This window comes from Mesoplodon densirostris, chromosome 3 (genome assembly GCF_025265405.1).
Source record: "Mesoplodon densirostris isolate mMesDen1 chromosome 3, mMesDen1 primary haplotype, whole genome shotgun sequence".
Classification (NCBI taxonomy): domain Eukaryota; kingdom Metazoa; phylum Chordata; class Mammalia; order Artiodactyla; family Ziphiidae; genus Mesoplodon; species Mesoplodon densirostris.
The window spans coordinates 146,512,198-146,650,451 of record NC_082663.1 but is presented as its reverse complement, the minus strand read 5'-3'; the positions used below and the strand labels follow the sequence as shown (position 1 = coordinate 146,650,451).

The 138,254-nt window shown below is 41.2% G+C and overlaps 4 protein-coding genes and 1 pseudogene across 20 annotated transcripts; 2 read left to right on the top strand and 3 right to left on the bottom strand.

Moving 5' to 3' along the window:
• Nucleotides 1–28,132: 28,132 nt before the first annotated feature.
• On the bottom strand, nucleotides 28,133–43,378 carry LOC132486671 (zinc finger protein 699). 4 transcript variants are annotated; one of them, XM_060094212.1, is made up of 7 exons: nucleotides 43,120–43,378; nucleotides 42,975–43,038; nucleotides 37,121–37,173; nucleotides 36,101–36,227; nucleotides 31,327–31,425; nucleotides 30,760–30,943; nucleotides 28,133–30,406 (listed from the first exon to the last, which is right to left on the bottom strand). In XM_060094212.1, exons 3-7 carry the CDS (start codon nucleotides 37,166–37,168, stop codon nucleotides 28,948–28,950), a joined length of 1,917 nt encoding a protein of 638 aa, XP_059950195.1. In that variant the 5' UTR covers nucleotides 37,169–37,173; nucleotides 42,975–43,038; nucleotides 43,120–43,378; the 3' UTR covers nucleotides 28,133–28,947. The 4 variants fall into 4 exon arrangements, with proteins under 4 accessions (XP_059950195.1, XP_059950196.1, XP_059950194.1 ...); XM_060094213.1 differs by lacking the exon at nucleotides 42,975–43,038; XM_060094211.1 differs by lacking the exon at nucleotides 43,120–43,378 and having other exon boundaries at nucleotides 42,975–43,091.
• A 9,707-nt stretch (nucleotides 43,379–53,085) lies between these two features.
• Nucleotides 53,086–87,146, top strand: LOC132486667 (zinc finger protein 177-like). Of its 8 annotated transcripts, none has more exons than XM_060094195.1 (10): nucleotides 53,086–53,169; nucleotides 60,907–61,125; nucleotides 61,631–61,706; nucleotides 63,672–63,754; nucleotides 64,509–65,030; nucleotides 82,611–82,696; nucleotides 83,301–83,427; nucleotides 83,864–83,956; nucleotides 84,472–84,554; nucleotides 85,088–87,146. In XM_060094195.1, the coding sequence occupies exons 5-10, from the start codon at nucleotides 64,943–64,945 to the stop codon at nucleotides 86,195–86,197; spliced, it is 1,587 nt and encodes a 528-aa protein (XP_059950178.1). In that variant the 5' UTR covers nucleotides 53,086–53,169; nucleotides 60,907–61,125; nucleotides 61,631–61,706; nucleotides 63,672–63,754; nucleotides 64,509–64,942; the 3' UTR covers nucleotides 86,198–87,146. The 8 variants fall into 8 exon arrangements, with proteins under 8 accessions (XP_059950178.1, XP_059950176.1, XP_059950182.1 ...); XM_060094193.1 differs by lacking the exon at nucleotides 53,086–53,169 and adding an exon at nucleotides 53,176–53,527; XM_060094199.1 differs by lacking the exons at nucleotides 53,086–53,169; nucleotides 64,509–65,030 and adding exons at nucleotides 53,176–53,579; nucleotides 66,567–67,377.
• On the top strand, nucleotides 85,173–118,767 carry LOC132486668 (zinc finger protein 14-like). Of its 7 annotated transcripts, none has more exons than XM_060094205.1 (7): nucleotides 85,173–85,252; nucleotides 101,350–101,433; nucleotides 102,010–102,136; nucleotides 102,736–102,822; nucleotides 104,094–104,158; nucleotides 107,204–107,346; nucleotides 118,024–118,767. In XM_060094205.1, exons 2-7 carry the CDS (start codon nucleotides 101,404–101,406, stop codon nucleotides 118,136–118,138), a joined length of 567 nt encoding a protein of 188 aa, XP_059950188.1. In that variant the 5' UTR covers nucleotides 85,173–85,252; nucleotides 101,350–101,403; the 3' UTR covers nucleotides 118,139–118,767. The 7 variants fall into 7 exon arrangements, with proteins under 7 accessions (XP_059950188.1, XP_059950189.1, XP_059950187.1 ...); XM_060094206.1 differs by lacking the exon at nucleotides 85,173–85,252 and adding an exon at nucleotides 88,944–89,241 and having other exon boundaries at nucleotides 102,052–102,136; XM_060094204.1 differs by lacking the exon at nucleotides 85,173–85,252 and adding an exon at nucleotides 88,944–89,241.
• A 1,658-nt stretch (nucleotides 118,768–120,425) lies between these two features.
• LOC132486670 (olfactory receptor 7D4-like) lies at nucleotides 120,426–121,579 on the bottom strand (annotated as a pseudogene).
• Nucleotides 121,580–136,465: 14,886 nt separating this feature from the next.
• On the bottom strand, nucleotides 136,466–137,407 carry LOC132485715 (olfactory receptor 7D4-like). The gene has a single exon (XM_060092303.1). It carries the CDS (start codon nucleotides 137,405–137,407, stop codon nucleotides 136,466–136,468), a length of 942 nt encoding a protein of 313 aa, XP_059948286.1.
• Nucleotides 137,408–138,254: the final 847 nt, after the last annotated feature.

The following is a 138,254-nucleotide window of genomic DNA, read 5'->3' as shown; positions in this document are numbered from 1 at the left end:
ACTTACTGTGTTTTTGGTCTCCTTTCCGCATGATGCAGGATTGCAGTTCTTCTTGCTTCTGGTGTCTGCCCTGTGTAGGTGAGGTTGATCCAGAGGCTTGTGCCATTATCCCCTTGATAGGACATTTGTTTGGTGTTGTGATCAGAGCCTGCCCTAGATACTGAGCAGTGCCTCCCCTTTGCTACGTGGTTGTCACTGCCCTGTCAGGCTCAGGGTCTGCTCCCTAGTTGTTGGAGCAGAGACCCCCAAATCTGTTTCTTAGCTGTGTTTCTCATCTGCAGTGTGAGGTAGCCAGGATTGGAGCACTCCCACTGGGAGGGAAGACACTTAGTTTTCCTCTTTTGGAGCTGTTCACCTGTGAATGTGCTCTGTTGTGTCCCCTTTCACCTGTTCTGTGGGCTCACAAAATATACGGTTGTTGGCATTGCTCTCAGTCCCACCTTAACTGAGGGCATGCTGGCAATTTGTCCTGGTGACTCTCAGGTATTTTTTTCACCTGGCCACCAGTGCAGATCCACTGAGGTCAGGTCCCAGTAGTAGTTGTGCACCTGGACCCACTGTGGGAGCTATGGTGGCAGCTCAGACTCTGGCCTGGCCCAACTCCCATGTATATGTGCCCACAAATCCCACAGCCGCTAAAGCCAGACCTGTCCCAGCTGCAACAGCACGTGTTGTCCTTTTGGATGTTTTGCAGGTGCTGAATTAAGGAAGCCATCAGCAGAGGTGTAACTCTGCAGTTCACCCAGCCACGAGGAGAGATTCACCTCTTCTTCCTTAGTCACACAGCCCCTGGCTCTCAGCTGTGGTTTCAGCCCCTCCTCTGGGAAAATTTCCTAGTGGGGGGAGCCTTCTGCAACCTCCCAAGACTGCAGGGCAGGTCCCGACACCCACTGGTGGATTTCCTAGTAGCAAGAATTTCTGCATTCTCCCAGGATGGCGGGGCAGATCCTGGCACCTGCTCACAGATTTCCTAGTTGGGGGAGTTATCTGCACCTCCCAGGACAGTGGGGGCAGGTCCTGGCACCCACCAGCAGATTTCTCAGTAGCAAGAGCTATCTGCGCCCTCCCGGGACAGCGGGGCATGTCCCAGTACCCACTGGCAGATATTCTAGTAGTGAGAGGTTTCTGAGCATTCCCAGGACAGTGGGGGCAAGTCCTGGCACCTGCTGATGGATTTCCTAGTGGGATGAGTTATCCACGCCCTCCAGGGACAGCAGGGCGTTTCAGCAGGCACTGACGGATGTCCTGGTTGTGGAAGCTATCTGCACCCTCCTGGGACAGCAGGGCAGCTACTGAAATCTGCTACTGGCAGATTTCCTAGTAGCAAGAGCAGGGGAGGGTCCTGGGGTCTGCTGGCAGAATTGCTAGTGGCTGGATCTGTATGTGCCCTTCCGAGTCAGTGGGGACATGTCCTGTGACCCGCTGGCATAATTTCTAGTTTTGGGAGCTGTCTGTGCCCTTCCAGGTCAGCAGGGGGTAGGGCCTGGCATCTGCCCAAGGGTCTGGAAGAGGTGGCCAGTGCCTGCCTCAAGAGTCCAAGATGGCGGCGGTGACTTGCACCTGCCCCTAGAGCTCCTCTAGGTGGTGTCCTGTTGCCTGGGAGCTCTCACAGAGATAGAAGTTCTTATGGTTGTCCCACCCCCTTCCTTGTGCACCTCCTAATAGTGGTGTCTTGCATCTCTGGCAAGCCCAGTCTTCTTCCTAGTACACCCTCAGTTGCCACAGCCTGACCTCTTCAGGCTGTTTCTGTACCTAAGCCTGGTCCTCTCCCTGGGACTGAGCTTCAGAGTCTGAGCTTCAGCACCCAACCTCACCCTCACTGACAGAGGAGTCTCTCAGGATAGGGAGCACAGGATGGCTGTGCCGACCCTCTGTGCAGGTTATTCTTTGTTTTGGCTTCCACAAATTGGTTGCTGTTCTCGCCTTTTAGACTCCAAAACTCCCCTTCTGTCCAGTCTAATTTCTCCACTGGTGAGGAGCCTTCCCAAGGTGCAGGAAATTTTCTTCCTTCACAGCTCCCTCCCCAGGGTACAGGCCCCATGCTGATTCTTTCTTTTTCTTATTCCCTTTGTCCTACCTGGTTACATGGAGGGTTTCTTGTCTTTTCGGACATCTGAGGTCTTCTGTCGGTGCTCAGTAGCTGTTCTGTGTGAATCGTTGCACTTGTAGATGTATTTTTAATGTTTCTGTGAAGGGCAGTGAACTCTGCTTCATACTCCTCCGCCATCTTGGTCGCATTTCTATCCATTCATTATTGATGGACACATTGGTTGCTTTTTTTTTTTTTTTCTTTTTTTTTTTTTTTTTGCGGTATGTGGGCCTCTCACTGTTGTGGCCTCTCCCGTTGCGGAGCACAGGCTCCGGATGCGCAGGCCCAGCGGCCATGGCTCACGGGCCCAGCCGCTCCGCGGCATATGGGATCCTCCCAGACCGGGGCACGAACCCGTATCCCCTGCATCGGCAGGCGGACTCTTAACCACTGTGCCACCAGGGAGGCCCACATTGGTTGTTTTTATCTTTTGGCTGTTGTGATTAATGCCATTATGAATATTGGTGTGCAAGAATTTGTCTGAATTCCTGCTTTCAATTCTTTGGGGGCATATACCTAGGCAGAATTGATGAATCCTGAAAGTCTACCTTTAAAAGCATGCCAAATGATCAGCCATTTGGGTAAATACTGTCCTAGGACATTGAAGAACAAATCCTGGAAAGTCCCAATGACCCCTATTCTTCACTTTAGTAGTCTTGAAGAGGTAAACCATTAGGATGTCAGATCAGTGGATCTGGAAAATTTTGATAGGTGTTTTGCATCTTGCTGTGTCATAAGTTAATTGCTCAAATCTTTACTGAGTGATTTAGGCCAAGTATTGGTTGATCATGCCCCCTGCAGTCGTCTCCCTCACCCTGTCTTTAAAAACCTTTCCCTGAAGGCCAGCAGGGAGGTCTGGGTCTTCTGAGTATTAGCTGCCCATACTCTTCTCTTGGTCTTGAAGTACATGCTGCGCTCTCCTTCACCACCACTTGAGGTCAGTAGATTGACTTTACTGAATGCAGGAAAGAGGACCCAAGTTTTGTTCAGTAGCAGGATGGCCACTCTGAACATCCTTCCCTGCAGCATGCAGAACCTTTGGGAAGTATAAATTGGTGTCAGGCAGGGGCTAAGTTGGACAGTGTATGACAGATAGACCATCTGTTTCCTGTCTCTCCCCCAGAGTTTGATCTCTTAGGACTGGGCAGAGAGAAGAGGGAATTGAATATCTTGAATTGTGGAGATTGTATCTTTCTCTGAGTCAGTGCCCTCAAAATGGCAGGACCTTCAATTGGGATAATTGATGCCTGTTGGGACAGGAATAAAACCAAGCCCTGTGGTCTTGGAGACAATTGCAGAGACACTGACAGGGATGAAATGCAAATTCAGATGAGCCACAGGTGAGGCCATAATGCTCAGAAACATGGAATGCCATCTGTTTCATGGATAGAAAATAAGGACAGTGTAATTAGGTGACTGCCTTGCAGAAGAGGTGAACAGTTTACCAACTTATTTCTTCTCTCTGTCTCCTTTTACATCTTACCAATTTAAGAGCTTTGCAGGAACACTGCGATTCTCCATGTAGCTCCCTCGGTAAAACCATATAAATTCAAATCGTGGTAGTTTTAAAACATGGTTCCCAAATTCTTTGTTATTCCTCTCATGAGACTGGAGCCCATGTCCCCTGTCTTGACTCAACTTGTAATGCTAAGTATGAGTTGTAGTTGAAACTACTTACTATCTCTGAAAACTTTAAGTTATCCAAACGATTGAAATGTCAGTTTCCTAGTTTTAAAATGGGGCCAATAATAATTATAATTTTCGGGGCTTCCCTGGTGGCGCAGTGGTTGGGAGTCCGCCTGCCGATGCAGGGGACGCGGGTTCGTGCCCCGGTCCGGGGGGATTCCACGTGCTGCGGAGCGGCTGGGCCTGTGAGCCATAGCTGCTAGCAGCTGGGCCCGTGAGCCATGGCCGCTGAGCCTGCGCATCCGGAGCCTGAGCTCTGCAATGGGAGAGGCCACAACAGTGAGAGGCCCGCGTACTGCAAAAAAAAAAAAAAAAAAAAAAAAAGAAAGAAAAAGAAAAAGAAAAAAAAATTACAATTTTCCATAACATTTTTAAAATCAAATATCCCAGCTATTTATTTTCACATGCTACCACATTGAATGGCACAGGTATAGATCCCCCCCCTTTTTTTATCTCTGTCAACTCTATACAACTTAATTTTTATTTCATGCAAGCCGTTTCTCCAGGGACTAGGGGTGGGGAAAATGGGGAGCTATTAGTAAAAAGGTACAAACTTCCAGTTAGAAGATGAATAAATTCTGGAGATCTAACTACAGTCAGCATGGTGACTATAGTTAACAATACTATATTATACACTTGAAAGTTGCTAAGAGAGTAGATCTTAAATGTTCTCACCACATATTTTAAAAAGTTAATTATGTGAGGTGATGGAGGTGTTAACTAACCCTATTGTGGTAATCATTTTGCAATATATGCATGTAGTAAATCATCACATTGTACACCTTAAACTTACACAATAAGTCAATTACATCTTGACCAAGCCAGAAAAAATAATTTTTAAACTGATTATAACTCAGGTAAAAGGAGGAATTTTCATAGTATTTTTTATTCTGGCAAGAGCAATGTTTCCAAAATACAAATTTGACCAAATCACCCCACCACCACGTGGGTCAACAAGTCACATCACTGGCTTCCAGTGGCTCTTGAGAGGGAAGTCAATTTAGTTACCATGGCCCATAGGATCCGGCATGAAATTCAGGCTCTTCACTCAGAAGAGAATTCTTTTTCATTTTTCTGGAATGCGTTTTCATTCTTTCCACCACGAACTCCACTCATACTCATCATTTACTTCTATGCTGTGCCTGACTCTCCCATCACCTACTTCCTAGTCACCTGCAGTTTTCCTTTCTTGCACGTATTGCAGTTGAAATATTAAAGTACTTTAAGGATTTCTTAAATTCATATATTCCCCCTCCATCATCCCAAATATAAACTTCATGTAGCCAAAGACGTCTCTTTTTGTTCACCATCATATTCCCATGATCTTGCAAATTAGGTGCTCAATAAATATTCACTAACTAATAAATGAAACGAGGCTTAAAGCTGTCAAATAAAATACAAAGGAAAATAATTGATAACTAATATCATGAGTAGAGCTGTAAAATGTGATATAAAATATTAAATACATTTGTCTGTATTGCCAAAGTAAAAATTGCACCAGAAAAAGTAAAATAGCAAAGAAGATTTTCTTTAAGACTACTGCAAAAGAGGAGAGAGACTGAACTGCTGGAGTATAAGGCAGGAGGGATTTTGGTGCTGGGTGAACTAGTGCAAAAGTACTGGAGGATTTTGGCGGGGAAAGTTGATCAATGGGTTGTGTCAAGCACATGGAGTTATTTCTCAGTTTGCAAATGTTTTTCTCTATCACTAAGCAATCTTTATTTGCTAATTGACGCCCATAGAAGTTAGGCTCTTACCCTCCTACAGACAATGGGAAATAGGAGTGCTATCTTCTTTTATGTTTACATTTTAAAAAGATGGGTCCCAAGTCACTGAGAGAGGCATTTCCTTGGTTGTAAAACTGGCAAGAGGATGGGAGAGAATGTACATATATGTCAAAGGGCAGAGAAAAAACTTACAGCTGCAAGTTTTCTAAATTAAATGTTCTAAGAAAAGAGAAGTCAGTGGTCTAAGATCAGGAAGAAACCTGTCTAAAATTTACTCAAGCTGAGGGGAACATTGAGGCAGTCTTGGTCAGTATATTAAAGAACAATACACCATGGGCCACCAATGCTTATTCCAGGAATTTAAATATGCTTCAACTTTAGGAGGTCTATTTACATTAATTTATTGCATAAATATATCAAAATAAAAGATGGCAAGTTTGATAAGAATCAAAATGTATTTGTTAATTTCTTTTTTTTTTGCAAAACACATTTTTAAAACATCTTTATTGAAGCATACTTGCCTTACAATGTTGTTATTTGCTGCTGCATAACAAAATGAATCAGCTATATGTATACATATATCCCCATATCTCCTCCCTCTTGCGTCTCCCTCCCACCCTCCCTAATCCACCCCTCTAGGTGGACACAAAGCACCGAGTTGATCTCCCTGTGCTATGCGGCTGCTTCCCACTAGCTATCTATTTTACATTTGGTAGTGTATATATGTCCATGCCACTCTCTCACTTCGTCCCAGCTTACCCTTCCCCCTCCAGTTATTGTTGCACATGGTAATGTGTATATGTGTGTGTATGTGTGTGTGTGAGATGTGCAGACACTCAAGCTAGAAAAATAAAGATATATCTTTAAAATAATAAACAATCTTGATTTTTAAATGAGAGGTAATGTTCAATTGAACGTGGAAACATTAAGAAATGGCAATTAATGGACATCATATAGCAAATATTACTCCTATAAACCACAGTATTTAATATAGTTTTGATAATTCAAACAAATGCATGAGATGAAAAAGAAAGGGGGCATAAGCATTAAAGTCAAAAAACAAATGTATTATCACTTGTAGATCAGATTTTGGAAGCAGAGAGCTCTCAACTCTCTGAAGATCTAGCCTTGTGATGGTCTTTCATCATCCATTCCAACAAATCCCCTAGGGCAGTTATTTTCTAATTTTAGCCACACATAGAATCCACCTGAATGTCTTATTAAACACAGATTGCTGGGCCTGACCCTGAAATTTCTGACTTAGTAGATCTGGGATGAAGGCCAAAATGTGCATGTCTAACAAGCTCCCAGGTGATGCTGAAGCTTCAGGTCTGCAGACAACCCCAGGAGAAACACTGTTTTTGTTTGTGTCCCTGGGACTCTGTTTAATAAAAGTTTTCCCTCCATGGCTTACATCTCCTCTCTTCTATCCCACCCCCAGCCTTTACTAGAATGCACTGGCTCTTTCAGATAGCATTATGGAAAACCCTGGCAGCCTTGGCTCTTTTCCCACTGTGGCTTTTCCTCCAGAAAGGGAGATTATCCAAGAAGGGAATTCATACCGTATCTCTGGGAAGCCCAAGATGCTTTGCCTTGGGGACACTGAAAGCTTATTTCAAAAGTTTCCAGGACTTCATTGGCTGAATTCTCAGACTGCCTCATTAAATAAATTGTTCTGTTGTCATTCTACTCTTTAAACAATTAAGCTCCCTTGGGCTAGAAGGAGAATAACAGAAAAGAAACTTTCTGCCATTGCTGTTTCCCTGAAGATAGCTGTGAAGAAAGACAAATTTCTTTCTTCCAATTATCCCTTCTTTACCTGGTATGCTCAAACATTTGCAGTCCAGATCATTCCCCTGGAGTTTACAAAGCCTTCTTTATGAAGAAGTCTGCCAGGTGTCCTTAATATACTGCCATAATTCTTGCTTCTCCTTCACAGGATTTAATTTCAAAGTTACAAGTTTCTCCCTGAGCGATGTGTTAGTGTTACAAGTTGCCCTGTAGACTTGACTCAGGAAATCCTATTGTAACAAAAATAAAATGCATGAGAAATGTCCCTATTTCAAGAAAGGGAATGCAGCCGTTAGTGATATCGCTACTGGAAAATCAAGCATTTTGAAGAATGGAAATATCCCTTAGAATGTATTTGGCACATGAGATCACCGCAGACCTCAGGGAAGGCAATTGTGATGGAGGTAGAAAGTCTCCAGATGAGTTGGTTGAGGAGAGAATGAGCAGTGTGGAAATGGAAGTAGCAAGAATAGACCAAATTCTTTCAAAGTTTGGAGCAATACCCACAAGGAAGTATGGGTCTTTGAGTTTTATTTTAATTGAAAGAAATGGGAATGTGGAACATTGGATATTATAACATTGCATGCGGACACTGGAATATAAAGGATTAAGAAAGGAAGTGATAGTGTAAGTTCCCCCCAAAAGTTAGAAAGGGATAGAATCCAAAACTCAGGTGAAGGTTTTAAAGATGTAGTCATTAATAAAATAATTGTACAAATAATTATGTAATTACAATGGTGTTTCCTCATGGTCAGAACAAGCAAAACAGTTGGGCTAGACAGATGGTAGGCACTAGTGTGCAAAGTTTCAGCTCCAGGTAATGTGACGTTTATGTCCTTGGTTCTGGTGGGGTCCAAGAACTCTCATTCAGAGTTCTGCTTTCCTCCCACATTAGTTCTAGTTCCCATGGGCATTACCCCCATGATAGCAGGAAGCAGTTCTCTCTAAACTGTCCCCTAAGTACTCCAAAATCATGAAGTGAGGATGTGGATGAGGATAAGACAGTAAACATGGTATCATGATTCTTCATTGAGGATTTCCTAGGTTCCAGGCTCTGAGCTAAGTGTTCTATGTAGCTTGCTCCATTTCAACTGCGTAATCACCACCAAGAAAGAGGAATGAACAGTATTGTCACTTCACAGATGAATAAGGGATCAGAGCATTTAAATATAACTTGTATTAGGTCATGGGGTAAAATAGGAGTGAATTCACATTTGAATCCAGGCATCCAGCCTCCAGACACAGGGCAGTTAGCCAGAATTCTCTCGTCATTTTATTTGCCTGGTCACTTCAGGCAGAGACCCCATGTACACTGCCCTCTGTCCTTTCAGGGGTTCCCGGTAGACCTCAGTGGATGGTAAGGGGTACCCTTGCTGCACTGACTCTAGGAAGGAGAGCTGAGATCAAGGGAGGACTCATAGAGGATCAGCAGATTGCTCCTGCCCCTAGATTTTGCTTCAGCTTTCCATCCACGTCCTCTATTCTTTTTTTTTTTTTTTTTTTTTTTTTTTTCGGTATGTGGGCCTCTCACTGTTGTGGCCTCTCCCGTTGCGGAGCACAGGCTCCGGACGCACAGGCTCAACGGCCATGGCTCACGGGCTCAGCCGCTCCGCGGCATGCGGGATCTTCCCAGACCGGGGCACGAACCCGTGTCCCCTGCATCGGCAGGCGGACTCCCAACCACTGCGCCACCAGGGAAGCCCTCTCCTTTATTCTTGTACTTTAGTCCTTCTCAATCTCTAAAGGAGACATAAAGGCAGAGTGTTGGGTTCCATTCTTAGGAAACGGAAATCAGTTAAAAGATGTTTCTTAGCTGTGCTTTTAGTTAAGACCACCATACTTCTGAAGTACTTCTGTTGTACTTTATGAAGTGCATGGAAACAAAGTGAAGATATTTAGTGTATGGGCATCAGAGACTGATAATTTAATTTTGTCTCCTCTATTTATTATCTCGAGTGATATGGGGCAAGCTCTTTGTATCTCTGAACCTCAGTGTTGTCATCTGAGTCAATCCCTAGTTGATACAACTGCTTTGTTGTAAGAATTAAACAGTATAGTGAAAACTACATATTTAATTACATATGTAATGAATGTACACAGGGCACAATAAATTTCAGATACTATTAACAGGCTAGCTTCGTACTATTTGATTAAAATAAATTGTCATCTAAAGTATGAATGTCTCTGGATCTGAGGAGCTATTTTATTTTGTCCTTATCCAAGTAGATACTGAGTGTTTGGAGGGAAATAGACTGAGTCTCATTCATTCCTGATTCCTCAGAGCCTATACTTCTTTGGCACAGAGTAGGCCACAAAAACAAACAAAACTCTGTTAAAAAAATTAAATAGACCCTTAGTTCACATAAATGCAGAGTAGGCAATACTCTTTCCACCCACTGGGTACTTTTCTTTTCTTTCTTTTTTTGTTTATTTGTTTATTTTTGGTTGCACTGGATCTTCGTTGCTGGGCGTGGGCTTTCTCTAGTTGCAGCAAGCAGAGGTGGCTACTCTTCGTTGTGGTACACAGCCTTCTCATTGTGGTGGCTTCTCTTGCTGTGCAGCACAGGCTCTAGGCACGCGGGCTTCAGCAGTTGTGGCACATGGGCTCAGAAGTTGTGGCTCGCGGGCTGTAGAGCATAGGCTCAGTAGTTGTGGCCCACGGGCTTAGTTGCTCCGCAGGATGTGGGATCTTTCCAGACCAGTGCTCGAACCTGTGTACCCTGAATTGGCAGGAGGATTCTTAACCACTGTGCCACCAGGGAAGCCCCGACTGGATACTTTTCTGCCTGTACTTTCATCCTGCCAGCAATATCCCATCAGACTAGAGACAAGATACAGTGGGGCTTGGGTGTTTTTATGGTATGGGCTTTCTATGAACCTATTATTTTCCTTTTATAAGACACACGTCATTCAATTATCAAAAGTTGTGGAGATTTGGATGAAATCATGTCATTTGCAACAACAAGGATGGACCTTGAGGGTATTATGCTAAGGGAAATAAGCCAGAAACAGAAAAACAAATACTGTACAATCTCATATGTGGAATCTAAAAAACAAATGAACAAACAAAACAGAAACAGACTTTTAGATACAGAGAGCAAACTGGTGGCTGCCAGAGGGGAGGGTGGTGGGGAAAAGAGCAAAAAAGGTGAAGAGGATTAAGAGGTACAAACTTCCAGGTACAAAATAAGTCAAAGGGATGTAATATACAGCATAAGGAATATAGTCAATAACACTAATAATTTTTGTGGTGACAGATGATTACTAGACTTATCATGGTGATCATTTCATAATGGGTTTGATTGTCAAATCACTATGTTGTACACCTGAAAGTAACCTAATATCGTATGTCAACTAACTTCAATTTTTTTAAATAAATAAATTTATTTATTTATTTATTTATGGCTGCGTTCAGTCTTCGTTACTGGGCATGGGCTTTCTCTAGTTGTAGTGAGCAGGGGCTTCTCTTTGTTGCAGAGCACAGGCTCTAGGAGCACAGGCTTCAGTAGTTGTGGCATGTGGGCTCAGTAGCTGTGGCTCGCGGGCTCTAGAGCGCAGGCTCAGTAGTTGTGGTGCACAGGCTTAGTTGCTCTGCAGCATGTGGTATCTTCCTGGGCCAGGGCTCAAACCCGTGTCCCCTGCATTGGTAGGCGGATTCTTAACCACTGCGCCACCAGGAAAGTGCCCAATATATTTTTTTAATGTATTAAGGGAAAACAAGACAGAAAAAAAATACAAGGATTACTGCAGGCAGACGTTCATCTTCAAATCAGAAGCATAATCAATACATAAAATTAAATCTTGCAATTAATTTCTTAAAGTAAATAATAAAAAGATGATTCATGTGTGTGTGGCACATGGTAAATGTTTAACAAATGTTAAGTATATGAAGTTATTACTATTTGGAAGTGTACTTTGAATTGGAAAATGGACCTAAAGACTGTCAGTGTTTGTTGCTGTGCAACAGAAAAAAATACTATTCCCACAAATTCCTCTTTTGAGTACAGTTGACCCTTGAACACGGGTTTGAATTGTGCAGGTACACTTACACACAGACCATAGTACTATGTGATCGGTTGGTTGAATCTGCGAATACAGAATCACTTACACGAAGGGTCAACTGTAGTAATACATGGATTTTCTATTGCTCCACGTTGGTGCCCCTAACTGCAGCATTGTTCAAGGGTCAACTGTAGTAACACATGGTGGTTACACGTGTGAATTCTGAGGCCAGGCAGATTTTAGCTGCCAGTTGTGTGACCTTGGGCAAACTCCTTAGTTTCTCTGCCTCAATTTCCCCATCTGTGAAATGTGGATAATGACAGCATCTATCTCAAAGTGTTTTGTGTGTGTGTGTGTGAGAAGAGAAAATGCATTAGGGCTATAAAGTGCTTCAAACAGTGCCTGACACAGAGCTCAATAAACCTTAGCTAGTTCAGTTGAATCAAACTAATAATATTTATATAATGCTAACAACAAGCCATATGTCTTCACTCAAAGATAAAGCAATGTTGGTCTCATACTTTATTGACTGGATTCTTTCCTTCCCTTGTAACCACACTCCTTCCATAATATAAGGAGCCCATATGCTGTGGATGGTTAAAAAGATATCTGGTGCTTGCCCAGAAGATGCTAAGTGAAGGTTACATGAAAATGCTCTCAGCCCCAGCTGACCCTAATAGTTCCCTGTCCAACCACACACAAGCCTGATTGTCCTAACTGGTTCTTCAGAATTCTTTGATCTCTGGAGGCAGTATAGTATAGTAATAAAAACCATGGTTTCTGGATTCAGACATAGTTCCCCTACGTACTAAATATACGACGCTGGCCAATTATTTGAGCTCATTTCTGCTACTTCACTATGGTGTGTTAGGTGGATAATAAGTATCTGCTTCATAAGGTTTTTGTGATGATCAAATACGTTAATATATAGAAATATCTTAAATATTAAGGTAGTGAATGACACAGAGTGAAACTCATGAAATGTTAAATATTATTTTCTCTTACTTCTCTCTTATGATATCATAAAACCAAATAAGCCCCTTCTCTTCAAAGCCCTCTCTAAATCTGTCTTCTAAACTCCTTCATGGTCTAAAAACTTGGGACAGAAAAGATGTGGTCCCACCGCAGCCACTGCAGTAGCACTTCCTATGTGCACCTTTGATGCTACTGAATGGCTTTGATTTAATTTATGGCTAGTGCTGATAATATATCTGTCCTAGACTAAACACAAAACTGTTTCTTGTCCCTTGTCTATTTTTTAACACCTTCAGATTTTAAAAAAATATATTAGCCTTGAAATATATTTTATGATTGAGAAAGGTAACAGAAAAGCAGGTAATTTAGAGCTTCTCTGGATAATCTGGCCTCACAGAGGGAGGTGCTGGGTTTAGAATTCTTATCATATTTCACAAAACAATGTGTATGATGAATTGCAGGATAGATCTTATCAGAACACTGTGTCCTATATACCCTATTAACAGAAAGCACAGGTAAATGTATTTATTCAACAAATGTTTGAGTCATTATGAAGTGTCAGTCACTTTAAAGGAAGGAATCCAGGACTAGTCATAAATTTTACTTTAACTACTGAGGAGATATGGATGTCATTTATAAGGGTAAAACAGGGTCAATAAGGGTAGCTTGCTAAAGAAGAGTTCTATTTTGGACATGTTATTTTTAAGTTGCCTATTAGATGTCCAAACATATATTTGGAACCCGAAGGAGAGGTCTCAACCATGGATTTAAATTTGAGAGTTGTTAGCCTATATCTGTGTATCAATTAGCTATTGCTATAATATGCTGCAAAACAAATAACTACAAAAACCTCAGAAGCAAACAAATAACTACAAAAACCTCAGAAACAAGCATTTATTGAGCTCACAAATCTGTGGGTTGGCTGATCTGCACTGGGCTATTTAGCTCCTCTTGGATGGTTCACTCATGTGTCCTGTAGTAATGCCAGAGGTGCTAAAGTTAACTAGCGCAACTGCACCAGCACGTTTTAAGCCTCTGTTCACATTTTGCTGGCTAACATTCCATTGGCCAAAACACGTCACATGACAAAGGGCTTGAATACACAAGGAGAGAAGAAATGGGGCCATTAATTTTCTACAGTGTGGGAGTGAAGGCCATGGTACTTAGACCATGAGAAGCAACCACTGAAGGAACGAAAGGATAGATCTATTAAGAGTGTTCACTATTGAGCATTCAAGAATTGTAGGCAAATATATAGAGACCCCTGGCTTTAATCAATGGACACTCAGGACTCTTGCTGTTCCCTAGGTGATGAAAATTAAGGCATTCCAGCAAATTAGGGCTCAGGGTTTCCCTTGGAACCACTGATACCAAACCTCAGTAGAGATGGAGGCTGCCATAGAAACAGACAAGCAGTATACTGGGCTTTCTCAATCTTAGCACTACAGCGTTTGGGGCCAGGTAATTCTTTGTTTGGGGGACTATCCTGTGCATTGCTGCATTCCTGGTCTCTACTCACCAGATACCAGAACACACACACACCACACTACCACCCATTGTGACATCCAAAAATGTCTCCAGACACTGCCAAATGTCACCTGGTGGGCAAAATTGCCCCTGGTTGAGAACCACTGCTGTATACACTGGCCTATTTAAGAGTCTTATCTTGCCAGAGGCAACAGACATGTATCACTAGACTCTCAACTCCACAGTTACAGTCTCTCAACAGGAGTGTAATACCCTTTTCCTAAATTGGATTCCAGGTATGGACTTACAGGAGCTTTGAGAACCTTCACAAAATATAGTCACAATTATATGTGCTTGCATCATTCATTATGGAAGTTCTGGTCAATATGCTTCATCAGGTTCTCAGAGTATTAGTGACTTAGAACCACTGCTATTAAGTTTTACTCAGGATAATGTGTCCAAAATTTTGAGAAAAATAATTTATCTGAAGGTTCAGGCAGTGTCACAGGTCCCTTGGTTCTTAAACCTTTGTACACATAATTTTCACCAAATACTCCAATGTCAAAATTCTTGGAGCACACAAGGGACATTCCTGCCTCGAGCCATTTGTTCCTGTTGTTTGATCTACCTGTACTTCCCTTCCTTAATATATACCTGGTTCCCTTTCTCACATCCATCATGATTTAGTTCAAATCTCCATTTCTCAATTTTGGAATCACCCAATGTAAAATTGTAACCTCCCACTGTTCTCTATCCCCCTTAGTATATTTTTCCTTAAAGCTTTCATTGTTTACTTCTTGACTAATTTCACTAGAATGTAAACTCCATGTGGGCCATGATATTTGTTTGATTTGCTCACATGTATCCTGAGCAGCAGTTAAGAGTACCTAGATATACAGGCACTTGGTTTTGTTTTGTTTTTTCTGCTTATATTTCTATCTTAAGAATTGGTCTCTCTCTTCAATAACAGAAAATTCTTAGACATTACTCTTGAAATGTTTCTATGTCATTCTCATCCTTATTTCTTCTGGGAAACCTAGTAGACACATTATCTCTTGCATCTCTTGATATATCTTCCAGGTCTCATGCTGTTCTATATTTTATATCTTTGTATTTCTGTCTTCAAATTAATCATTTTCTCTTCAACCTTGTAACTCTAGAGTTTGCAAAGAAAAAAGATTCTATCTTTTAATTTCAATAATCATCTTTAAAGTTTAAAATTCCTAATTTACTCTGTTCATATCTTCCTATTTTTGCTTCATTTTTACAATGCTTCATCTTTTTCACTTAAAAAAATATGCTGGAATTCAAATTACAAGAAATACATTTGCTGTTCACAATGGAATTTAACTAGAAACCAATAACTGAAAGACAATAGGACAATTTCCAAACACATGGAAAGTAACCAGCACCCTTCTAAATAATTCATGTGTCAAAAAGGAAGTCTGAAAGGAAAATTTTAAAATACACAGAATTAGATGAAAATAAAATTATAACATATCAAAATATGTGGAATGCAACCAAAGCAGTGTCAACATGGATATTTATAGCACTGAATGCTTTCACTAGAAGAGACATCTCAAGTCAATGATCTAAACTCCCATCTCAAAAAAAAAAAACCTAGAAAAAAGAAGAGCAAAAAACCAAAAACAAGCAGAAGGAAGGGAATAAATAAGAGCAGAAATCAACAAAATTGAAAACAGGAAAACAGAGAAACTCAATGAAAGAAAAAGCTGTTTTTTTAAAAAAAATCAGTAACACACAACCACAATTAAATAGATAATCTGAATAGTCCTACAACCATTAAAGGCATTGAATTAGTAATTTTAAAACTCCCCCACAAAGAAATCTCCAGCCCTAGATAATTTCACTGGAAAAATTTGCCAAATATTTAAAGAAGATTAGCACCAATTTTACACAATCCATAAAAGGAGAGGGAACACTTTCCAACTCACTTTGTGAAAGCAGTAATGCCTTGATATAAAAACCATTCACAGGACTTCCCAGGTGGCACAACGGTTAAGAATCTGCCTGCCAATGCAGGGGACACAGGTTCGATCCCTGGTATGGGAAGATCCCACGTGCCACAGAGCAACTAAGCTCCTGTGCTACAACTACTGAGCCTGCACTCTAGAGCCCACAAGCCACAACTACAGAGCCTGTGTGCCACAACTACTGAAGCCTGCACACCTAGAGCCCATGCTCTGCAACAAAGAGAAGCCACTGCAGTGAGAAGCACACACACTGCAACAAAGAGCAGCTCCCGCTCACTGCAACTAGAGAAAGCCCACGCAGCAACAAAGACCCAATGTAGCCAAAAATAAATAAATAAAATAAAATTTAAAAATAAATATAAAAACCCGTCAGGGACTTCCCTGGCGGTCCAGTGGTTAAGACTCTGCGCTTCCAATGCAGGGGCTGTGGGTTCAATCCCTGATCAGGGAACTAAGATCCGACATGATGCGTGGCGCAGCCAAAAAAAAAAAAAAAGTCACAGAAAGAACAAAAAAGAAAACTATAGACCAATATATTTCATGAACTTAGACACAAAAATCCTCAAAAAAATGTTAAGCTGAATCCAGCAACGTGTAAAAGGAATTCCACATCACAACTGGAGATGCATTCCAGATGTGCATGTTTGGTCCATTACATGAAAATCAATGGAATCCATCATATCAACAGGCTATGGTCATAGATAAGCAACAGGATTTACTGTACAGCACAGTGAACTATATTCAATATCTTGTAATAACCTATATATGGATAACTGAATCACTTTGCTATATACCTGAAACTATCACAACATTGGAAATCAACTATACTTAAAATAAAAAACAAAAAACCAACCAAACAAAAAAACAGGCCATGATCATATCAATTGGCGCAGAAAAGACATAACAAACCCCAAAACTTATTCATGATATTCAGGGTTTGTTTTTTTAACATCTCTGCAAACTAGGAAGAGGGTAACTTAATCTGATGAAGAGCATCTCCAAAAAATCTATCACTAACATCTCAGCAATGAAAACAAACATGGCTACACACAAGAACTTGGATGAATCTGAAGGGGATTATGCTGAGTGACAAGTCTATCTCAGAAGGTTATATAATGTATGATTCCATTCATATAACATTCTTGAAGTAAAATTATAGAAACGAAGAACAGATTAGTGGCTGTCAGGGCTAGTGATGGAGAGGTTTGGGTGTGACTTCAAAGAAGTAGCCTAAGAAAGAGTTCTTTTGTGGTAATGGAACAGTTCTGTATTATTATTATTATTTTTAAATTATTATTATTATTTTTTTGTGGTACGCGGGCCTCTCACTGTTGTGGCCTCTCCCGTTGCGGAGCACAGGCTCCAGACGCGCAGGCTCAGCGGCCATGGCTCATGGGCCTAGCCGCTCCGTGACATGTGGGATCTTCCCGGACCAGGGCACGAACCCGTGTCCCCTGCTTCGGCAGGCGGACTCCCAACCACTGCGCCACCAGCGAGGCCCCACTTCTGTATCTTGATTGTGGTTAGTGGTTCCATTAATCTACACAAGTGCTAAAACTGCAAACACACACACACACACACACACACACACACGTATTTAAAATTGGTGAAATCTGAATAAGTTCTGTGGATTTCCACTGGAAGAAACTGGGTGATGAATACATGGGACTTCCATATACATTTTTTTTACAAAAATATGAACTTGTAATTATTACATAATAAAGAGTTTAACACACACACATACACACACACACACACCCAAACTAAGGACCAGAAAGCTTAAATGACTTTTTTTGAAGGTCACAGAAGTAAAGTTAAATAGTGAAGACTAGAAATCAGGTGTCTTGATTCCAGTCCAGTTTTCTTTCCATTCCAACAAGGAAACCATACGGCCTTATGATAACAGGCACATAAAGGTGATCCTCTGCATATATCTCAAATGCATTGCAAATGATAATGTTAATAGTAGAATATTCTGATTGGATGGTTATATAAGCAAATTGGACACAGTAGAAGGCAGGCACTGATACAAGTGACTATCGCAAATAGCTAGGGAAATAAGAGAAAGTTAAACTCAAATTCAGTAGAAGGAATAAGACCAAAAATTAAAGAATTAGAAGCATAATAAACTGAGAGTTGGTTCTTCAAAAAAAACTTAACATATCAAAATCCCTACCAAGATGAAGAAAAAGAAAGGGACCACATAAACTACCAAGATCAGGAGTGAAAAGGGAGATATAATTACAGCTTTCAGACATTAAAAAGAAATTATAGGATATTATGAATAACTTTATGCCAATAAATTTGGAAAGTTATGGAGTGGACAGATACAATTTAGCAAAACTAACACAAAAACAAATAAAAATTTAAATAATCTTTTGTCTATTTATACGTTTGGTGTAATTCACGAGTGAAACTATCTTACAAAAGCTTCCTATGAAGAAAACCCAAAACTAGATTCCCAGGTGAATTTTTCCAAACATATAAAAAATAGATAGTAGATAGTTTAAATTTCATATAAAGTCTTTCAAAACAATTTCCAACTTCTTTTATGAAGCAGCGTAAACCTGATACAAAGCATACAAGTATATTAACATAAAAGAAATTACAAGACAAGCCTCATTAACACAGACACAGAAATAAGTTTTTTTAAAATAACATTTTGAATCTAGCAAAATGAAAAGGCTAATAAGCTAATATATACTATTTCCAAGTATGGTTTATTCCAGGAATACCTCTTGTTTTACCATTTGAAAATCAAGGAATGTAGTAATTCACCACATTAAGAGATCAAAGGAGTTTTTAAAGACTCTGACATAGACAGAAAAGGCACTAGATAAAATTCAATATCATTGATGATTAAAAATAAAACTCTTTTGACAATCAAGGAATAGAATTCCTTTCATTTAAAAAAGTTATCTGTGAAAAACTTACAGCTATTATTATACTTAATGGTAAAATATGGAATACTTTCCCCTAATATCAGGAACAGGGCAAAGATGTTCATTTTTACCATTTCTATTTATCACTATAAAGCAACGAGGCAAGAAAAATAAAAGGTAAAGTTTAGAAATCAAGTAAGACTTTTTTTTTATTGGCACTGACAGGATTGTATACACAGAAAATCCAAAATCATAAACTATTTGAATAAATAATTGAATTTATAAATGTCATGGATAAAAGATCAATGTACAAAAATAATTACAATCCTATGTGCTAGCCCCCAAAATTGAAAAATAAATAAAAATATTTACAAAGGAAAACATACCACATACCTAGAAATAAATTAAACAAAGTTACTTCAAGACCTCTACAATTAAAACTACAAAACACTGTTAAGAGGAATTAAAGATGACCTAAATAAATGGATAATTATACTATGTTCATCAATTAGAAGACTCAGTATTGTAAAGATGTCAATTTTATTCAGGTTATTCTCTAAAGTCAATGCAATTCCAAGCAAAGTCCCAGAAGATTTGTGAAAATTGGTAAGATCTAAAATTAATATAGAATCAAATCAGGAATAGAAAAGGAAGACAATCCTGATGAATAAAAAAGTCGGAAGGCTCTTGTTACCGGATATCCAAAAATACTGCAAAGCCAAGTAAAGATTGAGAAACCATCTTAGCAATCTAAAGAGATGGTAACAGACAGAATCGAACCTTTCTGAAAGGATTTCTAGAACTACTTAGCCTTGGCTGACAGTTCCCAGACTTCATAGTTCCCTCCCATTGCTAAGACCAGAATGAGCATATTGTGCTAGCTGATGTTATTATTACCTCTATTTCTACACCCTACCTGTCCCCTGCTGCCTCCTTCCCTTCACCATATACATCACAATTGCCAGGACGCTATGATTCAGTTAGGACTGACTCCACTCTCTTTTTCTGGAGGAGTATGGGAGCCAGTCCTAAACAAACCAGAGAATTACATTCCTCTGGCCACAGTGATTCGATAACATTTGACAAGTGAGCCAATCAGATTCAACTGTAATAATCATATTGGAATTAAATTACATTCCTCTGGCCACAGTGATTCGATAACATTTGACAAGTGAGCCAATCAGATTCAACTGTAATAATCATATTGGAATTGTTCAGAAAGACAATTACTCTCTTCTCCCTGAGACTTCAACCCAGAAAGAAAGCAGCATGGATCTTCTGAGGGCCACTATGAAGAAAAAGAGCCCACAAGGAAGAATAGCTAATGCAGAAAGATGCACAGACAAGACATGGAAACAGAATTCATCTAGATAACATCTTTTTAGCTCCAGGACCCAGCCACCTCTGAAGTTACTTATATCCAAGGATTTTTCAGTAATCAAACCAATAAATTCCCTTTATAGTTTACAAAAATGAAAAGCATGAAGACATGTCAGAGACTGGGAAAAGTTATCTGCAATACACACACACACACACACACATATATATAATACAGATAATTTACGTGTATTATAACATGTTTTATGTATATGTATGTAACTAGATATAGACAGAGATACACATATGTTAAAAAAGGACAAGTAGGGTTTCCCTGGTGGCGCAGTGGTTGAGAGTCCGCCTGCCGATGCAGGGGACACAGGTTCGTGTCCCGGTCCAGGAAGATCCCACATGTCACAGAGGGGCTGGGCCCGTGAGCCATGGCCACTGGGCCTGTGCGTCTGGAGCCTGTGCTCCGCAACAGGAGAGGCCACAACAGTGAGAGGCCCGTGTACCGCAAAAAAAAAAAAAAAAAAAAAAAAAAAGGACAAGTAACCACAAGAAACCCTTCAAATAAAAAAGGAACCAAAAATGAGTGAAATGCTTCAACAGGTACCCTCATAAAAGAAGATATCCAGGAGGTTCTCTGGTGGCCTAGTGGTTAGGATTCTGAGCTTTCACTGCTGTGACCTGGGTTCAATCCCTGGTCAGGGAAATGAGATCCTGCAAGCCGTGTGGCACAGCCAAAAAAAAAAAAAAAAAAAAAAAAGTATCCAAATAGCCAACAAGCACATAAAAAAGTATTCACCATTATTAACATATCAGGTAAATGCAAATTAAAAGCAAAAACAAGATATTAACATATCCTGTGTTGAATGGCTAAATTAGAAAGTGCTGACCAGGTATGTGGAACAATTGGGACTTTCATGCATTGCTTTTAGGAGTACATCTGGAATCAAACTTTCTGGAAAACTGGAATACCTACCAAAACTAAACATAAAGTCTATCCTATGATTCAGTAATTTCATTCCTATATACATAGCATATACCAAGAGAAATAAGTTCATAAGTCTGCCAAAGGAGAAATTAAAAGGCAAATTAGACGTTATGTTGATAAAAGAAGCCAAATGCATAACTGTGCATACTGTATTTTAACATTTACATGAACATCAAGAACAAGCAAACCTAATAAATTATAATAAAAGCCAAAATTGCAGTTGCCTCTATGGAGCACTTATTGAGACGGCAGATGAATGACCTTTCTGGAATCCTGGAAATGTTCTATGTTTATCAGGGTATATACAATGTGAAATTTCATCAAGCTGTACACTTAAGATTAGCAAACTTCATACATATTAGTGTATGTATGCCTTAACAAAGCAGTAAAAGATGATAAAGGGGAAGTGGTACAGCTATACTTTTTGAGGTAAATGGGAAATAAAATGGAAGGAAAAAGTGTAGCTAAATGTACCTGAAGAAGCATAAACCAAATAGCTTTCATCTTCTCAAATAAAAAAGGAGTAGGGCCTCCCTGGTGGCGCAAGTGGTTGAGAGTCCGCCTGCCGATGCAGGGGATACGGGTTCGTGCCCCGGTCTGGGAGGATCCCATATGCCGCGGAGCGGCTGGGCCCGTGAGCCATGGCCGCTGAGCCTGCGCGTCCGGAGCCTGCGCTTCCGGAGCCTGTGCTCCGCAACGGGGGAGGCCACAACAGTGAGAGGCCCGCATACCGCAAAAAAAAAAAAAAAAAAAAAAAAAGGAGTACACTCTTCCCCATTTGAAGGTGTTAAATATAAACTTTCCTCCACTAAAATGGGATGACACCCTGTCTGATGCTTACTTCAATTATACCTGGTCTTCCTCATTGTCCACAGCTCTTCTTGTCTTGAAATCACAGGGAACTTGCACAGATGTGTCTTTTCCCCTTGAGCAGAGTGACATGATGGGGCTGGACTATGCAGATGACAACAATCCTGCTCCAAACTGAGGCCAACTCTATACAGTCAGTTGATGTGCCAGAGGGACTGTAATATTGTAAGGTCGGATCTTAACAGACAGCACCGCGAAACAGAGGAAAGCTTCAAGTGAGCTTTATTAGGGGGCGCTCCCGGGCGACGTTCACTGGTCCGAGAGAAAGGGGACAGAGAAGTCGCACCCGGGCGAGGGTTGGGCAAGATTTTATAGGGGAAGGAGGGAAAGGGGTGTGGTGAATCTGGGAGGGCATAGGGTATTCCTTATTTGGTGGACTCTTCGGGTATCGTGGCAATATCTGGTGCCGGTTACACCAGTCTTGGGACTGCTAGTCCCGCCCCTCGAAAGGCGGGAAGACTGGGCCGGGTGGAAAGCCCCCAGGTCAGTTCCTGGAACTGGGTGGTCCGGAATGTCTCCAGGTCAGTTTCTGGAACTGGGTGGTCCAGAGAGTTTCGGTCTGATGCAACCTGTGAATCTGATTGCGTTCCCCTGCCTCGGGCCAGTTGGCCTTACATCCCGACATCTTTGGTGTAATGGGGTGGCGTTCTGATCTCTGGCTACTTCATGCTGAATGGGGGCGTTGAAAGGGGAGTCGGGCGACCAGAGGTCCGAGGCTTAGGGGAGACCAGTGGGGGGTTCTGTAGGAAGCAAGGTGTAAGGACCGAGGAGCATTTGGTTTGTGGCCACCCGAGAGACTTCCCCCATGCGCCTGCGAAGGAACCTAAGAAAACAGGGGGCAAACATGAGCAAGATACAGATGAGAATTAAGGGGCCTAAGATTGGTGTTAGCCAGGTATAGAGGGTGGATCGCCACCAATCTGGAATTGGGGAGGCGGACTGTTGGTGTTTGCATTGGAGTTCTTCTCTTAAGCGATGGAGGGCGTTTACAGCAGCATTCTTCCTGTAGGAAGAGGCAGGTACCTCCTTTGTCGGCCGTCAGGAGATCCAGGGCTCATCGATTCTGGAGAGCGACTCGGGCTATGGAGGTGATTTGGCGCTGGAGAGAGGAGATGGAGGCTGCGGAGGCTTCAATGGCTAGCTGGAGTTTATGTTCTAAGTCGCGGGATGTTGAAACACTATGTGTTAGAGCTCCCCGCCGAGGCCTGCAGCGACCAGGGAGGAGGCGAGAGAAATGCCTGCGACCAGAGGAAGAAAGATAGTTCTTTTCCGTCGGGTAAAGGGTGGCGTGATTAGCGAGGAAAATTCGGCTTGGCTATACAGTGTGAATTCTGGGACGAGAGTAACGGGGATACATGGGAAGGGGGAGGGAGAATTGATCTCTTTTGTGAGGGAACCATTGCACCACAAAAACATGCCTGGTGATGCTTCAATTGATGTGTTTACCGTGAGGGATGGGTTGCAAAGAAACCCAGTATCAGCTAGATTTGGGCGGCTGCCGTAGATTTTTTGAATCAAGGAATATGGGGAATTGTAGGTGGAACTCCTGGATGCGGGAGGGGCCCAGGAGGGAGAGAGAGACTTGTGGCTTAGGAGGTCGACCAGCCGGTGGTAGGAAAACATGGTTAGTGGGTGGGCCAGAGTCAGTTTGAATGTTTGTTTGGTCAGTTCGGCTGCTGCTGCTAGGGCCCGAAGGCATGGTTGCCATCCCTGAATGGTTGGGTCTAGCTGTTTGGAGAGGTAAGCCACGGGGCGGTAGGAAGGCCGTACAGGCTGGGCAAGGAGTCCAGGGGCTATTCCAGCCTGTTCATCCACAAAAAGGTGAAAAGGTCGGTTTGGGTTGGGCAGAGAAAGGGGAGGAGAAGATATCAGAGTGTTACAGAGGGTGAGAAAGGCCTGTCGAATGGCGGAAGGAGAGGTGAGGGGTCCTTGAGGGGTTTCTTTAGTGGCTAGATATAAGGGTTTAGCGAGGAGAGCAAAGTTAGGGATCCAGTGTAGGAAAAATCCTATAAGGCCCAAAAAGGAGAGAATTTGTTCTGCTGTTTCCGGAGGCTGGAGTTCACGGATAGTCTGGGTGCGATCGGCTGTTAGACCTTTTGTGGTAGGGGTAAGGTGGAGCCCCAGGTAGGTTACAGAAGATACAGATAACTGAGCCTTGGCTGGGGAGACCCAATAACCGTGAGAGCCAAGATAATTGAGGAGATCTGCAGTATGTTGTCTTGAGAGGCTGAGAGATGGGCTACAAAGGAGGAGGTCATCTACATATTGAAGGAGTGTGCTGGGGGTAAGGGGGCAGGAAGTGAGGTCCCATGCCAGTGCCTGACCGAAGAGGTGAGGACTGTCGCGGAAGCCCTGGGGAAGAACTGTCCAGGTGAGCTGACTGGAAGTAGGAGTATCTGGATCCGTCCAGGTAAAGGCGAAGAGGAAATAGGAGTCGGGATGTAGGGGGATAGTGAAAAAGGCATCTTTGAGATCCAGAACCGTAAAGTGGGTTGTGGATGGGGGGATATAGGAGAGCAAGGTGTATGGGTTTGGTACTACTGGGTGGAGAGGAATTATGGCCTCATTGATTGGTTGGAGGTCCTGGACCAGGCGATAATCCCCAGAGGCCTTGCGGACAGACAGGATGGGGGTGTTGCAAGGAGAGTCAGTGGGGATAAGGAGTCCCTGGTTTAGGAGTCTGGTGATAATAGGTTGTAGGCCCCTAAGGTGAGTCTCAGAGATGGGAAATTGGGGCCTTGATGGAAATTTGGAGGGGTCCTTTAGGCGGATGAGGACGGGGGAATGGTGTGTTGCTATTATGGGCTTAGAAGTATCCCAGACTTGGGGATTGATTGGGTTTGGTGTGATTGGAAGAGGGGGATAGGAGGGGGAGGGTTCTAGAGACAGGCCGAGAAGAGGAAGCAGGAGTTGGGAGGAGGGGACCTTAGGGTCAAGTCTAACCAGCTGGAGGGAGGCCCCTAAGTTGATAAGGACATCTTGGCCTAGCAAGGGAACTGGGCAGGATGGTATGACTAAGAAGGAATGAGTAAAAGGGAGTCCTTCGATATGACAGGGGTGTGGACCGGTCTGGAGTGGGAAGGATGGTTTGCCATCAATACCCATGACCGAGATCTGGGAAGGAGAAACTGGCCCGGAATAAGTAGGCAGGACTGAATAGGTAGCCCCCGTGTCCACCAGAAATGAAATGGACTTACCCGCTACCTGTAGCATTACCCTGGGCTCGGCGAGGGTGATGGGGGTCTTTGAGTCCAGGCACCGTCAGTCGTCAGCCAATCCCAGCAGTTCGAGTGGTAATGATGTTGGGTCAGCCTGCCCCCTGCGTGGAGACGCTGAGGGAGGGCCAGTCGTAGAGCAGTCACTCTTCCAGTGGCCCGTTAGCTGCAGCTGGGACAGGGCTTAGAAGGAGGTCGGGGATTGGGACATTGGCGAGCCCAGTGGCCTTCTTTTCCGCATTTGAAGCAGGCCCCCGGCGGGGTTGCCTTTTGCGGACCCCGTGGATGCTGTGATCCATGGGAGATGGCCGGCCTTAGGGCAGCTACAAGAGCTTGGGTTTGGAGGGCCACCTTCTGGTGCATCCGAGCCTGTCGGCTGGATTCTGCCAAATCCTCACAGCCATTGTAGACTTTAAAGGCCATCTTTACCAGATCTCGAATAGGGGTTTGAGGGCCGTCTTCTGCCCGTTTTAATTTCTTTTGGATGTCCGGGGCTGATTGGGTGATAAAATGGGTGGCTAGGACCACTGCCCCTGCCGGGGTGTCAGGATGCAGCCGGGTGTAGAGAGTTAAGGCCTTGTAAGGCGATTGAGAAAGATAGCTGGATTTTCGTTAGGTTCTTGGGTTATCTCTTTTAGTTTTTCAAAATTGACTACCTTATGAGGGGCAGCCTGCATGCCAGCCAGGAGGCATTGGATCATGAGGTCGCGTTTATAACGGCCATTTTGGCCATCCTGATAAGTCCAGCCTGGATTGGTGCCAGGTACGGCAGTCGCTCCGACAGGCATGGAGTTGTCGGTAAGGTGAACCTGATCTGCATGGTTTCGGGCAGCAGTTTGAATTCTTTTCCTCTCGTCAGGGGTCAGAGTAGAAGACAGGATCACAAAGATATCATGCCAGGTTAGATCGTAAGCTTGAGAGATGTAGCAAAATTCTTTGATGTAGCTGGAAGAGTCGGCAGAAAAGGAGCCTAATCGCATGAACTCTAACTAATCCTTCCGCTCCTGCTACCTCCCTCAGAGGGCAGGGGAGATTTGGATCTTGGGAGTCGTGAGAGCGAGTATGTGCACTAATTGGCGAGGCAAGGGGCATGGGAGGAGAAACCGTTGAGGGAGGCGGGGAAGCGGTTGGATGGGCCGGAGTGGGTTCAGGAGGAGGAGGGACCACTTCAGGGCTGGGTGGAGGTTGGAGAGGAGCTCTGGAGGGGGGAGAGGCGAGAGATTCGGGTGGGTCGGCTAGTGGAGAGGGGTCATCGTCAAAGGAAATTAGGGGCTTGGATGTAGGAGATGTCTGTCTGGCAAGAAGGATCTGGGAAGTGGAACAATCGACGCAGAGGGAGGGGCGGGAGCGTAAATACCAGAAGGCCTGAACATAGGGGACCTCGGACCATTTGCCCGTCCTGCGGCAGTAATTATCTAGATCACGGGGGATGTTAAAATCGAAAGTCCCTTCAGGAGGCCATTTGGATTGATTGAGAGGATATTGTGGCCAGGTCACAGTGGAATAGAAAATAAGCCGTCGGCGACGGAGATCTTGGGAGAAACCGAGGGCTGTAAAATTGGCTAGGAGACACCCCAGGGGCGTCTTAGAATCTGGTTTCGGTTGTGAGGTTCCCATGACCCCCAGTCTGTCCCTGAGTGAATGGAGAGGGAGAGAGGCGTCCCTGGTCTCAGTCTCCAATTCATGGAAGGTTGGAGGGCAGTCAGGCGATTGGGACGTCTCCACAATCACCCGAGGTCTGGTGGGTCGGAGAGTGGTCAGGCAATTGGGACGTCTCCACAGTTGCCCGAGGCCCAGAGAGCGGACAGAGGAGTCCCTGACGCGGCCGCGATAAGGGACAGGGAGTCCGGCGGGCAGGGACTCTGGGATCTTAACACACAGCACCATGAAACAGAGGAAAGCTTCAAGTGAGCTTTATTAGGGGGCGCTCCCGGGCGAGGTTCACTGGTCCAAGAGAAAGAGGACAGAGAAGTCGCACCCGGGCGAGGATTGGGCAAGATTTTATAGAGGAAGGAGGGAAAGGGGTGTGGTGAATCTGGGAGGGCATAGGGTATTCCTTACTTGGTGGTCTCATCGGGTATCGTGGCAATATCTAGTGCCAGTTACACCAGTCTTGGGACCGCTAGTCCTGCCCCTCGAAAGGCGGGAAGGCTGGGCCAGGTGGAAAGCCCCCAGGTCAGTTTCTGGAACTGGGTGGTCCGGAGAGTTTTGGTCTGATGCAACCTGTGAATCTGATTGCATTCCCCTGCCTCGGGCCAGTTGGCCTTACAAATATCAGCAAAATTACAATGCAAGAACTTGCCAGGGCTTCCCTGGTGGCGCAGTGGTTAAGAGTCCGCCTGCCGATGCAGGGGATACGGGTTCGTGCCCCGGTCTGGGAGGATCCCATATGCCGCGGAGCGGCTGGGCCCGTGAGCCATGGCCGCTGGGCCTGCGCATCCGGAGCCTGTGCTCCGCAACGGGAGAGGCCACAACAGTGAGAGGCCCGCATACCGCAAAAAGAAAAAAAAAAAAAAAAAAAAAGAACTTGCCAGAAAAAATCCAAGAAGCTGTGTATGGCCATGATGGAGGAATTTATGGAAATGTCTATGGAGCTGCTGCCTCTGAGATAACTGAAGTCACGCATTTAATGTTCCCTTTTGAGCCAGTACTGATCAGTGGATTCAATAATTAGGAAAATGAGCTGGAAACTGGAGCTTACCAGGACCTATGCATGTGTCTTCCTGTCTCATGGCCCCGCTAAACTCAGAATAATGCTTCTTCCCTCTGCCTTCCAATTTTCACATAAACTCTTATTTTAGACAACTCTAAGCAGGAACTGGATAAGGAAGTAATTCTGGGAAATGTAGTCCCAGCCATGTCCAAAGTAACACAACATAAGCCAGCCCAACCAACTTCTAGCTTTCCTGTCACAAGGTCTCTTTTATAAAAATTCAAAACAGTGGGTCCAACTCCCAGTCATGAGCAAGGACAAAGAACAAAATACAAAAATATAACAGATGAGACTCTTCTTTCAAAACCTTTGTACTTATTAATTTCCACTGGATTACCTATTAGACAGGAAAAGCTTTTAATAGTAAAAACTGATAATCTTTTAGTAGAAAAAAAAAGGGCGGGTTTCCCTGGTGGCACAGTGGTTGAGAGTCCGCCTGCCAATGCAGGGGACACGGGTTCATGCCCCGGTCCAGGAGGATCCCACATGCCACGGAGTGGCTGGGCCTGTGAGCCATGGCCACTGAGCCTGTGCGTCCAGAGCCTGTGCTCTGCAACAGGAGAGGCCACAACAGTGAGAGGCCTGTGTACCGCAAAACAACAAAAAAACAAAGGGGTGGGGGAATATTGGGTAGGCAATTTCCAGTTTCTGCCATAATAGATCAAAATGAAATTACCATTTACAAAAGAAATTACAAATACCAAAGTGTTGATACCACAATGACTGCATACTTAGAGAACAATGAGAGTTAATTAGAAACTAATAATAAAAAAGACCACTCATGCCTGCATACGAAAAAATACACTTCAACTCCCCGATGGGTCCAAAAAATTCTGTAATGGAAATAACATTTACATCCAAACCAAAACAAAAGCACCTCATAAAACATACGCAGCTACAGCTGAAAGGTATTAGGGGAAATTTATCACCTTAAACATTCATCAGAAAATTAAAACTGGAAATCAACGAGCCAGCAGTAGTCCACTCTAAGGATGAGGCGCCGATCTTTGCTTCTAGTATGAGTTTTCTTAGAACACAGCAAGTGACGTTCATGAAGGTGTTACCACATGATTTACATACACAGGGTTTCTCTTAGTTGTGAGTTCTCAAGTCTTCAAAAAGATGAGCGACAATTTCTTACATTCACAGGGTGTCTCCACAGTGTGAGATCTTGCATGCTAAGATCTGAAAAAGGCTTGCAGACATTTCCTTATTCCTTACTTTATATGTTTCCTCTAGTGTGAGTTTTCAAATGTCTTCGAAAGTAAGCGGGACAAACAAAGGCTTTCCCACATTCCTTACATTCATAGGGCTTCTCACCAGTGTGGCTTCTTACATGTCTTCGAAAGGATGAAGGACAACTGAATGCTTTCCCACATTCCAGACATTCAAAGGGTTTCTCTCCAGTGTGCATCCTTGTGTGGACAGTAAGGTATGAAGAATGGCGAAAGGCTTTCCCACATTCCTTACATTCATAGGGTTTCTCCCCAGTGTGCGTTCTCATGTGGATCCTAAGGGCTGAGGGGTAAATGAAGGCTTTTCCACATTTCTTACATTCATAAGGTTTCTCTCCAGTGTGAGTTCTTATATGTACCGTAAGGTGGGAGGAACTAATAAAGGCTTTCCCACATTCCTTACATTCATAAGGCTTCTCTCCACTGTGAGTTCTTAAGTGTTCGGTGAGGGATGAGGAACGACTAAAGGCCTTCCCACATTCCTTACATTCGTACTGCACCTTGCCAGTGTGATCTCTCACATGTGCTCTAAAGGATGAGGGACAACTGAAGGCTTTTCCACATTCCTTACATTCGTAGGGTTTCTCTCTACTTTGATTTTTCACATGTGTATTCAGGGAAGTGGGAAGATAGAAGGCTTTTCCACATTCCAGACATTCATAGGGTTTCTCCCCAGTGTGTTTTCTCATATGGATACTTAAGGAGGATGGACAATTGTAGGCTTTCCCGCATTCCTTACATTTATAGGGTTTCTCTCCCGTATGTGTTCTGACGTGTACAGTGAGCTTTGAGGACTCACTGAAGGCTTTCCCACACTCTTTACATTCATAAGGCTTCTCTCCAGTATGGATTCTTATATGTATTATAAGGTGAGAAGAGGAACTGAAGGCCTTCCCACACTCCTTACATTCATACGGCTTATCTCCACTGTGAATTCTTTTGTGTTTGGAGAGCGAGGAGGAACAACTAAAGGCTTTCCCACACTCCTTACATTCATAAGGCTTATCTCCACTGTGAATTCTTTTGTGCTCTGTAAGGGATGAAGAACAGCTAAAGGTTTTCCCACATTCCTTGCATTCGTAGTTTGTTTTTCCTGTGTGAATCTTCATATGCACCCTAAAGAATGAAGAACAACTGAAGGCTTTGGTACATTCCTTACATTCATAGGGTTTCTCTTCAGTGGGAGTTTTCATATGCTTCTTAAAACAAGCAAAAAAATGGAAAGCTTTCCCACATTCCTTACACTGATAGGGTTTGCTTCCAGTGTGAGACCTTATGTGATTCTTAAGGGATAAATGATCTGTGAAGGCCTTTTTACACTCCTGGCATTCATAGGCTTTTACTTCAGTAGTTCTCTTGAGTATATTAAGATTTGAGATATGGCTGAAGGTTTGTCTACACTGATTTTCTTCGTTGTGTTCATAGATGTTCTCCACCATGTGATTTCTTTTAAAAAATAAAAAGCACATTATTAGCAGCAAGTAAATTTTTACCATTTTCAGTGACTACGTCTGTTTTCTGCTCTGTCCAATGATAAGCTGAAAGTTCTCACAGAGGGCTCTACGATAGCCAATATTATCACTGAGTTTTTGGCTTATGGGGTTTTTCTGATGGTTGCTTACAAATGAATTATGTGTCAAACATGGAAGAGCTCAGTCTCATTTGTGGAAAAAATATCTTATGAAAATTCCATATGAAATCACAATTTTTGACCAAGTTTTATATACGTTTTTAAAATTTCATGACATTTTAAGATTCTCTCCTGAGACACTACTTTCTCTTATATGAATAGCACTCACCTCAAATGTCTCTCCTGGTTTTTGTTCTGATAATCAAAACCATGGTATTCCCAGCTTTTGTGTAAAATGGACAACAAGGAAGCACTCCTTTTGAATCTTACTACATTCTGTTCACTGGATATTTTTTCTCCATAAATATCTTGTGAAGTGACTAATTCATTAGTTTTAAGTTGAATCTCAAAACCTGAAAGAAAAAAATAAAGGCATCATGAAAGAAGGACTTTTGGCAGTGTGGCTGGTTCAGGACTTTCCCAATAAGCACAGGGTCAAAATGGCAAAGCAACTAAGAAATAATCCCATGAAGATTGAGACTGATGGTAACATAAATAGGGTATTCCTAGGGGAGCAAAACAAAAAGGAACTGGGTAAAATGCACATGTCCGAATACTACATTACGAAGAGGAAATGTGGGCTTTCCCAAGAACAAGGAAAGCGTGAGAGGACCAATGAAAAGTCAAAAGTAATCGAAGGTCTTCCTCAGACATGGCAAAGTTTCACTTTGCTTTTATTTGATTTTTCCAAATGTAATATCCCCCAACCAAGTCAGTTTCTCCCAAGGATTCTTGCCTTTCTGATGCTCCCCCTGGGTGGGTCCTCTCTCTGCTATCTCCAGGTCCGCCTCTTGTTTCCACTGGGAGATCAGATAGGGTGTGTGTAGTGGATACCCTGTTCATGCGGAAAGGTATATCATGAGGGAAAACAATGAGGACCCATAAACATTTCCATGAGACAGGGCAAAAAGTTTGCTCTTCTGTTACTCTAAAGCAAGTAGGAGTTTAATTGCAACAAAATGGTGAATTTATTTTTTAAGGTGGGAGGGGGTGGTGTGATGTCTAGAACTGATCTGACATTCACACCTAAACCTCAGTATTATTAGAAACTAGTCCAATATTCACAGGCAGGACATACTGTTCTCCTGTTGAAGATAAATAATCTCAGAATACCAATCTCAGACAAGGTTACTCTGAGACCATGATAAGATGAAACAAAATAAGGCTACTTCATAATTTAGCCTAGGGACAGACAAAAAAAGTCACTGTGCCATCCACAAAATACTAATAGAATTTCCCCTGCATCCAGATTTCTGTCAGCATCCAATCTAAAGTGAACATCTATGGACTGGGTTGAACAGTGCCCCTCAAAAATTCATGTCCATATATACACTACTATGTATAAAATAGACAACTAATGAGAACCTACTGTATAGCACAGGGAACTCTACTCAATGATCTGTGGTGACCTAAATGGGAAGGAAATCTAAAAAAGAGTGGAAATATGTATACGTATAACTGACTCACTTTGCTGTACAGCAGAAACTAACACAACATTGTAAAGCAAGTATACTCCAACAAAAATAAATAAATAAATAAATAAATGACAGCATAATATTAAAAAAAATTCATGTCCAAACAGATCAATGGAACAGGATAGAGAGTCCATAAATAAGTCAATATAAGTATAGTCATAAATATAGTCAACTTATCTTTGACAAAGGTGCAAAGGCAATACAATGGAGAAAAATATAGTCTTTCCAACAAACAGTGCTAAAACAACTACTAGACATCAACATACATTAAAAAAAAAAAAGAATCTTGACACAGACCTTACACTCTTGCAAAAATTAACTCAAAATACAGGGGGAGGCATCCAAAGCTTCAGGACAACTTGGGGCCCCATCAATAGGGAGTAAAAAGTTAGCTCAAAATAGATCACAGATCTAAATGTAAAACATAAAACTGTAGAACTCCTTAGAAGATAACATAGGAAAAAATGTAGGTGACCTAAAATTTGGTGATGACTTGTTAGATAGGTGAAAATTAATCAGGGGAAACTTCACTAAAATGGAGTTGAGAGGCCAGAAGGGGAAGCTTTCATGCAGTTCCACAGGACATCAATTATAGGAAGAAGGCTTCCCTGGTGGCACAGTGGTTAAGAATCCGCCTGCCAATGCAGGGGTCACCAGTTCGAGCCCTGGTCTGGGAAGATCCCACTTGCCACGGAGCAGCTAAGCCTGTGTGCCACAACTACTGAGCCTGCGCTCTAGAACCCGCGAACCACAACTACTGAGCCCACGTGCCACAACTACTGAAGTCCACATGCCACAACTACTGAAGTCCATGTGCCTAGAGCCCATGCTCCACAACAAGAAGCCACCAAAATGAGAAGCCCACGCACTGCAGCGAAGAGTAGCCCCCGTTCACTGCAACTAGAGAAAGCCTGCACACAGCAACAGAGACTCAATGCAGCCAAAAGTAAATAAATAAATAAATTTATAAAAAAACAAATTACAGGAAGAATTGTCAATTACAGACTCCAACAAAAGAATCATCAACAAGAATCACCAGTTATAATCTTGACAGGAAAAGATGTACATTGCATCCCCTATAAGAAATCAACTACCCCAGCAACTAAGCCAATATGAAACCATTATCACCCTGAACTCTCATTTTTCTCCAATAGACTTTCATCCAAAACAACCTCTCCCAATTTCCTCCTTTTTGTCTATAAAATTATGTTCTTCTCCCTTGTTTTTTGGACTTGCCTATGGCTTCTGTTATAGCTTTCTTGTCCTAAATTGCAATTCCTCTGCTATGCCCAAATAAACCATTTTTGTTGGTAAAATAGCTATCTTATTTTTAAGGTCAACAGATAATGACCTGAAAGACACAATTCATGAAAGAAAGAATTGACAAGTTGGACTTCATTAAAATTAAAAACTTTTGCTCTGAGAAAAAACTGCCAAGAGAATAAAAAGCCACAGACTGGAAGAAATTATCTGCAAAAGACATATCTGATAAAGAAGTGTTATCCAAAATATACACAGGGCCTCCCTGGTGGCGCAAGTGGTTGAGAGTCCGCCTGCCGATGCAGGGGATACGGGTTCGTGCCCCGGTCTGGGAGGATCCCATATGCCGCGGAGCGGCTTGGCCCGTGAGCCATGGCCGCTGAGCCTGCGGGTCCGGAGCCTGCGCGTCCGGAGCCTGTGCTCCGCAACGGGGGAGGCCACAACAGTGAGAGGCCCGCATACCGAAAAAAAAACAAAAAAAAAAAACAAACAAACAAAAAAAAAAAACAAAAACAAAATATACACAGAATTCTTAAAACTCAACAATAAAGAAAACAAACAACCCAATTTAAAAAATGGGCCAAAAACCTTAACAGATACCTCATCAAGGAAGATACACAGATGGCAAATAAGCATATGAAAAGATGTTCCACATCATATGTCATCAGGAAAATGCGAATCAAAACGATGAGATACCACTATACACCTATAAGAATGGCCAAAATCCGGAACACTGACAACAAAGAATTTTGAGAATGTGGAGCTGGTGGGAATGCAAAATGGTACCAGTCACTTTGGAATACAATTTGGCAGTTGCTTACAAAACCAAACATACTCTTAACCATACAGACAGGCAACTGCACTCCCTGGAATTTACCCAAAGGAGTTCACAACATGTCTACACAAAAACCTGCATGTGGATGTTTACAGCAGCTTTATTCATAATTGCCAAAACCTGGAAGCAATCAAAATGTTCTTCAGTGGGTGAATGGATAAACAGACTGTGGTACATCCAGACAATAAAATATTAATCAGCACTAAAAAGAAATGAGCTATCCAGCCATGAAGAGAGGTGGAAAAACCTTAAATGCATATTACTAAGTGAAAGAAGCCAGTGTGAAAAGGCTATATATATACTGTGTGATTCCAACTACATGACATTCTGGAAAAGGCAAAACTATGGAGACAGTAAAAAGATCAGTGGTTGCCAGGAGTTGTGGGGAAGGAAAGATAACTTGGGGTGGAGGGGATACAGAATTTTTAAGGGTAGTGAAGCTACTTTATGATACTATAATGGTGGATATGTCATTATATATTTGTCCAAACCTTAAAATGTACAACACCAAAAGTGAACACTAATATAAACTCTGGACTTAAGGTGATAATGATGTGTCAGTGTAGGTTCATCAACTGTAACAAATATACCACTCTGGTAGGAAGGCTGTGAGTGTATGGGGACAGGGGGTATATGGGAAATATCTATCTGTACCTGTTACTCAATTTTGCTGTGAACATATAAACTGCTCTAAGAAAAATAAAAGTGTACTGAGAAAAACATCCTTGTCCTTCCAGAATTTCAGAATGTTACTTTATTTGGAAATAAGGTCTTTGCAGATATAATCAAGTTAAGGTAAGTTATACTGGATTAGGGTAGGCCCTAAATGCAATGACTGGCGTCCTTACAAGGACAGAAAGACTTAGAGACAGAGGACGAAGGCCGTGTGAAGATGGAGGCAGAGATCAGAGTGATGCAGCTGCAAGCCAAGGATTGCTGGCAACCACCAACAGCTAGGAAGGGAACAAGGAGGGATTTTTCCTGAGCCTTCGGAAGGATCATGACACCCTGATTTCAGACTTCCAACCTCCAGAAATTTAAAAGAATAAGGTTCTGTTGTTCTTAGCCACCCAGTTTGTGGTGCTTTCTTATGGAAGGCCTAGGAAACCAATACAGCCTGCTTCCATAGACCTACCCCCAAGTCATTCAACCTAAGTACACAAATCCTACAATATTTACTTTCTAACACCTTCTTTCTGAGACACGCCATGGCTCCCCATGGCATGTGTTCTCCCTCACTGCTCAAAGTAATAAACCCAACTTGCTTAACTGGTGGTCTCTGGGTACAGGGCATTAACAGCAGTAAAATTCTCAAAAGGTCCCAAACCACCAATTTTCTCCCTGTGCCTCAAAGTGACCCCCGAAGTCTGTGCCCACGATTTCTACACTTAGTAAGCCTTGAGGCTTCCAACCACAAGAAAAAGAGAAAGTCAGTTCAATACACGTTTATTTTCTTTCTTTTTTTATGTTAATTTCATATTTATCTTCTTGCCCATTACACCTAAGCATTTTGAATACAGTGACATCTTGTTTTTTATAGTATACATTCAAAAAGGTTTGATATAGAGTTCACCCTCAAAAAAATGCTTAATGAATGAAAGAATGATCGAATGAAGAAAAATAAGACCAACAGCATCTTTATAACACTGGATGAAATGAAAACTCTGCATTCAGTGCTAGTGTCAGAATGGATAAGGAGATTTCCACTGATTCTTTTTTTGTTGCTGTTTTATACTGGTAAAATATTTTAACAATATGCATTGTTTTTTTTTTATTTTCATGGTGAAGCCACTAGACTGTAAGTTCCTTGTGGTCAGTGACCATGTCTGTCTTATTTACCAATTTATTCCAATTCCTCAACCCAAATCCTAGAACAAAGTCAATTAGTAAGATAAAACTGTTTTCTAAACGACTAAATGAAGGAATGTTGCCACCCTTACCTAATGAGGCCAGGTTCCGGAAGTTTTCCAGCATCACATCTCTGTAGAGGTTTCTCTGAGCGAGATCTAGCAAAGCCCACTCCTCCTGGGTAAAGTCCACAGCCACATCCTCAAAGACCACTGGTTCCTAAAACATTCCACATTTTTTGTTCAGAAAAGTGCCAACTCCCCCAATGTGTGCAGGAGGATGAATGAGGCTGGAAATACTGAGGAACTGAGAATCAATTCATAGGAAGTTCAGAAGATTCTATTCTCCCAAAATCTACCCTACGATTCAGTCATCAGATCTTCCTCGTTCTACATAAGCATCCTGACTGATCAAATTTTCTCACAGAGGTAACAACACTTTTGAAACAATAAATTTATCTTTCCACAGTTTGATGGTGACCAATTCCAGTCTTACAATAATCCAGAACATCCAGAGGATATAGCAGAAATGAGAGAAATGCTCTAGAAATGAAATAATAATTTCCACATTGAAACCAGCAAAAATTCCTTGTTACAGAAACAATTTCACTGCTTCCTTATATCCCACCACAGCAACCAGCATAACACAAAACACTGGGTCAAATCTGGATGAGGTTTTAATGAATAAAAACACACTGAGGGACAGAGAGCTTTTCCTTTTCTTTTTTTTCTTTCCCCACAAACCTGGGGCCCAGGAGTCTGCAAGAAGCACAACATTCAACCCAGGCCCACAGCCGGCCACATTTTCTTGCACTCAAGGCCAGGGGGCTGTAAATTATACAACATGAGCTAAATTCAGCCTATCATCTATTTATGTAAGTAAAGTTTTACTGGAACACAATAAAACATTTGTTTATACACTGTATATGGCTGCTTTCACACTAAAATGGCAGAACTGAGTAAAACAGAAACTCTATGGCCTTCAAAGCCTGAAATGCTTACTACGTGGCCCAATGCAGGAACAGGTTGCTGACCCCTGCTCTAAACAATTAGGAAATCGATGGCCCGGTGGAACTGAAATATTCTTTTGGAGAATTATTAGCTCTTACTTACCTGTGTCATATTTTTCTGTAACTCAGCAGCTGTTCTTTCTTCCTCCATGTTCCCTTCATGAAGAAAGACAGAGTGTTGAGAAGTTAGAGCTGAGGCAGGAGAAAGAAGACACGAGAATCTGGGTCTCCCCACAATTTCCATAATCAAGACTGTGGATTTTGCAGCACATCTGTTAGGAGTGATCACTCCCCTCAAAACACACACACACAGAGACATGCATAGCCCCAAGACACCCAAGCAAACACACATCAATCTTGTAAGAAAATAGAGGGGGGGGGGAGAAAAAAGAAGTTAGAGCAATCTTATCTCCTCTAGAGCTATAAAACAGTCCTCTGGTTCTTGTAGATCATTAAAAAAACAGGTTAAGAGTCCCATTTTGTAAGCAAGTTACCTGTAGTCTAAAAACATTTAGCTGTCAATTTGACCATAATAATGAAAACATAAAAAAAAAATCAGAGAACGCCTTCAATAGTAAGAATATACACACCATCTCAAATCCAGGAGTGTGACCTGTATGCCAGACTTCCGGGGGTTCCACTCCCAATATTTATTTCTGTACCGCTTGGCAGGCTAACATGTATTACTGCTCAGCCCCTGACTACTATACCCTCTCCCACAAGGGCTGCAGGGTCCCCAAAACCTGGTTTTTGAGAAGGAGCATCAACTGACTGAATTCCACATGCAGGTGGCAGAGGAGACTTCTCCTACTCAATTCTGCAGGAATTGTACAGGAGGTACAGCAGCAGAATAAGAACACTCAGAGTGAAGTTAGCAGTGTGTGTCATCTCTCACAGTGATACCGTAGCACGACTGCACAAATTTCAAATAAAGAAAATGCAAGTTTCTTCCACTGCTGTGGATGAAGTATGTATTTTAAAGCCAATACAAACTGTAACATTCTTTACTAACATGTTCCATTTGAGCAACCAAGATATGAGAATGACTTGGCAAAGAGATGCCCATACCTCTGCAAAAAGATTATTCATAGAAACTCTGCAAATCAGATACTATCACAACCAGTTTATAGTTGAAGAATCTTGGAAAGAGTCACTTAACTATGTGCTCAATGCTACCCAATTAGAAAGCTGCTGAGGAGCTGTGTGTATGCAGGTGTATTTACTTTCAAAGCCTAAATGCCCAATGAGTGTATTTCTGAACATATACCTTACAATTTAGTTGTCAGTGAGGCCCTTATGCCCTAACATTACCAGGGTCTGGCCTAGAACCCTGTTGGGCACACTATGGAGAGTAGACAAATGAAGTATTCTATTCAAGTGTTTTATCTTTGAACTCCTTCTCTTGACTAAGCCCTATGTCTTCAGCAAGGATGCTTCCCTTAAGGCCCTGACCTCCTGCTCTTTCATCTCATATTTATTTAGGTAATATTCACCCTGTCCTACTACATGCAGTCACAGGAGACACAGCACTGAACAAAACAGAAAAATCCTAAAGTGCCTGAGTCTTATAATCGTTTGAAGGAGGACCACTAAATTAACAAAATATTATCAGGTGGTGGTATATGCTATATAAAAATGCATCACATTATAGGGATAAGGAGATACACACATATTTATCTTTAGCAAATCAGGACTACTTATGTGACAGGATAGAAGCAGGAAATTAAAATAACTGTTTCAGATAACACTAGAAATCCACGGCTGGTGTGGTACATATATTTATATACAACTGACCCTTGAACAATTGCAGGGGTTGGGGCACCAACCCTCCGGCAGTGGAAAATTTGAGTATAACTCATAGTTAGCCCTCAGTATCCAAGGATTCAACCAACCACTGATCCTGTAGTATCATAGTATTTAGTACTGAAAAAAATCTGCATATAAGTGGACGTGTGCATTTCAAACCCATGTTGCTCAAGGGTTAATTGTATTTACAAATATCATCAATTCCTATAGAAGAAAAATCAGTATCAATGGGTTAACCATTGACTTATAAGGGCAGAAAAAGAACAGCATAAAGGTTTAGAAAAAAAATGAGTATATGACAAAATTAACAATATTTTAAAAAACTTAAACAGAATCAGAAAAGCTAAAATGGCAATACTACCCAAAGCAATCTACAGATTTAATGCCATCCCTATCAAATTACCCATGACATTACAGAACTAGAATAAATAATCCTTAAATTTATATGGAACGATAAAAGACCCAGAATTGCCAAAGCAATCCTGAGGAAAAAGAACAAAGCGAAAGGCATAACCCTCCTAGGCTTCAGACAATACTACAAAGCTACAGTAATCAAACAGTGTGGTACTGGCACAAAAACAGACATACAGATCAATGGAACAGAACAGAGAGCCCAGAAATAAACCCACACGCCTATGGTCAATTAATCTTCAACAAAGGAGGCAAGAATACACAATGGGAAAAAGACAGTCTCTTCAGCAAGTGTAGCTGGGAAAGTTGGACAGCTGCATATAAATCAATGAAATTAGAACACAACCTCGCCTGTGGAGAAAAGGGAAACCTCCTACACTGTTGGTGGGAATGTAAATTGGTACAGCCACTATGGAGAACAGTATGGAGGTTCCTTAAAAAACTAAATATAGAACTACCATATGATCCAGCAATCCCACTCCTGGGCATATATCTGGAGAAAACCATAATTCAAAAAGATACATGTACCCCAAAGTTCACTGCAGCACTATTTACAATAGCCAAGACATGGAAGCAACCTAAATGTCCATCAACAGAGGAGTGGCTAAAGAAGATGTACTACCTATATACAGTAGAATATTAGTCAGCCATAAAAAAGAATGAAACAATTCCATTTGCAGCAACATGGATGGACCTAGAGACTGTCATACTGAGTGAAGTAAGTCAGACAGAGAAAGACAAATATCATATGATATTGCTTATATGTGGAATCTAAAAAAAGGTACAAATGAACTTATTTACAAAACAGAAATAGAGTCACAGATGTATAAAACAAACTTATGGTTACCAAGGGGGCAAGGAGGGAGAGGGATAAAGTGGGAGATTGGGACTGACATATACACACTACTATATATAAAATAGATAACTAATAAGGGCCTACTGTATAGCACAGGAACTCTACTCAATACTCTGTAATGACCTATATGGGAAAAGACTCTAAAAAAGAGTAGATACATGTATATGTATAACTGACTCACTTTGCTGTACACCTGAAACTAACACAAAATTATAAATCAGCTATACTCCAATAAAAATTTTAAAAAAAGAACACATCCTCTCACCATACACAAAAACAAACTGAAAATGGCTTAAAGACTTAAACATAAGATGTGACACCATAAAACTCCTAGAAGAGATCATAGGCAAAGCATTTTCCAACATAAATTGTACCAATGTTTTCTTAGGTCAGTCTCCCAATGCAACAGAAATAAAAACAAAAGTAAATGGGACCTAATCAAACTTACAAGCTTTTGCACAGCAAAGGAAACCATAAACAAAACGAAAAGACAACCTATGGAATGGGAGAAAATATTTACAAATAATGTAACCAGCAAGGCTTAATTTCAAAAATACACAAACAGCTCATACAACTCAACAACAAAAAAACAAACAACCCAATTAAAAAATGGGCAGAAGGACTTCCCTGGCAGTCCAGTGGTTAAGACTCCACGCTTCCAATGCAGGAGGCATGGGTTTGATCCCTGGTCGGAGAACTAAGATCCCACATGCCATACAGCCAAAAAAAAAAAAAAAAAAAAAAAAAAACGGCAGAAAACCTGAATAGACATTTCTCCAAAGACATACAGATGGCAAATAGGCACATGAAAAGATGCTCAACAACGCTAATTGTTAGAGAAATGCAAATCAAAACTATAATGAGGTACCCCACCTCACACTGGTCAGAATGGCCATCACTAAAAAGTCTACAGATAACAAGCACTGGAGAGGGTGTGGAGAAAAGGGAACCCTCCTACACTGTTAGTGGGAATATAAGTTGGTGCAGCCACTATGGAAAACAGTATGGAGGTTCCTCAAAAAACTAAAAATAGAATTAACATAAGACCCAGCAATCCCACTCCTGGGCATATACCCAGAGAAAACTATAACTCAAAAAGATACATGCACCCGTATGTTCAAAGCAGCACTATTCACAATAGCCAAGACATGGAAGCAATCTAAATGTCCATGAACAGATGAATGGATAAAGAAGATGTGGTACATATATACAATGGAATACTACTGAGCCATAAAAAAGAGAAGGGAATAATGCTATCTGCAGCAACATGGATGCAACTAGAAATTATCATACTAAGTAAAGTAAGTCAGAAAGAGAAAGACAAATACCATATGATATCACTTATATGTGGCACAAAATATGGCACAAATGAAACTATCTACAAAACAGAAACAGACTCACAGATATAGAGAACAGATTTGTGTTTACCAAGGGGGAGAAAGGGTGGGAGAGGGACAGACTAGGCGTTTGGGGTTAGCAGATGCAAACTATTACATATAGAATGGATAAACAACAAGATCCTATTGTATAGCACAGGGAACTATATTCAATATCCTGGGATAAACCATAATGGAAAAGAATATTTTAAAAGAATGTATATATGTGTATAACTGAGTCACTTTGCTGTACAGCAGAAATTAACACAACATTGTAAATCAACTATACTTCAATTAAAAAATAATAAAGTGAAAAAAATGTTTAAAAATTAAAAAATATAGGGACTTCCCTGGAGGTCCAGTGGTTAAGACTCTGCGCTTCCAACGCAGGGGGCACGGATTCGATCCCTGGTCAGGGAGCTAAGATCCCGCATGCTGCAGGCCCAAAAAATAAAATAAAATAAAATAAAATAAATAAATGAATATAAACACAAAACGTGTTTACATCCAGTCATTAAAGAAAAAAATTAGCAGTTTAGAACGTACCTACAAAGGAAACAGAAGTTGCAGACTGTTTTACAGACAGGTTCACCAAGTAAGTAAAGAATTCATAATTCCATTTTTTTGGGGGGTGGGAGGGTGCTGTTTTCCTGTGTACTTCCAAGACCAGAAGAGTACTCAAAACTCAAATATATGTGTATACACACACACACACACACACACACACACACACACACACATAAATATGTGAAAGATCTCATTCATATACACAAGGGCAAAATATTAAAATATTAGTACAGTCCAGAAATGAATAATGAAGATAATAATCACAAACTAAGTTCATTTCCTCCGAGGAATGAGGTGTGGTTAAAATGATTAACATAATTAAAATGATTAATAAAATTCACATTAATAGAAAAAGATCATATGACTCATCCCCTTCGATACAAAATAGTAACTGATCTCTATCAATATGCATTGATGATAATAGTTTAACCCACTAGGAGTAGAGGGAAATAGGCTTTAATTAGAAAAAATATTTATTATTTACAAACACCTACAGCAAACATCCTATTTAATGGTGAAATGGCAGAATAATTCCCTCTGGGATCAGGAACAAGACAAGGATGCAACTTAAATGCTATTCTACATTGAACTGAAAGTCCTGGCAAACGCACTAAATAAATAAAAAGAATACAAGGTACAAAGAATAAGAAAGAAAACGTTGAAACTGACATATGATCACACTTTCGGTGTGAAATTCAAAAAAAAATCTACAGATAAATGACTAACATTTAGAGCTGCAACTGGCAAGGGGGGTTAAAAAGATACTAAGTAATTAGTTCACTTTTATGCAGCTGAATATAATGTAGCAAACTGATGCCCACAGGAAGAGAAAAAAAAATCACAGGTTAAAAATAATATCTCTCGCACCAGGAAGGGAGAGGTGGGGACGGAGTTACGCAAATGTCACCCCATTCTCACAGAACAAGCTGAAATCCACAGACCTGCGCAGAGACGAGGTTGAGACTCTCGTCCCCGTGCCCCGAATGGCAGGGATGCTTTTCCTTTCTGGAAAGAGAGCAGAGGATGATTTTGGAGGCCGATTAAATACGAGGATGGCTCTCCAACTCTCGCCTGCAGCAGACTCACCCCGACTGCTGGACCCTCACAGAGTTCCTGATTCAGTGAGTTTGGTACCAGCCGCAGCTGCTGGAGGCCCCGGGCGCGGGTGTCCCAGCGTGGAGCGGTGGGCACAGCCCAAGCGGCCGCCTTTTGGCCTCTGACCCCAAGGCCAACCTCTCCACCTCCCGCGCACCGGACTTAGGGCGGGCTGGGCTGAACCAGGTAGGACGCGGACCGAGGGAAAAATTTACATGAGACTTAGACGGGGCTGCAAGCGGACATGGCCGCCGGCTAGCGCACGCGCAGAAGTGCACGGCTGCTTCCGGTTTCTGCGACACGCACAGCGTCAGGGGCCGGGCCTCGGGAGCTGGGAAATTTGGGTTGGGAGGGGCAGTGGCAGCTTCCAGCCGCAAGTGGAGGAGAAGTGCTAGTTTCCTTACACGGAGAGACGCGACTGGGTCTTGGGGCCGGGTCAACCTAGGTCTTGGGGTTGGAGAGGGCCTGGAGCGGGACCAGGCTATGGGCGGGGCTTGGTTGACTAGGCCTGTGGGGCGGAGATGGGGCGCGACCAGGCTTAGGGGCGTGGCTTAGTTGAATATTCTAAAGAGCTGAGTTTAGGGTGGGATCAGGTCGAGGGGTGGGACTGTAGCAAGAGGAGGTCCCACAGTCAGGCTGGTGATTTGGGGCGCTTTGAGACAAGACGATGTCCTCATCCCTGGGGACCACTGTAGCAGGTTAACTAGCCAATAAGGCAGAAATGGCAAGCCAAGGCCGGTCTCCGAAGCACAGTTAGGGGAGGCATCTTTGTCCACAGCCAGCACGCCTCTGCTGTGACCCAGTCAGATCTGCTGTGAAGGACAGCATCATTCTCGCTGCTCCCCAGAGGGATATTGAGACCCCCCCCCCCCAACCCTTGGGCTGGCCCAACTGAAACACTGCTTAAAGTAACTAAAGTCAAGGAAGTTTATATCCCTGCCTCCCTAGGAGCCCAAAGGAGGTGGCTTACCCTACTAAAAGAATGCTCCAAACCACGAGATGGGCGTTGGGCCCTGCTTAAGGGAGCTTCTCACCAGGAGGACACCTAGAGAGGAGGTAGGAGCCCAAACTCTTGGGGAGATGCGAAGTGATGGAGTGGAGGATCCTGGAAAAAAGGTCTGGTGCCCTTTACTGGAGAAAAAAAATGCAGCACGGTGTCCCACAATAGGAATACTGTGTAGAAACTGAGATACTTTATCCTCTGCTTTGCCAGTGACCATCCAAAAAGTAACAAAAGACAAAAAGGGCAAAAGGAGAAGGCCAAAAAAAGAGGGGCTGATTCTCTCTCTCTTGAGATGATACACATCATCTCTCTCCTTAAGGACCTCCCCCCAAGAAGCACTCCCCCTTCACCCCAGGAAGTGAATGAATTGGGAGGAGGATGAGTTAAAAGGGCAATTACCTGCTTAACTATTAAAATTGGCCCACTTTTGCTAAGAGATGCTTCTGTCCTGGTTGTTCCTCCCAGACTCTCCCTTTTCCCATTGTTGGAGTGGACCTCCTCGGTCAGCCTCATGAAACAAGCCTAAAGCTTTTGCTATGGTGGGTGTCACCTGGTGGGAACCAGTTAACTTTATCCTACCCATGTGGGTGACCAATATGCCACAGTACTGGCTAAGGACAGGCGCTGAAGGATTACGGCCTGTCATAGCTGACTTACTGAAAGAAGGGGTACTGATTCCTACCATGTCACCTTTCAGTCCCCTGGTGTGGCCTGAGCCAGTATGAATACATGGAGGCTGCCTACAGGCTATAGAGGGTTAAACAAGACTACTCCCTTCATTATAACATCCCTAACAAATGTCATCGCCTTAATGGATGACATTCAAAATAACATGGGTAAATGGTTTGAAGTTACAGATTTAGCTAAATGCATTCTATTCAGTAAAAGTTTCACAGGAGAGAGAGACAGCCTCACCTACTGCCCATGTACTTTATCCTTTGCTCCACTAAAGGCAAAGTGGAACAAACTCGAACCTGCTCTGGAGACCCAGGGAGTGGAACTAAGAACCTTGGACTTGGGAATTTCCTGGCAGTCCAGTGGTTAGGACTCCATGCTCTCACTGCTGAGGGCCAGGATTCAATCCCTGGTCCGGGAACTAAAATCTCACAGGCCGTGTGGCACAACCAAAACAAACAAACAAACAAATAAAAAAACCAAAACCTTGTATTTTGTTGCTGTTCAATATCTGTATTTATTTATTTACTTTTTATATAAACTGATCTTTTTTAAATTTTTATTTTATATTGGAGTATAGCCGATAACAATATTGTGGTAGTTTCAGGTCCACAGCAAAGCGACTGAACCATACATATACATGTATCCATTATCCCCCAGACTCCCCTCCCATCCAGGCTGCCACATAACATTGAACAGAGTTCCCTGTGCTGTACAGTTGGGCCTTGTTGGTTATCCTTTTTAAATAGCAATGTGTACATGTCAATCCCAAACTCCCTAATTATCCCTTCCCTCCACCCTTCCCCCCCGAAAAAACCTTGTATTAGACCACACCATTTGAGCGATACTCTGGGGACAATCAGATCCTCTACTGCTGGCTCCAAATGACCACCAACTTTAACCCCTAATCTGTGACTGGGCCTCTTCCCTGTAGTCGAGTAGCCAAACCTAGACACAGCTAAGCAGTTTTATATTCTGAAGGTGGCACAGCAGAAAGCCTCTTACAGCATCAGAACCCAGGAGGCAATGAGAAACTCTCATGACAGGCCTCCCATCCTCTCATGTTCTGGGAGGATCACAGGGCCAACTCCCAGATTCACCACAGGTCAAGTCTTTGCCTGCATAGTCTATGTGGATAGAGGCAAAGTCTCAAGGACACCATTTCTCCACACCTCTAGCCCCCAATCTTTCATGTATCTAGCTAAGAATTCTTTTTAGGTACTTTTTGTGGTAGGCAGAATAGTGCCCCTTGCCAAAATTACCCATGTCTTAATCCGCAGAACCTATGAATGTTACTTTATATGGCAAAAGGGACTTTGCAGCTATGACTAAATTAAGGCTTTTGAGATGGGGAGATTACCATGGGTTACCCAGGTGGACCCAATGTAGCCACAGGGATCCTTGTAAGTGAAAGAGGGAGGCAGGAGTCAGAGAAGGAGATGTGAGGATGGAAGCAGAGGTCAGAGTGATGTGGAGCCATGACCCAAGGAATGGAGGCAATCTCTAGAAGCTGGAAAGACAAGGAAATGAATTCTTCCCTCCAGCCTCTGGAAGAAATACAGCCCTGTGGACTGATTTTAGCCCAGTGAGACCCAATTCAGATACCTGACCTCTACAGCTGTAAGATAAAATACTTGTGTTGTTTTAAGATACTAAGTTTCTGATAACCTGTGATAAAAAGAAATGTTCACATATTGAGGTATGGGGAAGTCATTCTGGCCTATACATGAGTTAACTTGCATTTTATGCTAACTAAAATAGCTTGTTTGTGGCCTATCAAACATACATTGTACATCTGCTTTAATTATTAAAGAAAAGTGTGCATTAACCAGAAGTAAAGAATGTCCATGCTAAAAATAAAGATTAAATGCCTCCCTTCCTGGGACGCCAATGCTGGTACTCCTTCCATACTAAGACTCCCTTTCCAGGTGCCAAGGCCACACTGACTAGCTGTGCACGTGCTGATCTGTTTTTTTTAAACCTTAAGGAATGTATCCCTGACTTTCTTGATGTTCTTTGTTCTCACAAGACATAAAGCTGTACTGAAAACCCAGGCTTCTCTAGAGCAGTTTCTCAAAGTAATCTGGGAAGCTGGCTTCCAAGCTATAGTCCTCAGTTTGGCTCAAATAACTCTTTTCTCTTCCTATTGTAGATTGCTTATTGATTACTTTTGTCGACACCTATCATAGCAGCAATAGGGGACTAACACAGATACCCTAACAAACTGTACTGATAGAGCTTGGACCAAAATGGTTCTGTTCCTTTTAGGGAACATCTGACAAGAGTGACTGGGACCATGACTCCCAGTAGGGTGATTTGAGGTAAATGGAGGATATACCACAGCCAGCCTCCCCATCCAGAGCCAAGCCAGTTAAATATTAAGCCAGGTACAGCAAGAGATGCTGGCAGCCAAACACACCCTGCTTTGACTGGCCAGCAAGAAGTCCAGGGTAATATGATTGTTCATTACCACCCACAGGGCATGCGGGATCCTAGTTCCCTGACCAGGGATCCAACCCACACCCCCTGCAGTGGAAGCTCAGAGTCTTAACCACTGGACCACCAGGAAAGTCCCATATACCAGAGTGTTTAGAACAATGTCATCATCTGTGGAAAATATACAAAATAGGCACCAAAAATAATAGGATAAGGCTAAAGGGAATAATAGTGTCCAGAAAGTGAATTTTGTCCTGTCATTTCAAGTTCAATCTCAAGGGAGGCTGCTCCCTCCGGGAGGCTCTTTGAAGTGTCTACATGTGGGCATCCACTTCATAGGTCACTGTGGGGCGTAGAGAGAAAGTTTGTGGCCTGAGACCTTGTTAGAGTTTTACTGTGTTGATTACAAATTCAAAATCCTCATTTTACTGCAATTAAACTGATACTTTCTCATCTCCAGAGACCCTGGAGACCAAAATATTGAACCAATCTCATAAAAGTGTTTGTTGCCCTACAGAGCTTCTGTTTGGGATGATGGAAAAGTTTTGGAGATGGATAGTGGGGGCAGCTGCACAATATTGCAAATGTACTTAATGCCACTGAGTCATACACTTAAAAATTGTTAAAATGATTAACTTTTATGTTATATATATTTTACCGCAATTTTTTAAAATGTTTGTTGTCCTTTGCTGTCCTACCTCATTGTTTGCTTTTGTCCCTGAGCAGCATGTCAGCTATACAAACTCTTTCTGATCTCCCAGGAGGAGCAAGGGAAGAAGCTGGAGAAAGTGGACAAAGGACTTACCCTGGGCCACTCTGCAGGGAAGCCCCAGATATTGGGAAACAGAGGCCCTATCCTTCCTGATGATTACATTTCAAAGGAAAGGCTCTCAAATCCTTAGAAACACTTCAGAGTTATAAGAGATACGTATTCACAATGGTAAACGTCTTCAGGAAATGCTCTAGGAACAAGAGGTCAGCGGCCTATCATCAGGTATTGGCTAAAACAGTAACTTTTCCTGGCAGTGTTGACCTTTTTCAGGCAGGCATTTTAATAGGGGTGGAGAGTGCTGGGGCCATTCTAGAGACACAAACTTATGCCGCTAGAAGCCATGCTAGACCTTGGTCAAGTTGCTTATTGCAGGAGTTTGCGTGGAATTGTTATGTGCCAAGGGTTCTGTAGTCCTCACTGCCTTCTACCTTCTTCCACTACCAATTCCATATTTCCTTTGACCTCAGTTGATCATGTTCTTTGCTTAAGAAGGTGACTGAAACCTTCATTCCTCAAGGGTCTGAGCCATTAGTAGTCCCACCTGCATTGGATTGTGGAGATTTCCATTGACTTTATTCATAAGACAAGGGAATGCTAAGAGATGCCCTTGGAGACCTCCTACATCCCAGACATATCCCCTCCTATTCCCACTGTGTAGTAGCTACCCAACTTCCCCTTGGTAATCAGGATCAGACACCTCAACTGGTGCAGTAACCACCCCTCCCATCTTTGTTGATTCTTTGACGATCCCAAAGTTGCCAGGTAGCAGTCTTAACTTCCAGTTCAATAGAATTATTGTTATGCCTCCTGGTGGAAGAATTCTTCCCTTTGGAGCCAAGACCTCTAGATCAGCACAACCTATCATGGGGATGGAAGCAAAATTTTGCTAGTGGATCATTAGGGGTAATAGTAAGTGAAACCATTCCCATTTCCAGCCCTTGATTCCTAGACCCATGAATCCTGGCTATGGGAAACACAGCACCATATATTGGAAGCTGATTTAAATTATACACCACATCCTGCAGGTCATTGCCCCAGCCCTGCAAGCCTTTGCTGTCTAGCTGCCACAAGTGAATCTTCAAAAGGCCATTCTAGAACAGTAAAATGATTCTCTAAATGTGTTAAAATTTGAGCATGAGCATGCTATGAAATAAGTTTCTTGGTTAGAAGTGACACTATGTGGAGTAACATGAGGGTGCATAGGTATTCCTCAGTTGGTGGGTTTTGGCAGAAACACTGAAGACACGGAAGGCAAATTCATATGCAGAGTTAAGTGTCTAACTCCACTAAGAAACAATCACTTCCCTTTACATTACAGATGTGGTCCAATCAACCTGCCACCTGGTAAATGGCTGATTCTTCCAAGGAATGGTGCCATATCAGTGGCTCAGTATTGGTCTTGCTGTTGGCATACTGGGCACCCAGCCTGGGCTTTAGCAGATCAGCCTTGGTGAGTAGTAGTGTTAGTGAACCAAACTTGGGTCCACTTGCCCTTGTGTAGTAAAACCAATCTACTGACACCGGATTATGGTGAAGGAAAGTGCAGCATTTATTGCAGCGTGCAAAGCAAGGAGTCCAGGGCAGCTAGTGCTTAAAAGACCTAAACTCCTGAAGGCTTTCAAGGAAAGGATTTTAAAGACAGGGTTAGGGAGGGGGGATTGTTGGGTGAGTGATCAGCTGGTGTACATTCTTCTGATTGGCTGGTGGTGAGGTAATCGGGAGTCAACATCAACAACCTTCTGGTTCCAACCAGTCTGGGGTCTACGTGCTTGTGGGCAGCATACAGTTAACTCCTTCCACTTGGTGGGAGCTTCAGTATCTGCAAAACAGCTCAAAGGACGTGGCTCAGAATATTATCTAGAGCCCTTGAGGAGGAACTAAATGTCCTTGAATCTGTTTAATGGCTGAACTATTATTATTTGGTCTTGCTTGACTGTTTTCCTTTCTTTCTGCATTTTCTCACTTCTCTCATTAAATTTATTTATTTATTTATTTATTTTTTTGCGGTATGCGGGCCTCTCACTGCTGTGGCCTCCCCCGTTGCAGAGCACAGGCTCCGGACGCGCAGGCTCCGGACGCGCAGGCTCAGCGGCCATGGCTCACGGGCCCAGCCGCTCCGCGGCATATGGGATCCTCCCAGACCGGGGCACGAACCCGTATCCCCTGCATCGGCAGGCGGACTCTCAACCACTTGCGCCACCAGGGAGGCCCTCTCATTAAATTTATTGACTAAAGGTTTTCTACAGACAAAAGGCAGGCAGAGGACATTGTGGGGAGCAGTTCCTATTCTGGGAAGGTCCCATAGGGTCCTGATCACTTACGGTAGTCCATATTGCTAAGCCCACGCATAACTTCCATCCCTGCCATCATGGCTACTTTGTTCAGGAGCCCACTGAGGAGAAAGAACAGCTGGAGAAGGAGGCTCATAGCCACAGAACCAATTGTCCTCGTGTCATGGTCACTCTGCCGATACGGAACAGATCCCCCACCCCAAATTTTGTTTGGATATCAAGACTGATTATGCCACACACACACACACACACACACACACACCAAGAGGGTATGAAAATGTTCAGAACTTACATTACAAATGACCCTTAATATATAAAATAGATAACAATTAAGGACCTACTTATAGCACAGGGAACTCTACTCAATACGCTGTAACGACCGATATGGGAAAGAATCTAAAAAAGCGTTGATATATGCATATGTAAATGATTCACTTTGCTGTACACCTGAAAATAACACAACACTGTAAATCAACTAGACTCCAATAAAATTTTTTTAAAATGACCCTTGGGTCAGCAAGGTGAAATAACTCTGTTTGTAAATAATGGCCATCAAATGTCAGTTTTTTAAGACACTGGAGACATACTCTCCATTAATTTCTCTCAGTCTTCCATGAACCTTCCTTGGAGCAATAAAAAGGTCTCGATGGTGGGACTTACTAACCAAACATATTCACATTCTCTCCTTCTCCCTCTCTTTCTCCCAACCTTGCCTGTCTCTTTGGAACCCTTAATTCTCAACATGTCTTTCTCAGTTCTTCACCCCCCACTAACCTTTCGATGGGAACTTTTGGCTCAGTGAAGAGCCAATATTAGGTGCACACCTGAAAGATGTTGTTGTTGTTTTTGTTGTTGTTTATTATCTCAGGCTCTGATGTCCTAATATACTAAGTTATGGTGGCTTTCCTTGAGGCCTTTCCACTCTTGTGTCTCCAACTCACTTCCCCCTTATAATTACTTCAGTTTTCTGATTTACTTTCCTCAGTACCTGATGTCTCATCTACAGAGGCAACCTCATCTACAGATGTGGGAAAAAGAAACATTATAGAACCCTTATGAATCAATATAACAATGCCTCTGCAAATTGTGCCAGTCTCAAATCTCAAAGCACTAGAGGCAGTATGACCTATTGTTGCAGATTTCATAGTCAAGAGCTTACTCATTCCTCATACTAGTATAATAATAATAATATCCTATCCCCATAAAAAAATTAATAATGAGAGTTGACATTGTTTTGTAAAAATCTTAAGGGCTATAAATTTTATTGTGTGCCCACATTTCCTGTGGCCCCCAAACCAAATGCCATTCTGGCTTCTTTACCTCTGAAATCAACATACTTCACAGTAGCAGGTCTCTCTTCAGCTTTCTCCAGTATTCCTTTACATCCTGACTCCTAATATGGTTTCAGTTTCATGAGACAATACAATACAACTAGACTGTGATGCCACAAGTCTTCACTAAAAGCCCCTAATACTTCTTCCAGTTTCTCAGCCATAATCTCCAAGACTTTCGACCTCCCTATCCTTCTACTTTGATTCTAGGTGTACTCACCTGATCTAACCTCCTTTCAAGAGGAATCTCTTCATCTCTGGAAAGCGTTGCTATCTAAAGCCATAAAGTTTCTGGGAATTCCCTGGCGGTCCAATGGTTAGGGTTCCACGCTTTCACTGCCAGGGCCAGGGTTCTATCCCTGGTGGGGGAACTAAGATTCCCAAGCTGCAGCGGCCAAAAATAAATAAATAAATAATAAAGATGTAAACTTTCTGAGGATAAATTACAATTCAATCAGATTTAGTAGGTTCATCATATAGTTCATGACCATAACGCTGGGAAACAAGTCCCTCACACCAGAGTGAATAAGATCCATTAAAAATTCCCTTTCCTTTTACTGAAAGACGACTTATAAGATTCCTAAAACTTATTGTAGACTGTGCATTGCCACCTTAACTATTTGCCTCCTTCTATGACATGATTATTAACACCCGTGAATCTCTGCCGTGGGAGGTCACTGTACCGTTAGCCTTTGACTGACTCCAGGCTAATACTGAGAACTCCACATTTCTTGGTCTCCCAAATTACAATAAGCTGTTTTCTTTATCTGTCGGTAGCCAAAATGGATCGTCAAGCTCAAAAACATAATGGAAACCAGAGTCCAACTGGGTATCACAGTCACTCTCGCCACTCAGTGGCTAAAGAATCTCCCCATTGCTTCAGGACAGCAGCCTCAGCCACATAGTTAGCAGAAGTCATCTTAGATTTAAACTTAGGGTCACCTCTTCACCTCCAGTGTCAGAGGCCCCAGACTGAGATGCAGAAGGGTTTGCTCCCTCTCTCCCTAACTGCGGTTTGCAGCTCCCTTCCCAGGTAGGGGGAATCACAGAGAGGAAGCTAAACTATAATGAAAAAATGAATGGTGCACAGTGAATTTATGTTGCCATGTGAAAAGGTCAAGTACATCTAGGCGGTAACTGTATACATATCTCCGTGGGGAAAGTGCAGCAAGAGTTGTGCAATGACAGGTATGATGCATTCAACTATGCACCAAAATTTGAAAGCAATTGTTATTTATGTAAGACATGTAAGATGCATGGGCTATGGAGGAAAACAAACCACTACGCAGGTCCTGGACCACAGCCCCGCCTTCCGGGGGGCCTGACCCAGCACCCCAGCACCAATCCGCGGGAGGAAAAGGATATCTCTCCTCTGCTCCGAGATGAAAGAAAAGCAACCTCCGGCGTCTGCCCAACCTCCGAGGACCCGTCCCTTACGCTGTGCGAGGAGCCTGGAAGTGCGCGTGCGCATGCGGCTCTGCGCGTGCGCAAGTCGGCGGCTGTGTTTGCTGCGTGGTCCGGCGCGGGTCTGAGGTAAGATTTTCGCCTGTGTGTCCCGCCTCTGTGCGGTCAAGCAGGAGGGGAAGACACCAAAGAAGAGGCTTGAGGTCAGAGGACGCTGGCCTCGCGCGCTGGCCTGGCCGCCCCGGCCTCCGGCCGGCGCTCCCGGGCGGCGGCCCTTCCCGCGAGAGCGCGGGCCCGCTCGGCCAGCGGAGGTCCGGGCGGCAGCTCTGGGGGGTCGGCCAGGCCTTGTCTCCATCCGCGATGCTCCCGATTTCAAAAGGCTCCAGAGCAATCTTTGGGTCCTTTCTCCACAAGGAAAAGGAATAGCATCTCCGTCGTTCTCGTCACGGTGACTCCGGCCCCAATGGCCCCCTCTCCCCGGGTCCCGGTGAGTACTCGGTGGCTTTGTTCCGGCCGTGGGTGTCGGCTATTGAAGTTTGGTAAGTTATATTCCGTTGGAAAGAGAAACCTTTGCAGGTTATTAGGCAGCACGTGTGTGTGATCTAAATAAATGCAGGAGTGAAGGAATTCATATAAATACTAAATTTACCACATCAGAGCCTTGTAAAGCCCCAAAGCTTCAAAAATATAGGAGTCTCTGGGAAGGAAGACGACGTAGGCTGGTTTCTGTTAGTAGCAGAAGTTGGAATTGAATTTACCGTAAGTAAGATGAGTTTTGACGGGTGGATTTTTCTTCCAGGTATTCATCTTGAAATTATTATTATTACTATTATTTGTCCGCGCTGCGCAGCTTAGGGGATCTTAGTTCCCTAACCAGGAATTGAACCCCGGGCCCCTGCAGTGAGAACGTGGAGTCCTAACCACTAGACCACCAGGGAAGTCCCTCATCTTGAAATTCTTATCTAAAGAAAATCTGTGGCGTCAGTAAAACGAACATCCATGAACCCTTCATCTAGATTCACTAATTAAGATTTTGTCTGTCGTTATATATATTATGATGAACCATTTAATGGGAAATTGCAGACATTCACTTCCCCCTTTAATCTTCAGCGTTCATCTCTTAAGAATGAGGACAGTCTCCTACTAAGAACAAAACTGCATTGTCCACCAAGAAAATCAAAATTCTTCCAGTTTTCCAAGAGTATGTTTTATGGTTGTCCGGTTTTTTGGAGAGCTAGGATCCAAATTTGATTTGCACGTTGCATTTTGGTTTTAGATTTCTTTTATCTAAAACATTTGCCTGAAGTTTTGGTTCCTGGCTATTCCAGGATTTTTGTATTGTAAAATGTTGGCATTCTGATATGATATTTTCCTATGATTTCATTTAATTAACTTGTCTGTCTCATACAGTGGACATTGTGTCTAGAGCAGTAGTGTCTAATACAAATATAATGTGAAGTACAGATTTAATTTAAAAAATTTTAGTACCCAAGTTAGGAAAACATGAAGTTATTTTTAATAATATATCTTATCTAACCCAATTTATCCAGTTATTAATATATAATTATTGGTGAAATTAATGACTAATGTAGCTAATATAAAATTATAAATGAAAAATTTTACATTTCTTTTGTACTAACTTGGAATCTGGTATGTATTTTACACTTAAGCACATCTCAGTGTGGATGCTAAATTTTTGTTGGAAATTCTTGATCTGTATTTAGCTTTCATAAAATTTACTGTTGAAAAAGTAGATTTGGAAACCCAGATTGCACCAAACATGCTGAAAAGTTTTTTAGTAACTGAGCAATTTTATTTCTAAACTTAATTAAAAGTAAGTAAAATTAAGAATTCAGTTCCTCAGTCACACTAGCAACATTTCATGTTCACGGTAGCCACATAGAGCGAGCCAATGGCTACTAAGTTAGACTGCAGGTTTAGAGACGTGAAAATTTCCTAGGTGATGTTGTGTACTTCATATTGTATCCCATCAGGAGGCACATAAATGCAAGTTGTCCCACTGTGTATTAGGAATGCAAAGCATTTAGTCAAGGTACCCATCTCTCTCTTGTGTAGTCACATTTTTCTTTTTGGTAATCTGTGGGTGATACTTGGTAATGGGGGAATAATCTCTTCCCCAACCCTTTCAATCGGTGGTTTTAACATCACTTGTTGATCTTCGCTTCAACCTGTTTTTACGTTGGGGGCTTATGAAATGGTTTTTTTTTTTTTTTCTAATTCTGTCATTCCTTCTGCATTCTTTAGCTGTCAGTCTTCTATAAACAAGAGCTTTCCCTCCCCACTTCCCCTGCCCTCTATATTTTTTTCCCTTTCGGAGTGTCACAACATATCCCTGGATTTTTCTTTCATTCATCGTATTATAAACAGTTGCTGTCATTTGATGCTCAAGCTGTCCCAAACTTGGCCAGGAGGAGTCCTTTTAATTTGATTCATGTGTCCCTTCAACACATACCTATTAGTCTTTGAGTGTAAATCCCCAGTTCACTTTGTACTTTCCAGTTACAGACCTGTAATCAATGATTTCTCCAAGAAGCCTCTTTCCTTATAGACACCAACGTCTCTCTGATGGGCTCAGTGCTACTGGGGTATAACTGTGTCTAGGCTTTTCAGTGGTTATCTAAAATATATATATATATATATTTTTTTTTTTTTTGAGACAAAATTGAAATCAGATTGTATTTATAATTTTATATCCTCCTTTTCATATAAATTATTATCATGAACATACTCTCATATTGTTATTCTTCAAAAATCCAATTAAAAAATATATTTTCTTACATTGTAAGTTCATATTCCTAGTAAAAATTTAATATGTGCTTTTTTCTTTATTTTATACTTGTATCTCTTTTCTCTTATTTTAAAAACATTGGTTTGTAATACCATTAATATATTGTTTTATCCAACAGTATGGGTACAGTAGTTTCAAAAATTATAATACCAATATTACTACCAACGGTAGACTTGCTCAATAAAGTATTAAGTTTCTTTGCATTTTTTGTCCTTAATGGTTTATATTAAGTATATGCAGTTCATAATACTGTGCTCAAATATTTGTATGAACTCTAAGTCTTTTCTCTCATGGTTTTGTTATCAGTTTGATACACTATTATGTACATTTCTGTTTACATTTAGTTTTAAGGTTTGCTTCCTTTCTGAATTAACTTATTTTTTTACTTTATAAAACTTTTTCATGGTTCAAAGGTAAAACTGTATAAAAAGGTATATTCAGAAGTCTCACATCACATTACCACCAGTAGCTAACCATTTCCATTTTATTAGTTTCTGATGTAAACTTTCTCAAAATTCATATGTATGTATATATATATACGTATATATATGTATATATATGTATATATATATATTCCTTCCTTCCTTCCTTCCTTTTTACCTTCACATGAATGTACTTCTTTCCCCAATTAAACTAAATACTGGAAATCAATCTATATCAGTTCATAGTGATTTTCCTTATCCTTTTTTGTGGGTGCTGAGCCCTTTATTAGTGCATGTATGGTAGTTTAGTCAACTAGTGTCCTATGGATAGAATTTGTGTTGCTTCCAATTATCCTAACCAAAGCAGCCTAATAACAGTAGGAGCAAACCTGTAGTGCAAAAAAAAAAAAAACAGATTTTTTGACTCATTGCAGTGTGGGAGACTGCATAGCAGAGGAACTGTGGATGTCTCAACCAAACAAAGCAAAATGTATATTTACTGGATTCTGAGAATTGTGACATTTAGGTGAAATTTAAAGGAAGCAGTAATTTGATAGGCTCAAAGCAAAGCAGGACTGTGTTAAGGGGTTAACATCAGGTCTGTACTACAAACAACCCAGGCTTTTGTTTCCTTGGAAACAATAAAATTAAGATAGATGTGGAATATTGTGTCCAGAAACCCTTTATTTGAAGCTCAGTTCCAGGTTTTTAAATTAAGGCTCCTTCTTGATGTCAAATATCAAAATAATGATGTATATCCTCCAGGCAAAGTTGGGATGTTTCAGTCTTACTGATATAATTTCAAACAATGAATCTCTGATAGTCTCTGATTTTACAGAACAAAGTTTCTCAGTGAATAATAAAGCAATCGTAACTCTGTTACATATTCTTTCATGAGATGGTCAGTGAAGTGCTGCCACAGGGGAGACTGGAGGCCCGGGAAAAAACAAAGTTTATTATACTCTTAGGTCCTAGAGGCGAGGCAAGATGTAACCATGCAGGGTGATGTGGGAAAACACCAGGATGGTCAAGAGGCAGAAGGCACAGGAGAGAGGGGAAGGTTTAGGACACTGCCTTTATTGGGGTTCCATGGGAAAGGCAAGGCAGGGCAGAGGAAACAGCCAGGATTGACTGCTTTGAATAATTTTGGCAGGCTTTGGGTATACGAGTGGTCTCTAGTTGCCTGCTACCTGGCCCTGGGATGTTTAAGGCAGAGAAATATTGCCTCCTACAGTGGATGGGTCTGCTGGAGGTAAGTATGGTTCTCGATTGGTTAGTTTGCGTATCAAAGTCATGCTCCGGGTTGAGTCCTTTGTTATTTCTCAGGGTTGGCTAGTCCCAAGAAGCAGTCTCTCCCCAGCCAGAAAGGATTTTTTCAGATGTCAAAAGTCATATAATATACAGAAAAAGTGTGTGTGTGTGTGTGTGTGTGCCCACGCGCGTGAGTGTCCAATACAGTCGGTACTCATGTTTTGATGAGAGTAAGGAAACCGGGGCAATGATAGTAGAGACTTTTAGACAGTGTGGCGTAAGTTCCCCTAACCAACACAGAAAACATTTTACTGTGATAATGGAAAGGAGAAACACAGGTAAAGTACGAGGAGTCCTTGTAGGCCAGCCCATAATTTAAGTTTCCCATTTATACTGCATTAGTCAAGAAAATAAATCTGAAGTCTTTTGCAGTCCCTAACAATATCTTAGTGGAGTTGTAGAGTAGATTAGGAATACTCTCATATCAGGGTGACACACCTGGCAGTGGTGTTGTTGGAGGGGATGAGCTGATAAGTTAGTCAAGTACATGTAAAGGTTGTTGGTGGTGTGTGGAACCAAGGGGAAGGAGTGCTGGTGGCTGCAACGCAGAAGGTCTTGGTGGAAAGTTGGAGGCGGTTAGTGGAAGAAAGCATCAGGGAGTGGGTGGCCCTTTTCCCAGAGGGTCCAGGGGTTGGCCAGTATGAGGCACGTGCCTCCTGGGGAAAGCAGTAATCTCTACTAATTCCTTTTCCTTTTTAAAATTAAAACTTTGTTTTTAGAGCAGTTTCAGGTTCACAGCAAAATGGAGGGGAAGGTACAGAGAGTTCCCATCTGTCCCCTGCTCTCCCCCCAGCCTCCCCCATTATCAGCATCCCCCAGCAGAGCGGTACATTTGTTACAGTTGATGAACCAACATGGACACCTCATAATCACCCGAAGTCCGCAGATCACATTACAATTCACTCTTGGTGTTGTAGGTTCTGTGGCCTTGGACAAACACGTAATGACATGTTTCCCTCGTTACAGTATTGTACAGAGTATTTTCACTGTCCTAAAAACCCTATGTCCTGCCTATTCTCCCTGACCCCCACAACCGTTGGCAACCTCTGGTCTTCTTACTACTCCATACTTTTGCCTTTTCTAAAATGTCATATAGTTGGAATCACACAGTCCATTAATTTTTGGGTTGATATCGATACTAGTAACCTCTACCAGATTTCCCTGTAGGCATGGAGTGTAGGGGTGTATGTTTTGGCAGAGAGCAAGAAGTATACCTGGATCGTGGGCTAAGCAGACAAGGAGCTCAGAATCATAATAGAATTCCTAATATCAAAGGAAGAAAAGCACAAAGTGTCCTATGTCCAGTCTGTGCCTTAGAAGAAACAGTCCCTGGGGTTTAGTGTCAGGGTCAAGTTAGCCCAGGGGGCAAAGTCATCTCCAACGGCGAGATCTCAGACTGGGGTGATGTCTCCTGGGGTGACGTCATCTCTGGTGGTGAGCTCCTGGGCCAGGGTGATGTTGCTGAGTGTGAGACTGGAGTATCCTTTTCAAGTGGGTACCTACTCCAGTTGATGTGGATCTCAGCATTTGCCATGTTTGGTTGAAACACTGTCTTATTTGGAGGGTTTGGACCTCTGGATTGTAAACCAATGAAAGCACCCAGACCAATAATAAGTCCACAGTTACCTAAACTGTGGTGTGTAGCTAAACTCGACAGGGTTTTTATTTTTTATTTTATTTTATTTTTTTTTTGCTGTACGCGGGCCTCTCACTGCTGTGGCCTCTCCCGTTGCGGAGCACAGGCTCCAGACACACAGGCTCCGCGGCCATGGCTCGCGGGCCCAGCCGCTCCGCGGCATGTGGGATCCTCCGGGATCGGGGCACGAACCCGTATCCCCTGCATCGGCAGGCGGACTCTCAACCACTGCGCCACCTGGGAGGCCCGGTTTTTATTTTTTGAATGAAGTTTAGGCTCAAGGTTTAGGCTCCCATATCAGTAGAACAGCTGCCTGGTCTTTGGGACAATCTATGGTTAATAGATCCCAGTGGAGTACACCCCCTCAATCTGGCCTCCAGCCCTTATGGGATAGGGCAAGATAAAAAAAAATTATAAATATAGGTTAAGGTTTGGGGCAAAATGGAGACCTTTTCAGGTTTATTTGTTGGACTGGAATTTAATGAATAGGGATAGTTCAGGAGACTATTAAGCATCTCAGTTAAACCAGTTATTGGGGTCATGAAAGTTCTATGAATACCTTTTCTGAGAGCCCAACATTGTGTATTCTAAGCAGTGAAATGCATGTCTTTGGTACTAGCAGTAATGCCTATAACTCCAAAGGGAATAAGCATCCTGGCAAGGCCTTGTATTGTAGTCTTAGTTATATGTAAAGACATGTGATTTTGATTTATATTTTCGGTGCCTGTGAGGCAAGAGATTGCCAGAGTTCTGTACCATGATATAGGACCATTTTTAGATAATAGCCCAACAGTATATAATAAATGTGATGATGGGACCATTTGTTGGCTAGGGCATCCAGTGCTGAGATGACTGCCTGAAGTTTGACCAAGTTTGTTGTTTCTTGGGTCCCATCCTTTATTTAGGGACATCATGGCTAAGGGATGGAAAGCAGCAACATTCCATCAGGCTCCATCACATATGATGGTTAACAGTGCCATTTGTATAGTCCTCCAATTCTCATTGCTATTTACTCAGTTAATCCCAGGGAGCTTCCTAGGTAGTCAAGGGTCTGGGGGAGGGGTGACATCCTCCAGCACCATGGCATCTGGCAAGAGACAGGGGAGGCCACCCCTCCTGAAGGTGGAATATATGAAAGGGCCCAGATTTGGTTCCCTCCTCTCGTAAGGAGGCCTCAGCAGTCATGCTGAATTTATGGGGTATTGTTTCCATGACCCAAAGTATAATGGACAAGTGGTTATGGAGGGTCGCAGGCTCAAGGTCTGTGAGAATGTCTGTTTCCAAGAAAGTATGTTGACAGCAATTGCTGTTTATAATGTACAGGCATAACTTGTTTTGCTTTTCTTTATTGTGCTTAACAGATAATTGCATTTTTTTTAATTGAAGGTAAATTCTCATATTGGAGAATAACAGTAACCTCAGGAGTTCAGGCTTTTGAGACGGAGTAACCTGCATTCATACTCTGGCTCACCACTTCTTAATTGGTGATCTTGGGCCAATTACTACTCCTGTTTGAACATAAGTTGCCTCAACTATTGAATGACAGTAATAATAACTGTTGATAATCATAAGAGCTTCCACTGTTTCTGGCACATAATGAGTACTCAGTAAATGGCAATTATTATTTATATTCATGTGGTCTACAGTTTTTAATGACTTTCACATAATATAACTTCCATCTTCTACAGAGAGATGGCTAGTGAATGATGCTTGATGACAGATGAGAAATGCCTCCTGCATAAAGATTGATGGTATGACGGAAGACTCCTACTTAATCAAGAGGAATTGAGATCAACTTATCCATTAAATTCAGAAACTGTCTTGAAGAGACTTTGGGAATAAGACATGTTAAGGCAGATTTCATTAACAGATTCACAGGATGCTAGCCATTGACCTTTTCCCTTGTGGTGAGTCCTTGTTGATGCTTCTTTCAGAGACCGTACTTGAACTGGCCTGTGAGCAGCCTGTCTTGTGGTCTGGGTCTATGCAGTCCTGCTTCTGGGCTGTCTAGGAGTGGGCTTAAGTATATAACAATATCCTGTTGTCGAAATCCTGGGGCTTGGGAAAGAGGGGTAAGTATGCCTATTTTTGTGGGAGAGGTTTTGCTTAATCACATGGTGAGTTATTATTGCTAGCCAAAAAAACCCCAACAGTTTTACTTCTCTGGACTTTAATTTCTTTATATGTAAAATGAGATTAGATTATTAAACTCTTCTTGTTTATCAAAGCCCCAAATCCCATTTCTGACTTCAGATGAGGCGGGCTATAGGGCATTTTATGGCAGCAGAGAGAGTGTGTGTGTGTGTGTGTGTGTGTGTGTGTTCACTTAGAATTAGTGTGGAGTGGCTGCCAGGCCTGTGAGTATGGAAACTGGGCAGCCTGGATTCTCAGGTTTTGTTTCTTCTCCTCAAGGTTGTCTTTCTCTTTTCATGAGGAGAAGTCAGAAGGGGAAAGGATTGTGACTGGGTGTCTGACAAATTATTTTCAGGTCAGTAGGAAATTTATTCTTTTATAAAAGCACATGCTTCTTCCTACGAGGTGGATATGTTTCCTACAAGTGAAACAGAGCTGCTGTTTCAAATAGGGCCTGCTTAGGGACTGAGTCCCCAGTTAAATTTCCTCAGGTCTTAGGGCCTTTCATTTACACAGGAGAATGATACTATCTATCACTCCAGTATTTACTAATTCATTCCAGTATTTACTAATTCAGTCCAATTCGTCCATGCTGATTGTGTGCTCTCATTTTGCTATGATAGACAGGGAGCCGACATGTGCTTCTGAGAATTTGTACTGTCACTGGAGGAATAATTTCATTTACCAGCATTTACTGTGTCTGTAATGTGCTCAGGACTATGGCTAACCTGTCAACAGACAAAAATAAGACCAGAAGAGGTCACAATCTAGTTGTGGTGAGATACGTTCAGTTAGGTGAGAGAGGTGCTCTTAAAGCTACGTAATTGGATGAGGTCACCATGAATACGTCCAGGTAGAGAGGAGAAGGGGCTTGAGGACCATCAAGCCCTGGGGTTGATTATGGAAGAACATAAAACCTGTCTAGGCTTTGAGTCTCCCTCCTTCTCCAGGGAACATTGATGGAGATGGCAGTTGCCTGATTCCAGGATGTTCCTCTTGAAAATGAAGATCTGTTCATTGTATTGGCTTTAATTTTTCTAGGATAAAAAGCTTAGGACTTCAAAATTATGTATATAAGCTTGAGCTTGGGTTTTAGGCAAAAGACTGGCAACCCTTTTGTTGCACAGTGTGAGAGAGAGAGAGAGAGTGTGTGTGTGTGTGTGTTTGCATTTTAGTCTTATTTGAAAATTTACTGGTTTGATAACGTTGACATGAACAATTTTGTTGCTTCTCAAGTTATACCTGAAAGTATTGATATCCCTGAAGAGCAGAGTCTTGGCCCCTTATTTATGGAAGTATTTGTCATCCCTTGCATGTTCTTCTTACATCATGCATCTTTCTCTGAGAGCAGGGCACCAGCTATGCAGACCTGGTCTGATCTTTCAGGTGGAACAAAGAGGAAAGCTGAAGAAAATGGAAGAGTTTTCCAAGTGAGGGAAAAGGCAGATGTGATTCTTTATGAGAAACAGCTGTAATCCATGAGAGCTGCAGTCCATTTGGAAATGTTAAACAGGAGGCTTTTGAAGAATTTTTTTCCTAAGGATGCTGAGGTCATTTGGGTTCTGAGGTTCCTTGGGTACCTCAAACTTCCCTTTCTCTTCAGCTTTTCATTCGCCTTCTTAAACTTCCTTTTGGCTTGACAGTAGGATCTGTCCCATTTTTTTTTTCTTTAAATTTTGCATTTGCATTAAGCTCTTTATCCATTTCCTTTCAACGTTGTTTTCCTGGTTATGCTGCTTTCTGTTCATTGTCAGTCTCAACATTTATAGAATCATTTCTTAGTAAATCACCTACCAGTTTGACCACAGCACCTTATCATGCCAAACTCTTAGTCCAGCCAAACTTCTTAATCTCTTCTTTTTTTTAAAAATAAATTTATTTATTTATTTTTGGCTCCGTTGGGTCTTCGTTGCTGTGCGTGGGCTTCCTCTAGTCGCGGCGAGCGGGGGCTACTATTCGTTGTGGTGCACGGGCTTCTCATTGTGATGGCTTCTCTTGTTGTGGAGCACGGGCTCTAGGTGCGCAGGCTTTAGTCAGTAGCTGTGGCTCGAAGGCTCTAGAGCGCAGGCTCAGTGGTTGTGGCACACGGGCTTAGTTGCTTTGCGGCATGTGGGATCTTCCCAGACCAGGGCTCAAACCTGTGTCTCCTGCATTGGCAGGTGGATTCTTAACCACTGCGCCACCAGGGAAGCCCCTTTCTTTTTGTTTTAAAATGTATCTTAAGTCAGTGTTTGAAAGTAGATACACATTGGCCTTCATTTTTAACATCTTCCTTCCATTTATTTCTCCAAGAACATAATTTTTTTTAATCTTATTTCAGATTGGGAGATTTGTCTTAATGCCAAATGGTCAGCACCTCAGTGGAATATTTTGGATGGGAAAAAATCCAGTGTGGTGGAAATGGTAAGATTCAGAAGATATAATTCCTTGCCTTCCACACTAGTGGAAGATTAGCAGTTCCATAAGATAGGAAAGCAGCATGATAAACATGACAGATATTTGAGACTAGTGTCATTCACCTATTTTTCATAGTCTCTGGGCATCGTGAATTTGGCAAAAACTTTAAACGCCCCTCATGATATATTTCTTCACACAGAGTTCACTCAGCTGAATATTCCCATATATGTCATTCAGATGAAGTTTTTTTTGTTTTGTTTGTGGTATGCGGGCCTTTCACTGTTGTGGCCTCTCCCGTTGCGGAGCACAGGCTCCGGACGCACAGGCCCAGTGGCCATGGCTCATGGGCCTAGCCGCTCTGCGGCATGTGGGATCTTCCTGGACCAGGGCACGAACCCGTGTCCCCTACATCTGCAGGCGGACTCTCAACCACTGCACCACCAGGGAAGCCCCAGATGAAGTTTTTGATAAATAATTTCATCTTGATCAATTATCAGTTAAACTCTATAAAAATCCCTGTGAAAGTAAAGAATACAACAGAACTTTCTAGCAGAATGATCACTTCATTCTGCTTGAAAGCACTGAGGGTCTGGAACCATGCATTGCAGTGAAAATGGAAGAAAAACAAAAACAAATAAAAAACTTCAACCATACTAATTTGTTTCTTGTATAGAAAAACAATTCAAGGCAGAGAGGAAAATCTCTGAATATAACAAGGTTGGAAAACTTTTTAAGTCATCATTAATCTCTTCATCAACAGGAGAGAAACTACATTGGAGAGAAATCAATTTTAACCAATGTGAAGAAGCCTTGAGTGAACATTCATGCCTTAAGGCTCAAAGGAAAACTTACATTAGAAAGAAAACTTGTGTTATCAGTGTGAAAATGCCTTCATAAAGAACTGTGCCCTTGATCTACACAAGAAAACCCATTCTGGAGAGAATGCTCCTGAGTATAATCGGTGTGAAACAGCCTTCAACCAAAATTTACAGCTGGTTCACAAGAAAACTTACACTCAAGAGAACCCTATAAATGCGCTGATTGTAAGAAAGGCTTACCTTCTTCCTCATACCTTAGGGAATGTATAAGAATTCATGGTGGAGAGAGGACGTATGCTTTTAAAGAATGTAGGAAAGCTCTTTCTCATTCTACAAACCTTTTTGTACATATGCGGACTCACTAGAGAAATACCCTATGAGTGTAAAGGATGTGGGAAGACTTTCACTCAATCTTCATGTTATTCAGCATTTAAGAATTCACAGTGGACTGATGCCTGTGAAATGTAAGAAACTTGAAAAAGCCTTTTCTTATTCCCCAGATCTTGCTAAGCATATAAGATTTTATACTAGAAACACTGTGTTTGTAAGGAGTGCAGCCCAGAGTTTACTTTTCTCAAAACAGTATTCACATGCGAATTCAAACTGGAGAAAAATCTTATAAATGTAAGGAATGTGGAAAAGCCTTTGTTAGTTCCTCATACCTTACTGTACATATGAAGAATTCACACTGGTGAGATGCCTTATCATTGTAAGGAATGTGGGAAAATGTTTAGTATTTCATCTTGCTTTAAAAGTCACCTGGAACCTCACCCTGGGGTAAAATGTTATAAGCACTGTGGGAAAGCCTTTATTTGATTCTCATTTCTTATTCGACATTTAAGAATGCACCGTGTAGGGACTTCCCTGGTGGTCAAGTGGTTAACACTACGCTTCCAATGCAGGGGGCATGGGTTCTATTCCAGGTTGGGGAACTAAGATCCCACATATGCTGGCATAGCCAAAAATAAATAATTAAATTTTAAAAAAATTTTAAAAAGAGTGCACAGAAAGACCTTTTGAATGTAAGGAATGTGGTAAAGCATTTAGATAATCCTTGTACTTTAGTCAACATAAAAGAAACACATACTGGAGAGAAGCGTATAAATGTAAAAAATGTGGGAAAGCCTTCACTATTTCATCAGGCCTTACAGTACACATGAGAACTCACACTGGTGAACAACCTTTTGAATGTAAGGAATGTGGGAAATCCTTTACTCGATCCACATGTCTTATTCAACATTTAAGAACTCACAGTGGGGAGAAGCCATATATATGAGGAATATGGGAAAACCTATAGTAATACTTGATGCCTTTCTGAATGTATACACATTCACACTTGAGAGAGAACTTATGCTTGTAAAGAGTGTGGGAAAGCCTTTGATACTTTCACACTTACTGAACATGTACTAATTCATAGTGGAGATAACCTTATTGTAAGGAATGTGGGGAGCCTTTTGCTCTGCCTTATACTTTAATATTCAGCTGTGAGTTCACAGGTGTGAAAATATTACGAATGTAAAAAGTATAGGATTTCTTTTAGTTTTTATTCTCTGCTTTGGGAAAGTATGAAAGCACACATAATGAGAAATCCCCTGAATAAAAGGGATATAGGAAAGCCTTTGATTGTTCTTTGTCATTAGGAAACATGATTCACACTGGAGAAGAACCATAAATTATAAATATAGGGAGTGTGGAAAAGGCTATGTTAATTTATTGTAAAAGTCACACTGGAGAGGTAATGTATGAATGTAAAAACAATTAGAATGCTTTCAATGAATATCTTTTATATATTTTTATAAATAAAAATCCTAAAAAGTTGTGTTTTTTTTTTTTTAATGAAAAACCTTTGTTACAAAGAGGTTTTTAAATAAGACCTTGGGAAAGTTTTGGAGTACATGTTTTCACTTACTGCATAGAAGAAAATTGATACTGGAAAAGAAAACCAAGTATATTTTTATTTAAATGAGTTGCCTTTCTTTGTGCATTTTTTTTCAAGGTAGACCCATACTTCTAAAGACTAATGATGTTGAGCATAAATATGGTCAACTGATCTTTGACTGAGGAGCAAAGGAAATGGAATGTAGTAAATATAATTCTTTTCAACAGATGGTGCTGGAACAACCAGACACCCACATGCAAAAGAATAAATCTAGACACAGACCTTGCAGTCGTCACAAAAATTAACTCAAAATGCATTGCAGCCCTAAGTGTTAAACACACAGCTATAAAACTCCTTGAAGATAACATAGAAGAAAACCTAGAAGACCTTGGATGTGGCAATACTTTTTAAAATCCGACATGGAAGACATGATCCATAAAAGAAATAATTGATAAACTGGACTTTATTAAAATTAAAAACTTCTGCTCTAAAAAAGGCATTGTCAAGAGAATGAGAAGACAAGCACAAATTGAGAGAAAATATTTGCAAAAGACACAACTGATAAAGGACTCTTAAGACTCAGCAATAAGAAAATAAACAGCTGATTAAAAATGGACTAAGACCTTAATAGACACCTCACCAAGGAAGATATGCAGATAGCAAATAAGCATTTGAAAATATGGTCCACATCATATATCATCAGAAAAAAAGAGACCACTACAAATCTATGAATCTATGAGAATGGCCAAAATCTGGAACACTGATAATTATAAATGTTGGTGAAGATATAGAGCAACAGGAAATTTCATTTCATTGCTGGTGGGAATACAAAATTGTACAGCCACTTTGGGATACAATTTGGTGGTTTCTTACAAAACTAAACATAGTCCTACCAAGTGATACAGTATTCACACTCCTTGACATTTACCCAAGTAAGTTGAAAACTTGTGTCCACACAAAAACCAGTACATGCATGCTTTGGGGGGGGTTTGTTTCTTTGCACATGAATGTTTATAGTAGTTTTATTCATAATTGCCAAAACTTGGAAGCAGTCAAGATGTCCTTCAGAAGGTGAATGGATAAACTGGCACATCCAAACAACACAGTATTATCCAGTGCTTAAAATGAATGAACTATCAGGCCATGAAAAGACATGGAAGAACCTAATGAATATACTAAGTAATGCATATTATTAAGTGAAAGAAGCCAATCTGGAAAGATTACATACTGTATGATTCCAACTATATGACATTCTGGAAAAGGCAAAACTGTGGAGATAATTGGTTGCCAGGGATTGGTGAGAGTGATGGGCGGAATGTATAAACAAAGCACAGAGGATTTTTAGGGCAGTGAAAAATACCCTGTATGATACTCTAATGGATATACGTCATTACAGTTGACCCTTGGACAACAAGATTTTGAACTGCATGGGTCCATTCATATGTAGATTTTTTTTCAATGAATATGTACTACAGCATTACACCATTCATAGGTGGTTGTATTTGCAGGTACAGAACCCAGAGGGCCAACTGTTAAGTTGTACTGGTGTTTTCGACTTTGAAGAGGGTTGGGGATGCTAACCCCCATGTGTTTACAGTGGAGCTGAGAAAGGCTAGTGGGCACTTCTGCCTCAAAACATCCTGCTTTTGTTCCTTGAGCAAAGCCTGGAGTCCACATGATACTGCCTGGTCAGGCTGTGCTCATTATGTGGTGAAAGAACCTAGCCTCCTTAAAATATTTTTGGAATGGAATGTAGATTAATATTTTTCCAGCTTAAACACATGCTCCTAGTCTTTAATATTAGTAATTAAGTGCCTAAGATTTCTGGGCTCTTCTGTACATGGGCAGATATTTTATGGCACCGATCTGCCTGAGAGGCTTGGTCAGCTGCGAGGGGTTGAGCTTTTAAATACAGATCTCCAGATATGGGTGATTCCATTAAATAATAAGGATCCTCCTAATGATTAAGTTTTTTTTTTTTTTTTTTTTTTTTCTTTTTGCGGTATGCGGGCCTCTCACTGTCGTGGCTTCTCCCGTTGCGGAGCACAGGCTCCGGACGTGCAGGCCCAGCGGCCATGGCTCACGGGCCCAGCCGCTCCGCGGCATATGGGATCCTCCCAGATCGGGGCACGAACCCGTATCCCCTGCATCGGCAGGCGGACTCTCAACCACTGCGCCACCAGGGAGGCCCCTGTGATTAAGTTTTTTTATGTCTAGGCAGATGTTTTATTCATGGGGGTGTCTAGAAAAGGCACAGAGAGGAAGCTATTGAAATTTTTAAAATCCTTATTTCGGGCCGTCTAACTGTAGTGACAACAACCCCAAAGCACCTTAAAATCCGTCTTTTCTCTACTACCAGATTTCCGTTTTAAAGCATGGGTTCCGGTTATGCATATTTAAGAATCAACCCTCTTTTGGCCCTGATAAAATCCATTTCTCGGCGGGTAGCTTAAAGTGCTGATCGAGACTGTTTTTTGTTTTTAATACCAGGATAATCATTGTTTAAATTGGAGTCTGGACAAAAAAGTTCTCTGACTTCTGCGGGGCTTGCTTTGGTTAGGAAGAGGGGAGGGGCAGTGACCCCGCAAGAGAATCCATAATGGCTGAGTAGTGAAGTTTGGACTCCTTTTCCCTTCTGACTGCTCAGTCTCCTTTTCAAAACCTTGGAGACCTCTACTTTTTCCATCGAGGAGACCATATGGAGTCAAAGACCCGGGCTCAAGTGCCTGCGCACCATTTTACTTAAATGTGCAATCAAGAGTAAGTTACTCTACTTGATAAGCCTCCTTCGCTTAAAATAAACTTACCTGCACTTCGCCTCAACTCTGTGCCTAGGCTCCCTGGCCAGGCCTCTGCCAGTCTCTCCGGGCCCGCCTCCCAGCCCCGCTCCCCGCCTCGGAATTCCGGCGGGTACTGAACTACTGGAGGCGGGAGCCTCAGGCCCGGGACCCGAAGCGGAGGTGCGCGTCCGCTGGCGGCTTGGTCCTCAGTAGCTGCTTCGCGCATCTTACCCGTTACCATATCCGTTGGCGTCCGATCCGGCTGGGACTTGGGCCCAAGTCCAGGTTCCGACCACGAGTCTGGAAGGGCCGTTCGATAGTGGGGAGGGGTCAAGGGTAAGGTTTACGGCGCCAGCTGCTCCCGGACCGCGGCGCCTCCTGCCGGGCTTTACGCGCGACTTCCCGCCCGGGGCCTCAGGACGCCCCGCTTGTCCTCCAAGCCCCGACCCGCTCCATTCGCGCCTGCTGGGGCCGCGGCTTCTTCCCGTCTCCCACTGCTCGGGCGGTCTGTCCCCGGGAGGAGGCGGGTCTGGAAATAAGGGCAGGGCGCGTCCGCAGGGTCTTTTCTCCATCGCCTGTCCTCCCCTCTTTAAAAGGCCTCCTCCCCCTTAAACTTTTCCTTAAGATGCCCTTTCTTGTACCTCATATTCTTCCGTTATGACATTTTTTAAAGTACTCATCAGTTCACGGACATCTGCCCTTTTTTTTTTTCTTTGATCTGGCTACAGTTCTCTAGTGTGTGGAAGCAGCCTAGTCCCCTATTGGTGGACGATTGAGTTGTTCCCATCTGAATGGGCTTGTGCATGTTTCTTCATATTTCTGTACTTAGGACTTTAAGGTCGATTTAGACTTTAGAACTAAAGTCGGGTCATGTGTAATATTCCTAGATATTGCCAACTGCCCCCGTTCTATTTTGAGCGCTCAGACGTGTATTTTGCATCCAGCAAGCTGCACACCTCTCTTAGTTTTCAAATAATCTTAACCTATAGATGCTTTGGGATGTTTCCATATCATCCATGAATGACAGGTTTATTCTTCCTTTACAGTCCTGCAACCTATCATGTCTCCCCATCCTTTTCCGCTCTCCCCAACTTACTGCACTGTCTGTATCATGATTAGTAGAAGGAGCCACTTCTTTTTCTGTGTCTCAAAGGCCTTCAGCTTGTATTAGTAAATTGAAATGTTTGTTCTATGTTTTCGAGACATTTTCAGGTTTAAAGACATTTCCTTCTATTCCTCTTTTCCTCGTTTACTATAATTAACATGTAACTAAAGTGTACAATTCAGTGAATTTTAGTAGATTCCCAGAGTTGTGCAACCATCACCACAATCTAATTTTAGAAAATTTTCATCATCCCAGAAAGAAATCTCATACTCATTAGCACTCACTCCCCATTCTTCCCTACCCCCCAGGACCAGGCTACCACTCACTGATCTATTTCTTGTCTTTACAGACTTGTCCATTCTGGACATTTCATATAAATGGAATCATACAATATTTTGTCTTTGGTGAATGGCTTCTTCCACTATAATGTTTTCAAGTTTCATCCACATTGTAGCAAGTGTCAGTACTGATTCCTATTAATGGCCAAAAATATTCTTTTGTATAGATACATCACATTTTATTTATCCACTCATAATTTGATGGGCGTTTGGGTTATTTCCACATTTGGGCTATTGTAAATAACGCTGTTATGAACATTCTTGTTAAAGTTTTTGCGTGGACTTACGTTTTCATTTCTCTTGGGTTTATACCTAGGAGTGGAATGCTGATTCATGTGATAATCGTATATTTAACATTTTGATGGACTACCAAACTGTTTTCTAAAGTGGCTGCACCATTATTCTTTACCACCAGCAAATAAGAGTTCTGATTTCTCCACATACTCACCAATTGTTATTTGTCTTTCTGATTATAACGATCAAAATGAGTGTCAAGTGGTATCTTGTGGTTTCATTTGCATGTCCCTGGTGGCTAATAATAAGCATATTTTCATATGCTTAATGGCCATTGTATTTTCTTTAGAAAAATAGAATTTTTTTTTTTTTTTTTTTTGCGGTACGCGGGCCTCTCACCGTTGTGGCCTCTCTCGTTGCGGAGCACAGGCTCCGGACGCGCAGGCTCAGCGGCCATGGCCCACAGGCCTAGCCGCTCCGCAGCATGTGGGATCCTCCCAGACCGGGGCACGAACCCGTGTCCCCTGCATCGGCAGGCGGACTCTCAACCTCTGCGCCACCAGGGAAGCCCAGAAAAATAGATATTTTGCCCATTTTAAAAATTGAGGTTTTTTTAATAGAGTTGGCTAAAATTAGTTTTAAATCGTGCAATGTTGGGTATTATCAAACACTTTTACTGTATTATTGAGATGATCATACTGTTTTCTACTTTGATCTATTCATGAAACAAATGATATTAATTTTTTTTTTTTTTTTTTTTTTTTTTTTTTTTTTGCGGTATGCGGGCCTCTCACTGCTGCGGCCTCCCCCGTTGCGGAGCACAGGCTCCGGACGCGCAGGCTCCGGACGCGCAGGCTCAGCGGCCATGGCCCACGGGCCCAGCCGCTCCGCGGCATATGGGATCCTCCCAGACCGGGGCACGAACCCGTATCCCCTGCATCGGCAGGCGGACTCTCAACCACTTGCGCCACCAGGGAGGCCCCGATATTAATTGATTTTCTAGTAAGCCTCTCTTGCATTCCTGGGATAAACTCAGCTTGGTTCTGATGTATTATCTTTCTCATTTTTTGATGTATTTGATTTGGACTTATTTTCTATAGACTCTTTGTATCTGTGTTTATTAATGAGACCTGCATATCATTTTGTTTTCTTACAATGGCTGTCATGTTTGATATCAGTATTATACCAATCTCAAGGAACATTCCTCTTCCTTTATCTACTTAATCAAGGTAATCCCTTTGATAAGGCAAACTGTTTTGTGACATCATCTTAAAAGTGGCGTGTCCATCCCCTCCCCTTCTTTCCCCCCATGGTAATTATGTAAGGTACTGTCATAGATTAATCAAAATGCACACATGACGTTTTGGATCGTGCACATTTCTGGAATTTTGCATAAGTGTGTCTAATCCTGGAAAGATTTGAGTCAGATTAGAATTCTCTCTTCTTTGAATAAAACCTCTGAGCCTGGTGTTTTCTTCATGGGAGAAGTTTATATGCCTAGTTCTTTATTTTGTTTTTGCTCTTTTGATTGTTGTTTTGTTTTTTAAAGAATCTATCTAGGCAGTGAATTATTTGGGCTGGAGAGATCTGGAGTCTCTCTGAGGGGGTCAGCAACAACCCAGATTATTCCACTTTTATACATTTTTTTAAATTGTAAAATATATACAATATAAAATTTGCCATTATAAACATTTTTAAGCATACAATTCAGTGGCATTAATCACAATCACAGGGTTGTGCAACTATCACTGTCCAGGTCATTTTTGATAATTATTTTAGGACTATTCAGTTTGTTATTTCTAGTCTTATTTCTCTAGGAATTGAGCTATTTCCTGTGACTTCTGAGCTTGATTAGCATACAGTTATTCACAATATCTTACATGTTTAATCTCTGCAGCATCTGTAATTGTGTTCTTTTTTGCTTTTCAATTTTCTTTGCACCTTCTCCCTCTTTTTTTTCTTGAATAATCTTGCATGATTTTTCCTATTGATTTTCAAAGAATCAATTTTTTTGATCTCTTCTGGATTTTTGTTTTCTAGTTCATCATATTATTCTTTCTTTCCTTCAATTTTTTAAAATCTATTTTGAGATTTTTTTCCTCTAAATCTTTTTTTTTTTTGGCCATGCCGCATGGCATGCAGGATCTTAGTTCCCTGACCAGGGATCGAACCCAGGCCCTTCATAGTGAGAGTGCTGAGTCCTAACCACTGGACTGCCAGGGAATTCCCTAAATTCTTAAATTGGAAACTTAGACTAATTTTTAACTTTTGTTTCTAATATAAGTACATAAAGCCTACTTTTTTTTTCCCCCTAAGGCCCACTTTAGCTGCAACCTACAAGTTTTGGTACTTAGCAATGATCAATAACCATAGTATTAATGTACTTTTTAATTTCTAATTTAATTCATTAATTATATCTTTTACCCATGAGTTCTTCTTAAGTGTAATAATGTTCTCTAAACTCCAGATGTCAATGGCTTTTTTCTATTAGATTGAACTATGGTGAAACTGCCAACATTCAACCTTTTTTTTAACCTATAAAAATGGCAGTTTCATATGGTTCAACATAATTTTCTTTTGTAATTAATATATAACTTAATTTCATTTTGGTCAGAGAATATATCTGTATACATCTTTGAAAGGCTTAAGACTAGCTTTATAGTGTAACAGTGGGGTCAGTTTTGTAAACATTCCACTTATGCTTGAGAAAGATATGTATTCTGTATTTATTGAGAGTAGTGTTTATAAGTGTTTTAGATGAAGGATGTTCATTTTACTATTCAGACCTTCAAATCCTCTTTTTTTCCTCTGATCTATCTATTACTCAGAATAGTGTGTTAAGGTCTCTTACACTGATGGAGGTTTGTCAATTTCTACTTTAATTCTGTTAGCTTCTGTTTATAATTTTTATGAGACTATGTTACTTGTGTATACAACTTCAGAATCTTTATACTTTCTTGTTAATTTAATCTTATATCCTAATGTAGTTACCTGTTGTGCCTTTTGTCTTAAAAATGTGTGAAATTAAGTTTGCCAAACAAACTTTATTTTGGTTAATATTTGCCTGGTATTTCATTTTCATATTTGAGATTTAGTCTTTCTGTGTTGTTTTGTTTTTAGTGCATCTCGTGAAACAGCATAGAGCTGAAATTTATCTTAATCTAACATGGCAGTCTTTGTTTTTAAACTATAGAATTCAGTCTCTTTATTTGTACATTTATTGTGATTATTGATAAAGACATTTTGTGCCATCTTACAACATGCTGTTTATTTTACTTTTGTTGTTTTTTTCCCCTGCTTATTTTTCTTGCCTTTGTAATAATTGAAGTTTTTTCCTCATTCCATTGTTTCTTCTAGCCTGTGAGTTAAACCCACTGTGTTCTTCAGTAGTTGCCCTAGCTATTTTATCATGCACACTTAAAGTCTAAAGCTAATCAATACCTTTATTCTCTAATGGAAGAATACCAGGAGCGTAAGACTATAGTCACATCCCTCCCAATTTATATATTTTCATTATTCAGTAGCATTCCAGCTTGCTTTTCCATCTCACAAATTAGATATTGCTATTATTATTTTATATAATCAAAGTTCACTTAACATTTCAGACATACAAATTCCTATTTCCTGGAATACTGAGAATTTACTTTAGTGATGATCTTTAGATGGGTAAGCTCTCTTGGGTCTTTACTTAAAAATGTCTTTATTTTACTCCCCTTTTAAAACTTTAAGCTTTTCATATGGAAATTTTCAAGCACACACAAAAGTAGAGAAAATAATATAGCGAATCGTATCTTCAACACTCAATTTTCACAATTATCGATATTTTACTATTCTTGGATCCCATAGGCCTGAGCTGTCTAATACACTAGCCATATGTGGCTATTCAAATTTAAGTTAAAATTTAAATTACTTAACACTAGCCTCATTTCAGGTGCTCAATAGCCATATGTAAATGGTGGCTATTGTATTAGATAGTGTACATAAGAGTTGGACAGTGCTGGTAGCCTAGTCACCTGCTTTTCCTTTTTTCTGGAGTGTTTTTACAGCAGATTCTGGACATCATGTCCTTTCATCGGTACTTAAGTATGCGTCTCTGGCTGGTACATAACCATCACCGCGTTTTCCCACCTGGCAAACTCCAAAGTTCCCCAGTTGTCTCCAGAATATCTTTTTACAGTTTGTTCAAATCAGGATCTTAACAGGGTACCCACCTTGTTTTTTTGAATATGTATCTCTTAAGTTTGTTTTATCCCCTCCTCCTCCTTTTTCCTTTTTTTTTTAATCCACTGACTTATTGGAGATATCAAGGCATTTGTCCTACATTATGGATTTAGCTGATTGCTGCTGCTTTGTGTTATTTAACTTGTTTATCTCTGTATTTCCTATTAAAAGTAGTTAGTCCAGAAGCTTGATTAGATTCAGGGTTTGATTTCATAAATTCACCCTTGAACCTAATGAAGATATTTTAACTGGATTTAGAATTCTAAGTTGATAAGTTATTTTTCTCTCAGCACACTGAGGGTGTCGTCCTTTCTTCTGACATACCTTGTTGCTCTTGAGACGTGAGACATCAGTTTGTCTGTCCTTTTTAGGTGACCTGGGTTTTTTCCCTGGCTACTTTTAAGATTGTGGGGGGAAAAGAAATCAAACACCAAAGAAGAAAATAAATGTAAGTGTGGATTTCTTTTTATTCTCTCAGCCTGGGATTTATTGTGCTTCCTGGATCCAAAGGTTAGTGTCTTTCACTAATTCTAGGAAATTCCTAGCTAGTTTCTCATCAAATGGTGTAACAAAGTTCTAATCTGGTGGTTAATCCTTGCATTGAATTTCTAATTTCAACGAGTCTGTTTCATTTCTAAAAATTACGTTTGTTTCTTAAAACTGTTTCATCATTTCTAGCGTATCTTATTCCATATTCATCCAGATTTCTCTTAATTTCTTGAAGCCTGTTAAATATAGGTTTTTTTTAACATAATGTCTAAAAAGTCTAATACCTGCAGTATTGTGCTTTCTTTTTCCTGCTGCCTGTGTTTTAACTGCTTCTCACTCATGGTATGTTATATATTTTATATATTTGTGTTTCATAATTTTTTTAACTGTGACTTCCTCAGTTTACTTAGAATTTTATCTGTGGGAATTCTTTGAGGCCTGGCTTGAAGTTGGGTTTTCCAGAGATAGGTCCATTTGCTCACACTAATTGCCTGGGGGACCCTCTTTAATGAAACCTAGAACCTTCTTTAAATAAAATTATTCTCTTGAGGGAATAATTTTGGATTACACAAGTAATGTGAATTTGGACTAAAACATAAGATTTTCTTTTTCTACTATATCTGATGCCAGGGTACAGACCAGTACATTTTCTCTCTGTCCCCTTCTGTATGGAAAGTTATCTTTCTTTTCTTTAGAACTTTTAATTATGGATTTTCAAACATACTCAGGAGTGGAGAGTACTATGATGAAACCTCCCTGTACCCATTATCCAGCTTCAATGATTACCACGATTTTGCATTCTTAATTCTTCCCCTTGCTTACTATAATAACTGAGTTTTATTTTCCTGGAGCATGTTAAAACAAATATCAAACATCATGTCACTTCACCCAGAATTTGAGTTGTATCTCTAAAAGAAAAGGACATCATAAGGATACAACCAGCCTAACCCAGTCTGGGGGCAAAAGAGGAAGGAGAACTGTTACAGAGCAAGAGACTTGCGAGACAGTTCTTTTTTTTTTTAAACATCTTTATTGGAGTATAATTGCTTTAAAATGGTGTGTTAGTTTCTGCTTTATAACAGAGTGAATCAGCTATACATATACATATATCCCCATATCCCCTCCCTCTTGTATCTCCCTCCCACCCTCCATATCCCACCCCTCTAGGTGGTCACAAAGCACCGAGCTGATCTCCCTGTGCTATGTGGCTGCTTCCCACTAGCCGTCTATTTTACGTTTGGTAGTGTGTATAAGCCCATGCCACTGTCTCACTTCTTCCTAGCTTACCCTTCGCCCTCCCCGTGTCTTCAAGTCCATTCTCTATGTCTGCGTCTTTATTCCTGTCCTGCCCCTAGGTTCTTCAGAACCATTTTTTTTATATTCCATATATATGTGTTAGCATACGGTACTTGTTTTTCTCTTTCTGACTTACTTCACTCTGTATGACAGTCTCTAGGTCCATCCACCTCACTACAAATAACTCAATTTCGTTTCTTTTTATGGCTGAGTAATATTCCATTGTATATATGTGCCACATCTTCTTTATCCATTCATCTGTCGATGGACACTTAGGTTGCTTTCGTGTCCTGACTATTGTAAATAGAGCTGCAGTGAACATTGTGGTACACGACTCTTTTTGAATTATGGTTTTTTCAGGGCATATGCCCAGTAGTGGGATTGCTTGGTCATATGGTAGTTCTATTTTTAGTTTTTTAAGGAACCTCCATACTGTTCTCCATAGTGGCTGTATCAATTTACATTCCCACCAACAGTGCAAGAGGGTTCCCTTTTCTCCACACCCTCTCCAGCATTTATTGTTTGTAGATTTTTTGATGATGGCCATTCTGATTGGTGTGAGGTGACACCTCATTGTAGTTTTGATTTGCATTTCTCTAGTGGTTAGTGATGTTGAGCATTCTTTTCATGTGTTTGTTGGCAACCTGTATATCTTCTTTGGAGAAATATCTATTTAGGTCTTCTGCCCATTTTTGGATTAGGTTGTTTGTTTTTTTGATATTGAGCTGCATGAGCTGCTTGTAAATTTTGGAGATTAATCCTTTGTCAGTTGCTTCATTTGCAAATGTTTTCTCCCATTCTGAGGGTTGACAAGACAATTCTTTAATAAAAATAAACTTTTAATTTAATTCCTAATTTAAATAAATTAGGAGTTTGGGATTAACAGATGCCCACAACTGTATATAAAATAGATAAAAATTAATGACCTACCGTATAGCACAGGGAACTATATTCAATATCTTGTAATAACCTATTATGGAAAAGAATCTGAAAAAGAATATATATATGTGTGTCTGTACATATATATTTATATACACACACATATATAGCTGAATGACTTTGCTGTACACCTGAAACTAACACAACATTGTAAATCAACTATACTTCAATTAAAAATTTTTTTAAATAAACTTTTAACAGAAGTTTTTAGTATTATCACAACACCATTATCACACACCCCCAAATTAACAGTATTTCTTGATGTTATCAGTGGTCTTTAGCTAAAGACCACCAGGGGCACACAGAGTTAAACAAGTTGGATTTATTATTTACTGCAGCAAGGCAGAATGCACACCATGATGAACTGTGGGATATCTCAGTAAGAGAGTGTTAGATAAGACTTATTAAGGAATTTGGTTTTGAACACGTGAAACTTATATTTTATAAATCATTGTTACCTCAATTAAAATAAATTTAAAAATTACTTTTTAAAAAGAAAGGGGAGGGACTTCCCTGTTGGTCCAGTGGCTAAAACTCCCAATGCAGGGGGCCTGGGTTTGATCCCTAGTCAGGGAACTAGATCTCACATGCTGCAACGAAGATTGAAGATCCCATGTGCCACAACTAAGACCCGGTGCAGCCAAATAAATAAATAAATATTGAAGAAAAAAGGCGGGGGGGAACATTGCTCTTGATATACATACTAGCAAATTGGCTAGTAAGTTTAATAAAAGTCATACATCATTTTAACGTTCAAAAGGTTGCTTTAAAGGGCATCCAGGATAAAACTACTGACTCAGAAGCATACTGCGTATTGGAATTATAAAATGTCATTTCAAGGATCAAGAGTGTGAGTTGTAAGTGAATGTGATTTTTCAAGCTATAGTGGTATTTCCTGAGGGATGGTGATATTTAAAATAAAGTTGTAGTTTAATCAAACAACAATACCTTTTTTCGACTTTGGTAGAAATAGCTTTTTTTTTTTTTTTTCTTTTTGCGGTATGTGGGCCTCTCACTGTTGTGGCCTCTCCCGTTGCGGAGCACAGGCTCCGGATGCGCAGGCCCAGCGGCCATGGCTCACGGGCCCAGCCGCTCCGCGGCATATGGGATCCTCCCAGACCGGGGCACGAACCCGTATCCCCTGCATCGGCAGGCGGACTCTTAACCACTTGCGCCACCAGGGAGGCCCAGAAATAGCTATTTTTGAAGGCAGATTCTCTAGTTTTCAAACTAATTTCTTTGTCAATGTTGGGCATTTTTTAGACTTTGTCATTGTCTAGTTGACCTTTGTCAGTTGAGAACCTAAAATCATATAACTTAAAGGGATATATTTTTAAGATGCCAGCTGAAACCAGGAACTTAGAAAATGCAACTACAAATCCTTAATATAAAAAAACAAACAAAAAAACCCACACATTTTTCTAACCTATAAAAAAAAGAATTGGGGCTTGTATTAGGTGCTTTTGGGATGAGTTCTGGATTGGATGTTGTAGGGTGCAAGGGTATTCTGTGTTGGGCATCTTAGTAAATGTTACCTACAAAGGGGGAAAACTATACTGAGGCTAAAATTATAATTGATAAACAAGCAGCAGTCACTCATATTAGCCAGAAAAGGGGGATGTTTGGTCATTTTTGAGGTGTAAATAATGTTTATATTTTGTCCATGTTCAGACACAATTACAGAGTGTTCTTGCTTTTGTCTCAATATATCATGGTCACAGAGTGACCTTGTCTTGTTGCTGTTTTGGGTGTTGAACAGAACACCCAGACGATGCTGTGAGTTTCAGGCCAGCTCTTCACAACAGCAAGGCCTAGCTGAGAGTGCCAGGTCAGCTCCTGCATATCAGGGCCTGGTTTCTCTTTCTCTCTTTTTTTTTTTTTTGGTTCCGAAACCCAGAATGCTTTTCTCTTTACCAATATTGTCTAATAACCTGTCTGTGTTCTGTTAACCCCAAGTGTCTCAAATGTGTTTTTATAGTCGTTCGAATCAAGATCTAAGGGCCACACTTTACAATGGATTGTTAAGTCTTAAGTCTCTTAATCAGGAAGAGTTCTCCCTTCCTCTTTTTCCTCCAAACTGGATTTGTCTGATTATGTCCTGTATATAATATCATTTAACCTGTCCTCTGTCTCCTCCTCTTACCCTTCTTCTATAAACTGCTAATAAAAGGATTTGTTAGGATTTTTTTTGGCAAAAATATTTTATAATTGGTGGTGGTTTTTGTTACATCATATCAGAACTAATGATGTCCAGATGTCTCTTTTGAGATGTTAAGATTTATCAGTTGGTCCCAGTGTCAGCTTGATCTTACTTTATAAAGTTCCCCAGCACATGTACTTAGTCTTAAATTATCTCCTTCAGATTTCTTGTTAATTACAAAAGAAAAAAAGGGTAACTTAATGGGGAAACATGCTGCATACCACCTTAACCAAGTGATCAAAGTTAATATCAATAATGAGACAAGGGCTTCCCTGGTGGCGCAGTGGTTGGGAGTCTGCCTGCCGATGCAGGGGACGCGGGTTCGTGCCCCGGTCCGGGAAGATCCCACATGCCGCGGAGCGACTAGGCCCGTGAGCCATGGCCACTGAGCCTGCGCGTCCAGACCCTGTGCTCCGCAATGGAAGAGGCCACAACAGTGAGAGGCCCGCGTACCAAAAAAAAAAAAAAAAAAAAAAAAAAATGAGACAAGACTGGCATCATAAGCCTCCTGAACTGATGCAGAGAAGGACAAGCATCAATCACATAATACGTCATCCAAAAATGAACTTTGTGAATCTAATCATGAGAAAACAACAGACAAACCAAAACTGAGGCTATCTGTAAAACATCTGGCCTGGACTTTTCAAACCTGGGAAGATGAAGAAAGGCTGAGGGACTGGTCCAGATTAAAGAAGATTAAAGAAACATATCCTTTGAGGGCGTGATCCTGGATGGGAAGTTTAAAAGGTGACTGCTATAAAGGACATTATTGAGCCAGTTGGTAAAATTCTGCACATGGATTGTATGTTAGATAGTAATATTAAATCCTGCTTTCAATCATTGTGTTTGTGTTAGAGAGTGTTCTAAGTTCCTATGATACTCTGAAGAATGTAGGAGAAAAGGGTCATGACATCCACAATTTCCTCTCAAGTAGATTCCTCTCAATATCATTCTTGATGAAACACCCATGCTCACACCCACACCCACACCCACACACACCCCTACAGAGAGAAGAGAAAGAAAGCAAATGTGATAAAACTTTAACTGATAAAGAGTATAGGGAAGTTCATCATATTTACACTATTCTCACAACTTTTGAGTTTGAAATTTTTTCAAAATTATAAGTTGAAAATAAACATCCCCATTCACTTTTCACCTAGTATTTTAATAGCCATTTATTGTTATTGCCTAGGCCCATTAATTTACTAGTGGTTGGTGACTTTCTGATTCTAGCATCTTCTTCATAATAAATGAAGCTCCTAATAAAGTTTCTATGATTATTCTATAAGGAGCTTTCCCTTATCGCAACCATTTGGTAATCATAAAATATTGTTCATAAAGGAGGGAGCAGGGTGATACACACTTGATTCTTTTTTTAAATTACATTTCTTTAAATAAATTTATTTATTTTTGGCTGTGTTGGGTCTTCGTTGCTGTGTGCGGGCTTTCTCTAGTTGTGGCAAGCAGGGACTATTCTACTTTGTGGTGCACGGGCTTCTCATTGCGGTGGCTTCTCGTTGTGGAGCATGGGCTCTAGGCACACAGGCTTCAGCAGTTGTGGTACGTGGGCTCAGTAGTTGTGGCTCACGGGCTCTAGAGTGCAGGCTCAGTAGTTGTGGCACATGGGCTTAGTTGCTCCATGGCATGTGGGATCTTCCCGGACCAGGACTCGAACCTGCGTCCCCTGCATTGGCAGGTGGATTCTTAACCACTGAGTCACGAGGGAAGCCCTACACGCTTGATTCTTTTCACGAATTTTCAGAATAACAAAACTATATCCTGGCCACCTCCGATAGTGACCACTGAGGGGTTTTTTTAGTAACACTATAGACTCATGGCTTTGTTTTATATTTGGTATATCTCAACTGATTGTAGTCATTCTTTATTAAATTGTTCCATCTTAAGCCAGTGGGAACCTTTTTAAGTTTTCTCCTGTGTGGTAGGCTCCTTGCTTTCTGGCATAAGCTGTTCCAGGCTCATCTTGCACATTTCTTGTTCCACACTGGACTCAGCTATTTGCCAAGGGAGTCGTGGTTTCTTATACAGACAGATAGCATTTTGAGGAATTTTAACACTAGAGCGCTCACTGCTCCTGAGTTGTGAGTGACTCTAGGCATTTTTGGTGGTTCAGTCTAGGGAAAAGTTTAAAAAATAAGTACATACAGGGCTTCCCTGGTGGCACAGTGGTTGAGAGTCTGCCTGCCGATGCAGGGGACACGGGTTCGTGCCCCAGTCCGGGAAGATCCCACATGCCGTGGAGTGGCTGGGCCCGTGAGCCATGGCCGCTGAGCCTGTGCATCCGGAGCCTGTGCTCCGCAACAGGAGAGGCCACAACAGTGAGAGGCCCGCGTACCACAAAAAAATAATAAGTATATACAATATTCCCATTCCTAACTGTTCTTGGATAGGGAGATAAAATCTGTACTGTATTGTTTGTGTGTATATGTGCATATATGTGCATTTGTGTGTGCGTGGTTAAAGCTAGTGTGAGGAAGCTTCCAGGCCTGTAAGTGTTGAATATCTCTCAGGCCTAGACTCACATGGCTTCTTTCTTCTTCTCTAGGTCTGCATGCTCCAGGACAGGAGCCTGGCCAGGAGGGAGACACAAGAGGAAGAATGGCTGCAGGATTGCTGACAACCTGGTCACAGGTATGTGGGAAGTTACTGTTTCCAAAAAAGCATTGCTGTTCCTAAAGGATACATCTCTTGCCCATAACCCACAGCTTCACAGCCCAAGCAGGCTGGCCTCAGGCTTCCCCAGTTCTCTGGGCTTCTCAGAATGGGAGATAGAGGATGTCTTAGGAAAGGCCTCAACATTTGTTAATTTTTTTTTTAGATAATCCTCCAGGGTGAGTATTAGTTCATATTCTGCTGGGTGCCATGAAGGAAAATAAAGACTTTTTTCACTAGGAAAGACATTCATTCATTTTCTAAGTATTTTTCTCATTCTGCAGTATGCTCAGTCTTGATCTTCAATAAGACTGGCAGATTCCTCACAACCTAGTTGTGGAAATATCAGTTCCACTGTGTTAGAAAAGCTGCTAAGCTGCTGGATGATATGGTCCAGGGAGTGAGGACAAAAGTGGAAAGTTCCAATTGAGCCTTGGGTCAAATAATGAGAGACCTCTGAAGCATGTCTGAGCTTCCTACACATTGGGTCTCCTTCCCAAGTCCTGTCAGCCTTACTCGCCATCTTTCTGGTTCAGAGTTAGAGATGGTCCTTGGCTGAACCTGTGTACGTGTGATGTTTTAGGACTCGGTGACCTTTGAGGAAGTGGCAGTGGACTTTTCACAGGAGGAGTGGGCACTGCTGGACCCTGCTCAGAAAATCCTGTACAGAGACGTGATGCTGGAGAACTTTAGGAACCTGGCCTCAGTGGGTAAAGTTGACCTCATTCCTTCGTATTCATTTGTTCATACACGTAATAGTTCTTTATCACATATCTGTTCCAGAAACTGTGAAAAGAATGGCAGTACATGGTAAACACAGAATGGATGGTTCCTGCCCTTGTGGGGCAGTCTTGTGGCTTCCCATGAAAATGCACTGATTGTATTTTCTCGATCCTTAAAAAATTTAGGTAATTTGCAGATCTTGGGCTTGGAATTCAAGGGTCAGGTCATGTGGAACAAGGAATGTGCGAGTCTGTTTTGGGGCCCTGTGAAATAGTTATATAATCTGATTGTTTTGCTGCTCCTAAAGCTACACTTGCCTATCTTCAGAATCCTTTAAAACCAACGTATTGGAATCAATTTTGTGGAAAGATTTCTTGTTTCCTTCACAGTCTCCCCACATCATGTGTCTTTCCCCATGAGCAGGGTATCATCTCTGCAAACACAGTCTGATCACTGAGGTGGAGCAGGAAGAGCTGAGGCCAGAGCAGAGAGGAATTCTCCAGGGTGCTTATAGAGGTGAGCCCCAGGCAGAAAGGGGTCATTGTATGGAATAGCCACAGCCTGCAGAGGGGTGATACAGTTGGAAATGTCAGTCATTGTGGGAAAGAAGGCAGAGGCCATTACATGAGCTTTCCTTCTTTCACCATCTCTCCATTCATTCATACTTCCATTTGGTCTCAAAGAAAAAACTATTTTAATTACTCTTTCAATTTCACATTTCCTTGAATACTTTTTGTTCAGTTCTCCCCACTTGCTTTCCAGATAATACCTTCTCTTATTGTCTCAAGCCTCCAGAATCCTTAGTAAAATACCTCTCATTTCCATTGCTTGTCCCTATCATTGGCATCTTTTTCCAGAGCCAAGTTCCTAAATTAATTTCTCTGGTCACTGGTTTCATCTTCTCTTTCACATTTTCCTCCTATATTTAGTGTTATTATTTGCAAACAAATCCATAGGGTGCCTGCCTCCTTTTTCTTTCATCCCTACTTTTTCTCCCAATAATTATAAAAAATTTCCCCATTCACTTTCAGACCGGGATACTCAACTTAAATCAAAAGACGCAATTCTTACACACAATGTTCCTGGGGAAAAAACTTCCAATGGCATAAAAATGGTGAGATTCACTAGAAATGATTCCTGGTTTTTTAGAATGGGAGAACTCTGTGAATTTCAAGGAATTAAAACAGCAGCAGCACCCAAACAAGGGGAGACACTTGAGGCAAGTGGAATTCACTCATCAGAAAGCTGCTTCAGGAAAGCCCTTATGAATCCCATAAAATTGGAGAAATCTCCAAACCTACCTCAACACTTGCTGCCTTGCAGAGAATATCAAAAAGTAAACATTTACTTAAATGTGATTCAGTTATTAAGTATTTAATAAATAATTCATTCATTCTTCACACATGACTAGAAAAACTATATTTAGGATGCCCTTTGATGGGAATGAATACCATGGGGTCTTGGGAAGAGTATTCAGCTATTTCAACTTGAAAGAATAGCGCAAAAGGTATACACACACCCTGAAAATGGTAAAAATGTTAGTCATAATAATATGCTTCATATATATGGCAGAATCCACATGGGAGTGAGTTCCTCTGTGATGAAAGTGAGAAAGCCTTTAGTCACCACTTATTCCTTATTCTGTAGGCAGCAACTCACCCTGGTGAGAAACCAATGGAATTTAATCATTGTGGAAAATTCTTCAGAAAGAACTGTCACCTTATTTGTCCAAGATATTGCAAGAGAGATAAATGCTACAAATATAAAGAATATGGGCAAGACTCTGGCCATCCCTCAACTCTTAGGAGTCATGTGAGTACTCACACTGGAGAGAAAATTACTGAATTTAATGGTTGTGGAAAAATTTTCAATCAAGAATCATCCCTTAGGAAACACTTAACTCTCACAGGAGAGAAATCTTCTGAGTGTAATCAACATCTTATGTCCTTCAACTTACACTCTTCCTTTTCAGTACATGAACAAATACCTACTGGAGAGAAACTCTGTGAATGCAGTGACTATGGAAAAATATCTTCCCTTAGTTTCCACAAAAAAATGTGTACTGTGGAGGAAAGCTCAAAATGTAATGAACATGGGAAAGTTTTCACTGGCCCCTTGTCCCTTCAGATATGTGTGAGACCTCACACTGGAGAGAAACGTTATGAATGTAGCAATTGTGGGAAAGCCTTTGTTTTTCAGTCTTCCCTTAAGAAACATGTGAGATCACACACTGGAGAGAAACCTTACGAGTGTAATCATTGTGGAAAATCCTTCAGCCAGAGCTCTCATCTTAATGTGCACAAAAGAACTCACACTGGAGAGAAACCCTACGACTGTAAGGAATGTGGCAAGGCTTTCACTGTTCCTTCATCCCTTCAGAAACATATGAGAACCCACACTGGAGAGAAACCCTATGAATGCAGTGACTGTGGGAAACCCTTTATTGATCAGTCATCCCTTAAGAAACATACACGATCTCACACTGGAGAGAAACCTTATGAGTGTAATCAATGTGGAAAATCCTTCAGCACAGGCTCTTATCTTATTGTGCACAGGAGAACTCACACTGGAGAGAAAACCTATGAGTGTAAAGAATGTGGGAAGGCCTTTAGGAATTCCTCTTGCCTAAGGGTACATATGAGAACTCACACAGGAGAGAAGCCCTATAAATGTATTCAGTGTGGAAAAGCATTCAGCACCAGCACTAACCTTATAATGCACAAACGAATACATACTGGGCAGAAACTATATGAATGAAATGACTACAGGCTAGCCTTAAGGGGTCCTTCACATCTCACTCATTTTAGAACTCACTCTGGAGAGAAACCCTGTTGTGACCAATTTAGAAAGCCTTCAGGCACAACTCTTAAGTCACGTTATACTGGGACCAACCTTATAAATGTTATGGTTCTGTGATTGTATTTATCAGTGAGTGTTTAATCTTTAAAGTGTGACAATTCATTAATTGATGAGTATTAAAGATTATACAGCACTCTAAATTCCCCTTTATCTACATCACAGAAGTTTTGACATATAATGTCTTTATTGTAATTAAGTACTAAATATTGTCCATTTCTCATCAAGATGTCTTGGACCAAACTATAGGTTATTTAGAAATATATATTTTAATGTGCAGACTCTGTGCGTATTTTAGTTATCTTTTAGTTATAGATTTCTAAATTAATTGCATTATGCACAGAATGCATGGTCTTCGTGATACAGATTCTATAAGACATAGATTCAAACAGAAAATTATTAGAGACTTGCTACATGGCCTAATGTGTGAGACATAAGAAGTTGCTGTCCCAATATCCATTCCTCCCCTCCTTCTTTCAAGTAACAAAACTACAACTGTATTCAAATTAGCAGCGTGGATAGTTCTTAAGGATTCATCTCCCAGCTTTCCTTGCAGCTGTGACTTCCTATGAGCCCACAGTCCTGGCCAATGAGAAAGGAGGCAGAGGTCACTGCTTATGGGTTCTAAAGAATTCCATGGGAATGGAAGCATCGCATCTGGCGTTTTCACTTTACCATTTGCCCTTTGTTTTATCTCTTCTTTTTTCCTAGAGAATAGACCAATAGGATGACAGTCATACACTACTGATTATATAATAAGGACATATTATTTAGCTATGTATAAGCAACTATGGGTTGCTTATTTCTGGACTTCTTGTAACATGAAAAAAATAAACTAACTGGTTTAACACTCTTGTGGGAAGTCTGTTTCAACGGATTTCAGTCTCAACTGATACATCTCATATGGTCAAGTTTTAAGAATCCTTCAAGTATAGTTGAAAACAATGTGTATTCTATAATTTGTTGGGTATAACAGATTTTCAGTATATCTGATGGATAAATCTTACTGTGTTTTTAAAATCTGTATCATTACAAACCTTATCTCATGATCTCCCCTTTATTGAGAGAGGTATGTTAAAATGCCCCAGTATGACTGTGGGTGGTCAGATTGTTTTTTAAATTCTCTCTTTTATTTTGAGGCAGTGTAACTGGATGCATAAAAATGTAGTCATTTTATATGTTTCTGGTAAATTGTCCTTTCATTCTTATATAGTGTTTATCCTTTTCCCCCTAATAATGAATGTTCATTAATTCACTTGATATAAATGTGAGCTATTGACCTAGTGGATAACATTTAATGCCTACCGATTTTTAAGAACAACCAGAAACAACTTACCTTTCTTCATAACCATGTTAATTATGATGTTCCTTGCAACACCAAGAGAGATCTCCTCCATGACATCCCTTGTGGGAGACAAAGAGATCAGGAGTTCCCCAGTGGCTGTCCCCACCAAAGATACCAGCAGCCCTCACCTATCTCTCTGTTGCTCCTTGCTTTGCTTCTGTAGTGATTTATTCCCCAGCCTAGTGGGATATGAGGGATCTCATCCATAGAGGCTGGTGGCTCAATGTTTAATGAAAAAGGAAAAGGGGAAGGAACATTTTGTTCTTGCTCCCAAGAAACCTCAGAAGGTTTCTCAACTCAAATCAGTTTGTAAATCTCCTGGTCAGTGTGCTTGGGCTCTCTTGAGTGCCGCTGCCTATCAACATGTAAGAGCATCCTCCTGAAAACCAAATTGTTACAAAATAAGGATTCCCCCACCTTGGATATAGACTCTAGTCCCTCTGAGGTTGATAGGGACAGTCTAGAAAGGGAGGCCACTGCTCACAGCAGGGGTCACTCGGGACCACCAGGAGCTTAGCAGGTAAATATCTAAAGAAAAATAAAGAAATAAAGAAAAAACAGGGAAACACGAGAGACCAAAAGAAAAAAATTAAGTATAAAGGTTGGGGCTTTACGAAGCTACAAGCAATCCCCCCACCTCCTACCAAAAGAAAGGGTAAACTTTAAATCTTACGTGCCAAGTAGTTTTGAGGTCTAGCAAACGTAATGCTGTCTTCGATTGCTTACTGATTTAACAACAACAATGAAAAACCCCCAGATGCAGGGGACAGCATTAGAGTTTAGCACTGTGTCCTGCCTTGTGGGATTGACCGGAGGAGATAGACTACTTCATGGATCGGCAGGATTATCGATATGGGAAAATCACTGTTAGGGCTCTAGGAACGAGGGGAGAGGCACGTAGAAGACCTTTTGATGTGCTTGCTTGGGGTGGGTCCCTGCCCGCAGCCACGCCCTTCTGGCGCCAGTATTCAGCGATCTAAATACGCACAAGACGTATTCCACCTCCAACCCCTCCTCAGAAACAGACCGCGCCCCCCACCAGCAGCCCCACCTAAGGACTGGTTCCAGCCTCAGCCTTGTCTTTGGGGCTCATTCTGTCCCCAGCCCCCGCACCTAGCCCACCCGGAACCCATCTGTACCCACGCCAGAGAAAACTAGAATTTCTCCACCTGAAGGGATCGAACGTGGCCTTCGACGCCATCGCGGAAACCCCGCCTCTTCCGACCCCGCTCGAGCCGGAAGCGGAAGTGTTGAACTTCATTCGTCGCAGTCTCTTCCGCTGCGGGCCGGGTGTTTCTTGAGCCGTTTCCGGTTGGTTGTTGTTCGGCTCAATCCGGCGTCCGGTAGGCCGGCGCGTAGGAGAGGGAAGCAAGTGGAAGGCGGAATTAGAACGAGTTTGTCCCGGGCCGCCCTGGGGTCTGCTTAGAGAGGCCTACGCCGCTCACTTCCGCCGCGGCCTCGGGGCCTCCCGGAACGGCCAGGTCCAGAGGCCGCCCCGGCGAAATATCCTAAGGGCGCTTCCGCGGGGTCGTTTAGGTTTCATCCTGTGCACCCCTCTTCAAAAGCCTCCAGAGCAGCCTTCGTGATTTTTCTTCGAGAGGTAAAGAATTTCCGCCTTTAGGGTCCGTTGACTCCAACCCCGTGTCCTCGAGTTTCGTTTGAGAATTTGGTGTTATCTTTGCGCGTTCTTTATTTTTGGCGCATTACGTTCAGGTAGAAATGTACTTTCATGGATGTCTATGGGGTGCGTTTTTTTGTATAGAAATATAAGTTTATATAGGCCACAACTCTTTCTACAAAAGAGAAACAAGGATGCTCCCTTATCTCTTCATCTGAACTTCCTAAACCTGTACCTCCCCACAAAACTTCAAAACATGGTATTCCAAGAAAAACGGATGGAGCCTCTTTTGCCCTATATCTAGGATAGTTGAACTTCTGATTAACAGGATGTTTGGTCTAAGTACTGTTTCCCCACATTTTTCGTTTGAAAAGTCGTAAACCTAAATAAAATGTGAAGCTTCGGTACAATTAATGTCCGTTGAAGTAGAGTCACCCATTTTGGGCATTTTGCATGTTTGCTCTCTTTCTCTAGATGAATACGTTTTTTGGTGAGCTATTCGAGGGAGTAAGCTGAAAATAAATTGCAGCCATGTATTAATACTTGACCTTTAAATACTTGGTAATGCATCTCCTAAAGATAAGGACATTGTGCTAATTAAACCACAGTACTATTATTTACCCCAAGAAAATTTAAAGTAATAATGTCACCTATCTACTCTGAAAACTAAAATCCTCCACATTGTTCTGAAATACACTTCTGAGTGTCTTTGGATCTGAGATGCAATCAGGGTTTATATACGGCAATTTTTTTTTGTGTCTTTTAGTCTCCTTTAACCTAGAGCGTTGGCTGTTATTTCTCCATTATATTGATTTTTTGAAAAGTAACACGTTTTAAAAAGTCACACGCTTTGAAGTTTTTTAAAGTTGAGATATAATTAACATATATTAGTTGCAAGTGTACAACATAATGATTCAATGTTTCTATATCTATTCCGAATTAAGTCTAGTTAACATCCATCGCCACCCATAGTTACAGATTTGTGTGTCTGTGTGATGAGAACTTTGAAGATCTGCTCTCTAAGCAACTTTCAAATATACAGTACAATATCATTACCCATAGTCACCATATTGTATATTGCATGTACTCAGGGCTTATTTATTTTATAACTAGAAGTTAGTACCTTTTGACCACCTTTACCCATTTATCCCATCCCACTCTCCCCTCCTCTGGCAACCATAGATCTGTCTATCCATGCATTCTAGTTTGTTTTTTTAAGGTTCTACATATAAGTGAGGTCATATGATTATATGGTATTTGTCTTTCTCTGACTTCATTTAGCATAGCGACCTCAAGGTCCATCCATGTTGTTGCAAACAGCAAGATTTCCTTCTTTTTTTATCCCATTGTGTGTGTGTGTTGGGTATGTATATGTGTGTGTGTGCATGCAAACACACTATGTTTTCTTTCTTTATTTATAGATTGACACTTAGGTTGCTTCCATGTCTTGGCTATTGTAAATAACATTGCAGTGAACATGGAGATACATGTATCTTTTGAGTTAGTGTCTTTGTTTTCTTCACATAAATACCCAGAAGTGATATTGCTGTGTCATATCATAGTTCTATTTTTAATTTTTTGAGGAACCTCCATACTGTTTTCCCTAGTGGCAGCCCCAATTTACATTCCCACCAGCAGTGCACAAGGGTTCCCTTTTCTCCACATCCTCACGAACACTTGTTATTTGTTGTCTTTTTGATAATAACCATTCTGAGAGATGTGCTATCTCATTGCATTGATTGCATTTCCCTTAATAGTAATGTTGAGCACCTTTTCACATACCTTTTGGCCATCTATATCTCTTCTTTGAAAAAAACATCTATTCAGATCCTCTGCCCATTTTTAAATTGCATTATTTGTCTTTTCCTGTTGAGTTGTATGAGTTCATATATTTTGGATATTAACCCCTTAGTAGATACATGATTTGCAAAATTTTTCTCCCATTCTGTAGATTGTCTTTTCATTTTGTTGATGGTTTCCTTTGCCGTGCAGGAAGTTTTTTACTTTCACATAGTTCCACTTGTTTATTTTTGCATTTGGTGCCTTTGTTTTTGCTTTTGCTATTTTTGCCTTTGTTGTCAAATACAGAAAATCATCTCCAAGACCAATGCCAAGGGGCTTACTGCTTATGTTCTGTTCGAGGAGTTTTATGGTTTTAGGTCTTACATTCAAGTTTTTAATCCATTTTGAGTTAATTTTTGTGTATGGTGTAAGAGAGTAGTCCAGTTTCATTCCTTTGCATGTGGCTGTCCAGTTTTCCCAACATTACATGTTGAAGAGACCGTCCCTTTTCCATCATATATTCTTGGCTTTTTTGTCATAAATTAATTGTAGTTGTGTGGTTTTGAATTTCTGGACTCTGTATTCTGTTCCATTGATCTCTGTGTCTGTTTCTGTTCCAGTACCATACTATTTTGATAACTATAGCATTATAATACAGTTTAAATTGGGCAGCATGATGCCTTAGCTTTGTTCTTTTTTCTCAAGATCACTTTGGTTATTCAGAGCCTTTTGTGGTTCCATACACATTTTAGGATTGTGTGTTCTATTTCTGTGAAAAACGCCATTGGAATTTTGGTAAGAATTGCATTGAATCTTTATATTGCTTTGGTACAGGGGACATTTTAACAATGATTCTTCCAATCCATGAGCCACAGAATATCTTTCCTTTTATTTCTGTCTTCTCCATTTCTTTCATCTCATACCTTTCAGTGTACAGGTCTTTCACGTCCTTGGTTAAATTTATTCCTAGGTGTTTTACTCTTTCTGATGCAATTGTAAATGGGATTGTTTTCTTAATTTCTCTTTCTAGTAGTTTGTTATTAGTGTATAGAAACCCAATTGATATTTTTATAAATTCTTGCTTCCTTTATTAGCATAATTTCTTGTTTTTTCAATTTAATTTAGTTTTTATTTTATATTGGAGTCTAGTTGACTTACAATGTTCTGTTAGTTTCAGGTGTACAGCAAAGTGAATCAGTTATACATATACATATATCCCCTCTTCTTTTAGATTCTTTTCTCATATAGGTTATTACATATTGAGTAGAGTTCCCTGTGCTCTACAGTAGGTCCTTGTTGATTATCTACTTTATATGTAGTACTGTGTATTTGTTAATCCCAAACTCCTAATTTATCCCCCTGCCACGCAGTTGATTTCTGTATATTGATTTTGCATACTACAACTTTACTGAATTCACTTATTAGTTTTAACAGTTTTTTGGTGGAGCCTTTTGGGTTTTCTATATATAATATCATGTCGTCTGCAAAGAGTGACACTTTTACTTCTTCCTTTCTAATTTAGATGCCTTTTCTTTCTTTTTCTTGCCTAATTGCTTTGGCTGGACTTCCAATGCTATGTTGAATAAAAGTGGTGAGAATGGGTATCCCTGTCTTTTTCCTGACTTTAGAGAAGCTTTCAGGTTTACACTGTTGAATATGATGTTAGCTGTGGACTTGTGATATATGTCCTTATTATGGAGGAGCATTCCCTCCATACCTGCTTTGTTGAGTTTTTAATCATGAATGGATATTAAATTTTGTCAAATGCTTTTTTCTGCCTCTGTTGAGATTATGATATGATTTTTGTCCCTTTTTTTAAACTTTTTAATTTTTTTTTTTTTGGTTGTACCGGGTCTTTGTTGTGGCAGACAGGCTCCTTAGTTGCAGCACATGTGCTCCTTAGTTGCTGCACGTGTGCTTCTTAGTTGCGGCTCACTGGCTCCTTAGTTGTGGCATGTGTGCTCCTTAGTTGCGGCCGGTGGGCTCCTTAGTTGTGGCATGTGAACTCTTAGTTGTGGCATGCATGTGGGATCTAGTTCCCCGACCAGGGATCGAACCCATGTCCCCTGCATTGGAAGGTGGATTCTTAACCACTGTGCCACCAGGGAAGTCCCCAATTTTTGTCCTTCATTCTGTTAATGTGTATCATATTGATTGATTTGCAGATATGGAACCATCCTGCATCTCTGGATATATCCCACTTCATCGTGGTGTATGATCCTCTTAATGTATTATTGATTTGGGTTTGCTAATATTTTGAGGATTTTTGAATCTGTGTTCTTCAGGGATAGTGGCCTGTAATTTTCTTTTCTTGTAATGTTCTTGTCTGGTTATAGTATAAGGATAACACTGGTCTTATAAAGTGAGTTTGGAAGTACTCCCTCCTTCCTGTTTTTTTGGGAAGATTTTGAGAAGGATTGATATTCATTCTCTTTAAATGTTTGGTGCAATTCACCAGTGAAGCCTTATGATCCTGGACTTCGGTTTATTGGGAGGTTTTTTACTACTGATTGATCTCCTTACATGTAATCAGTCTGTTCAGATTTTCTGTCTCTTCATGATTCACTCTTGGTAGGTTGTATGTTTCTAGGAATTTATCCATTTCTTAGGTTGTCCAGTTTTTTGGTGTACAGTTGTTCACAGCAGTCTCTCATGATCCTTTGTATTTCTGTGGTATCAGTTGTAGTATCTTTTTCATATTTAATTTTGAGCCCTCTTTTTTTTTCTTGGTGAGTTAGCTAAAGGTTTGTCTTATTTTGTTTATCTTTTCAAACTTCTCAGTTTTATTGATGTTTTCTATTTTATTTTTATTCTCTATTTCTTTGAGTTCCATTCTGATCTTTATTATTTCATTCCTTCTACTACCTTTGGGCTTTGTTTGTCCTTCCTTTTCTAGTTTCTTGACGTGTAAAGTTAGCTTGTTTATTTGAGCATATTGATATTTCTGATTTTATTTTCATGGTGTGTTTAAATGTTTATTCTGTTTCTTGTATTTCTATCAACTGGTAATTGGATCCAGAACAACAGCTAGCACACACTGTCTGAAAAGGGACAGGGGACCTTCCCGGTGGTCCAGTGGTTAAGACTCTGCACTTCCAATGCAGGGGGCGCAGGTTTGATCCCTGGTAGGGGAACTAAGATCCCACATGCTGCAGGGCGTGGCCAAAAAACAAAAAAAGAAAAGAAAAGGGACAGATAGGAAGTACTTTATGCTTTCCAGGCCACAAGGTCTCGAATTAGTCCATTCTACTTTTGTCGTGGGGAAGTAGCCATAGATCTCAGTAAACAAGTGTATATGGCTGTTTCTCCATAAAACTTTATTCACAAAAAAAGGCCTGTGAGTCATAGTTTGTCACTTACTTTTTGGTCTGCAGGCTTCAAAAGATCATTTACAAAATATATCATAGATGATGTTGTATATCTTGTTGTATTTGATCAGGAAAACCTAGATTTATATCATTCTTCTGTTAGTGATGCTACATTTGATTACTTAAGGTAATGATCACCAGAGACCTGTATTTTAAAGGTAAACTACTTTTCTTCTTGAATAAGAAAGCAATATGTGGGGTAATATTTTGACACTCAGAATATCTTGTTTTCTAACAACCTTTATCAATTATTCTGGCATCTGTGGTTTAGCACTACTAACAGATCCTCTGTGTATGTTGTTTCACGTTTGTAGAGGTGCATCTTCAGGACTAGATTTTAAAGTTGGGTTTCTAGGTCAAAGGGCCAAAACACGGTTAATTTTTCTGGGTATCTAAATCCCTTCCATAAATCTTGTGCCATTTGGTAGTTTCCAAATCAACATTAAAATAGGATTAAAATTATTCTGGAGAAACATAAGGAACACATTTTAGTTTTGACTTCAAGGCACTTGTTTTCAAAAATGATATCCAGGGAATTCCCTGGTGGTCCAACAGTTAGGACTCCGTGCTTCCACTGCTGGGGGCCTGGGTTCAATCCCTGGTCAAGGAAACCAAGATCCCACAAGCTGCGAGATGAGGGGAAAAAAAAGTCGATATCCAGTCCACTTCCTTCCTAAGAGTACTCAAATACGTTTTCAGAAGTACAGTGTTTTGATTCGTACTGTGCACATGCATTTTATATGATTCCTATTTCATTTTGTGTTGTAATTTTTTGTTTGTTTTACTTCAATTTGTGCACATCTATGCTGTAGCATTTGTGTGGGGATTGGCAATTCTGACAGTCCCCCTAATGAGCTAGGCTGTCTTTGAGAAATGGGGAAACAGTCGAGATCGAAATAAGGATAGTATTGCTTCTATGGGGTTTACAGTTTATTTAGGAAGACGTTTTAAGTGATTGTTGGCAAGTTTGTTATCTGGACATAATAATGGCTTAATATGAGGGGAGAAGATAGATATATTGGGAGGTGTTGATATTTAAGTTGAGAATGAACGCATGGATATGACTTAGCTAATCAGGTTGTTGAGCTAAGGTGAGGAGGTGTAGAATGAATGAGAACATTTCAGATGAAGGGAACTTCATGAACAAAATTCCAGAGAAGTTGCGAATTCAGTGTATTTCCTAAGGTGAGGAAAGAGGGTTGTCTGAAGCAGAGCAGAACCAGAGAGTGTTGGGAGGTATATTGGAGAGTGGGGGATAGGGCCAAGGGAATTACTTACTCTGAATTATATTCTAAGGCCATGGGAAACTTAGGAAATATTTTAATCAAAGGAGTAATTTGAATCTACTTACAACTCCTAGTTTGAGAATGGTCTTCAGAAAGTGTGAGAGTGAATGCATGGAGTCAACCTAGAAGCTTATGATAAATAAGCTTTAAAACACGATGGTGGTAAATTACAATTGGATTATTATTATGGAAAAGGAAATAAATGATTTGAGAGTTTTATAGAAGGTAAAATTGAGAATTTTAATTACTTGATGAAGTTATTCCTTCATCTGTTGATTTACTAGAGGATATATTATAGTCAGTGCTTGAATGATTAAGACATAGTGAAGAAAGCTGAATTCCTCCCATTTGTTCACAGACTTGCAGATATAGTTTCCTAAAGACTAAATGGTAATGTTAACCTTTAACACCTTATGTATAAAATTAAAATGGGGAGGAGATAGAAATGAATTGTTAGTTTATATAAATAAACATATGCATTATATAAATGCATACATATAATAAGCAAAGAGAAAACGTGCAAAACTACTACCATTCTTGTTTCTCTAATTGGTCTTGAGGTTGTGGTTGACATCCATGGGTTACTTCTTCAACAATCAGTTTCACATTTCCCTTGCCCTCAATGAGATCCTCACCTGGTCTGGCTTATGTACCTGGTGGAGTGACCCAAATGTTCATTCCCAGGCACACAACAGTAGTGTTAGCTGGGTCATCCATGGAGAAGGGAAGTCCATATTGTTGAGCCCACAGATAGGCTTTATCCCCTTTAGCATGGCCATTTGGTTCATGGGCCCATTGAGGAAACACTGTTTTGTCTGGGAAAAGTAATTGACATCTATGGACTGCATCATTTTGTCCACCTGATTATTAATAGTCTTATTTGTAGTGGATTGCTCTTGGTGGACATTCATATAGGGCACAAATAACTTTACAGTTTATGTGCATTCAGAGACATCCTTTCATATACCTTTTCCCAGACTACTTTTCTTGTCAGCAACCTTCCAATCTTGTTCCATTCACATCTTTGACTCTCCAGTCAAATGATTGACAACTGTTTGTGAAGCGATGTGTATCCATACATATGGCTGTTTTTCACTCCAGACCTAGCGACAGCCAAATATACTGCTTGAATTTCTGCCACTGGGAAGATTTTTAATTACTGCTGCCTTTCAGGGTCAACCCTTCAGTAAGGATATAGAGCTTCAGCTCTAAACTTCCAGGTGTAACTAGCTTACTATGCAGACCCATCTATAAACCAGGTTTTGTCTCAGCCAGCTGGGTGTAAGGAATACCACAGGAAGCCATAGACATGGACTGAGGAAGAGGAGGTAGTGCAACTGTACTTAGGTGTTGAAAGAGCCTTGGCAGCCTATCATACAATTTACTTGCACTCACTGGAACTGCCTGAGCTTAATCCCTTAGGAGCTCCTAGGAGTTTACATGTTCACCAAACTCTTTTGATACACATCTGCAGAGTTGGGCTTACTTTGTATGTAAGCTGTTTTCTCCTACCTTATGTTGCATACTGTCCTGTCCCCTTGGATTTTGCACTAGTTGTGTGTCCAGAGGCAACGGCAGGTAATTGTGGGTCTCGAGAATGAGCATGCCTTCCAAGGCATCTGCTCTAAGTGAGATTATCACACATTTGTCAAGCAGAGGAAAGCTAGTATCTTCAGAAACCTAAGAGCAAGCTACTTCCCTGATAAGGGAGGCTCAGAGTGTCTTGGGGGTTCAGTATTGTGAGTGTCATCAGGGTCCCCGTAGATGTCCCCATTTCAAGTTTCCTGTCTCATTCTTCCCTGATCAGTGCCTCATTTTCACATGAAAAAGCATGTGAGACTGACTTTAAGTATGGTTGAATACTTGAACTCTGCATTTGATTTTTAGCAATATCTTCCCCATGTGACCACATGAAATGAGTTTTTAACCTGTCATGGAATCTCTCTGGTTTCAGACTTTGACTTGAGATAGTAGATCTGAGCTTGTCGGTGTCTGGGCAACTACACTCAAAAGAATCCATCTCTCACCATAACCATTATAATCACCATTATTGTTGTACCGTTAAGTGTAGCATTCACCTGGTCTCCCAAGGCAAGAACTGTACCATAATCATCATAGGTGATTGCTTGACAGTTGTAATTCTGTGAATGTCTTTCCCATTGGCAAGGCTTTTAGCTCTATGCTTGAGTCCAAAGGTTTGACCAAACATATCCCAAAATGTCATCTTTACTACTTTGTCTCCAGGGATCACCTATCTTCACTATTGTGTATAAGTTTGCATGAAATGAAGAGACAGAAATCATACTTTGATTTCAACAGGAGAAGTATAGTATAAAATTGTAAAGAGAATTCTGTCATATATCCTAGAGTTCATGGAGAGTACCTAAGGAAGGCCAAACTTACAGTGGGGCCCTCTCCCCAAGATTGATTTCAGACCTTGTTAGAGAAGGTACCATTGAATGTGAGGAAATTTGCTAGGTTGCCAGGGCCAGAACTAGTTAACAGTCACTGGGCAAGGATGAAGCTCCCCTCTGGTATGCAGGCAAGCCATGACCGGTATGTAGATGTGGAGAGGGAATTGGGGTGCCACTGCCAGTGCAGGACCTAGAGCACTAAGTGTCCATATAAGGAGGCTGTGGGAAACAAGTGACAGGTGTGCAGATAAGCCGATGCTGATGTGAGTGCTTGAAAGAAGATGGTGTTCCTCCCACCCTTACATTCTTAGAGTAATCAAATACATTTATGAAAACAGATATATGTTGTATTATGAACAGTTATTTAGGTATAATCTAGGTGTACTTGAAGAGTGATGTGAAGGAGCTCCACTCTGTCAGTCACCAGTCAGGGGGTGCCTCTGGTGTGCCAGACACCGTACCACTCTTTCCAAAACAGATACAGTGCTACCAATGATATGCCAAAAAAAGAAACTCTCCCCCAAAAAGCTGATCCTTATGTCAGACAACGTTGTCAAGAAGCATTACTACAGATACAGAGGTCATGATAAACAAATCTGTTTCTCCAAAAATATAAAAAATCAAATGTGTATCCACTCAATAATATTGTTGCAAATATATAAAGCATTACTTAAAAGAAGTGGAAGAAGAAATAAACAATTGCAAAATTCTAGTGGGAGATTTTAATGTATTTTGCCCATAGTTTCACTAAACAGTACACGAAAAATCAGGACCCACATTTGAAAATGCTGTATTAATTGCCTAATATACATATATAGCATAATGTATCTAGTAACAGTGAAATCAGAAAGTGCTTGTCTGAGCGCAAGAAGTAAGGAATGGATGGAAAGGGACAAGAAGGTTTTCCAGGGAAATAAATGTGTTCTGTTTCTTGTTTAGGCTGGTGATTATACAAGTACATGCAATTATCAAAATTCATCCACTAAATACTTAAGAACTGTGTATTTCATTAGACATTAATTATATCCAACTACAAAATAACAGAAAAATAAAACATTTTAGCAGGTACTGCCTCACTAAACTTACTCAGCCTCAGGACTCCTGGTTTGAGACCCCTAGTAGTAAGTACAGTTATAAGGGAGTTTAGACACATGATTTTTTTTGACCTCATGTATGTATGGGTTTTAGTCTTCTCTACTGAAGAGTAAGGACTGTGGGGACAGTGAGGATGAATATGGTTCATAGGTAATGAACTGTGGAACTTTCATTGTCATCATTCATATACCATTTTGTAGACCAGCATTTGGCCTGGTGGTCTGTGTTTGATATATTAAACGTTACTGATATTTAACAAAAAGAAGTTAACTTTTAAATACAGAATGTTAAAAGACAAGAAGCATGAAGAAAGTCTGTGGAAGAAGTAAATAAACATAAAAGCAGATTTTTCAGTTCCATAAAAAAGGAACTGAAAAATAATATGAAAAGGTGATTATCTGAAAAGATTCACAAAATAGACAAATGTTGGGCTAAGTATGACAGGGCCTTGCTCCTTGTCCAAGGCAAGGAGAGAGTACAGACCTGTTTGATTTGAGTGTTTCCAAATGGAGACCCATGGAGGCTTCCCAGTACTTTCATGTATTCTGAATTCTTTTGTAAAAAGTTTGATAAATTTTTTTCTAATCTTTTTGGACCAAGTGTGGAAGACCTAATGATTTCCCCTTTCTTTCTTTATCTGGCCCAGGAACTAACAATATATGTGGGGTGTGTGGGTGTGTGTGTGTGCGTGCGTGTGTAGGATATCCTTTTTTTTTTTTTACCTGCGTGATTGTTTTCCCATGTTACTAATGAATTGATATATCAATTATTAGTTTATTGTCTATCTTCCCTAATAAGAATGGTGGATATTTAATGCCTAGAATATTTTCTGTATATGTTACTGCTCTCAACTGATTGCCTAGCACAAGGTCATTGAAAGAAAGGAATAATCCAGTGATAAGAACTAAAGGAGGCCTAGGGCTTCAAACTTCTCCAACATCCATGAAGAGAAGCTCAAGGATGTTGACCGAATAGAATGTTTTATTTTTTCCCTTCATAAGCCCAGCAGCAGCCTACACCAGTGCTTTTCCAATATAAGTATAATGTATAGATCACATATATAATGAAAATGTTTTCAGTACCCACAATAAACAAAAATGAAGATTATTTATATGAATATATTTTATTTTATCCCATATATATTAAAATATTACTTAAACACTTAGTCAATTTAAAATTTGAGATATTTTACATTTTTTTCATTTGAAGGGTTTTAAATTTACTGGACACTAAATTTTTATCATATATACTTAATTTCTGCTTAGAGCATACATAATTTACAGTTGAAAGAGTAGATTTCAGTATTCAAGTTGTTCCAAACATATAGGTAAGCTGTAAGCTCCTAATGAGATATCTGGTACATAATGTCCTCAATGAATAATAATTGATGTTACTGATATTCTTGTTGTAGAGCATACTCTTTTAGTAACTATGTTATCTACATAGAAAGAGCTAATTTATGATGTTGTGTGTGAGATAACTAATATTTGTTGATTAATGATTGATATGAAGCAGGACTCCAGATAACCCGATTTCCAGGGGCATGGAGATGTCCCTGTCCACTTGTATTCATAAGCTATCTGACATGATCTTGACATCAGAGAAAGGAATTTTAAGGCAAATTTCACCATCATTGCAACATGACAGCTATATGTCCCATGAGAAGTCCTTGTTAATGTCCTTTTTCAGAGACTCTACTTTAGGATCTGCCAGTCTTTTGGTCTAGGCCTGAGCAGTCATGCATCTGGTTCATCTAGGAATTGCTGAAGGGAGCCAGATAATGCTGTTCTCTAACTCGGCTTTCTGGTGTACGCATTTAGGTAGAGTTGCTGCATAAACTTATTCATGTATTTTATTGCCTTGACAAATGAAGAGTCACATTACTCAGGTCTTAAGGTTCCTTCCCTGTAAAATGAACCCATTACTCTTTTCCTGATGGGCAACATGGCTCACCATCCCCTTTTCTGGCTCCAGGTGAGACAGGACTACTCTGGCATTTCACAACAGTGGTGTGTATATATGTGAGATTTCTTGAGTGTGCAAGGATAATTGGGAATTTTGAGCTAGAGTTGAATGACTTCCAGTAAGTGACTGTGGGAATTATGATCATCTCTGGGTACTCATGCCTTCTTTCTTTTCTCCTAGGTGTTCTAAGGACCCTTTTGCCTTCCTGAGGAAAAGATAGAGGCAGAAAGGATAATGGCTGAGTGTTTGAGAAGTTGTTCTGAGGTAAGAAGCAAGTCTATCCTTCTAAAAAATGAGCTACTGTGTCCACCAGATGGACACATTCTGTTTTGGTAGACCTGTGTCCAGAGCTTCTTAAAGAAATAAAGCCACTGCAGGACTCAGTCCCTGATGAATTCCCTCCCTAAGTGGAAGCTCATACTGGTGACACATTACCCTGAATAATCTCAGTATTTCAGTAATGACCTCCTAATCTTGCCTCTCGTGATGGTGACTGCATATTTTTTGTTTTGCTTGGTGCTCTTACACAGTAAGGAAGATGACTGTGCATTTCTCAAAGAATGTATTCATTCATCAGCGTTTACAAGTGCTTCCAGTTGGCTTAGGACTATGCTACAGGAGAGAAACAAAACACTTGAGATAAGTTCATGTATTACATGTTCCATTAGAGCTGTAGCTGAAGGATATCAATCATGAGTGAGTGTAGATAGAAGAGAACCTAGGACCATTGTGTCCTGGGGGAGATGATGAGAGACCTTGAATCATAGGTCACCCGTCTCCAGTCCCTACCATTGGTGGAGGGCTTACTTTGCTGAAGCTAGTATGTGTGTGATGGTTTAGGACTCAGTGACCTTTGCTGATGTAGCTGTGGACTTCACCCAGGAAGAATGGACTTTACTGGACCCCATTCAGAGAAAGGTATACAGAGATGTGATGCTGGAGAACTACAAGAACCTGACCACAGCAGGTAAGGGCTGCCAGCATTCCTGTAGTGTCTTAGGGAACAGATATATGTGATGCACTTACTGTGTTGCAGCATGGGTGATGTTACATATGAATATAATGGAAACTAACAGACACTGGTCTTCACATGAATGAGTTTTAATTCGGTTGTCATCTGAAAGTGTGCTTCTAGGACTAGCATTATCACCATCGCTGTTAGAAATGTGCATTCTCAGACTCCACCTTTCACCTACTGAATGAAACTGCGGCATTGGGACCCAGTCATCTGTGTTGTGACAGACACTGGACTTGGTTCTCATGGACACCAGAGTTTGACACTCATTGGTATATTGGTTTCTCCATGTGAATGAACATCTTTTTTTGCACTTACTTTGTTTCCCGTATCAAAAAAGTCTTAAGCTTTGTAATTGTTTATATCAATCTGAATGTGAGCTTCAGGGGCCAGAGAGAAACAGTCTTTGTGGAGAACAGAAGGAGGTGAATTTCCTGTTTTATCTCTTCTGAAATAGTTTTACCACAGTTTTAGACGTATAGGAGCTGATTCACTGGACAGTTTCTTCTGTTTTTCTGGAGCTTCTTTCATTAATCTTTCCTCATAAACAGGGTATCAGTCATTGAAACCCACTCTGATCTCTTGGTCAGAACAAGAAGATGATTTGAGGACAGTGGAAAGAAGAGGAGTCCTCCAAGGTGAGTGATTCCTGATCAATGAAAATTTCAGTGTCTTTGGAATAATAATGAGGAAACTTGTAAAGATGTGCTTTCTCACAGAAGGCTGAGGCCACTGGTCTCTGATGTTTCAGGATATATTCAAGTTGTCATACTTACGTACTTCACATTTACTCACAGTTTCTTATGAGCTCACAAAATGGCTTGTTCTTTTTTTAAATATTTTATTGAAGTACAGTTGATTTACAATGTTATGTTAGTTTCAGGTGTATAGCAAACTGATTCAGTTTTATATATATATATTTTTTTCAGATTCTTTTTTCATATAGGTTATTACAGAATACTTAGTAGAGTTCCCTGTGCTATACATTAGTTCGTTGTTATCTATCTTATATATAGTAATGTGTGTATGTTAATCCCAAGCTCCTTATTTATCCCACCCTCCCACATTTCCCCTTTGGTAACCATAAGTTTGTTTTTGATATCTTTAAGTCTGTTTCTGTTTTGTAAATGAGTTCATTTATATCGTTTTTTTAAATCAGATTCCACATATGAGTGTTATCATATGATATTTGTCTTTCTCTGTCTGACTTACTTCACTTAATATGATAATCTCTGCGTTCATCCATGTAACTGCAAATGACATTATTTCATTCTTTTTTACAGCTGAGTAATATGCTATTGTACATATGTACCACATCTTTATCCAAAATGGCTTGTTCTGTTTCTCTTTTTTTTTTTTTTTTTTTTTGTGGTACGTGAGCCTCTCACTGCTGTGGCCTCTACCATTGCGGAACACAGGTTCCGGACGCGTAGGCTCAGCGGCCATGGCTCACGGGCCCAGCCGCTCCGCGGCATGTGGGATCTTCCCGGACCGGGGCACGAACCCATGTCCCCTGCATCGGCAGGCGGACTCTCAACCACTGCGCCACCAGGGAAGCCCCTGTTTCTTTTTTTTAACTTTATCATTTTGATGTAGGCTATTTTTCCAAACATTCGTCTTTTCCTTCACTGATAATATTCAGATTTTTTCCCCCATCATATTTAATTTTCATAGAATTCTTTTTAATCAGGTACTGAATTTTGACTCTGCATTCCTATCATTGTTAAATATTTGGCATAGCCAAATTCCTCAAATCTAGTATGTATGTATTGATATTTTTAGCATCTTTAATTTGGAAGCCAATACAAATGAGTATTATTATTTTTAACTCCTTCAGCCTCCTGTTTCTTTCTACAAACTCTTACATTTGTTATTCTTTTTTTATGGGAAATGCAACTTAAAACCAAAGGCTCAGCAATTCAGCAGGATAATCTTGGGGGAGAAACATCTGTTGGGATGGAAACAGTAACATTGGTAAGTTTAAAACATCATATTTCTCTTTTTCCACATTCAGAAAAGAAGGGGAATCTCATTTATAGCATGAGCACAAGTGATAGATGTTTGCAGTAGGTGGCAGTCACCCAGGGGAGAGCAATGTCTATGGTGAGATACTCTGAATAGGATGAATTTGGGGATATCCTAAACCTAGCTTGATACTTATTGCCTCAGAGTTCCCATAAGTCCTCATTTCCACATATGTAACGGGACATTTGAGATTTTACAACAATCCATGAAGCTGTACAGGATTATTTGAAGGTTGGAATAGATGGAACATCATTCTGGCAGAAAGATTCCATCATTCAACTTGAAAGAAATCAACAGGGCAGAGGTGTATGAATGTAGTAGAAATGGTAAAAGTCATCTTCATCATTGTAATGATGTTTCAAGTGTGAGATGAGTAGGATCAATTAATGAGTCTCAGCAATCTTTGCATCATCATTCATCTATCCATCCACAGGCAAGAATCCACAGTGGATGGAAACTGTAACTGTGAGCAATATAGGAAAGACTTCAGTGAACACTTGAGCTTTAGGACAGGCAGGAGAACTCAAAATGGAGGCAACACTCACGAGCATAATGAGTATGGAAAAAGCTTCCTTACTCTGCAGAAGAAAACCTCTACGGTTGTGAAGCATTTTGTGTTTAATCACTGTGGAAAAGCCATCATCCTGACTCCAAATATTGTGGACAGGAAAACCAGTGTGGGAGAGAAAGTCTTGGAATGCAGTGATGGTGAGGAAGCTTGTGTGAATCAGCCTTCTCTTCAGGCACAACTAGTAACTCGGAATGGGGAAAAACGCTGTGAACAGAAGGAACATGGGAGAGCTTCGATTCTCTCCACAAGGCGTGGTATACCTGTACAAAATCACACCACAAAAAAAAGTTATGAATGTAAGGAGTGTGGGGAAGTCTACATCATATATCCATTAAAATTCACATGGGAACCCACAATGGAGAGAAACCCTATAAATGTAAGGAATGTGGGAAAGCTCTCGTTATAGCTTATGAACTTAAGAGGCTTATAAAATCTCATACTGGAGAAAAGCCCTTTATATGTAAGGAATGTGGGAAAGCCTTCATTAGAGCTGATCACCTTAGGAGCCATGTAAAATCTCATACTGGAGAGAGGCCCTTTATATGTAAGGAATGTGGGAAAGCCTTCATTAGAGCTTATCACCTTAGGAGCCATGTAAAATCTCATACTGGAGAGAGGCCTTTTATATATAAGGAAAGTGGAAAATCCTATTTTTATCCCTTATTCCTTAATGATCACATGCAAAATCATAGTGAAATAAAAGTGCATAAATGTAGGGAGTGTGGGAAAGCCTTCCTTACTTCCTATAGACTTAAAGAACTTATAAAATCTCATAGTGAAGAGAGGCCTTTTCCATGTGAAAAATGTGGAAAATTCTTCAAAAGTTCTTCATATCTTAAGATTCACAATCGAATTCACACTGGAACAAAACCATATAAATGTACGGAATGTGGTAAAGCCTTCATCAGGCCTTTTGTACTTACTGAACATATGAAAACTCATGCTAGAAAGTTTTTATGTGAAGATTGTGGAAAATTTTTTGTCAGATCTCAGTTTAGGGACCATAGAAAATCTCACATTGGAGACAGGCCCTTTCTATGTGATCAGTGTGGAAAATCCTTTAAACATTCCTTATACCTTCATCGTCATAAGACAATTCACTCTGGAATAAAACCTTACAAATGTGAGAAATGTGGGAGAGCCTTCACTTGGAAATCAGACCTTTTTTTGTTTGTTTGTTTTTGTCTTTTTTCGATACGAGGGCCTCTCACTGTTGCGGCCTCTCCTGTTGCAGAGCACAGGCTCCGGACGCACAGGCTCAGCAGCCATGGCTCACGGGCCCAGCCGCTCTGTGGCATGTGGGATCTTCCCGGACTGGAGCACGAACCCGTGTCCCCTGCATCTGCAGGCGGACTCTCAACCACTGCGCCACCAGGGAAGCCCCGGAAATCAGACCTTTCTAAACATGTCCAAACTCATGGTGGAGAGAAAGAAACCTCAGGATGTAAACAATGTGAGAAATCCTTCAGTTATTCCAATTCCTCACGAAAAACTCACCCTCTAGCAAAATCCTATAAATGAAGAATATGTGAGATAGCCTTCAGTTCTCTTTGTTTGTCTTGAAAGAAATCACTTTGTCTAACTGATGTCAGGTATGTGGGAAAGCCCTCAGTTGCCCTGATACACTTGACGTGAAAAGAGCACACTGGAGAGATGGTCTTCAAGCATAAGGAATGTAGGAAAGCCATCGATCTCACAACCCAGCCTGTTAGGGCTCACAGTGAAGCCATACTATTAAGAAACATGGAAAGCACTTTACTGTTTGCTCAGGGCAATGTATGTTCCGTAAATATGGGAGATCTTGCAATGCAGAGGAACTCTACTGATATAAGATTTCTGGAAAGCTGTACATCTCATGAGTACTTTGATGTTCACTTGTGATCTTACTGTGGAGAAGAACCATTAGGCATGTGAGAAATATTGTACAGTCATCATTTTTTTCCACTAGATTGTTGCTCGTGCTTAATAAACATGGGGTGATTCACAGGCAAGAGAAACGGAGTGTAGTAAATATGGGAAATGCTACTCTGAGTCTGAAATCTTAGGGTTTCTGAGAAAGGATAGTGTTCCAGGTGGTCCCAAAGATCTATTTTGAACATTTGTCATTTGGCCGTGACCTTTCCTGGACAGTGATACGTCTTTCCCTCATCATCGGGCCAGGCCAGTCTAGTTGCTACATTTTCCAGGTCACAACCTGGCCAAAAGTGGGCCTACAGGATTCACACTTAATCCTCTTTGGACCCCCTGTTTTTTCCTGTTGGGTGGACCTGGTCTTATATTATGAAGACAGGAACTGCTTGACTATGTATGAGGCTCACCAAGTCCATCTACATCAAGTCCCAATGGCCAAAGTGGAGGATATAGTACATCTCTGTAAATCTTGTAAAGATGACCTTGTCCTCTCTCATACCTGATCCTTTCAGGGTCAGGGTCAAGCATGGGATGAGTGGAGAGGAAGTGAGATTTCATCTACTAATGTGAGACACCCTGATTTCCTGACCTTTGTGGGAGAACAACACCCCGATGCCTGTGGAGGACATTCAACCTCAGGCCTTGCAGGAAGAGGGTGAGAGCAATGATTGTTCCTTTTCACCCCTATATTCAGCTCCACACCCATGCAAAACAATCATGTCGTGTCTGGATCAAACAATGTCTGCTGTAGGTGACATGTCCTCCCTCTGGGTTTGTCCTCCAATCCAAGTGCTTGAAAAGTGAAAAACTCATGTGACTCTGGCTGCTCCTGATAATGTGCGCTGCTTGATGCCATGACTGGCAGTTCCTGAAGGTGGGTTTTAGGTTCAGACACAGACAAATGACTAGTACACCTATTATTCATCTTAAAGATGGCTTTACAGAGGTTGATCTCTCCTCAGTTACTCCCCCATCTTTGTCACCACTGGGAATTACAGAAATTGAACAGGATCTGTCAGGATTTTTTATTGGCTCAATTCTACCAGCTGTCAGTAATGTCCTCAGTACAGGTGTACCAACTGCACCATTATTGCTACCAGAACTAGCCAGTCCCTCATTTATGTGCCACCAGTGAACCCAGCTACTGCATTACCAGGTCTGATGCATTTACCAGCAGGTATGCCTAACCTCTGCACCCTCCCCAGTCTTAGGCTTCCTGCACCCCACATCATGCCAGGTGTCAGTTAGCCAGAACCCAGGTTCTGCCTTCCTAGGACTTTATCTAATAATAAAAACCTCATTTCAGCTTCTGATGAAAGGTTACAGAGTTCTCATGCTTGAGCAGCCTTGGGTTACCTCGCGTATAGCCAATCAGGGTACAGCTTCTTTTTTTTTTTTTTTTTTTTAAACTATTTATTTATTTATTTATTTGGTTCTGCTGGGTCTCAGTTGTGACAGGTGGGCTGCTTAGTTGTGGCGGGTGGGCTCCTTAGTTGTGGCATGCAAACTCTTAGTGGTGGCATGCATATGGGATCTAGTTCCCTGACCAGGGATTGAACCCGGACCCCCTGCATTGTGGGCGTGGAGTCTTAACCACTGCACCAACAGGGAAGTCCCCGGGGTGCAGCTTCTTGATGACACTTTCTTGAGGCTAATCAAACCATTGTAATGATAATCCAAGTCAAGCTTAAAACAGAGCCTGGACTGGAATTAACCTCTGAACCTTCATTTATACATATTTATATGTGGAGTAATGTGTCATGTTTGGTTCTTTTTTGTGTATGCATATTGCTATTTGGCCTATCTGTTGACCTCTTTAATTATTGGCAGTGACACTGAATTATCAGCAGATTAGTCTTAACTCCCTTGAATGCAGTGTAATGGATTATATACTAGCCCTGGATGACATTCTGATTTTCTGAAATAAGACCTATATTTCCAGTAGAATTTGTTGCAGTTGCCTGAGTCTGAGACCTCATGGGTCATGTTAGAGGTTTATATGCAGGTTGGCCTCATTCTGCTGCTTCGACTCCTAGTGATAGTGTCATCAACAAGTGTCTACTGAGATCCACGAAGCAGATTTCGTCCCAACTCTTGTTCTTTAGTGGTTGACAAGGTGCCATTTTCATGTGAAAATTCTCCAAAAGCCAAGTTGATGTGTGAACCAGGAGCTTGCTGAAGACCCTCCTCCGTGCATCGCTCTTGCCCCTGCTCATCATGTTCTACATGTGAATACAAGGCTCTGATCCCTTTTTTTCTCAGAATTGAGAAATGCAGTGAGGAACGTGGAAAGATGAGATCATCTCTCCCATTGAGACAACAAGCAGGCTTGGTTACTATTGCAAAGAAACAAATAAATTCCACAACCTCAGCATTGCTCTCCTGTAAGACAACCCAATGTAGTGCAGACTCCACATGGGCCCTCTGTGTCACCCCTGAGAGACTCAGGGACAAAGGGAACCAATACAAACAGGCTAACTTTCCTTGGAGGAGGGGAATAATCAAGTCACTGGTCCAACAGTTTTGGTGATGGAGATGTGGCTTCCTGGAAGAGGCAGAACAGTAGTGGCCAGGCTGGGTGGAAAGACAGAGAAGTATCTGGAATCCAGTAATGAAAGCTCTTCCCCAGACATTTGCCCATGTTTGGTGCAAGAAGAGAGAACAAGGATCCCTGCTGTCCTACTTCTTAATGAGGCTCAACAGTAAGTGTATCAGTAGTTATATCAGTTTGCTTTTCCTTAATTTCTCAATCTTATACTACCATTAATTTTTAATTTATTTTTTGGCTGCATTGGGTCTTTGTTGCTGCGCTCAGGCTTTCTCTAGTTGCAGCAAGTGGGGGCTACTCTTCGTTGCTGTGCGCGGGCTTTTCATTGCAGTGGCTTCTCTTGTTGCGGAGCATGGGCCCTAGGCCCACGGACTTCAGTAGTTGCAGCACACCAGCTTGGTAGTTGCAGCACGCAGGCCCTAGACTGCACAGGCTTCAGTAGTTGTGGCACACGGGCTCAGTAGTTATGGCTCGAGGGCTCTAGGCACAGGCTCAGTAGTTGTGGCGCACGGGCTTAGTTGCTCCAGGGCATGTGGGATCTTCCCGGACCAGGGATCAAACCCATGTCCCCTGCATCGGCAGGCCGATTCTTAACCACTGCACCACCAGGGAAGTCCTATGCTTAATTTTTTTTTTTTAAAGAAGATGTTGGGGGTAGGAGTTTATTAATTAATTAATTTATTTTTGCTGTGTTGGGTCTTCATTTCTGTGCAAGGGCTTTCTCTAGTTGTGGCAAGCGGGTGCCACTCTTCATCACGGTGCGCAGGTCTCTCACTATCGTGGCCTCTCTTGTTGTGGAGCACAGGCTCCAGACGCGCAGGCTCAGTAGTTGTGGCTCACGGGCCTAGTTGCTCCGCGGCATGTGAGATCCTCCCAGACCAGGGCTCAAACCCGTGTCCCTGCATTAGCAGGCAGATTCTCAACCACTGCACCACCAGGGAAGCCCTATGCTTAATGTTTTAATGTCACTTTATACACAGACATTATGTGGACTTCAAAAATACCTACGTTTTTGCTATCCAATCTTAAAATCCTTTTCTTTTACTTGGAGCATTTACTGTATAATATAATAAATTACTAATAAATTTGGGTTTGTGTGTATCATCTTATTTTTTCCATATTTATCTCATTTTCCATCTTTCTCTACATTGTTAATATATTTTCATGCAGATGATTTAACTGACGATGATTGAAATTTATATGCTCCACTACTTTTCCTTTAGTTGCTACCCTGAAACCTTTTAAATTAATGTCTTTCATTGAAGTCTTTTTTTTTTTCATTCATTGAAGTCTTAATACCTTTTCCCTTGTACAAAGTGTACTGGGACTTGTGAATACCGCAATGCCCATTGTCAACTCCTCAGCAACACACTGACCCAGAGACCCAGAAATCAGTCTGTAGTCAGGAGAGCCACAAAACAGGCCCAGGTGACAAAAAGAACCAAGTCCCCCCAGAGAAGTGGCAGAGCCGCCCCTGTCTTATGAGAGGTTATGTTTGACAGGGAATGGATACCCCAGTGGGGAAGTGCTCAGTATCATCAGAAACAGTGAAATTAGTGCACTATCATGAGGTAAACTGACCACTACCATAAGGGGACACAGCTGTGGAGACTGACTGCATGATTGCCCCGCTGTGGCCAAACAGTAATGATGATAGGAATGGCTATGACTGTTCCCCAGCTTTCCTGGGTACTTCATGTTGGCCTTTTCTATCCCAGACGACTTTGGAGCTGGCTGTCTGCCTCAGCCCCCAGTGGTGCATCCCAACGGATGCATTGGATTTGTCCCCTGGCCTTGCTGGGACCTTGCAGTTAGTGCAGCTGTGGCCCTTTCTTCACTCTTTACCCAGACCTGCCGCTCTCACAGGCAGCTGTCTTCCTGCCTCTTTCTCTCCCTCTGACTGCCCTGTCACTTGTCACACAAAGGGTGACTTGTGGGTCCCTGGTGATGGGGACATTATATAAGACATTATTGCCCCTGAGCAGTATGTCTTTCCACATAACAGCAGAAAGGCATCTCTTTAGTACAGGAGCTTTGAGGCGAGGAGTGGGGAAGATTATTCATTAGAGTGAAGGGCAGAACAGGGTCAGCTTGTGTTTGTGCTCCATGAGGGGAGGAGAGATCTGCACCCTGAGCTTCTGAACCAGTTCACTTGTGACCCATTGGAACACAGCGCCTTTCACCACTACGAATCACTTTCATCAGTGGAATCAATTTCATCATTCTTATCTCAATGTTAATGGAAAAGTTAAGGGACAGGTTGGGGATATCCTTCCGCCTGAATCTATCACGTCTTGTCTCTAGAGCAAAGCCCAGAGTTCTTGGTCACAGAACATATTTAGACAGGTACACCGTTCAGCCCATGGTGACTCTGGGGGCACCAGGCCCCTGCGCTGTCCTGGAAGGCCATGTGATTCCTCAGCAGCCAGGCAGATTGGAACCCAAATATCTACAAGGGCAGCTCCAGGAGCTACTGGGCTCCCCTCAGCTGGGAATGCAGAACACTCTATTGTGTGGGCTTCGTCCTTGAAGCACTTGGTGGCTGATTTGTGTCAAAGCCCACCTTCCCTCCCCAACCACCGGCTCTCAGTGATGTGTGTCCGATACTTTTCCTGCGTGACCCACTGCATTTGGCCTACCCTCTGGTGCCTGCCTGGGAACAGGGCATTCCTGTTTCTGAATGGCTGAGGCAGCTGTACTTGTGAGGCTACTGACCTCCCTGTGCTGGCTGCCTACCGGAGTGACCCTGCATGTGGGCATTTAAAGATACTGTTTTGTGTTAGGTGTTTTGTTCAGTGTTTTAGTCTTTGAAATGCCAGCTAAACAGTTTGTTTTTTTTATATTCACTTTTTTTACACTCTACATTTCTCCATTTGGGGTCTGAGTTTAGTAGTTTAAAAAAAAACTAGCCTTTTAAAAAAATCTGACTTTTGATTTGCAAATTGATTTAAAATGTACACTTTAAATAAACAGCTGATATATATACATTTAATATTACTAAAGGAACCTGTAGCACTTTACTGTCCTTTTATGAGCAGGTTTTTATACAGCTGGGTCTCTAAGAAAGGCACTCCACGTGCCACAACGAAGAGTAGCCCCTGCTCGCCGCAACTAGATAAAGCCCGTGCACAACAACAAAGACCCAATGCAGCCAAAATAGATAATTAATTAAAAATAATTTTTAAAAAAAGAGATAGTACACAGTTCCATGGGAGGACTTAATCACCTTTCTCCCCATAATGTTTCTCCAAACAACAAAGAAAAATGAGTTAGGCCATATATGTGAAAACAGTGAGCGAAGGCTTAATGTATGTGTACTGAATACTGTCTCTCTAGTAACTTACAAATCAGAAAGTGCTTGTCTGGGGATGAAGGTGAGGGGATGGACTAGAACAGGCAGGAGGGCTTTGGAGGAAAGATAATTATGTTCTGTATCTTGTTTCAGCTGGTGATCACTCAAGTATGTGCAGTTTTCCAAAGTCATTCCCTGAATGCTTACATGTGCTTTTCATTGTACACTAATTGTATCTTTTTAAAATTTTATTTATTTATTTTTGGCTGCATTGGGTCTTCATTGCTGTGCACGGGCTTTCTCTAGTTGTGGCGAGCGGGGGCTACTCTTCGTTGCAGTGCACGGGCTTCTCACTGCAGTGGCTTCTCGTTGCGGAGCACGGGCTCTAGGCGTGCGGGCTTCAGTAGTTGTGGCATGCAGGCTCAGTAGTTACGGCACACAGGCTTAGTTTCTCTGCAGCACGTGGGATCTTCCTGGACCAGGAATCAAACCCGTGTCCCTGCCTTGGCAGACGGATTCTCAACCACTGCGCTGCCAGGGAGGCCCCACTAATTGTATCTTAACAACAAAAAGTAAACATCCTATGCAGTCACCAGGAAAATAAACAGATTTCTGGCCCTGTTCAGTACAGGGTTTCCCAGTTTGAGGAATGTGGTATTAAGTAGAATCTCTACTATGAAATAGATAGCTGGTTTTCACCTGTGACCATATATGACTTCAGGGTTAACAGAATAACATTGGTAAACAAAAGACACATAATGCTGCCCAGGACATTTAAAATCTGTCCAAAAGAAAGCAGGTCCTAATGCCGGACAATATAGACTTGATGTATGTAGTTTCAGGCTTCAGGCTTCTCATCTGTGGGGTTATCATGATGGTGGATTTTGTTCATGCATACGAACTGTGGAACTTTCCACCTTTGTCATTCGAATACTGTTGTGAAGATTACCATTTAGGCTGCCCGTCAGTTTTAGACTGTGATTGGGCGCGGCACCCCCTTGCCTGCCCGCTTGTAAGCCTCACAAGTGTCCGATTGTAATAAATCACTTCTTATCAAAAAATTAAAAAAACAAAGACTGTGATTGATTTTAACCAAATAGAGTTGACCTTTAAAACCACAGAAGGTTAAAAGATATCAAATGGTTGAACATGAAGGAAATCTGAAGAATAAATGAATAAAAGTAAAACAGAAGAACTGATAAATAATTCCCAGTGGTGGTTCTCTGAGAAGACACACATCCAGGGAGACTCATACAATACATAGATGTTGGAGAAAGTCTGACTTGGCATTTCCGCTTTGCAAAGGTGATGGGGAGAGAACAGACCTGTTTCAATTGAATTTTCCCAACCAAGACTTTGTTGAAGTTACCCAGTACTTAAAATTTATTTAGAGAGTTTTGGGCAAAATTTATTTAGAGGGTGTTGGGTGGGGGGGAATCATGATATTGTTTTTCTAATCTTTTTTGGTTCAAGGTATAATAGTCAATATTTATTTTCCTTTTCTGCCATTATCTGCCCCAGAATATTTATGCCACTGTGGGTGTGTATGTAGGACCTTCCCTATTTTCTTGCCTGCTTCATTTTTTCCATATCACTTTTGAACTGGTATATTAATCATTACTTTATTATCTACCTCCTACCATCATATCAGCTCATCTAGACCGCGTACATGTTTTTTTAACTTTAACTTTTTATTGAAATAAAACATTACATACAGAAAGTACACATGAGTGTTTAGCTTGATACATTTTAACAGTGGAACACACCAATGTAACCAGCACACAGCTCAAGACACAGGACGTTACCACCACCCCAGTATCCCCTGGTGTACCCTTCCAGACACATGCCTCCCAGGGTAAGCACCTTCCTGACTTCTGATAGCATAGGATGACTTTTATGTCTTTGTATTTGACATTAATGGAATCATACAGTATCACATTTTTAATATAAATATATTGTTAAATTTATTTATTTGGCTGCATTGTGTCTTAGTTGCAGCACATGGGATGTTCGTTGAGGCATGTGGAATCTTTCCTTGCGACACGTGGGCGTCTCTCTAGGTGTGACGCATGGGCTCTAGAGCATGCAGGCTTAGTTGCCCTGCAGCATGTGGGCTCTTCGATCCCCAGCCAGGGATCCAACCCGCATCCCTGCATTGTAAGGCAGATTCTTAACCACTATACCACCAGGGAAGTCCAGTATCACTTTTTGTTTTGTTTTGTTTTGTTTTGTGGTACGCGGGCCTCTCACTGCTGTGGCCTCTCCCGTTGCGGAGCACAGGCTCTGGATGCGCAGGCTCAGAGGCCATGGCTCACAGGCCTATCCGCTCCGCGGCATGTCGGATCTTCCCGGACCGGGGCACGAACCCGTGTCCCCTGCATCGGCAGGCGGACTCTCAACCACTGCGCCACCAGGGAAGCCCCTCACTTTTTATATTTAAATAAACTTCTAAATTTTGGAACAGTTCAGATTTTCAAAAAAAAAAAAACAAAAATGTGTAGACGGTACAGAAAATTCCAGTGTACCTCACACCCAGTTTTTTCTGTTGTTAACATCTTACCTTGCAATTAGACCTCGTACATTTTTTTGTATACACTGCTCGTGTCTTCTCAGTTTCCAGCACGGGGACATAATTATTTCCTGAGAGATTAAAGGAGAAAACCAGAGAGAAGGACTTAAAAGGAGATACAGGTCTCCAGGCTTCTCCAGGCTCCTTCAAGGGAACGTCAACTATGTTGACTGAATATTTCATTTTTCTTTTCTTCATAATTCCCAGCTGCAGTGTATACTGTGTAAGCCACGTATAGACTTTAAATTTTTTCAATAGCCACAATAAACCAAAAAGAAATAACTGAGATCATTTTTAAATAAATTTTATTTAACCCAACATATCCATAGTATTTCAGCATAGTAAGTGGTAATGGTGATATTTAAATCCCTCATATGGAGTATTCAAAATTCTCTGGTTACTATATATTCATTAGATGTAACTGATATGTGTTTAGCTCTCAAAAAATTACAGTTGAAAAGGTAGCTTCCGATAACCAAAATATTTCCAATAATTGTCTACATACGGGTGTGAGGCCAGCAGCTCCCAGAGCCCTGGCTGCAGATTTAACCTTGGACCCCCGTGTCCTGAGTAGTTGTCACATGGCCCTCCAGACACGCTTCATAATTGAAACAGTGTCTCAAGTCTGGAAATCCAAAGACTGATTTGTGTCATCACAGTAGAAAATCACAGCCCACTAACCAATTTCCAGGCATAGGTCAATAAGAAAGAACCTTTTCATCAAAGGGAAGACCTTGCACCATCACCACAATCCATACTAAATCTTCTCTCAAACCCTCCTCAAAAGGACTTGCAGTCTTTGCTATAGTGACTAGGCACTGGGGAGAGGAAACACCCAGATGGTCTCAGATGACACGAATTTCTGGAAATCCAAACTCCCATTGTAGCCCTCCACCAGTAAAGCAGAGTGTTATGGTAGGATTCCTCCCGCATGGCTGTGGATGGGCCAGGGGTCAGCTAGTGGGGGGTGGGGTCCAGATGCAGCCCAGAGGACATGGTTCATTCATTCATGTTGGCCTCGGTGGCAGAAGGGACTCTGCAGGTGTAATTAACTTCAGGATTTTGAGATGGGAAATTTATCCTGTATTACTTGGGTGGGCTGAATTTAATCACAAGTGTCATTATAAGAGGAAGGCAGTGGGGTAAGAGAGAGATTTCAAGCTATATTTTTACTTTTAAGATGGAGGAAGGACCACCAGCCAAGCACTGCAGGGGGCCTCTAGAATTTGGAAAAGGCAAAGAAAGAGATTCCCCTCTAGTGCATCCAGCATTAAGCCCCTTGCTGATACTTCATAGAATTCAGACCTCCAGAAGTGTAAGATAATAAATTTCTGTCATTTTAAGCCACTGGACTTACAGCAACTTTCTACAGCAGCATCAAGAAACTAATACACCTCTCTTCCAAAATCTACCTGTCTTACTGCCACTGGCTTGGTCAGGTCCCCATCATCTTTCCCTGAACTACTTCAACAGCCTCCTAACTCTTCACTCTGCCTCCAGTTTCCCCCGCTCATAGCAATACTAAAATCCTCATATTATGCACATGATTACAGCATGGCCCTTGTGCTCAATTGCTTTTAGAATCCTTAATACGTCCAACTAGACTCTCAGTAGTCTGTCTTCCATCTACGTATCTGCTTATTTCTAGTAAGTCAGACATAAGTTCCAAATATCTTACTGAAGTGCTTTACTTGAATTTCCACATACATGTGTGTGTGTGGTTTCTTCTTTCTCAAGTTCCCAATCTCCTATCCTGTTTTCTACCCAAACCCATTATCCAGTTAAATTTCTACTGATTATTTGTTACTCTTGCTCAAGTATATTCCCCATTAGAAGTTTTTCTGAATCCTAAGTGTTGGCAAAAATGTGAAAAACCTGAAACCTCCATTCATTGCTGGTGGGAATATAAAATGGTGCAGCCACTTGGAAAACAAGTTTGGCGTTTTCTTAGAAATTAAATACAAATTTACCGTATGACCCAGTAATTACTCTGCAATACCTACCCCCAAAGAAATAAAAGCACATTTTAGCACAGAGACTCATATGCAAACATTCATAATAGCATTATTCATATTAACCCCAAACTGGAAATACCCACACAGCCGTCAATTGGTAAATGGCTAAACAAAATGTGGTACATCCATACATTTGAATACTATTCTGCAATTATAAGGAACAAAATGCTGATGTATGTTTTCCACATGAATAACCCTGACAAATCATTATGCTAAGTGAAAGAAGCCAGATACAATAGATCATCTATTGTATGATTCCATTTATATAAAATAGCTAGAAAAGGTCAGTTTATAGAGAGACAGAAGCAGATAAGTGGTTACCTAGGACTGAGGTGGCAGTTGATAATACCTGCAAATGGGCATGAGGGAACTTTCTAGGGTGATAGAAATGGTCTGTGGATTGTGGTGATGGTTGCATAACTCTATAAATTTACCAAAACTATTGAACTTACACTTTCAGTGGCTGAATGAATGGTATATAAATGATCCTGCAATAAATCTGTTAAATAAATTAAAAAATTTTTTTTTCTGGACTTAATCAAGGTGAGTTGAAAAGTTTTACCTTTGTTTTCAGCATGCCTTATTACACACCAATATTATTATGGTTACCACTCTGTATTTCAGTCATGTTTACCTCTTTGGTCCCCAGTTGAGTTTGTATGAAGTAGGCAATAAATACACTATGGATTAAACTTAGTAGAATCAAATTGAATTAAAGCCACACTGAATATGTTTTTCCTCACTAAAAAATTATGATTTTCCAGTACTTTTGAAGATCTTAGTACATACCTGATACTTGTTTTATTTTGTTTTTGTTGTTTTTGCCCCCAAAGTCCTTAGTTCCATTCATGGTATTGTTTGGATACTCTTCACAGTCTTTATCACTTGTCTCACCTTTGGTTCCCCAGAAGCAGATGCCGATCCAAGGATTCACATGCAAGCACTTTATTGGAAGGAGCAAGGACCATGGTATATGTGTTGGAGAGAGGAGAAGTGATACAGGGAAGAAAACACATCCAGTAAAGTTTACCTTAAGTCAGCTCCCGCAAGAGTGAGCGGAGTTGCCATCCTGTAGGGAAATTCTGGAAAATGGCACAAAATCCAAACTTCAGAATTATTCCAGCTGAGGGGTGAAGAAGATGGTACACCCCACACCTGTCCATCAAGAACTGTCCCTGGGGCTTCCCTGGTGGTGCAGTGGTTGAGAGTCCGCCTGCCGATGCTGGTCCGGGAGGATCCCACATGCCGCAGAGCGGCTGGGCCCGTGAGCCATGGCCGCTGAGCCTGCGTGTCCAGAGCCTGTGCTCCGCAACGGGAGAGGCCACGACAGTGAGAGGCCTGCGTACCGGAAAAAACAACAACAACAACAACAAAGAACTGTCCCTGGTGGGGCATAATTCTATGTCACGTCTACCATCACGCGTTGGGAAAAGTAGGTTCCACCTGGTGGTGACAGTGGCAGTCAGGCTGGTGTGCAGTGGGGATGAGAAGGGATCCCAGGGAATGTAGGAGAAGTACTGACCACTTCTACCATGCCATCCTTCACTGCAGACTCAGTTCTATCAATATTCTTCTCAAAAAGTGGACTAAGTTCTGAATACATTTCAGAAGTGTGTAACTATCATTCCTGCTGGCACCTCCAGAGACATCCCTTCCCCCAAAATAAACCACATTGGAAAACAAGGTTTATTCTGTTGTATTCATTACTAGATGTTTTAGGATCTTTGGTGTATCTTCAAACTGCCACGATGGGAAATAAATGTCCAATAAAACAAGGAAAGGAAAGAGGAAGGGAAGAAGAAGGAAGGCAAAGAATGAAGCAATATAACAGAGTTACCTGATGCAATATATTACTATGAATCACCTGAACAAACTAGCTGTCAAAACATTCCCGCCTAAACGTCAGTCAACAGAGGAATGGATAAAGAATATTTGATACCTATATACAATGGAATATCACTCAGCCATTAAAAAAGAATGAGATAGGGCCTCCCTGGTGGCGCAAGTGGTTGAGAGTCCGCCTGCCGATGCAGGGGATACGGGTTCGTGCCCCGGTCTGGGAGGATCCCATATGCCGCGGAGCGGCTGGGCCCGTGAGCCAATGCCGCTGAGCCTGCGCGTCCGGAGCCTGCGCGTCCGGAGCCTGTGCTCCGCAACGGGGGAGGCCACAACAGTGAGAGGCCCGCATACCGCAAAAAAAAAAAAAAAAAAAAAAAAAAAAAAAAAAAAAAAAAAAAAAGAATGAGATAATGATATTTACGGCAACATGGATGGGCCTAGAGATTGTCATACTGAGTGAAGTGAGTCAGAGGAAGACAGTATCATATCATATCACTTATATGTGGAATCTAAAAAAATGATACAAATGAACTTATTTACAAAACAAAAAGATTCACAGACTTTGAAAACAAATTTATGGTTACCAAACAAAGTGGAAAGATGGGGGATTGATAAATTAGGAGTTTGGGATTTACATATTCACAGTACTATATATATAATCAACAAGGACCTCTTGTATAGCATAGGGAACTCTACTCAATATTTTGTAATAACCTATATGGGAAAAGAATCTGAAAAAGAATGGATATATGTATATGTATAACTGAATCAGTGCTATGCATCTGAAACTAACATAACTGTAAATCAACTTTAATATAAAATAAAAGTTCAATTTAAAAAATTCCCACTCTTAAAGTTGAAAACCACGTCACTTTTCAGGAAAACTGATAGCAAAGTTAGCAATGTGGGCTCAATGTCAGGTTTCCAGGTTAGCGTCCATCCCATTCTCATTCTCTTTTAAAAATGAGGTAAATGAGAGAAATACCTTTAAAAATGTTGTCAAGATTACATAAAATATACACATAAAACAATAAGAACAGACTTGATATGTGAAGCAGTTTGGTCATGAGTATTGTGTGATTTTCATTCCATTTTTTTCCAGAGAAAGACAAACAACCAAATTAAGGTGAAGAACATCAACATTTGAGAGGATAATTTTAGGGGGAAACCATGCCACATTTGATATAAATGCTACAAATCTAATGTCGGAAATCGCTGGAATGGCTGTAAGAAAGCTGGCCCAAGATAGATATGTATGGTCTGCAAATAGGAAACAAAAGTTAAAAAGGAATTACTGAGGAGGGTGTTGAGGAGAAACTAATACAAAAACAAATAAAAGCAAAGTCATAGGTGCTTTGAAAATAGAAGAAATGAAGCATGTCTTTCAGGGTCAAAAAAGAACCAAGATATTTAAATTCACATTTGTTTTTGAGCCTCACAATGTCCACTTAGTTCTGAGGCCGGTGACCCATCACAGACAAGGGGCACCTCGGCTGAGGAACCTTCCCAGGGCCCCGTTCACATACATCCTTGTTCCTCAGGCAGTAGATGAAGGGGTTCATCATGAGGGTGACCACAGTGTACATTACAGAGGCAAAGGAGCTTCTCTGGGAAGAATGAGTCATATCGGTACTGAGATAGATCCCCAGGCTTGTCTCATAGAACAAGGAGACCACACAGAGGTGAGACCCACAGGTAGAAAATGCTTTATATTTTCCCGCTGCAGAGGAGATTCTCATTAAAAAGGAGGCAATTCGGGGCTTCCCTGGTGGCGCAGTGGTTGAGAGTCCGCCTGCCGATGGAGGGGACACGTGTTCGTGCCCCGGTCCGGGAAGATCCCACATGCCGCGGAGCGGCTGGGCCCGTGAGCCATGGCCGCTGAGCCTGCGCATCCGGAGCCTGTGCTCCGCAATGGGAGAGGCCACAGCAGTGGGAGGCCCACGTACGGCAAAAACATAAAAAAGACAATTCGAGAGTAAGAGAAGAGGATTCCAATGAGGGGAAACACACCCAGCAGGGCAGTGACCACAAACAAGACGATGTTATTGATGAGGGTGTCAGAACAGGCCACCTTGAGAATCTGAGCCAGTTCACAGAAGAAATGTGGAATTTCGGTGCCAGTACAGAAGTTCAGCCGCCTCAACAGTAGAATATGAATCAGGGGAACCCAGAAAATGAGGAGCCAACACATCAGAACCAGGAGGCCACAGAAGCGGGGGTTCATGATGACCGTGTAGTGCAGGGGGAGGCAGATGGCCACAAACTGGTCATAGGCCATCACAGGAGAAAACTATCCATTACAGCAAAAATCATAAAGAAATACACCTGAGTGAGGCACCCTATGTAGGAGATGCCTTTGCTCTGTGTCTGGATGTTCACCAGCATCCTTGGGACAGTGGTGGAGACGAAACAGATGTCCACCAAGGACAGGTTGGCGAGGAAGGAGTACATGGGGGTGTGGAGGTGGGGGTCTGAGCTGATGGCCAGGATGATGAGCAGGTTCCGCAGCACAGCGACCAGGTACATGGACAGGAACACTCCAAAGAGGAGGTGCTGCAGGTCAGGATCGTCTGAGAGGCCCAGGAGGAGGAACTGTGATACTCCTGTGTGGTTTCCTGCTCCCATGTCGCTGGTGCGTCTGCTGGGGAAGGAGGCAAAAGCAAGGTTCAGCTAACAGCCGATTGTGGGAAAGATTGGAGAAGAGGTAGTGATTCTCTGGGAAATAAGTCTTTGGAGAGAGGGTCCAGATTCCACAAAATGAGAGAAAGAGAACTGGGTTCAGTAGAAACTAAAGTGTCTGAAAACTACAGACTTCGCCGTCATAGACTAAATATATATGGCACTGTCCCAGTCCCACTGTTGTAGAGGTAAAGCCCAGTACCCACCCTCTCTCCTCTTTTCCTTCTTACTCCACCAGCCTTTACTGGGACACTGTCTCTGATGGTCATCACTGAAGCTTTCTCTTCTCTGCAGTCTATCTGGGAGAAAACCATTTGGGTTTCAGCTGAGGCAGGGGTCACAGAACTATAGGGAAGGGGCAACAGGGACATGTTATCATCTCAAGGGTTGAATTCTCAGGGCTCCTCATTAAATAAATTGTTGTATTGACTTTCCTCTCTCCTAACAACTCAGCTCCCTTGAGGTACAAGGAAAAGACAATGGAAACATTTCAATCAATGCTGTGTGTGTGGAGGCAGCAATGGGGGAAGAAGGTATATTCTCCAAGGAGAAATTCTTCCTTCTTTGATTTGACTTTAAAAGTGACAAGGTATCCATTAAGGAATGTTTAATTTCTTCAAGAACCAAAACATGGACGCTTTTGTAGATATTATGGAGGGCTCCATTTATTACCTCTAAATAAAGGGGCAGGGGCAGCCCTTAACCAGGTAGATTGGGTTGAAGAGTGTGTATTGAGGAAATACGTGTGGCAAATATAAATGATCTGTAAAGTTTGTCAAGGAAGGAGAGGACAGAGGTAAAACATAGCCTAAAGGGAGTATCTAATATGAGAGGGTTAAACCTAAGATTCGATGGAAGTTATGGGAACACATTTAACTTCAAGCAGAATGATGTTGTTTAATGCAAGCATTTGAATACACAGGAATTTCTGGGTACATAATTCATAGGATGCACTGGACACTCTAAACCAACAACAGTCATAATGTGCTGTATCTCCAGTTTATAGGACATGGTTGCAGAAATCAAGGGTTGGAGCAGAAGTGAACCCCTGTAATATCACTCCCAGTTAGTCATGTGGGGAGTTTGTGGTCCAGGTCTACACACTTCTGGCCTCTGCAGGTTTGGAGGCCTGGACACCTAAAAAGATAACGGTTCCAGAGACATGGCGAAAATCCCATTGAATTTTTTTTTTTTTTGGCTGTGTTGCCAGCTTGTGGAATCATAGTTCCCCAACCAGGGATTGAGCCTGGGTCCGTGGCAGTGAAAGCTCCGAGTCCTAACCACTGGACCACCAGGGGATTCCCACCGTTGAACTTCAACCTATTCTACTGCATGAACATTTCAAGTTCTTTATGCTAAGAACAGGAGTCACCTCCAGGCAAGGGTAATTGACCCTGGTGATCAATGTCATTGTATGACCCTGGCAGTGGGCAGTGGTACGCAGCTGAGCTCAGTCGGTGGCTGGAAGCAGGAGCAACCTCAGGGCAAACACAGTGGTGGATACAGATGGTGGTCAGTTATGCTCCCATAGCTAGAGATCTGAGTGGTGAGACCTTGGGTGAGGCAGCTTCCTTTAGCCGAGGACAGTTCTCAAAGAGAAGGCTCAGGGCTGTCATATGCTTGGAAAAATAAGCCTTTAATTCTGAAGAGAGAAGTGGGCAACACAACACAGGATTCGCTACAGTGAATCCCGTTGGCTGTTTGGATTGTGATCTGTAACAACATGGACAGTGTCCCATGAGAGCTTATCTGTGATGCATGGGGGGTGAGGAGTGGTGAAGGCCTTTCCTTAGGAAGTGAGGGCCAAACCAAGAACTGAAGCATCATGAGTAAGGCTCAGCTAAGCATAATCTTGTCTTTCTGACCTGCTTCTCTATAAAAATCCAATTCGCTCTACCATTACTGCCATTAAGACAGAACACCAGACCAACACATGCCACTGCCAAGTGAAAATTCCTGGGGTATTTCACAGGCACATCCAACCGAACCTTTCCAAGAACAAACCTACATTTTGTTCTTCCTTTCTTTTCCTCAAACACTTTATATCAGAGACAGTAACACTGTAGGGAAGGTGAACAGATCCACACGTGGGATTGTTCTAGATGGTTAAGTAATAAAGTTATATTAAAATAATTTTCCTAATTAGTCTTTACTTTTTTATTAGCATTTATCACAAAGCCTAGGTTTAGCATTTATTTATATATTACTTTCTACCAATAGAATGTACACTCTATGATTTTGGGGCCTTTACTTTATTCCAAATCTCATACCCATACCCAGAAGATAATAAATATTTAAAGGCATGAGTCAGTAAATCAAACCATTGCTATTACTAGCATTTGAAATAAACTGGTTTCATCATCTGGAAAAAAAAGAAACGAAAAAATAGAAAAAAAATGAACTTGGAAGCAGAGAAATGTTCCAATTTTTCTCTCTCTTTCCTAGTCTTTGCCTGATATTAAACTTCACCTACACAAATTGAACATTTGTAACTACCAAAAATTTGTATAATGGATGTAATCCATCTGTTAATCTCAGAATGTCTTGTTTTCCACATACCTTTTAATGACATGTAAATGTTAGGTAATTTTTGTCTCTAAGGAAAAATTCCAGATCTAATAGTAGTGTAAAGGAATATAAAGGGGAAAAAAACCTATGGTCAAGACAGCATCAGGTTCCTCTTTTTCAGCATGTTTTCGGTATGATTAACAAAAGGGAATAGTTACAGAAGGGTATATTACATATCTTGGGTACTACTATGGACTGAATTGTGTTCACTCAAAATTCCTGTGTTGATGTCCTAATCCCAGTGCCTCATAATGTGACTGTATTCAGACAGTGCCTTTAAAGAGGTAATTAATTTAACATGAGGTCATTAGGGTGGGCCCTAATCCAATTTCACTGGTGTTCTTATAAGAAGAGGAGATTAGGAAACACAGAGATCAGGGCACACCTGCACAGAGGGATGACCATGTGCAGAGGCAGCAAGGGGATGTCCATCTTCAAGGAGACACGTCTGAGAGGAAACCAACCCTGCCGAGACCTTGATATTGAACTTCCAGCCTTCAGGATTGTGAGAAAATATATTTCTATTGTTGAAGACACGCAGTCTGGTATTTTGTTATGGCAGCCCCAGCAAACTGATACAGGTACCAATTAAAACTCCTCTTGCCTCATCTTTTCCTTGAGCCAGATCTGCTGTAATTTCTTCTTTTTTTCCAACAATTTAAAAAATATTATTTATTTATTTGGTTGCTCTGCATCTTAATTGTGTCAGGGGGGCTCCTTAGTTGCAGCTCACCAGCTGCAACTGGTGTGGCATATAGGCTCCTTAGTTGTGGTACATGGGCTCCTTAGTTGCAGCAGGCAAGCTCCTTAGTTGTGGCTCATTGGGTCCTTAGTTGTGGCACAAGGGCTCATTAGTTGTGGCATTCAAACTCTTAGTTGCAGCATGCATGTGGGATCTAGTTCCCAGACCAGGGATTGAACCCGGGCCCCCTGCATTGGGAGTATGGAGTCTTAACCCCTGTGCCACCGGGGAAGTGCCTGCTGTAATTATTTCAATGGAAGCAGTGACACGCTTTGCCCAGCTCCAGCTGGACAGCACCTTCCCACACGCCCATGCCAAATACCTCCTGCTTCCTGCCCTGAAGCTTCTCTGATACCACACTATGGGACATCTGAGGGAATCTGGTATATATTCAGAAGTGCGCAACTCAGAAATGTGGGGATGCTAATCTCTCTAGGACCACCTCTGGCCCGTAGAAAGCATGAGCTGATGTCTCTTCATCTACTGAGTGGAAAGTTCTGAGACACATGTCATGATGTACCTCAGAAGGGTTTGGTGGGATTTAGCACTAGCCATCAATAAAGGAATCAAAACGATAACAATTACTTTAATTGTTTGGGTTTTCCTTCCTTCCCTGGTAGATAATAATAGGAGATATATACAACATATATATATATATATATATATATATATATATACACATATATATGTATCTACATATGTGTATATGTGTGTGTGTATATATATATGTATATATATTTGTTCTGTTTCTCTGGATAATCCTAATAACAATCCCCAAGAGAAATGAAGATATGTCTGAACAAAAGGACATACATGAATTTTCATAGCACCATTACTCATAATATACACAAAGTGGAAACAACCCAAACATTCATCAACTGATGAATAAATAAAACATAACATATTCATACTATGGAATATCATTCTACAATACAAAGAAATCATATGTACGACAATACATATGAGTCTTGAAAAACATACTACGTGAAAAAATTATACTGATGAAAGATTTTATGATTTGATTTACAAGAAATGTCTAGAAAAGGCAAATGTATAGAGACAGAAAGTGGAGTCATGGCAGTGTGGATGTTAAGTGTGTAGGAAAATGGTATAACTAAAGGGTACTTTATAATTGAACCAAAATTCCATTATATTTTTACAACTAAATTTTCAAATAACATAAATCTATTGTTATCTAAAGAGTCTGATACAGACACATAAGTAAATATTTCTGGCACAGAAGACTCTAAAGCCTGATATAAGTATAGGAATTTATTGTTTAATAAAGGTAGAATGTCAAATTCCTATGTCAAGGATAGATTATCAGTAAACAATTGGCTCTCTTTCTGGAGAACAAAAATAATTGGATCCACTACCCCACACCACATGCCAAAGTACATTCTTTGAGGATTAAAGGTTAAAATGTCAGGGACTTCCCTGGAGGTGCAGTGGCTAAGAATCTGCCTGCCAATGCAGGGGACACGGGTTCGATCCCTGGTCCGAGAAGATCGCACATGCCGCAGATCAGCTAAGCCCATGCACCACAACTACTGAGACTGTGCTCTAGAGCCTATGAGCCACAACTACTGAGCCCACAGGCTGCAACTACTGAAGTCCACGCGCCTAGAGCCTGTGCTCCGCGACAAGAGAAGCCACTGCAATGAGAAGCCTGTGCACCACAACGAAGAATAGCCCCCCATCGCCACACACCACGAGAGAGAGCCCGCGCCCCTGCACAGCAATGAAGACCTAACACAGCCAAAAAAAGAAAAAATGTCGGTAAAAGTATTCCATTTTAGAAGAAAATTAATCTATGTAACCTAGAGTTGGAAGGGAATTTTTAAGGCTAGTAGGAAACCCAGAAATTATTTTTAAAAAGAAAAGAGTCCTATGGCTACATAAAAAGTGAATATCTTGTTTGCAATGAATGAAACATTAACGTAGCAATATAATTATCAATTTAATAGATGCATAAAACATTTGATAATGCACATAAACAATTTTGGTAAAATGTGCTAGGAAACAGGATTTCAAAAGACCTTTATAAACTCCTCTGGGGCCACCCACTGAAATATACAGCAAACATGATTTTGGAGAAAATTTAGAACTACTGAATGAGTGAAGAACGCCTGGTATCAGTGCTGTTTCTCACTTAGTATGGGAGGCCCTGGACGGTATGGTAAGATCGGGAAAATAAAAAACAGAAATACATACTTGAAGAAGATAAATACAAAGGTTGCAGAAAAATGTCACTATGAATACTAACAGAAATCCATGATTAGAGTTTAGCACGGTATCCAATGTAAATAACAAGAAATACGGGGAAATAAAGCTTAAATACAGGACTGAACGGAGGAGATAGACCATCTCATGGATTGTCAGGCTTATCAATATGTGAGGATCATTCTAAGGACTACAGGAAGTTGAGGACAAGCAGGTAGAAAAGCCCTTGAGGAGCATCGTGAGGGGTGAGTACGCAGCCCCGTCCTCTCCTAACCTCTAACCCTGGCGCTGGGCCTTGCACGGCCTCCAACATAACTTCCGGTTGTGGACCCCGCCCTCTGGCCGTAGCCCCGCCCACAGGCCTAGTTCCAGCCTCAACTTTGTCCGCTGGGCCTGTTCCTGCGCCCGGCCCCGACCCCGAATCGACCCCAGGCCCCTCAACCGGAACGTGGGGAGAAACAAGTTTCCTCCTGCAATGGTGGAACTTGGCTGACAGCCCCAACCTCAGAACCCCGCCCCGCCCCGCCCCGACCGAGGTAGGAAGCGGAAGTGCGTCACTGGTGCGCGGCAGTCTTCTGTCCCGCGGTTGCGCGCCTCGAGGAAGGAGTCGCTTTGGTTGTCGTGCTTTGCAGCGTGTCCTTGGTGAGGCCCGCGTTAAGAGAGTGCTCTGGGATGTACGGAGCGCATTAAAGGACAGGTTTGGCTCGGGCTTTCAGAGGGGTCTCCTTGGGCAGGCCTGGCCCCTCCTCTCACGTTCGCCCGGACCTAAGCCCCCGCCTTCAGCGAGTTCGTAGGTGCGGCAAGGGGCGTCTGCGGGTTCGTCATGCACGTGCTTCCCTATTCGGAAGCCTGTGACTTTAGTCCATGAGGACATGAATATCCGCTGTTCCAGCCAGGTTGCTCGGGCCCGCGCGCCTTCTGGTTACCATGAAGGTAGTGATCCTGCCGTGTTCGTGTGAGTATGAGGGTGTCCACTTGAAACTGCAAGAGTTGTGAGTTGAGTTTATTGTGTGTTACTGAGGACTGTTGCCCAGGAGTCAGCCTCTGAGATAGCTCTGAGAAATGGTTCTGAAGAGGTAAGGGGGGATGTTAGTATATATGTGGTTTTGGAGAAGGGTATGTATAATTGACCACAGAAAATTAATCAGTCGATCTAAGAAAGAATTGGAAATTTTTATTCAAGCCAAATTTGAGGACTACAACCCCGGAATAGCATCTCGGAACGGTCTGAGAAGTGTTTCGCCTTTTAGAAGTGAAGACTCAGTTTATATAAGTTTTTTGAGACAAAGTGCTTTACATTAAATAAATTTTTTTCCCGCCGCGCCTCGCAGCGTGCAGGATCCTAGTTCCCAGGGATGGAATCCACGTCCCCTGCGCTTGAAGCGCAGAGTCTTAATCACTGGAGCGCCAGGGAAGTCCCTCAATGGTGCATTACTGACAGTTTACATAATCCAGATTGAAGCGCCATCGTGGTGGGTCATGTGACCCTTTACAAGCTTAAGAAGGGTTGTTACCTTTTAAGTTGTCTTGATGCTCGGAGAATGTTGCTGTTTATGGTTGAGCAGGTATTCCTGTGGATGGGGGAGGTTTGGTCAATGCATAATGTGGGTACACAATACACAGTGGGGGGAGAGGGGAGGCCAAAGGGTAGAGAAGAGTTTTTTATGTCTGAATTTTCCTTGTCTTGCCATAAATAAGGATTTTATTTCACATAATCAAGCATCTTGGCGCAAGGTTCCTGCTAGTCAGGAGGAACAGATACTTTAGTTAATGGTTTTAGTGTGTTTCTAAGTATAGGAGAATGCAAGAATTGGGGTTCATAAAATTTTCTTCTGAAAATATCTAACTATCTGAATGCATGCATGTTCTGCCAGTTTTCCCAGAGGACAGAGTGCCTCATTTCTGACCTGTGTTCTGAATTCCTTTCAGGATGTGCGAAGGTCAGCCACTGCAGTGGTCAATGAGTCAGTCCTAGTAGACCCAGATGGTGGGCAATATTCTTTGGCCGGCAAGGGAAAGTTGGCTCACAGGGCCTCTTTTCTTATGCAAAGTTTCATTTGAGAATTTGTCTTCATCTTTGCATGTTCTTTATTTTTGAATAGTGCGTACAGGTTGGAAGATGAGATGCTTTCTTGGGTATCCATGGTGTGCTAATTTCTGTGTATTAATATAAATGTATGTAGACCACAAGTCTTTCACCCAAAGAAAAGCAAGTATACTTAATGTACTTAGACCGGTACATGCGCACGGAGTTAAAACAGGGTCCTCAAGGAGAAAATGATGGGAGGATTTATGACACTGGTTCTAAAATAATTGAGATTACCATTAACAGGATGTTTGCAGTACATGTGTCCCCACCACACCCCATTTTTTTTCCGTAAAATCTTTAACCTAAAGAAAGTCTAAACATCTAGTACAATGAATGTTCACTATAGTAGATTCACTTTTTATTTAGCATTTTGCATGTTTGCTCTCTCAAGTAAATAAATGCATTGTATGGTGAACTATTTGAGAGTAAGTTGAAAATAAATTGCATACATGATACTTAACCTTTAAATACTTGGTAATGCATCTTTTAAAGATAAGGATATTGTCTAAAACCACAATACTATTTTGCTCACAAAACTTAAAGATAATAACGTAATCTATTGTCTACCCTGTGTAAAAACTAAACTCTTTTGTGTTGTTCCAAAATATGATTTTGGTTGTTTTGGGATTTAGGACCCAATCAAGGTTTATATGTAGCAATTGTTTATGTGTTTTAGTCTTTTTTATACTAGATCAGTTCATATTGTTTGTCTAGTGTATTGACTTTTTGAAGAGTCACACCCAGTCTTTTAGAAAGTCACACATTTTGATAGTTCACATTTTATTTTCAGGCTGTGTTTAAATGTTTCCTCCATGTCATGTATCAATATTTCCTGTGAAATGGCAATTGGATCCAGAGCAGAGGTTCGCAAACCTTTTATCTGAAAAGGTCCAGATAGGTGTGGAATTACTCAGCTTTGCCTTTGTACTGGGTGAGCCGCCATGGGCATAGCTGTGTTCCAGAGAAGCTTTATTTACACAAACAGGCCTGTGACCAAAGGGTGCCAACTCCCGGTGTAGAGGCTTCAAGATAAGTTCAGGATATATTGAGGGTGATGTGTCCATCAAATTGCATTCTGTCAGGAAGATATAAATGTATGCCATCCTTTGATTTGTGATGCTAAGTTTGATTACTTGCTGAAGGTAGTGATCATTAGAGCAGTCTGTTTTAAATATAAATATAGAGTTTTCTGTTTGAGGAAAAAATATTGTGGGATGATACATTGATGCACAGAATACCCTGTTCCTCAGCAACCTTTCTAACAATTGACTTAGCATTTGTTAGTAACTTGCAGTGAGTAAACTTGTGTATATATTGTTTCACATTTGTAGAGGTGTATTTTCAGGGTGAGCTTCTCAGGTTATTTTTCTAGGTCTAAGGGCAAATATACTTTTTCTGGATATTACAAATTCCCTTCCATAGGTCTTTTGGTATTTTTCTGTTGCTGATCAACTTTTTAAAAGCATGTCTAAAATTTATTATGGAGAAACATAAGGAAAACACTTTGCTTTTAACTTCAAGGCATTTGTTTTCAAAAAGAATATCCTATCCAATTTCGTCATGAGTGAAAGTAACACAAATATTTTTCCAGAAGTACAGTGTTTTGGTTTCTGTTATATTATGCCCATTTTATGTGAGCCTTATTTGATTTTTATGTTGTAATTCTGTTTTTGTGTTCCTCTTTTTGTGTGTACTGTACTGGAACATTTTTGTGGAGAATGGCAAATTGTCTGCCAATCCACAAATGGTCATTGAATTCCTTTAATGAGTTAGTCTGTGTGCCAGGGTCAGGAAAGCAATGGCCATCAAAAGAGACATAGTACTGCCACCATGGGGCTTACTATGTCTATCTAGGAATTCAGATTGAAAATGAAAACTGGCAGTTTTGTAATATGGACATAGAGTGTCTTACTAGGAGGTGGTACTATGTACTGGGAGGGACTGATATTTAAATTGTGAAATAAAGCATGAGTAGGATTTACATAGTCAGGTCATTGAGCTAGGGTGAGGATTTGCAGATTGGGGAGAAAATTACAGGTGATGGGCACTTCATGAGCAAAATACTGCTTTGTTGGGAGCTTATTGTTTTTATTTTTTAAACTGAGAAAGAGGTTTGGCAGAAAAAGAAGGGAGAGTGGGGGGAGTTAGAGTGAGAGCAGGGACAGGACCGGGAATTAGGTGCCCTGGACAATACTCAAAGGCCGAGGAAACTTCTGAAACATTTTAAGCAGGAAAGTGATTTGACATCATTTACAACTGAAATAGAACCCAATAACGCCTACTTCGGGAAAGTACTTTTGGAAAGTTGAGAGTGAAGGCATGGACACAAGACAGAATCCTGTGTTACGTAAGTTTTAAAACACAATCATGGTAATATAGATGTCACAGTTGTTACAGAAAGAAAATGATGAAATGATATGAGTTTTTGTAGAAGGAGAAAATGAAAGAATCTGGGCATTTCCTTCACCTATTTATTTCCTAGAGGATATACCCCCCAACTAATGCATGCTTGAGTATCACTTAGTGAAAACATTCAACCCAGGGCTGTTCTTAGGGAACTTGTAAACTACTGGAGGAGGCAACCACCTTTCCAAGAAAATAAATGTATTATTAATATGTATTATTAATAAATGTATTATTAAAATGTATTAGGGTTCTGGAGCTAAAGTAGAGGACCATATTATTTTCTCTGTCTTTCTGTGAGAGTAGTTGAAGGTAAGGAAAGAATGATATTTAAGTCATAAAAAGACAAGGCATAGGAGTTATCCATGTTGGACATGAGGGGAGTAGGAGGTGGGGAAAGTGTTCTGTATTTGGTTGATTACATTTCTAGGATGACAGAGGGGAGTGCATGAAGGGTTACTCCCAGATTTGACAGTGGAGGCATTTTACTTGATTGGGAAAAATGCTGAGGGAGGAATCTAATCTTCAATGTACAACTGACAGGAAAAACAAGTAGTATCTTTTTAAAAAATTTTTTATTTATTTTTGGCTGCATTGAGTCTGTTGCTGTGTGCGGGCTTTCTCTAGTTGCGGCGAGCAGGGGCTACTCTTCGTTGCGGTGCGCGGGCTTCTCATTGCGGTGGCTTCTCTTGTGGAGTATGGGCTCTAGGCACATGGGCTTCAGTAGTTGTGGCTCGCGGGCTCTAGAGTGCAGGCTCAGTAGTTGTGGCGCACAGGCTTAGTTGCTCCGCGGCATGTGGGATCTTCCCGGATCAGGGATCACACCCCTGTCCCCTCACTGGCAGGCGGATTCTTAACCACTGCGCCTCCAGGGAAGTCCCAACAAGTAGTATCTTTTTAAATGCTGTGAATCAAGAGAAAATATGAATGTATTTTAATTCGTGAACAACAAATTCATTCAACAGTTTAATTAGAATCAGTGGCTGAGGGCTTCCCTGGTCTGGGTCCGGGAAGATCCCACATGCCGCGGATTAACTAAGCCCATGCGCCACAACTACTGAGCTTCTGTTCTGGACCCCATGATCCACAACTACTGAAGCCCGCGTGCCACAACTACTGAAGCCCGCGCAGCTAGAGCCTGTGATCCGCAACCAGAGAAGCCACCGCAGTGAGAAGCCCACACACCGCAACAAAGAGTAGCCCCCGCTCACTGCAACTAGGGAAAGACCACACGCAGCAACAAAGACCCAACACAGCCAAAAATAAATAAAAGAAAATAAAAGAAAAAAAGAATCATGGCTAAGCACTGAAAAGTAGTTTCTCCATGAAAATTTTGTTATTACAATCTGAGCAAATGCTTATCTTCATAAACATATGGTGGTTTGGAGATACCTTTTCTTACTCAGAGGAGGCCTCTGATTCCCTAAAGATTCATCCAGAGTAACCAGTCCTGTTTGACTCCTTATAGACACTGATGTATTAGGGGACTAGGATCACTCCATAGGTAAATGATGAGAAGATTCCCCTGGCAATGTGGGTTGCCACAAAGCACTGAAGTGTCCATGTGATGTGGCAATTTCCATATTACTTCGTGTATTTGCTACTTCTTGGTCCCAGTGAAGTAGCTGTGACACAGTGAATTAACTGATGAAGGTTCTGAAGATAAAGTTGGTGAGGATGTGCATATACTGTTGGCTGGGGAGTTCACTGGAAAACAGTTTACAATTTGTACATATGCCTGCATGTGTGTATCAAGATAAAAGTAAAAACTTTTCATTCCAGTATTATCTGAAAGAATCCTAAGTTGGAAACAATTCAAATGTGGATTAACAGAAGAATGGACAAATTGTGGTATGCTTATACCATTGGAAAACTCTGAAGCAAAAAAATCTACCTGTCTTATTGCCACTGGCTTGGTCAGGTCCCCATCATCTTTCCCTGAACTACTTCAATAGCCTCCTCATTCTTCACTCTGCCTCCAGTTTTCCCCGCTCATAGCAATACTAAAATCCTCATATTATGTCCATGATTACAGCATGGCCCTTGTTCTCAATTGCTTTTAGAATCCTTAATATGTCAAACTAGACCCTCAATAGTCTGGCATCCATCTACATATCTATGCTTACTTCAGTAACTTAGAACGTATAACTCAGTCATAAGTTCCATATAGCTTCCTGAAATGCTTTACTCTTGAATTTCCCCATGCAGGTGTGTGTGTGGTTTCTTCTTCCTCTAGTTCCCAATCTCCTGTCCTCTCTGCTTCCTTCCAAAACCTGTTATCCAGTTAAATTCTACTGATTTTTTGTTACTCCAATCTCAACTACACCCTTCCATTAGAAGATTTTTTTCTGAATCTCAAGTGTTGGTGAAAATGTGGAAAAACTGAAACCTTCGTTCATTGCTGGTGGAACTAAAATAGCACAGCCACTTTGAAAACCAGTTTGGTGTTTTCTTAGACATTAAATATAAATTTACCATATGATCCACCAATTACTCTGCGATATCTACCCAAAAGATATAAAAGCACATTTTAGCACAGAGACTTATATGCAAACATTCATAATAGCATTATTCATATTAACCCCAAACTGGAAATATCGAAATATCAATTGGTAAATGGATAAACAAAATGTGGTACATCCATACATTTGAATACTATTCTGCAGTTATAAGGAATAACATACTGATGAACGTTTTCCACATGAATAACCCTACAATATTATGCTAATTGAAAGAAGCCAGATATGAAAGATCATATATTGTATGATTCCATTTTTATAAAATAGCAAAAGGTCAGTTAATAGAGACAGAAGCAGATAAATGCTTGCCTAGGACTGAGGTCGCAGTTGATATTACCTGCAAATGGGCACAAGAGGACTTTCCTGGGGTGATAGAAATGTTCTAAAACTGGATTGTGCTGAAGGTTGCATAACTATAATTTAGCAAAACTATTGATCTTATGCTTTCAAGGGCTGAATTTCATGATATATACATGATCCATCAATAAATCTGTTACATAATTTTTTAAAGTTTTTCTCTCTAATTATTCAATGTGAGGTGACAAGTTTTACCTTTGTTTTCAGCATGCTTTATTACACACCAGTATTTTTATGGTTAACCACTCTATATTGCAATCATGTTTACCTCTTTGGTCCCCAACTGAGTTTGTATAAAGTAGACAATAAATACATTATGGATTAAACTTAGTGGAATCATATTAAATTAAAGCCCCACTGAATGTTTTTCTTCACTAAGAAATTATAATTTTCCAGTAATTTGAAGATCTTAGTACATACCCACTGCTTCTTTTGTTTTTGTTGTTTTTGCCCCTCAAAGTCCTTAGTTCCATTTATGGTATCGTTTGGATACTCTTCAGTCTTTATCACGTGTCTCAGCTTTGGTTCCCCAGAAGCAGATGCTGAGCCAAGGATTTACATGCAAGCTGTTTATTTGAAGGAGCAGGGACCATGGAACATGGGTTAGAGAAAAGGGAAGAGATACAGGGCAGAAAATACATCCAATAAAGCTTAAGTCAGCTCCCACAGGAGTGAGCAGAGTTTTCATCCTGTAGGGAAATTAGGGAAAATGGCACAAAATGCAAACTTTAGAATTATTCCAGCTAAGGGGTGAAGAAGATGGTACACCCCACACCTGTCCATCAAGAACTGTCCCTTGTGGGGCATAATTCTCCGTCAGGTCTGCTGTCACACGTTGGGAAAAACAGGTTCCACCTGGTGCTGACAGTGGCAGTCAGGCTGGTGGGGATGGTGAAGGGATCCCAGGGAATGTAGGGGAAGTGCTGACAGCTTCAACCATTCCATCCTTCACTGCAGACTCAGTTGTATCAATATTCTCAAAAAGTGGACTAAGTGCTGAAACATTCCACAGGTGTGTGACTACCACTCCTGCTGGCACCTCCAAAGAGTGCCCTGCCCCCAAAATAATCCATGTGAGCAAAGAAGTTTTATTCCATTGTATTATTAGATGTTTTAGGATCTTGGGGTATATCTTAAAACTGCAGTGATGGGAAATAAATGTCCAATAAAACAAAGGAAAGAAGAAGGGAAAGAAGGAAGGAGGAAGGCAGGCAAAGTAGTGAAGCAATATCTCAGAGTTACCCAATGCAATATATTACTATGAATCCCCTGAACAAACTAGCTTTCAAACCTAAGTTCCCACTCTTGAAGTTGAAAATCACATCACTCTTTTCAGGAAAAGTATGATAGCAAAGTTAGGAATGTGGGCTCAGTGTCAGGTTTCCAGGTTAGAGTCCATCCCAATCTCAATCTCTTTGAAAAATGGGGTAAATGAGAGAAATACCTTTAAAAATGTTGTCAAGATTACATAAAATATACACATAAAACAATAAGAACAGTCTTGGTATGTGAAGCAGTTTAGTTATGACTACTGCATGATTTTCATTCCATTTCTTCCAGAGAAAAACAAACACACAACCAAATTAGGTGAAGAATATCGATATTTGAGAGGATAACTGTGGTGGGAAACCATGCCACATTTAATATAAGTGCTTCAGATGTAATGTTGGAAATTGCAAGAATGGCTATAAGAAAGCTGGCCCAAGACAGAAATGTATGGTCTGCAAATAGGAAGCAAAAGTTAAAAACAAATTACTGAGGGTGTTGAGCAGAAACTAATACAAACACAAATAAAAGCAAAGTCATAGGTGCTTTGAGAATGGAAGAAATGAAGCATGTCTTTTAAGGGAAAAGAAAATCAGGAGATATAAATTCACAAAATTTGTTTTTGCAGCCCACAGTGTCCACGTAGTTCTGAGGCCAGTGGCCCCTCACAGACAAGTGGTACCTAAACCGAGGAGCCTTTCCAGGGCCCCCTTCACATCCTTGTTCCTCAGGCTGTAGATGAAGGGGTTCAGCATGGGGGTGAGCACGGTGTACATCACTGAGGCGATGGAGCTTCTCTGGGGAGAATGGGTCACAGCAGAAGTGAGATAGATCCCCAGGCCTGTCCCATAGAACAAGGAAACCACAGAGAGGTGAGACCCACAGGTAGAAAATGCTTTATATTTTCCCGCTGCAGAGGAGATTCTCATTAAAGAGGAGACAATTCGAGAGTAAGAGAAGAGGATTCCACTGAGGGGAAACACACCCAGCAGGGCAGTGGCCACAAACAAGACGATGTTATTGATGAGGGTGTCAGAGCAGGCCACCTTGAGAATCTGAGCCAGTTCACAGAAGAAATGTGGAATTTCAGTGCCAGTACAGAAGTTCAGCCGCCTCAACAGTAGAATATGAATCAGGGGAACCCAGAAAATGAGGAGCCAACACATCAGAACCAGGAGGCCACAGAAGCGGGGGTTCATGATGACCATGTAGTGCAGGGGATGGCAGATGGCCACAAACCAGTCATAGGCCATCACAGTCAGGAGAAAACTATCCATTACAGCAAAAATCAAAAAAAAAAATAACACTTGAGTGAGGCACCCTATGTAGGAGATGCTTTTGCTCTGTGTCTGGATGTTCACCAGCATCCTTGGGACAGTGGTGGAGACGAAACAGATGTCCACCAAGGAGAGGTTGGCGAGGAAGAAGTACATGGGGGTGTGGAGGTGGGGGTCTGAGCTGACGGCCAGGATGATGAGCAGGTTCCCCAGCACAGCGACCAGGTACATGGACAGGAACACTCCAAAGAGGAGGGGCTGCAGGTCAGGATCGTCTGAGAGGCCCAGGAGGAGGAACTGTGATACTCCTGTGTGGTTTCCTGCTCCCATGTCGCTGGTGAGTCTGCTGGGGAAGGAGGCAAAAGCAACATTCAGTGAACAGCCAGATGGCACCTCAGCTAGTCACCACTTACGATTCCACCTTTAGGTCGATATCCTTCACCCTCTATTAGTCCTTGCAGTGACAGTGATTCACTCAGCCAAATGGTAAACGATTTCCATTTTAAATGTATTTATTTAGCTGTTTTAAAATTTAGCAGAAAAAATATTTTTATCTCCTACTCACTGGTTCTAATTTTTTTGTTATTGGAGTATAGTTGATATACAATGCTGTGTTAATTTCTGCTGTACAGCCAAGTGATTCAGTTATACATACATATATGTATGTACATACATTTTTTTGTGTGGCTGCCCCATGCAGACTTTGGGATCCTAGTTCCTCAATCAGGGTTCAAACCTGGGCCCACAGCAGTGAAAATTTGATGTCCCAACCACTGGACCACCAGGGAATTCCCTATAAATTTTTTAAAATATTCTTTTCCATAATGATTGATCTCAGGATATTGAATTTAGTTCCCTGTGCTATACAGTAGAAACTTCTTGTTTACTCACTGGTTATAATTCTGTATGAAACTATGGACATAATTCAATTTCTTCTACGACATGACCCTTGTAAAATGATTGAAGACATTTAATATCTTTTCTTTTTATTCTCCATACTTCCTTCATTCTACTAACTCAGTAATAGTTACTGAGACATGGATTCTCAACTCAGACAAACAGTTCTATGACCTGATGCTCCCTATTGTTGTGATACTTTAACTCTCAAGTGTCTTATTATTTTTTATTTCTTAAAGTATGGTTACTGCTGTTAACTTCTTTGTGAAGATTAAAAATG

Excerpts from the sequence above, each read along its gene's own strand:
- LOC132486671 (XM_060094210.1), bottom strand. The coding sequence starts at position 37,369 with ATGTGTGTTTGCTTGGGTGTCTTGGGGCTATGCATGTCTCTGTGTGTG. Across the intron at positions 31,426-36,100 it reads CCGGAACCTGGCCTCATTAG|GGTATCCACTACACACACCC; the intron begins GTAAGGGTGGCA and ends CCGCATGAACAG. Across the intron at positions 30,944-31,326 it reads CCAGGGGGAGCATCAGAAAG|GTTTTGAGATTCAACTTAAA; the intron begins GCAAGAATCCTT and ends TTTTTCTTTCAG.
- LOC132486667 (XM_060094195.1), top strand. The coding sequence starts at position 64,943 with ATGAGTGTAAAGGATGTGGGAAGACTTTCACTCAATCTTCATGTTATT. Across the intron at positions 65,031-82,610 it reads TGGACTGATGCCTGTGAAAT|GTCTGCATGCTCCAGGACAG; the intron begins GTAAGAAACTTG and ends CTTCTTCTCTAG. Across the intron at positions 83,957-84,471 it reads TCTCCAGGGTGCTTATAGAG|ACCGGGATACTCAACTTAAA; the intron begins GTGAGCCCCAGG and ends ATTCACTTTCAG.
- LOC132486668 (XM_060094202.1), top strand. The coding sequence starts at position 105,123 with ATGGGAACCCACAATGGAGAGAAACCCTATAAATGTAAGGAATGTGGG. Across the intron at positions 106,234-107,203 it reads AACCTCAGGATGTAAACAAT|GGTCAGGGTCAAGCATGGGA; the intron begins GTGAGAAATCCT and ends TGATCCTTTCAG.
- LOC132485715 (XM_060092303.1), bottom strand. The coding sequence starts at position 137,407 with ATGGGAGCAGGAAACCACACAGGAGTATCACAGTTCCTCCTCCTGGGC.